General features: G+C 35.1%; 1 protein-coding gene across 1 annotated transcript; it reads left to right on the forward strand.

The window, feature by feature from the left end:
• The first annotated feature begins 25,073 nt into the window (after positions 1-25,073).
• On the forward strand, positions 25,074-120,972 carry Ptx1 (pituitary homeobox homolog Ptx1). The gene is made up of 5 exons (XM_073960070.1): positions 25,074-26,515; positions 45,499-46,265; positions 85,281-85,427; positions 90,685-90,941; positions 118,790-120,972. Exons 2-5 carry the CDS (start codon positions 45,761-45,763, stop codon positions 119,369-119,371), a joined length of 1,491 nt encoding a protein of 496 aa, XP_073816171.1. The 5' UTR covers positions 25,074-26,515; positions 45,499-45,760; the 3' UTR covers positions 119,372-120,972.
• The last annotated feature ends 23,207 nt before the right edge of the window (positions 120,973-144,179 follow it).

Genomic DNA, 144,179 nt, shown 5'->3' on the forward strand with positions numbered 1-144,179 from the left:
GAAATTCTGGTCAGTATCGACTAAACTGTTGGGAGTTGAACCAAGTAACCTTTGGAAAAATCTTCCAAATAATGTTCTCAGCAATTCTTTAGAACATTCTGAAACTCTAAAATGCTTACTTCATGTTGTTTCAGCGGTATTTTGCATCATATCTTTTACAATACGTATTTCAAACACAGTTCACACCAACAGCTTATTCTCGCATTTCGGATTTCACCACATTATTGACATTTTTATTAAATCGTCGTTGAAAAATGCACTGAAAACAACGGCATAGAGGCATTTTACAAAAATGACATGTTCTGAAGAGTTGTGTACTACATTCCAGGGAATATTTTTTCCAGAAGAAAATATTCAGAAAAAATTAACGGTTTTGGAGATACGGTGCGAAATGTATAAAAATTGTGGAATTTTTGCATATATTTTGAAATTTGAGACAATGAATGTAGTTTTTCGAGTTCACTATTTTTCCAAATATTTTATTCTTGTCCTTATCTGCAAATTTGCTTCAGAGGTCAGAGGAAGATACGCATTGGTTTCAGAGATATAGCCCCGAATTTCTTTAAAAACTCAATATTTAGCCATGTTTAGATAGGGCCATAAAATCCGAGCTGGATCTGACACAACAAAACCCAAATAGGGTTTTTTGTCGTTTGAGTCTGTACTTTCAAAAAATCCTCAGTTCGAAGTGTTTGCACAAGATCACCTTAAAAATGTTGCACAGTGTAATCATACGAAATTATTCCAAAATCGTTCAAAAATCTTTACTAAAGTTCGGAAGGTATCTCAGATTTTCATACGACATTATTCCGAAATCGTTCAGAAATCTGTACGAAAATTCGGAGAAAAAAATTCGCATTCCGAATTTCCCGTTCGTTGCGATATCGGTACGATTGGTTTGCTGGGCTATTACACCATACACACAGCTCTTTATTATAAACCGGCATTCCGCAGCCGCGAGAGCTCTGTTGTTACTCTCTTTGACAAACATCCTATCTCCACCACTGAAGAATATGTTCTAACATAAAAAATATGTTGGTACCCAAGCATATAAAATTGAGATATGTTACAAAATGTTGCAAACATATATTTGTTTGGACCCAAACCTATTTCTAACATATATTTTTCTGCGTGTACTAGTTTAGGGCCACAATATTGCTAAAGACATCTTCTGGGATAAAGGCCCGATAAAAAAAATAGTTTAGCCCGGTTTAGATGCGGTCATTAAATCCGACCTGTATCTGAGAGGACAAATCGCAACTAGGGGTTTTGTTGTCTCAATATGTACTTTCATAACATGCATACTAGAAATTTTTAGCATTTTCATTGTTGCATAGTGTAGTTATTACGGTTATGACTTTTTGACCTTTTTTTCTCAAAAACGATTCCCTGTAGCGGGAATGAATGGACTTTTGCCTATAAATCACTAAACTAACGTTTAATCCATTGAAATATAAAAAAGTTCACGCACAAATCGATTTAAAAAAATATTTTTTTGATTTTTTTTTCACAAAAATCATTTCCTGTTGGATAAACTTAAGCCCACTAATAACTAAAATAATGTTTATTCCATTCAAATATTGAAAAAGGTCATGCTCCAACAAATTTGAAAAAAATTCTGAAATTTTTGTTTTTTTTTTTTTTTTTTTGTTAACAAATGGTACGCGATATTTTTTGAACGGAGCAACCGATTTGGTCTTTACTCTGGTTCTCGGTGCTTTTTTAGGTTTTTTCCCTCACAAAAGCTAAAAATTTTTGTTTAAATGCAGTTTAAGGTCTGGTCGAGGATCCTTTGGAAATTTTTACCGAAGGTTCTCCTTGTGGTCCTGCTTACATCGATATTATATTTCTCGTGGACAAGTATTCCTGATATAATGGTACAAAAGCTATAAACTTTACTGTGACGATCTGTAATATCTGGTGAGCGCGATATCTATCGAAAGGAATGTCTCGGTCCATTCTTGCATGTACCTACTCCGCCTAATACTTTTGAGCTATAATCCAAATCCATATTTTTTCTGAAAGCCCCCTAAACACATATTTTGGGGTAAGGATTTTGGTGGTGTAGCCGGTATTCGATGATGAGTATTCCATAGATGAAAGTTGCAATTTACACAGGCTGAGGGTAGGTATTAGGGTTATGACTTTTCGACGTTTTTTCTCAAAATGATTTCCTGTAGCACTGATGAATGAACTTTTGCCTATTAATCACTAAAATAACGTTTATCCTCTTAAAATATAAGAAAAATTCACGCACAAATCGATTTGAAAAAAAGAAAACAAATCTTGATTTTATTTTTTTGTTAAAAAATAATATTTTTGAAAACAACGTTTACGACATTTTTATGATTCTCAGAATTAAAGAAAATTTGTAAGAAACAAATGTTATATCAGTTTAGTTATCTCGTGTGGCCAGGACGTTCTGAAGTTCTGTACTGAATATGTCCTTTCTCAACAAATTGTCTAATAAATATTTAAAATTTTTAAAGAGTATTCTTTTTAAAGAAAGTTCCAGTAAAACTGAATTCCTTCTTTATGCAATGCCAGTATTTTGCAATTCTGTAAAGAATATAAAGGTCTTGAGGCTTTAAATTTATTTTGTATTCAAAACGATTACAACTTTAGTATTGTGCGGATTAGAAGTACATAAAATGAAATGTATATTGGACAATATGTACGACATATCACGGGTTTTCCGTGGAGTATATCTCGAAAAACAGTTAGAAAATTGTTTTACTGCCCTAATCAAAATTTTGTATTCCTATTTTAACTTGTTTGCTTAACAGTGGGATAAAATAATGGAAAAATGAATTGTTGTGCATTATACAGTGATAATATCTACTATAAATAGCATGCCCATCTGAATTTTTTCCTATCAACAACAAATTTGTAGCCGAAAACAACCGTAAACGAAATTAATGCTCAAACTTTGGTTATATGGTATTGTATTAAAATCTGCTGTTATTTGTATTGTAAATCACGGTGATCTTGAACCAACTTTAAATGAAAGAAGCTTAGATGAGAAAGTCAAAAAACAAAAAAATGAATTTTTAGGGTTTTTTAGGTTTTGACGGTTTTGCTGGGAAACCACAAGCCCTATCAAAATGGAACTAAAGAAAATGTTCTCCCTACAATATTGGTTTTATATGATATTTTCGTAGTTTCTACCATTTTTGAGATATGGAAGTTCAAATTGGGACAATTTACTGACGGTACCGTCTGCTTATAAAACAATGTCATGACTACAATTTCCCAACTTAAACTTATATATCTCGAAAATGGTGCAACCGAGTAAAAAATTACAAATCCCAATCTTGTAGAGAATTTTCACAGCTATACGATTTTCTATAGTCCCAATTCGTAAAAAGCTAACAAAAAACCTAAAAATGTGACCTGTAGTGCGATTCTCTAACTCATTTTTTGAGTTACCGACAAATGTCGGTAAAATTAAAATGCTTATAATTTTTGTAATTAACGATATTATTCGGTAAGTTAGCGACCAATAAAAAGTAGTCGTAAACTTCTACCGATAGCAACAGTGTTGTAAACTTTTATTTGAGCTTTTCATTTATAGTTTTGCTTTTTAATGTTCCCGATTTTTGTCGGTAACTCAAAAAATGAGTTAGAGATTCGCACTACAGAACTTCTACATCACAAAAATGGTAAAACCTAGGAACAAATCAAACAAATTTCCAAAGTTACAACATTTTCTTTAGCCCCATTTCGATAGGACTTGCGGTTTCCATGCAAAATCGCGAAAACCTAAAATAATCCTAAAAATGTGAACATAGTTAAAATTCCCTCCATCGTTTTTTTCTTGTTTTTGGATTTTTCTCATCTATGAACATTGCTGTTTCAGAATCCCCAAAAACTTCCCAGTTTTAAGCTCCTTTTATTTAACGTTGGTTCAAGAGCACTGTGATATTGAACCCTCAGCCGTTAAGCTAACGATAAAACTGTGCCTCATCGAAATAATGTTCTTAGACTAATCACATGTTTTGACGAAACCCGCGTCAAACAATTTGGAGTCGATTTATCCCACTTCGTCCGTCTGTCTGGCTCGTGCCCATTATAACTCTCGAACAGATCAACAGATTTGGTCCAAATTTTGGATCTCGCAATATTTTTCCAAACTTCCTTTGTACAACAGACTTCAAAATGTTTCCCTAAAATCTTGAGCAAAGTTCAATGCGATTTTTTCTAGGCCTAGAATAGGTTTGACTGATTTGACCGAAACTATAAACATCCTAAAATTACGTACATATCGATCATTTACTCAAAGAGTGACATAACTCAAATAATGCGTTTCTGAGTTAGCAATTTCTATTTGTTCTACGACTTCTACTTAATCTTGTGTCAAATTTTCATGCTGATATCTCTAAAACTCGACGAGTTACAGCTGATTTACTACGGGCTTGGCATAATTCAACAATAAATTTTTTTGAGTTTATGAAGCACTAAAACACTTCGAATCATGCTTGATCTTGTACATAAATTTACCACTGATTTTTTTTTAGTTCTTGGGTAATAATCTTTTTAAGTTGGGAACTCAAATGTCAATCTCCAACTTAAAACTCGTTTTTCTCGAAACTTGATTTTTTGAAAAGTGTCACTCTTTGAGTAAATGAGCGACATATAAAGTACCAAGAGGGTCGATTTGGGACAAAATCTTCGGATACATCCCTCACAAAAGTTCAACATCAGTGTAGTGTAAGGGCTGTTCGAGGAGTCATTGCACATTTTGAGAAATGGTACTTCTTGCGGTCTTGTTTACTGCGATATTGTATTTTTAGTGGGTAAGTCCATAGTTATGTCAGAATTGTTCCAAAAGCTCTTACGTCGACCAAATAAATTGAATTCCAAAATTAGGTCCACTATGTGTCGTACATTGCATCGCCCGGCTCCTGATATTTTTTTCTTTTTTTAATGTAATTTTCTGAATTTTTAGTTAGGTTTCACCGACTCTATCACTTCTGGTAAAATAGTAAAGTTTTGGTGTTTTTATGCACTTAAAGAATATTATTTCTTAGAGTAATACAAAACTTTTTAATGACACTGAAGTTAGCGTGTTAAAGAAGAAACGGCGTTATTTTTGGATCGAGCTGTTTATATCTTCCAAACACTGTATATATATATTCGACATATTCGCGAATGCAATCCCTGTGTTCGAACGTGGATCTATTTTCACCACTTCTTACATGGAAGTTCTCCCACCAAAAGGATTTCCATATTATTGACGATATTTTTAAAAACTATGCTAATAGCCTCGAACTATAGAAAATCTTTCGAAAAGGTCGGAATTTTGATCGTATACTCATGAAATTTTGGGCGTCGATGGGGGTCTGACAGAGAAAGAAGCCTATTGATGGTTGGCGTACATCCCAGTTTTCCTTTTTTTATTTGAGTTGTACTGACGATGCATTTAAATGCGTTTCAACAAAATTGACCTATATTAATGAAGACATTCAGAGCAAAGGTGCTAAGTTATCCCAATTTTAATATTTTGAATTTTACCAGTCAAATGCTTATGCACAGGGGTAGTGGTATAGGGTATCACATAGTCGGCTCCGACCCGACTATAGCCTTGGCTCACTTGTTTTCTAATGCAAATATCTCCGCTTCTATTAAGAGTATTCCAAAAACATGGCCTGATAATGAAAGTGGAGAATTTTACCTTTACAACAATGTAAGTTGGCATAGGTATGTCGCTAATCCAAGCCAAGTTTTAATTTTTATAACCTCAGCATTTATGCTAACAAAGTTCAGGTTATGATCTGTTTACGAATCGCTTTGATTTTTGTTGTAGCAACTTGTATTCTCGGTCCCCCATACGATGGTACAAGTTTCATAAGGGGCAAGTCCATACTTCCTGAGAAAATAGCCTAAAAGGTGCAAAAGACCCCTATGACACCGTGTGTAGTGGTTGGAGCATAAGATAACTCTCGAACGGTATAAAATGTATTTCGGTATAAAATGTGGCCTTCGTAATATTTTGTGCAAACTTAGTTTTAGTTAAGATAAGCCATATCGGTCCACTCCTTCAGGTACCTCCCTCACAAAAGTTCAAAAATGTTCCGAAAAATTGTGTTAACTCTTGATGGGAGTCGATACTTCATACTTTACACATCCTAATATATCTACGAGATATACACCAGGTTCGAATATGGACTATATTTGTCCACTCCTTCGGGTACCTCCCACACAAAATTTTGGATAAATTCACTTTAAGACATGTACTCGGATCACTTTGATTTTTGTTGAAGCAACTTGCGTTTGCTGCCTCAATTACGACATAAAATTTTTTGTCGAGGGCAAGACCATACTTCTTGAAAAAAAGCCCGAAAGTTGTAAAAACCCCCTATGGCACCATATGTAGTGACTGGAGAGCTCGAACCGAATACTGCCTTCGTGCACACGTTGGATATCGTAATATTTCTTCGAATATTATTAAAAGTTCGAAAATATTCGCTAAAATGGTACTCTAAATATTGTCGATATCCCCGCAAATGTTTGTGCTTTAATCCTATTCATAATGTTTAAAACCCCCCCTAAATTCGTAAGTTTTTTTTTTTTTGGAAAAAAAAAAACAAGTAAAAAAGTATCAGTCGGCTTTGCCGACAGAGATATACCATCAGCCTATGTGAATTGGAACTTTTATCTACGGACAGATCGAATGTATTTAGGGTCTTTTCAGTATTTTGTGGCCTTTTTTGGACATTTGAACTTGCCGATGAAAATGTGGATTAGGATTAAAGTTCAAAAGGTTTGCGGAGGAGCGAATGGACCGACGTAGTTCATTACGGAAGTGGATCTTATTTTGAGAGTCATATCTTTTCGATGGATATCGCGCCCGCTAGTCATTCCAGTGGGTTATCGTACACCTGTTGGACCAGTATGCCAGGAAGCATGGACTTGTCCACGGAAAACATTATATGGCTGTAAACAGGACCACAAAGAAAATCATCGGTATAAATTTCCAAAGGATCTCCGAAAAGACCCTAAACTGCACTTGGACATAAATGTTGAACGTTTGTGGGGGAGGTATCTAGGAGAGGACCGATATGGGCCATTTTAGAAGTTAAACTAAGTTTGGACAAAATATGACGAAGGCCAAATTTTGGACCAAATCGTTTCATCAGTCCGAGAGTTATTGTGCTCTTCAAGTACTACATATGGTGCCGTAGGGGTTTTTACAACTTTCGAGCTGTATTCCCAAGAAGTATGGACTTGCCACTGAAAAAACTTTTACCGTCGTAATTGAGACAGCGATTGCAAGTTGCTTCGACAGAAATCAAAGTTAGTCAACAGCAGGTCTTAATGTGAACTTATCCGAAATTTTGTGTGGAGGTACCCGAAGGAATGGACAAATATAGTCCACATTCAAACCTGATCTATATCTGGTAGACATATTAGGATGCGTAAAGTGTGGACTCGGTCCTTTCCTTGAAGAGTTATCGTGCGCACAATTTTTCCGAACATTTTTGAACTTTTGTGAAAAAGGTACCTGAATGAGAGAAATGATATGGCTTATCTTCGAACTTAAACTAAGTTTGGGTAAAATATTTTGAAGCCCAAATTTTTAATCGAATCGGCAGATCCGTTCGAGAGTTATCTTGCGCTCCAACAACTATATACTGTGTCATAGGGGTTTTTTGAACCATTCAGGCTATTTTCTCAGGAAGTAGGGGTTCGCCCCTGATGAAACTTGTACCGCCGTATGGGGGGTCGTAAATACAAGATTCTACAACAAAAATCAAAACGATTCGAGAGAAGGTCCTAAACTGAAATTTTGTGTGGGAGGTACCCGAAGGCGTGGACCGATTGAGTCCGTTCGAGAGTTATCGTGCACACCAGCCAGACAGACAGACGGACGGACATTGCTAAATCGACTCCAAATTGTCTGAAACACATTTCGTCCAAACATACTTGTTGTCTAAAACCATTATTTCGATGAGGCACATTTTGCCCGTATGAAAGTGTATATACCCTCGTTAGCATAAATGCTGAGGGTATAACAAGTATTTCAATCCACACGGGCTGAGGGTATATTTCTGTCGGCAATGTCGACTGATACACTTTTACTTGTTTTTCTCATCTAGGAATATTGTAGTTAATTTAAAGTTAATTCAGGAGCATCGTGCATAAGTTGTCATTTTTACAATTATTTCTCATTTTGGTTTGCCTAATTCTTGGCTGACATTGTCGATGTGATAATATTCATATTTAGGACACATATTTACGACAAATACTATTATTGTGGGGACAATATTACATATCGAATCTGTCAATAACTTTACAATACCCATTTTGCTCTTTAAATGCTGTTAGATCAAGCGTATGGCTATTTGTACCAACTGTTAGCCATGCCGCTTTCAGCATAATTGTCAATTTCAGTGAAGGTACCCTGAAATCTATCTCTAATAGACTCTGAGCTTCCTCGTCTGTTGATTTTGATTCGTACTGTGGACGATCCCGATATTACTCAGTTACTCTTCCAAGGGAAAAAAAATTTCCCTTCATATATCAAGTTACATACATATGTATGTAAATAAATATGTATGCATGTATATTCACAATTTCATGTTGTAAATAAATTGCATATACATGCCTACATAAATATACATAAATAAATATGTGTGTATCTCTTTTAGCTACATCCTGACACATCTATGACTGACTAAAGCCACTTTCACATAAAACGACAATAAAACTCAAATAAACAGAGGGATGTGACTGAAAATAAAAACGATAACAACAACAACAAAACCAATGAAAAACAGAATCCAAGTGTACGCACGCAAAAAAAAAGAAAAACTAAGAAAATTATGAACTCTGAAGGGTTGATGTGCAGAATTTTAATGTAAATCAGCGATATGAATGTACAGTGTTTCGATTTGGTATACCGATTTTCTTAGATGTGAGTCAATTCTATACGAAATTTAACTTTCAACATCCTATTGGAGTTATTATTTTGATAACATTTTAACACACTGTGTGTCTCATCGCAGCGAGACAAACAACATTTGAGTATTGGGAGTTTGATAGGTGCCTCAACATCGATATATCGTTCTAGGTCGAGAAAAACATATTCTGATTATTCATTGACAAATTCAATGACATTCCAAAAACCAAAAAGTGGTGGGGGCTGGGCAGATCGTTAATATTTCTATGCGAAATGCGAACAATTCTCGATTCGAAAACGCCCCAATGGAAAAGGCCAATACACAATTGTGTCATTTTCAATGAGTTTGAGGTTATTGCGGGCAAACAATGATGCTGATGCTGTTGATGATAAAGCAGCTTCCTTGGCCTTTAGTATATAAAAATACAATATAAGAAAAATACTCACTCATACACGAACTCACACACACGGACTAAACAACAATGGCGGTAGAAACAAAAGAACAAAAAGGCAACAAATAATAATAATGGGATAACAAAACGCCCTTGACACCCAGTTAAACAAACAGTCAAAGAATGCCAACAAGAAAATAAAAAAGTGGAGGATTAAAGTCATTCATACAAAATGAAACTAAAAATAGCAACAATAACAACACAGCAATAAACATGAAAAGCGCTAGTGGAAAAAAGAGCAATACATAACCAACCAAAAAGAACAGTAAGGCGAAAAAAGGAAAATCAACTACAGGACGAGAAAATGCCCGAAGAAAATAATTTAAATAGATTTGAATTTGTAAATTCGTTTTATTTAATTATTTAAAATTAATAATTATTTTTTTTAGAACTTCCATTCATGATCTGAGAAAATTAAAAATAAAATTAAATTTACCACGTAAATAGAGGAAGTAGAAATTCTATTTATGAGTCAATGATATGGAACTCCAAGGTCAGATAGATGTCCTACAGAAGTTCAACATTAATCGATAAAATGGTGCGTACAATAACTCTAAAAGGAAGTAACCGATTGTGTCGTAATATTTTCTCCAGATATACAGTGTCGGCCAAAATTAAAGCACCATTTCAGTACATTTTTTTTAATGATAATGTTAAAAAAAAAAAAACAAAGTAATACATTTATTTTTTATTTTTACTTTTATTTATTTACATCTTCATTATTGGAAAACACAAAAATAAGGAATTCAGAATTAATTAAACAAAATTTTAAAATAAAAAAGACAAGTAAAAAGGTATCAGTCGGCTTTGCTGACAGAGATATACCCTCAGCCCATGTTAATTGAAACTTTCATCTACGGACAGTTTGAACGTATTTAGGGTCTCTTCGGTATTTTGTGGCCCTTTTTACACATTTCAACTTACAGGCAAAAATGTGGATTATGATTAAAGTTCAAAAGTGTGGCGGAGGAGGTACTTGGAGGAATGGACCGACATAGTCCATTATGAAAGTGGATCTTATTTTGGGGGTCATATCTTTTCGATAAATATCGCACCCACTATTCACTTCAGTGGGTCATCCTATAACATTTGGACCAGTATGCCAGGAAGCATGAACTTGTCCACGGAAAACATAAAATCGCTGTATACAGAACCACAACGAATAGCATCGGTATACATTTCCAAAGGATCTTCGAACAGAACCTAAACTGCACTTAATTAAAAAGATGAACTTTTGCAAGGAAGGTACCATATTGGTCCTCTCCCAATATGGGTCATTTTAGAAGTTAAATTTGGACAAAATATTAGGAGATCAAAGTTTGGACCAAATTGGTTACCCCGTTCAAGAAAGTATATCGTGCATACCATTTCAGTGATTTTGTTTTACTTTTGGGGGAAATACTGGAAGTTGTGAACCGGTATTGCCCATCTTCGAACTGAAACTAAGTTTGGACAAAATATGACGAAGGCCAAATTTCGGACCAAATCGGTTGACCAGTTCGAGTGCTATAGTGCGCTCCAGCCACTACACATGGTGCCATAGGGATTTTTACAACTTTCGGGCTATTTTTTCAGGAAGTATTTACTTGCCCCTTGAAAAAACTTGTACCATCGTAAAGGGGGTCAGTGAATAAACGTTTCTTCAACAAAAATCAAAGTGATTCGAGAGCAGGTCCTAATGTGAACTTATCCGAACATTTGTGTAGGAGGTACCCGAAGGAGTGGACAAATATAGTCCATATTCGAAACTGATCTATACCTGGTAGATATATTAGGATGTGTAAAGTATGGACCAAATCGCTCACTCCCTTCAAGAGTTATCGTGCGCACAATTTTTCCGAACATTTTGGAACTTTTGTGGGGGAGGTATCTGAAGTAGTGGACGGATGTGGCTTATCTACGAACTTAAACTAAGTTTGGACAAAATATCACGAAGGCCAAACGTTTAGCGGAATCGGCAGATCCGTTCGAGAGTTATATTGTGCTCTAACAACTACACACGGTGTCATAGGTGTTTTTGCAACTTTCAGGCTATTTTGTCAGGAAGTATTTACTTGCCCCTGATGAAACTTGCACCGTCATATGGGGGGCAGTGAATACAAGATGCTACAACAAAAATCAAAGCGATTCAAGAACTGGTCCTAAACTGAACTTTTCCGAAATTTTTTGTGGGAAGTACCCGAAGGAGTGCACCGATTAAGTCCATATTGGAACCCCATCTAAGCCTGGTAGAAATTTCAGGATGTGAAAAGTATAAACTTAATCGGTTACTCCCTTCAAGATATATCGAGCGCACAAATTTTCCGAATATGTTCGAACTTTTATGGGAGAGGTACCCGAAGGAGTGGACCGATGTGGCCCATCTTCGAACTTAAACGAAGCTTAGGCAAAATATTACGATACCCAAAATTTCGTTAGAATCGGTTAATCCTTTCGAGAGTTATCGTGCGCACCAGCCAGACAGACGGACGGACGGACATTGCTAAATCGACTCCTAATTGTCTGAAACGGATTTCGTCCAAACATACTTGGGGTCTAAAACCATTATTTCGATGAGTCACATTTTGCCCCTATGAAAGTGTATATACGCTCGTTAGCGTAATTGCTGAGGGTATAAACATTTTAGGTCGGAAAATATAATCGGACAAAACTAAAGCACCCCCCAATTTGACCAATTTGAGGTACAACAAAAACTATTGAAATCAATATTTCGTTGCGTATCCTCTATTCTGGATGACACAAGCTCATCTTTTAGGCATAGAGGATATTAAATTATTAATTATTGCAGTCGATATTGCTTCCCAGTCTACTTTTGCAGCTTCAAAGAAATGTTCTTTGGTTTTGCAATTCTTTTCGCTTGATTTTTGAGTTAACGATCTCCCACAAGTCCCAATCAAGAGCTATGATGGGGGGATTGGGCAAGAATGGAGAACTTCTGTTGAATTGTTTTGGAATCACTCCTTAACCACTTTCGATACATGATTTAGCTCGTTATCTTCCTGGAAGGTCCAGCTATGTGTCGTTTAACGCCACCTTATATTTTCATCATGTTTCTTTCAAAACGTGCATAAAATGTCAAAAGTGTAGTTTATGTCTGTTCGAGGATCGTTTGAAAATTTTTAACGAAAGTACTTATTGTTGTTCTATTTACAGCGATATTGTTCTTCGTGAGCATGTTCATGTTCAATCCATTTCGGTGGATTAATGCGGCCACAACCTTCAAAATACCGAAAATCGGGAGATATCGTCCTATATCAAAACATGGACCTATATAAACACTTTACGGTGGAAATGTTTCTTAGCCTCTGGAAACACAAAATACAAAGTAACAACCGATTCTGTTGTCAAATGGGACTAATACATTCAAAATATATTAAAATGACGCGTACTTTATATGGGGCGTTATATGGGGGCTGTACCAAAACGTGGACCTATATAAACCAACTTTGGTAGGAATGTTTTTTGGCCTCTGGAGACACAAAATTCCAATTTACAACCAATTCGGTGGTAATATGGGACAAATATCTTTAAAATTCCTTCATTTTGTATGGGGGCTACACGAAAGCGTGGACCTACATAGCCCGCTTTCAATACCAAAAGTCCTACGTACATATAATAGATTTTCCCAAAATGTCATCCACCTACGTCTATCCATTCGGACGCTAGAGTGATTTCCACAGACGGACGGACATGGGTATATCGATATAGAATTGCATCAGGTTGTAGCCTGCAGTCGATCTAGCCGAAGTTCAGCCCAATACGGAAACTGTGTTTGTAGGGTCAAATTTCAACGAAATGCAATTGTGAATGTTCATTGTCCGACGATTTCTGTACAAAGTAATGAGATTTTAAGGGGAATAATTTCTAAATGTGGCCAGTCCACATTAATGGCTTCTTCTTATTTTTACGTCACAGACGGAGGGTATATCTCTGGGAACAAATTAAACTGATATTGTTTTGCTTATCACAATGGGCGACATGGCTTATTGGGCGGCGCAAAATTCCTTTTGGAAATAAAAGCCCAGGTCAAGTTTCTGAGTTATGGCGTAATGAATTTTTGGATTGTAATGCTTGAGAAAACAGCAACAGGAGAGCGTACACCCCATAATACGCAAATTTGGGGTAAGTACAAAAGGTAAAAATCCTGCAACAGTTAGACATCACCGGTTATAAAAATTAAAGTTACTTAACAATAAGGACAACGCAACATAACATGTATTTGCCAGCAGGTTGTTTATGCAGCTGTAGACTTAAGTTACAAATTAGAGGTTCTGTCAAGTTAATACGTACTCTTACGTACATCTCCCACAAATGCTCGAAAATGTTCGGAATAATTGTGCGAACGATGACTCTTAAAGGTAGTAACCGATTTGGTCCATACTTTACAATCGTGACATTTCTACCATACATAAATGATATTCTAATATGGACTCTATCGGCAAACTCCATCGGGTACCTCCCACACAAAATTTCGGAAAAGTTCAGTTTAGGACCTGCTCTCGAATCGCTTTGATTTTTGTTGAAGTAAATTGTGTTCGTTGCACCCATTACGACGGTACAAGTTTTATGAGGGGCAAGTCCATACTTCCTTATAAAATAGCCCGAAAGGAGTAAAAAACCCCTATGGCACCATATGTAGTGGATGGAGCGCACAATAACTCTCTGGTCCATACTTTTCACATCATAATATCTCTACGGGACATACATAGATCAGGTTCGAATATGGACTCTATCGATCCACTCCTTTGAGTATCACCCACACAAAATTTGGGAATAGTGCAGATTAAGGCTTGTTCTCGAATCGTTTTGCTTCTTTTTGTAACAACTTGTATTCACTGCCCCTATTACGACAGTACACGTTTTTTCAGGGGCAAGTCCATAGTTCCTGAGAAAATTGTCCTAAAGCTGTCAAAAAATCCCTATGGCTGGAGCGCACGGTAACTCTCAAAAGGATCAGCCGACTCGGCCCTCGAATCCCACTTTTGTTGTAACAACCTTTATTTCGAGGCAAGTCCTTACTTCTTGAGATAATGACCCAAAAGCTCCAAAAAAGCCTGCCGGCATCAACTAAATTGGGTAGTACGTAAAATAACACTCGAAGCGGAAAATTGATTTTAATTACCCAATATGAATTTAATAGGTGTCTTTAGCAAGAGCAACAATGGAACTATGGAGTGTTTTTTGTTGTCTTTTTAAGCCGACAGCTTGTTTCTTCAGTTTCGTTTTGGTTTCAATGTGTTTTGGACAAAACCCACCGGTCTTTCCAGGGGTTTGGCTATTATCGACTATTTTTATACCCTACACCACTATGTGGGGAGGGTATTATAAGTTGGTTTTGGCAAAAAAGTTTGTAACGCATCGAAATAATGGTCGTAGACCCATACTTATATATATCAAAATGAATGTCTCGACGAGCTGAGTCGATCTGGCTATGTGTGTCCGTCCGTCAGTCCGTCCGTCCGTCCGTCTGTCCGTCTGTCCGTCTGTCCATCTAAACCTTGTAATCACGCTACAGGTCGCAATTTTGATCGGATGGTCACGAAATTTTGGGTGTTGATGGGGGTCCCGGAGGGGAAGAAGCCTATTGATTTTGGTGATGGTCGGATAATATTTAGGGGTCGGAATGGGCAAAAAACTTATGTGGATAAAAAGAAAACGTTTTTTTCCAAAGCGAATATCTCAGCTTCTATATGGGGTATACCAAAAGCAAAACCTGACAATGAAAGTAGAAAATATTGCCTTTCTAATGATGTAAAGTAGGTTATTGTAGGTGATCAAACAACGAAGATATCACAATAGTCGCAAATAAACCCCAAATTTTCATGTTTGTGATTTTAGTTATAATGACGAATATCACAGCTTTGGCTGGGGACTTTCCAAAAGCAAAGCCTGACTATGAAAGTAGAAGATTCCACCTTTACAATGATTCAACTAGGTCGGCGTAGGTGACCAAATAGCGGAGATATCACAATAGTCGGTAATTCATCCCATTTTTCCATTTTTTGGAAATCACGCTACAGGCCGCAATTTTGATGGGATCGTCACGAAATTTTGAGAGTTAATGGGGATCTCAAAGAGGAAGAAGCCTATTGATTTTGGTGAGGGTCGAAAAATATTTAGGGGTCGGAATGGGCAAAACACTTATTTGGATAAAAAGACAGCGTTTTTTTCCAAAGCTAATATCTCAGCTTCTATAATGGGTATACGATGAAAGCTGAAAATATCACCTTTCTAACGATGTAAAGTAGGTTCTCGTGGGTGATCAAACAACGAAGATATAACAATAGTCGCAAATTAAACCCAAATTATCATTTTTGCGATTTAAGTTATAATGACGAATATCACAGCTTTGGTTGGATACTTTCCAAAAGCAAAGCCATACTATGAAAGTAGAAGATCCCATCTTTACAATGGTGCAAACTAGGTCGGCGGAGGTGACCAAATAACGGAGATATTGCAATATTCGATAATACATCCCATTTTTCCATTTTTTTTGGAAATCACGCTACTGGGCGCAGTTTTGATCGGATCGTCACGAAATTTGGAGAGTTAATGAGGGTCTCACAGGGGAAGAAGCCTATTGATTTTGATGATGGTCGGATAATATTTAGGGGTCGGAATGAGCAAAAACTTTATTTGGAGAAAAAGTCAACATTTTATTCCAAAGCAAATATCTCAGCGTCTATAAGGGGTCTACAGCAAAACCTGGCAATGAAAGTATAAAATATCACCTTTACAACAATGTAACGTAGGTTGTCGTAGGTGGTCTAACAACGAAGATATCGCAATAGTCGCTAATAAAACCCAAATTCTCATTTTTGCGATTTTAATAATAATGACGGATATCACACCTTTGGTTGGGGACCTTCTAAAAGCAAAGCCTGACTAAGAAAGTAGAAAATCCGATCTTTGAAATTATGCAAAGTAGGTTGGCGTAGGTAGTCAAATAATAGAGATATCGCAATAGTCGTTAATGCATCCCTTTTTTCCACTTTTTCTGCAATCACACTACAGGTCGGAATTTTGATCGGATCATCACGATCACAGAGATAGAAGCCTATTGATGTTGGTGATGTCAAATATAAAATTAAATATTAATTATTTTGGTTCATTTCGACTTAAGTCATTTGGTATAAAAGCCAGATAGGTGAAAACTTTCGTATCTCCATAAAAGAAATGTTTTCGAGTGAAAAGATTATTCCCAGAGTTAGTGGTGTAGGGTATCACATAGTCGGCCCCGTACCGACTATAGCCTTTTCTCACTTGTTACCCATGTATTATTTTTTTGGTAACCTAATTTAGGACTTTAACACAAAAGTAATACAGAAACTAAATGTTACCAATTTTTGATTGCAAATAGTAGTTTCGAAATCTAACGCAGTTCACATCTTTCTCGAGAAAAAAAAAACTGATGGTGAAGCACAACATCAAACATAAACTACTATGTACTTATTATTTTGACCATATGTGTATATCACAGATGGAAGATAATTTAAGTACAAAACAAAAAATAATGGACCTACATAAGTGGCTACATTGAGGACTACCAGAGCCTGCAGTAATCTTTCTTGAGATTTTTTTATTGGAGGAGACCTTTTGAGAGTGATCATGCAAATAAATCCAAATCCATTATATTCAAATTGGACTAAGAAGGGTATATCGTCACCATAAATGCCCGAAGTCGTATCTCCAAAAAATTAAAAATTAGTTTTTTGATTGAATCGAATAAATTAGTTTTTTGATACATAAGACTAAAATACATGATCTTGCAAAATGTCAAGCTTCTACGTTAAAAAATAACGATACTATTCAAGAAAAGCCATTTCGGAAAATGGGATAACATTTCAGATTTTGTTGAAATTACGGATTCTAAAACCAAGCGTTTCCGCGGATTTGGTTTCATAACTTACTCCCATTCGTATATAAATGACTAGCAGGTGCCCGCTACTTCGTTAGCGGAAGTGACACAATTATAAATAAAATATCAACATTAAAACTATTGTTTTGAATAGAAATTATTTTTGTTATTTCTGACCGATTTCTGAATTTAATACCCTAATTTTGTCTTCAACAGCATCTCAAATGTTCAATAAACCAAACATTAGTGAAAGAATTTTTGTTTTAATTTGAAATTGAAAATCAAAATTTTTACAAATTCATCGTTTGTTATCATTTCTGTCTAACTGGATTTTAAAGAAAGAAAATCTTTTGTGCGACACCTGTTATGTGAAAACAAAATTATTAAAGAGACGTAAATCATTCGTAAATCAGAATGAAGTTTATGCCATTATCACCAACTGCGACATCTGTTGCAATGGATAATAACAACCTTCATTGTCTTTCCAATATATATTGGTTTACGATAAAATAAATGCGTCTAGAAGTAAACTACAAAATTTGAAATTGTTTGTGATATTTTACGGTATTAAGAAATTATAGCATTTATTTGACAAATGTGTTGCCAACTAAGTACATAAGTAAGTAATAACAGTGAATAATAAGGATTTTTGTTATTTTTATTTTTTGTGGTTCCAGGACGAATTTTGCAAAACCCGGCCTTATCTCGCACATTTGCACCAACAGTGACCTACTGGTAAAATTTCAAGCTCCTAGCTTTAGCCGTTTTAGCTGGGCGTTAATGATGAGTCAGTCAGTCAGTCACTTATCACCAAACCCAAAAATGTAATAGATAATATCCCATATACTCGCCTTCATAAGATTAATATTCCATAAAACAGTTTTCCATTTTATAACGTTTTTATTATACCCTCAGCCTTTAGGCTATGAAGGGTATATGGGCAAAACTGCCAATTATTTCATATTCCATTTCCAAAAAATTGAATTTTTTCTTTTCGCGCTACATTAACGATTTTTGGTACATAGGTTAAGAAAAAATTCCCCAGTACAAATCCGCTCGCGAGCAAATTTTTGGTTGTTGCGGACAAATGTTATCGCGGTTTTACTTCTGCTTTTAAGAAAAAAATATTATAAACACGCTAATTATTTTATTGAGCACAATTGTCACTAAAAAGTTATCACGAAGTGACGTCATTAAGTAGATTGCATAATACTTGTAAAATGTTTCTCAGCATTCGCGGAATTTACAAAAAATTGACAAAATTTTAAATGTAATCCGAATTTTTTGAAAATATAGCTCCATATACCCGTCAAAAATTACAAAAAAGTAACAGTTTTAAATAAAGACTTCACGGGGAATCAAATGAGACCAAACTTATAATCATCGGGATAGTAGTTAGGATATTATAGCCAAAATAAGCACATATTTGTGTTACAAAAACTAATTTTGGTTTGGAATAATAGTTTTCACACGCATTCTAGAGTCGAAAATATTGGAAAAATTCTATAAGAGTACTTCTTTTATTTTTCTTGAAACTCCCAAGAAAATGGGTGGATTTTGCTTTATCTACATTCACATAGAAGGTTTCCCATTGAGGAAAGTTATCGGGTTGTTGAAATAAATCATTAGACTTCTTAAACGGAAACAGAGTTCAAATAAACCGCTTTAACTTATATGCATTATTAAAATATGTGTAAATCGCGTAATTATCAAAATCGTTTTGTCCGCATGTGATTTTCATGTACAGCAAGACCATATCTTTTAATTTGTATATATTTTTCGAAATATAATTTGGGCGCTAAGATGTAGCATCGGCTGCATCTTAGCATTAAAAAACCTATAAAACATCGCTAATTTTCCCAAAGTTCATACAATTTCGTTCCGCATCCGGTTTTAGTGTCACCATGAAAATCTGCATCGATATATACCTATTTCAAGGCAATCAGTCAAGAACCGTGGATGTAGCATCACACACTATTTTTGGGATAAAATGAATGTAGTTCCCTTATCAGTGAAGTTTTTAAATCTTTGTTTCCGCAAAAAGGAAGATCCTGCACTAGTTTTTTCATAGCAGTGCAAGCTGCCGACAGAATACGCGATAAAATGCGCGATATTTTCAAAAACAATATTAGGTGATTTTCCTACCTTGGAATTTCTCGTATCTCGCGTTTTAGTAGATGGAATTTCACGAGTATTGATTTATTATATCCGCAACGTAAAAATCAAAAATTTGCAATCAAGTACGAGTAAATCGAATGCCAATTGTAAAAATTAGGCCCGAAAAATATGATTTTTAGAAATTTGTTCACACAAAATTTTCGTATTTGGATACAGATTTCTCTGAAGCTGTGTAGGCTACATTCACGACACATATATCAAATAAATCAGAATCGTGAGTTCTTCATTCCTATATATGATTTTTTGAAAAACCTGATTGCGGAACGAAATTATAAGAAAATTTCAAAAAACACTTAAAATCTGGCTTCAAAATGTCAGCATCATTTAATGGTAGACGCAGATCAAATTTTGAAAAGTAATACATTAGTGAGATGATCCTTATTTAGTTGCCTTCTACTTTTACTTTAACGGGAAAATCGTAAAAAGTGTGGTTTAATCACAAATCGAGAGAAAACAAAAAAAGACACGTTGGCTTCAACCCATTTTTACCCATTTTTTAACATAAATATAGCCACAGCTTCCACGCAAATCAACTTTGAAACCCAATATTTTTTGCCAAGTCTAAAAACATTTCATTTTATCCAAAAGCATTTAATTTGTACAATATACAACCACTATTCGCGAGTTATAAAGGGGTAAACCTTGGCTTCAACGATGTTAAATTTTCAATAATATTGCCCATATACACTTTCATACGGGCAAAATGTGCCTCATCGAAATAATGGTTTTAGACCCCAAGTATGTTTGGACGAAATGTGTTTCAGACAATTTCGAGTCGATTGAGCAATGCCCGTCCGTCTGTCTGTCTGTCTGGCTGGCTGGAGCGCACAATAACTCTCGAACGGATGAACCGATTCGGTTCAAATTTTGGCTTTCGTAATATTTTGCCCAAACTTAGTTTAAGTTCGAAGATGAGATATATCGGTCCACTCCTTCCGGTACCTCCCCCACAAAAGTTCGAAAATGTTCGGAAAATTTGTGCGCACGATAACTCTTGAAGGGAGTAACCGATATGGTCCATACTTTGCCCATCGTGGAGCGTGTACCAGACTTGGATCAGGTTTTAATATGGACTCAATTGGTCCACTCCGTCGGGTACCTCTCACACAAAAATTTGGAAAAGTTCAGTTTAGGACCATCTCTCGAATCGCTTTGATTTTTGCTTTAGCAACTTGTATTCACTGCCCAGCAACTTGTATTCACGGCAAGTCCATACTTCCTGAGAAAATAGCCTGAAAGTTGCAAAAAACCCCAATGACACCGTGTGAGGAGGTTGGAGGGCAAAATAACTCTCGAACAGGTCTGCCGATTCGGTCCAAAGTTTGGTCTTAGTAATATTTTGTCCAAACATAGTTTAAGTTCGAAGATAAGCCATATCGGTCCACTCCTTCAGGTACCTCCCCCACAAAAGTTCAAAAATGTTCGGTAAAATTGTGTGTACGTTAACTCATGAAGAGAGTGGCCGAATTGGAACATACTTTACACATCTTAATATATCTACCAGATATAGATCAGGTTCAAATATGGACTATATTTGTCCACTCCATCCGGTACATCCCACACAAAATTTCGGATACATGTTCACTTTAAGACCTGCTTTCGAATCACTTTAATTTTTGTTGAAGCAACTTGCATTCGCTGCCTCAATTGCGATGGTAAAAGTTGTTTCAGGGGCAAGTCCATACTTCTTGAGCAAACACCCCGAAGAGTGTAAAAACCTCCTATAGCACCATATGTGGTGGCTGGAGACCCACTTCAATAACTGTCAATGTCGATCCATTCCTTTTAGTATCAACTCCGCTAACCTTTTGATCTTTAATCCTAATCAACATTTTTGTCGGTTCAAACGCCCAAAATTTTTAAAACCCCCTAGATACGTACGTATTTTGGGAAAAATTGTTTCAATATACACAGGCTGAGGGTATATCTCTGTCGGCAAAGCCGACTGATACTTTTTTACTTGTTTCCCCTAAAAATTATTAATTTGTTAGTTATGGTGACGATATACACTTTGATACGACCAAAAGTGTGGCTCATCGAAATAACGGCTTTAGACCCCAAGTATGTTTGGACGAAATTAGTTTCAGACAATTTGGAGTCGATTTAGCCATGTCCGTCCGCCTGTCTGGCTGGTGCGCACGATAACTTTCGAACTGATCAACCGATTCGAACCAAATTTTGGGTATCGTAGTATTGTGACCAAACATAGTCTCGGTCTACTCCTTCGGGTAACTCCTCAACAAAAGTGTTCTGTAAAATGGTGTGAACGATGACTCTCGAAGGGAGCAACGGATTTGGTCCAAACTTTGCACATCGTATTATTTCTTCCAGATATAGAACGGGTTCGAATGTGGGCTATATCGGTCCACGGGGAGGTACTCCCACACAAAATTCGGATACAGTGAAGTTTAAAAGCTCCTCTCGGATCGTTTTGATTTTTTTCAGTAGGTTTTTTCTTGCGCAAGTCCATACTTCCTGAGATATTTGCCTAAAAGCTCCAAGAAACCCTGACGGCACCAACCAAAATGGCAAATCCGCAAGATAATTCTGGCAGGGAGTTTCTGATTGGTGCAGATTTTGAACATTTTATTATTTCATCCAGTCATGTATCTGGTCTGAATATGAACTGTATTGGTCCACTCCTTCGGGTATCTCCCGCACAAAATCCGGAAAGAGTAAAGTTTAAGAGCTCCTCTCGCATCGTTCTGATCCTTTTTCAGTAGGTTGTTCTAGCGGCCTCATTTGCAACCGTACAATTTTTTTCCGGAGTAAGTCAATACATCCTGAGATAATGGCCCAAAAGCTACAAAACCCTGCCGGCACATACTAAAATGGCTATTGTGCAAGATAACTCCAAAACATTTTCAAAAATTTCTTCCAAACTTAGTTCAACGTAATTTAATATTTCGAGTCCTTTATGAAGAAGTTTGGTTACTAAAAATGTTTGGTATATGTCAAGGATTTGGTAGAGCCCCATATACTCGTGATACAAAATCAATATATTCTATACACGGCATAATAATTGTTTGGTTTTATTGTTTTTTGGTCAGTGGCTGTGAGTATATCTCCGTCAGCACAGCTGACTGATACTTTCTTACATGCATAATTTATGTTTTCTCTGAAAGAAAATTACGTTGTATCAATGAAATTTGTCATTGATTTTGAACCAGCGTAAGACTTCATTGTATTAATGAAGAGGTTTCATTGAGTTTCATAAAATAACTTTCATTATTTTTTCATATTAATGTGAAAATTTCATAGAAATAATAGAATTGTAACTTCTAACTACTTTATTGAATTAATAAAGAATTACCATTGCTTAATTGAGGAAATTTCATTGGAATAATGAAGAAACTCAATATTCTTATTTAATGAAACTTTTCATTTATTCAATGAAACTGTACGTTGGTTCAAAATCTATGAAACATTTTTCTTTCAGTGCTTAATATACAGTCAGTCCAAAGGTAAAAATTACATTAAACATTAGAGGGTTACTTAAAAATAATTGCCTTTCGATCTTCAAATTAATTCAAATCAATAAAACTATGCTCAGTAGCAATTCCTCATTCGATTTTCTAATTTGTTACAAATAATCATCAAAAATTAATGCTCAGTTTATCTAAATCATAATCTCGATAATCCGTACACCACACGTTTCGCCGGTGTCCGTATTATCGAATTGTAGTAACAAAAACATATGATATTGTAAGCTTAAATCATTAATAAGCTACGCTTACTAGACCCTAACATGACATCTTTAGTTGTCATTTCCTGAGTATTTTTGTCGTTTAAAACTTCTCTACAATTGGTGCATATACGTATATCCACAGTTTTTTTCAATTATACAAAATGCGTAGCCCATCTAAATAATTTTTATGACTCGTGATAGAATTCCAGAATTCAAATGCACCCATCTCATTATGGTGAACATATTATTTTATCCATCTAAGTCTATTGTTTGCATAATTACGAGAATACCGGTGAATTTGATTTTCAAAGAAAGAAAATAAGAGGAACCACCAAATTGTTAAATAATTTATTGAAATGTCTATACAAGGTTTCTACTCGTTTACTTATTCAGCATTAAATTCCATTAAAAACTTAGCTATTAATCCCTCCGCTTTAAATGTTTTGAACATTTCTAGCTAAATATCCTTAGAACTAGGCTACCCAATACTAGGTTTTAAATACTGCTGCTTTCCATAGTCAGCTACAATGTTCAGATAGTCCCGGTCCACACTAGTGTGATTTCATTGAAAAAATTTCATGAAATTGTGCGTACCTAGATCGATCATGTACATTTTCCAATCCATATGTTCTAGTGTGGACCGGGACATAGTTAATTCCATATTGATTGTATGACTGAGTCAACAGTGCACTGCAGTGGCTACCCAGAATGTCGAAATTTCGACAGATTTTTTGTTATTTATCCACCAATTTCTATTACTAAGAACGAAAACGTCAATGAAATAAATGAGGATATAATGCTCCAAAAGAGGAAAAAATATTGATGTCCGGATTATCGAGGTAAGTTAAGGTAAGGTAAAATATTACAATGTAAAAAATTCTACGGTCCGTATTACCGCATTGTCCGGATTAACGAGTGTCCTGATTATCGAGACTATATTGTATATACTAAAGACCATGACATTGGTAAATACATAGGTAATTTAAAATTTTTCCTAAGACAATCTCCAGAACCTGAATTCACACAGTTGTTTTAAAAACCCAACTTATTCCAAACATAGTTTTCCACAGTAAGAACAGACATGCCGGTAGATTCTTTTGTAAAACTTGATGTGGAGGTTATGAATTTACCGTTTCCGCCGGCTAAAACTGCTTGTAAATCGATTTCATTTTTCGTTAAAAATTTGAATTTTCCTTAAAGAAAATTGAACTAAATTTTCCTTCTATTATTTTAAGTAAGTATGTTTTCCGATTGTATCTTGAAACCAGAATGGCAAGTTTTCTCTTTGCACCGTCAAATTTGGAATACATAATGGGGTTGTATTCAAATGAAACCAATGTCTATCATTTTTGCCTGCGGAGAAAGCGGGACAACAATCGTCAGATATAATATAGCTATCTCATTCCTTCAGCATCGTTCAATATGTCGTTCATTTATGTTGTTTGCTAAGAGGGTAACGTTGTGTGTTCCGTTAGTTCTCAGTAATGGTTGCCGGATATGTTTTGTCTCACTCCCTCTCTCTCTCTCTTTCATTGCTGTTTCATGTCTTTTTCTATAGCAATGCTACTCGTTACTTTGTAACTAGTTGATTTTTTGGTGAGATCTGTGGTTCCTTGTCTGATAAATGGTGAGGCAATTTGTATGTGTGTGTTTTGCTTTTTTTTTTTTGAGTAGAATTTCTTGTAGCGAGTATTCGCCTTACGTTTCTTATCAGATTCTCACAAAGAGACAAACATTTGTATGGATATGGGTGTACGTTTTGCCTTGTGGAACTCTATTATTATGCTTCTTTGTTTCTTATCTCTCGTGAGCGATAAGGCACCACTCGTCGTCGTCGTCATTGTTGTAGCATTTCCTGGGCATTGGTGTTGTTTTTTCCCTTCGCTAGAGTGCTGTATTGTGCGCCGCATTCTTACACTTTGCTCTGATTTCGTTGCCAGTATCTCTTGTTGCCCCGCGCCAAAATACTCGAAACTCACAAACGACCAACCAGTCAGTTGCCGTTGTAGTCTCTGCACAAGCATTGATGTGCCACGGTAAAAATCAAGCGTTTGTATCTCTCTTCGAAATAAAAGTCAAAGCATTTTCCCGCCGTTCTAAAGTTATACGAATCGTACATAGCTGTTTGTTATGTTCGTTGTTTTTTCTACGCCGCCTTCCTTCTCTAAAACTTCACATCAACGAGTGGATTTGTAAGGCTAGCTGGAAAGCTTTACCCTGAACACAAAACACAGAAAGAATAAAAACAAAAACACCAGGAAAAGGGGTGGCAAATACCCATAACCGCCCTCTAAATCTTCTGCTGCTGCCGCCGTCGCTGTAGATAATGGTGGTAGTTGGTACTGGATATTTATGAACATCGTTGTGCCATGTTGAGTGCGTGTGTGTGTGTGTGCGTGCTAAGTGAATATACATTTTTTTCGTATCTCCGGCGGCGCGTTTCCGTTTTCCTAGCCTGACTGCACTGTCATTCGTTTACGGTTACTCGTAAAGCAGACAACAGACAAAACAAATACCGCTCGTTTAACCTCATTACCAATCAATCCCCATCAGAATTGATACAACAATCCGTAGGCCACCACACACATTAGACGACGCTCGGAAACAGAAGTCAGTCACTCAGTTAGTTCAACATCTCCGCATTGTTGTTTAGCTCGATTTATTCATTCATTCTCTGTCTGTCTGTCTGCCCTGCAGTCGTTATTTGCCTCCGTGTAGATCAAATCGAACGAAGCTCATTCATTCTAATTACGCCCCGGCTGGATTAAATTATTAAAACAGTTAAGCCATTGTGGATTTGAACTTCAAAGCTTTTAAGTTAATAATAAAACAAAAAGCAAAACATACAAGAAGAAAAAAAGAAACAAAAAATAATAACAAAAACAAGTTTAAAAAAGAATTATAATACCGATTATGTATGCCGCCGATTAAGTGATTATAAATCACAATTCCCTCAATACAACAACAATAGTGAAAGTGTGGTGAAATAAAATACGAAAACAAAAAATTATGACAAAAAACATGAAAATAAAAAATAAAAATCACAACACAAATCAATAAATCTTTAACAAAATCCTTGTTAATACTGCAAAAAAAGCGAAGAATTTTCAATAATTTTATTTATTGAATAACTTTAAAGGCATTCGTTGGCAAAGGAAAAAATTCATAAAGAAATTTTAACGCCATTAACTTAAAATATCTCAAAGAGATTAACGAAAGCAGCATTGGGCCATAAAAATCAATCATAAAAATTAAACATTAAATATTAAAAAAAAATAGCTAAAAGAAAATCCCTGAAACGCCAAGGAAACTAAAATCGATAAATTCAAAATAACAAATTTGTGAAAAGTTCTAAAAAAGTGGATTAAAAAATAAGCAAATCCCAGAAGCTGCATCAATCAAAATTTGTCTTTGGACAAATATAAAGCAAAAATAAGGTGAGCCATTTTTTTGTAATATTTTATAGTGTTTGTTTTCAACGTGTTTGTGATAAATATCTTTCATTGCCATCAAAAGTTCAAAGTTCAATTTAGGCATTTGCTGGTTGTTGTTTTATTTGTGATTTATGATGAGTCTCCTGTTTGATTTACATTAAGTTATAAGTGAAAAGATTTATTGCGTTCAAAGAGGAGATTTGTTTAGTTAATCTAAAGCACATAACATCCTCTTGATATTTTTATGTGAATGTTCAGGAAAATGGACTTTATTTAAAACAAAATAATAAATAAATTTGTCCGACGGCAATAAATTATTGGATCGACCTTTACCAAAGTAAAAAAAATTCTCACGAACATCCATTCCCGAAGGAACATGTGATGACTTATCTCATATCTTCCGCATCCTGCTTTCATTTTTAGCCTAATAATATGGACAACAATTGCGGCCAAGTCCAAACGCAGTTGTGGCTAACTATGTAGCAAATGTAGCCAACATTACTCTCATGGGGTTAAGCTCCACGGGCTCGATCTGTAACATGCCGTATTATTATTTTGAAATATTTGAATGTCAAGGAATTTCAACATTATTTAATTTTATCAAATAAAAAAAAAATTCTAATTTAATTAATCTAGCTAAATATATGACCTAGGGAGATTACATTGAAAAATTGATATTTAGCGAAGTCGTACACACATACATATCAACCGCTATGCGACGATCGTTTCGTTAACTGGTTAGGTTAATATCCTCAGACATATTAGATGTTGTTGTTGCTAGACAATTTTCGCCATTTGAACCTCCTTTTTATACATTCAAGATTGCAAATTTGCATTTGTGAATTTCAAATTGAAACTTTTTATTTCCAAAGGCAAAACTTAAAAATAAAAAATTATCTCCGGCGGCAATTGAAAAATATGCGAATCTTGATAAATCAGAAACAACAGGTGAAAACTCCGTTGAACTATCCCTGGAGAAAAGTTACATTAAACTCAGAAGCTTTCATGCAATTGAATGTATCCCGGTACCCATGTACCGCCACCATTGAATGTTACGTGATTTATTTGTTCATGACGAATACGAATACCTAGACTTGTGGATGGTTTGAAAAATATTTCTTTCCTATGAAAAATATTTGAGTTTTAAATTTATTTATTTACATTTGCCTATACACAAGAGGAGATATCTAATATTATTATGGTACCACAAATCAACAAATTTGTTACCCATATAACCTGAGTGGAGATGAGAACATATAACATTTCCTCGGGTGGTATCCAGTCTTTAAAAGTTTGAAAACAAAATATTTCCTGAAAAGCAAATTGAATCGTATAGAAATAGTGTCTTAATTAACTGATGGTAAAGATGTTTCCAGGTTTTGTTTATATTTGTTTAAAAGACTGATTAATTTGCAGACAATTCTTAATTAGAGAATAAATTACTAAATAACCCAGACCGGCAGACAGTTTCCATGAACCATGCTGTAGAAATAATGTAGGAAATAGTTTGTAACTGTTGAGAGAAAACCTTTCCTAACGGATCTGGATTAGAAAAGCCGAGGCGTCGGCACAAAAACTATGCGTTTATTTATTCTCATAATAAAAAAATGTTGTAAAGATACGTTAATATCGGTCGATATATTTATTACTTTAATTAGTTGGCTTATATTACAACACTGAAAGTACATATAGAGACTACAAAACCCATAGTAGGGTTTTGTTTTGTTAGATCGAGTTCGGATTTTATAGTCTCAAACCGGGCTAAAACTACAGTTTTTTTGCATTTATCGGGTCTTTATCTCAGAAACGAATAGGAACTTGGCAATATTGTAGTCTTTGGCAATATTGTAGCCCTATTGTAGCCCCTTAACTAAATTTAAATGAAAGGTGCTTACACCTGGGAAGTTTTTGCGGATTCTAAAACTACAATGTTCATAGATAAGAAAAATAAAAAAAAAATCGCCGGAGGGATTTTCAAATACATCGCGGTCAAAGTTTACATTTTTATGACTTTTTTAGATTTTGCCGATTTTGCTTGAAAACTGCAAGACCTATCGAAAAATAGAGAAAATGATGTAACAGTGAAAATGTTCTACAAGATTGACCTTTATGACTTTTCCTAGGTTTTATAATTTTTGAGATATAGAAGTTCAAATTGTTACAATGCACTGACTGTATCGCCTCCTTATAAAACACTGTCATGAAGGGTGCACCTTTACTAACTTTAAATGAAAACCGCTTACACCGGGGAAGTTTTTGCAAATTTCGAATTTGAACTTTTATATTTAAAAAATGGTAAAACCTACATACCATTAGGGTCAACCTTGTAGAGAATTTTCACTGCTATATCATTTTCTCTAATCCCATTTCTATGGACTTGCAAACAAAATCTCAAAAAACCTAAAAAAGTCCTAAAAGTGTGATCATTTGGATTTATTTGAAAATCCCTCCGTCGATTTTTTGTTTGTTTTTCGATTTTTCTCATCAATGAACCTTGTAGTTTAAGAATCCGCAATAACTTCCCAGGTGCAAGCATATTTCATTTAAAGTTAGTTAAGTCGCACCGTGCCTAAACTGGTAGAACGTCTCTAGGGCATCAAAATCGATAAAATATAGAAAATTTTACATAATTGCTGAAATTCTGGTCAGTATCAACTAAAATATTGGCAGTTGAATCAAGTAACTTTTTGCACAAATCTTCCAAATAAAGTTCTCAGCAATTCTTCAGAACATTCTGAAACTCTAAAATACGTACTTCATGTTGTTTCAGCGGTATTTTGCATCATATCTTTTACAACTTGAAATACGTGAAATACACAGTTCACACCAACAGTTTATTCTCGCATTTCGGATTTCACCACATTATTGACATATCGTCGTTGAAATATATACTCAAAACAACGTGATAGAGGCATTTTACAACAATGGCATATTCTGAAGAGTTGTGTATTACATTCCAGTGAATATTTTTCCAAAAGAAAACATTATGGAAAAATTAACGGTTTTGGAGACATGGAAATAGAAATTATGGAATTTTTAGATATATTACAAAATTTGTGGCAATAAATGTAGTTTTTCGAGTTCATTTTTTCTCCAAATATGTTACTTTTGACCTTATCTACAAATTTGCTTCAGAGACCAGAAGACGATTCGCACTGGTTTCAGAGATATTGCCCCGAAATGCTTACTTACTTAGATGGCTTTTATATTAAACAGAACGTCTTGTTCCATAAGCCGAACTAAGAATTGATTTCCAAACGCACCGATCTTTTGCTTTACTTCTCCAATTTTGGATGTCATGTTTTGTGATATCTTCTTCAACTTGGTCTTTCCATCGGTGTTTTGGCCTTCCCTTGGGGCGTATACCGTCGAGTGGCCGTAGAGTACGGGTAGTATCAGTGTCTGGTAGAGTGTAAGTTTTGCTTGACAAACTAGCATCTGGTGGCCAATATTATTCTTCTTTTGATTTCAAAACTGATGTTGTTCGTTTTTTATGGCGGTGCACAGAGGGGAAACATAGGCCTAAAGTTGCTCAAAACTCAAAATATGAAAATCGTTTATTATGAAAAAAATTTTGATAAACGGCAACCAGACTCTTTTCTACATTTGCTATAACCATCCTCGACTTTGTAAGATTAACCAATTCAATGCAGCAGTCGATTGAACTCAGCCATACTGAAAACAAAATGTAAATTTTCGAAAACTAAGAAATTAGGTGAACAATAAAATGACATTATTTTCGCGAAAATTTATATTTTTCAAGTACAGTCTCCGAACAAGATTAGCATTTAAAATTTTCAGATTGATTTTACATCTTTGCTCTTTAATAATGGAGATACATATCTTCTTTTTGAACATTTTTTATGATAATTTTTAAGATTACTACAATTTCAATAGTGAAAAAGTCTATTTCCCCGTCGTTTCCCGACCATAGTTTCTTCTAATGTTTTATGCGCTTGAGTCTCAAATGTCAGATTCAATCATAAAAAATTGCGCATATTTGCGCCATTCCGAAAAAATCGAATTTTTCTCAACTAAAGTATGAAATATTTTTATATGGAATTGCAAGGTTTACTCACACTAAATTTTGTTCCGCCGTATAACCGGGACTCTTATTTATCAGACTAAACCAACACCTATCAAATATGTTTGCATTATTCAGAAACATTCACGGCTTTTCTCATGTGAATTGAGAAAAATTTAATTTAATTAAGTTTCAAAAAATAAAATTTGGAATAAAATATATGCATATGGGACTATATATAAATCTATACCGATTTGTTTGAAAATTGGCACAATGTTTTTTTAGGCTAGTTCAGGTTGCATGTGTCAAGTTTCAGTGATTTTGGTGCATTTTTATCTCACATCAGACGCGAATATATATGGAAGCTGCATCCAAATCTGGACCGATTTTCATTATTTTCTATAGGATTAATCCTTGTACAGAAGATATGCTTTGTGCAAAATTTTATATCAATACGACTATAAATGAGCTTTCTAGGGCTTTTGATCAAATTTTACACAAATTTCCCCTCTGTGCGGTGCCGAGGCAAATGAAGTCATTTACTACCTCAAAATTGTAGTTCTGAACATCAACAGTTGGTCCGAGTCTACCGGACGTCTTGCGTGTTGATACCATAAACTTTGTCTTATCGCCGTTGACTGCCCGAAATGCTTTAAAAAGTCAATATTTAACCATGTATAGATGGGGCCATAAAATCTAAGAAAAAAATCCTAAGTTCGAATTGTTTGCATACGATTACCTTAAAGATTTTACACAGTGTTATCCGTCTAGGAAGATTTGTTCATGGATATTTTTGTTTCATAAAATGTTTATTCTCGAATTGGTCCAAATTTTACCCATCATAATATACCTTTCAAATTAAGATAATGTTCCGCGATGACATCACAAAAGTTCAAATAGTTTGCGCTAACGTGAAGTTGATGCGTTGGGGTCTGATTGTTTTGATTTTTTAGTAGTCTCTATTGATGCGGATTTTCGGCTGTGGTATTTACATATGTATGGCCGACCGTCCTTTCTGGATTTCCTCTTGATTTTGTTCAAACTTCACATATCGTAATATTTCTTACAAACTTAGATAATGTTCGCTTATAACTATAAAACTAATCATTTGTGAATTTTTTTTAGTCATTATGCATTTTTATGACTTTTGCGGCTAATAATGGACTAACAGTATTGAATGTGATAAAGTTCAGTGGTAATAAAAGCCGTCGTGGAGGGTCCTCAGACTGGTAAAAAACGTATGTGACCATATTTACAATAAACAATGACGAATCGGCCCCAGACAAGTATGCAAAGAATGAATATGTATTGTCGGATAATGGACCGATTTTGACTTTGAAATACCGCTGGACAATATAGGGTAAAATAGACACTCAGTGTATTATTTTGAAAGACCTTCTGTTGTAGGTCTTTCCTCTCTCAATATTATTGGAATCACTTCATTTTTACTAAATGGATAGATATTATATTCTGCTATCATAATAAATCCCAAAAAGTGCGCCAAATCTAATAAAACCCATAAAATATGGAAACTATACACTTTCTAGAAAAGCTGGAATACCGAATTTTTGGGTACTAAATTTTTTACCAAGCAAATAAGTATGTAAAATCGGGTTCACAGACATAATAATGATTGGGAAGACATCCCCACTGAGTCCATTAGGAAATATTTAAAAGTCATTATTCCAAAAAGCTCAAACACGTTCAAATACCACCATTCCAAAGGCCAAATCATGACATATTAATCTTATTTGTGTATGTTGCTGATGTAATATAACAAAACTAAACTGAAAATACCTCGGGCCAAACTCCTGATATCAATCCTTATATTTTTTTTGGTCCAGTTTAAGAAAAAAGCTCGAAAAAAGTCCTCCAAATAAAGATCAAGATTTAATAAAAATTGGGGAACCAGTACCCTTAGAGTGTAACATACCGATCCTTAAATTATGGTTTAACTCATTACTGCTCTAATGAATGTTCAAAGTGGATAGACAACTCATTAAGGAACATAACTTTGGTAATTCTCCAAAAAACCGTCGATTTGGTAATTTTTGCAATACATTTATTGTCACCTCCAACTAGTAGTTAATTCTTATTTTTGACCGAATTTTTATAAATCGCAAATAAACTTAGCATATTTTGACGGAATATTGTTTTGGGAACCAATAGCAAGAGATTTTCACAAAAAACCGTATAGTTTTTACATAATTACATACACCACTTGTACAGAAACTTTACATGGCTCAAAAATTCTCAGGAATGTACCCCAATATTACGCTGATGGAGTTTTGCCATAGTTGAAAATTCTGCATATAATCTAGACTGGAATTCAGCATGCAAGGGCATGGTAACCACTCTGAACAATAGTCGATTTTATATAGTTTAAATACATGCTTTGCTCTAAAAAGATATGATTTCCCTAACCACATTTTGTAGAACTGACTACAGCTGTAGTATCCCATTATAGCAAGAGCCAAATGGCCACAGAGCTCTTTATCACTTATTTAAATTTTCATTTCTTCCACATGGCACATCACCTTCTATAATTTAACACTACAAGTCGGCATCTTTGTCCTATTAACATGACAATAATTTGTTTTTAATTTATTACGATTTTGTGTTATTTATTTCTTTTTTTGTTTGGTATTTCATTATTTATTTCTTTTGTGCAAAATTTTCAACATGTCAAATATTTTTCCTAAAGCTATATTGGCTACAATGGCTCTTTTGGTGGCAAAATACATATATAATTTCTGATTTTATTAAGCAAAAATAAATTATAAACAAATTTATTGACTCGTTTTGGGGTTACTGTTGTTATTAGAAGGCATTCATTTATTGACAATTTTTTTCTGTTTATGTTTCTTGTGGTCTCTACAGTTCTGCATGGTTATAATGACCATAACGACAGGATTAAATTAGAAATTTAGAAAAATAAAATCATATTGACTGACTTGCAAAACTTTAGTTGCATTGCAAATGTCTTAAGTATTCTATTTCATAACTCCGCAATACTTAACTATTGCAAGCTATGTATATTTCAAAAAGCAAAAAGCACCGAAAACCTATTTCACAATTATACTGAATCATTGGAATTCAAATTTCATTGTCTGGTTACAACAATTCTAATTAAATTCCTTAAAACCATGTTCCACTGTGATACAATATTTTATTTTGCCCCTCACCATCATTTTGTCTATAAAACAAAACATTTTGTGGTTTGCACCTTATGGTAGCCAAATATCATTAATTATTTTTTTTCTGCTCTTCATAAAAAAATAACGCTAAACAACAGCATTTTGTGCGTTATTGTTTTATTTATTTATTATTTTTTTGTCTTTTTGATATTATTTTATATTGCCATATAATAAACAATTTTCAAAATAGCGGTTTTATTATTAAGTGTTTTTTGTGCTGTTGTTCTTCTTCTATTTGCTTTGACAAAAAATATGCAAATAGTCGAGTGGCCCGGTAATGTTGGATTATTCTCAACGCGTTCGTTTCCTAACAGTATACAAAACACCAACCAGCCCTAGACCAATGAATGAAATGACGTCAATGTTTTTTTTTGCTTTTGTACAACAATCATAAATTGCTATAAATAATTATTTTTTTATTATTTGTAGTAGAGTTGTGTTAGAAGAAGAACACAAAAAAAACACAAACTACTATTGGCCATAAACATATAGCATGGTTATGGCAAGGACCAAATTTGAAATGGATGGCTGGGTGGCTAGCAGACGTCATTTGTCACCTTTTGTGGTTGTTATATTTGAATATCGAGATATGGAAAGAAATAGATATTCATGTGGTGATAAAAGTTCAACAAATGTAATTTATCATTGAAGATGAAGATTTATGAGAGGTGTGTTATTATTAGGGGTAATGTTGGACCCGATCTTTAGTTGTTATATATCCATAAATATTTGTATTGCTATTTTATTGCTTTAATTATTGACTAAGAAGGTAACCGACATTAGACTTGTGTAGTTCCGAACGAACTAGTTCCAAGAAACTATTCCGGAAAATGAACTATTGGAACTATATCCAGGTTTTAGGTCCATGTTGTACCTTTCATTCATTTAGCTCACCTTCTTCCTTTTATTCCACCCCGATCGTTTTCGTTCTGTTCGATCTGCTCATTGAATCCTGCACTCGAAGTTTGCTGATTTAGTTAATTATTGCCTAAGAAGGTAATCGAGATTAGAGCTGTGTAGTTTCGAACGAACTAGTTCCAAGAAACTATTCTGGAAAATGAACTATTGGAACTATATCCAGGTTTTAAGTTCATGTAGTTCCTTTCATTCATATAGCTCACCTTCTTCCTTTAATTCCACCCCGATCTTTTTCATTCAGTTCGTTTTTCAGATGTGCCACATTGCGCAATAAATGTCAAATGAACGTCACATTGCTGCAATTTATTTATTTTTATGTCAATTCATCAACCAAACGATAAAAACAAAAAGAACGATGAAAGAAACAGATTCATTGAACTATTTCCGTCTCGGAACAATGGAACTAGGTATATCAAGGAACTAATTCCTTTTGGGAAAAGGAACTAGTAAGATCGATCAGCTCTGGGAACTAGGTTGCCCTAGGTTGCAAGAGTTATCTTCTACGGACTGGCAGTACAGTAGAGGAATTTTTCACACCTTCCAAGCTATCGCCTCAAAAGTTTGGAAGTATTTAGAGAGAGAGAGAGAGAGATCGAATGTAGTATTTAGAGTGTTAAAAGAACTCATTACCTCGCCCTGGCAACATCATAACAGGCAACATATTTTTTTCAGCGGCGGCAAACAACTCTCAGTTTCATGTAGGAGAACATTTCATGAGTGTTTTAACCATGTAAAATTGTTCTACAAATGGTGCGGTTAGACACTCAATTCAGGCTTGACGATAAAAAAGAGGACTCCAATGGAATCGGGATGCACTCATTGTTATGAGAGAAGACTTCCTAGTCTTCAAGCTATTGAGAGCTTTTGAGCTACAGGTAGTTCTTTAAAATCTTCAGCGCTGAAAAATTGATAACTAACCCAATTATCTGCCTACGTGCAAGAAATGAATGAACAGATTTTAGACAACTTGTTCCGGTTTTTCAGGCATAGGGTGAAGCTGAAATGGCACGAAAGTTCCATCGTGCATACCGGATGATTGGGATCTGCTTAAACTTTAGTGACGGAAGAGAAACTTCATGTAGTCTCTGCATCCACCAGTTTCATTAAAAGTTCAGTTTTATCATGGAAGAAGGCCGATTTTAATTGAGTACTCAAAGTTTCGTGCTTTTGTCGACGACCCATGCAGCACGTCTTCCATGAGAACGTGATTAAGGACATGGTACTGGCAACCGATAATCTTGAGTGTTGGATGACCTTTCTCTTTGAATATTAACTGCAATCGAAATACAACACCTGTATATTTGCCGTTTGTTGTTGTTGTAGCAGCGTAGGTTTGATGCTGAGTTAGCAGACGCTGGCCAAAACGCTTTTTGAAGGTGTGCCTGTTAGGGCGAAGATCACTTAATATTAATTTTTATCAATTTATCGTTGGTGTTGAGCTGAATGATCGAAGATTTTTTGCATATGAAAAAGGAAAGCCACACAACCACCAAATTATGCTTTTGGTTTCGAGTCAACCCGGTACAAAGAACCAGCTGCAGTGTCGGTATTCCCGCTTGTTGTAGAAAGCGTACTTACCAAGTCAGTACTTCGTTACAGGAATAGCTTCCGTGTAGAAATCCTTGTGGATTCCTAACTAACATATGGTTGGAATTTCAATGCCCTCAACGGCAATATTGTGACACACTGTTGCTGCTTCGAGGTACAGCAGATTTGAGCTTATATCAACGTGTCTTGCAAACCTGATGGGTTATGCTTCGTTTTGCTCGTAATGTTGCATTGTCATCCTATTTGTACTGCTGTCGAATGAATCCTTGCTACTCTTGGGAACTATCAGGTATCGCTGTGCTGTTGAGCGTGGACGCAGTCGCTTCCATTGTCGTCTTTCTCTTGAATGGGTGGATGGTTTGGCATCAGAAGGTTTGTCGCTGGAGAAACCAATGCGGGATTTTCTCTCAATATGCAGTTTGTAAAGGTCATTTGTATACCCTCAGACTTTAGGCTAAAGAGGTTTAGAAATAATGGTTAGGATCCCAAGTATGTTTTGACGAAATCCGTTTTAGAAAATTTGGAGTCGATTTGATTCTGTCCGTCCGTCTGGCTGGATGCAGAGCACGATAACTCTTGAACGGATCAACTGATTCGGTCCAAAATTTGGCCTTTATAATATTTTGTCCTAAATTTGATCAAGTTCGAAGATAGGCCATATCGGTCCACTCCTTCGGGTACCACCTCCCACACAAAAGTTTAAATTTTTGGCTAAAATAGTGCGCACGGTAACTATTGAAGGGAGTAATCGATGTGGTCCGGCACATGGTAATATTTTTAACAGACATAATTTAAGTTAGTATAACATATTATGGACTATATCGGTCCAATACTTCGGGTACCTCCCACACAAAATTTTAGAAAAGTTCAGTTTAAGACCTGCTCGTGAACTGCTTTGATTTTTGTTGCAACAATTTTTATTCGCTGCCGCCATTACGACGGTACAAGTTTTTTCATGACTAAGTACATACTTCCTGAGATAATAGTCCGAAAGCTGTAAAAAACTCTATGACACCATGTGAAGTGATTGGAACACATGATAACACTCGAGCGGATCAGGCGATTTGGTACAAAATTCGTAATGTTTTGTCCAAACGTGGTTTAAGTTCCAAGATGGGTCATATTGGTCAACAGTATTTGGGGGGGAAAAGTGCAGTTTAAGACCTACTCTCTAACCGCTTTGATTTTTGTTACCAACAACTTTTATTCCCTGACCCCACTAAGACGGTACAAGTTTTTTCTGGGGTGTGTCCATACTTCCTGAGAAAATGGCCCGAAAGCTGTAAAATGCCCTACGGAACCATGTACAGAGGCTGGGGCGCACGATAACTCTCGAACGGATCAGCCGATTCGGTCCAAAATTCATCTTCGTAATATTTTATCCAAAGTTAGTTCGAAGCTGGGCTATATCGGTCCACTTCTTCCGAATCAGCTGATTCGGTCCAAATGTAGTTCAAAAATGGGCAATACCTGTGCACTCCTTGCCCCAAAGGTTAAAAAATTCACTAAAACGGTCAACTCGATATCACTATAACGGAGAAATCGATTTTTTCCAAACTTTGGATCTCCTAATAGTTTGTCCAACTTTAATTTAACATCGGAAATCCTTTGAAAATGTATACCGATGCTAGTCATTGAGATCCTGTATACAGCGATAAAAGGTGCAAAAGTGCATTTTCACGAAAATCTCTAAAGGCCGCAATTGTTGTTTCTAAAAGACGATTTCTTCAAAAATATGATGCTCAGTTAACGATAAACCATTTTCCTGACCGAACTTTATTTCCATAGTATTTTGTATGGGGCCACTGTTAAATGTTCAGAAAATCGACCTGCAGGCCACAATTATTTTTCAATGACGAGTTCATTGTTGTGGCTAAAAAACGAATTCTACAAAATTTTGTTAAAATCTGGCCAGATTTTGATACTAGGCATATTATGGGGCACAAATTATCTGTAATTAGCCAAATATGCACATCTGGCCCGACATTCATAAATTTATGTAGAATTCGTTTTTAGCCACAACAGAAATATATGAAAGTTTCCATCCACACAGGCTGATGGGTATATCTCTCCGAATGATACATTTTTACTAGTTTTCTTTTATTTTTATATTCTCTTCACTTTTCACCCTAAATCTTTCCTCTGCTCGGAGCATACTAAATTGCCTATATTTGATTTCCGAAGCAAAATAAAAAATGTACTGCCTTTGGAACAATAGCCTACAAACTTTTCATCATAGTCTGCAAACATTATATAATTCTGGTCCCGGAAAAGTATTTTCTCAAGCAAATCGGAACAATAATATTTTGAGGGCTTTTTATGAAGCCATTGCATTACTTTGCAATAATTTCCTTCTCATTTTCCTTTCCTTCCAAAGTGATTTCTTAAAAATGTAACCACCTTCCTAATGGCGCCCAATAGTTGGCAACATTTGCTGTCTACTTGTTGTAGGTGGTTTCTCCATACTCATATTTGTTACAAACCAAATAATTTGTCATCCAAATGTACACATAATAACCCTTGCCCTGCCCCCCTTTTCCATCTTAGAAGTGCAACACTTCATTCACATACAAATATATCACACCTAATACATTTCATTATAATGTCAACTAAAATTTTATCACTGTCACTACTGACAGTGAACTATTATTCTTTCTTTTCGGTTTTTTATTATTTGCTTCTTTACAAAACACTTTACAAACACTTAATATTTCGCATACATTTTGTAATCCCCAAAAAATACAATTTAATCCCATCTGGGATCAAAAAGAGATCAACTTTATTAGATTAAGATTTGTTGATTTTACCAAGTGAGAGAGGAGAGCAAATTATTATTATTAACAGCAACAACAACAACAAAACTAATAATAATAAAAACAACACTTTCTTCCCAAATCAACAACAATAAATGTTTTGTTTACAGAATGGAAACAAAACAACAGCCACAAAGAACTGCCAGAGTTATGGCTTATCAGATAATCACTGAAATTGCCTGACTGTTCGTTCTACTGTTTATTGTCGTAAACGAATGCAAAAATGAAAGCGAAAGCCTGCAATTCTAACTTGACAAAGACATTGTTGTTGTTGGTAGGTTGGATGGTTGGTTGTTTGGTTTCATGATGCAAATGCAATAATTAGATGCTAATGCAAATATTTGAAGGTGTTGCTTGGTGGCAGCCACCGATCAAATGCTTAACTGGCTGTCTGCTTAGTTGGTTGAATGATGATACTATAGCTAAATATTTACACACATTTATGGCTAACATGCAGCTACTGCTGCAACTACTGCTGTGCGTAATGTTGCATTTTTGCGTATCTGAATATTTGAATGAAAGTCCGTGCATGGGACGTTACTGTGTGTGTGTTGTGTTTTTTTTGTGTCCTGATTGCGTTAATGACTATCATAAATAGTTGTTTGTGTTCGTTCCTTTAGTGGAAGTATTTATTTTTTATTGAATTTTTCCATTGTTAGTTCAACCAACCAACCATTTTTATTGCCTATTTATTTAAGATGTTTATCACAACGTACGAACAAACGAAGGAACCAAATAAACTACCATAACCACAACCAACGAACGCAACCACTACCGGCAAATGACACCATTCGCTATTTATGATCAGCTCGGCGGAAAATTGTTTATTCTTGTTGTTGTTATTGTTGTCATTTTGTGCTAATTTTTTTGCGTTCAATTTATGATTGCTGTCAAGGTTTTGCTTTCTTTATTGATTATTGTAAAAAAAAAATGTGTGTGTTATAATTTTTTGTTGTTGTAATATTTATTACGCTAGGGAGATACCAAAAGAAATTAGGTCTGTTCGATAACTCAAAAATGTGTACAAGAAAAATTACAAAATGCTGTTCGAAGGAAACTTAGAAGTACTGGCAAGAACTTGCAAGGACTTTTTACATGCGAAGTTATGGAACAGAACTATTGTTATGCTACTCGGAAAGAATTTTTTTAGGAGCTTTCTGCAACAAAACCGAAAATTACAAGCGAAAGTATATTTTAATAACACCGAGTATCCTTTTTACCGAAGACAATCTATTTTATTCATCTAGTCTACGATGATTGAATCTTCGTGATACATACCTCGCAAGCACCTATAAATTTCCCCTAAAAGCTCCCAAAACATCTGTTGTCAATTACGAAAATTCTATAAAAACCCGTCTAAATCGCAGACTTTTATGGTTCACATAGCCGAACATACACTGTTGTGCGAAATAATAGAGCCACAGTCATCACAATGCATGAAACGTTTCTAAACCCCTTCCGCGCGGTGTGTTATGGCGTATTTTGCATTTTTATAATAAAATAGTATCCCATAAATAAAATTCATTCAACATTTGTCCAATTTGGGGTTGTATTGGGCAGGCCAATGATACGATTGGGCCTTTAAGGAGGTGTGAAAACAATGGAGCCAACCTAAGTTAACAAGAAAATTTCTTAGGAAAATTGCAATTTGACCATTAAAATCTTAGAAGAAAAGTTAGTTATCCTTCCTGGCATTATTTTCCAGGATAAATTCCGCACTGCTTATTACAATGTAGAGCCCGGGAAGGGCTAAAACCCCATGTGCCCTTGAGATGAAGACAATAGTAAGATATGTCCTGGACTTCGCCATATTGCTGTTGATCGGAACCTTTACTAGCTACCTTCCATATCCCACAGAATTTTTCTTCCTGCTACTCCACGAAGTTGAAGTAAAGAACAAAAGAATCGTGCTAGTTGTCCCCTATCTTCCTCTTGATCGATTCTAAAACATCTATAAAAATCGGCCTCATAAGATTCCCGTGATAACTAGGCGATAATCGTTCAAGACCTTTACACCAACATCGTTACAACTCACGGATGATACTCACCTATCATGTATGTACCTATGTTTATGCCATTGTAATTGTCTAATTACTATTAATAGCCCAAGTGTTCTTGAAACAATAATAGTTCTTAAAGCAATAAAAGACCTGAGGAACAAGAAAGTTATTCACATTAATGTAAATATGTATACATGTATGTATGTTTTTTACTTGTTTTTGGTTTTCTTTATGAATGTCCCTACATTCATAAATGTGAACAGCAACAACAACAACTAAGCAAACATACAATTGTATGTTGCATGTTTATTTGTCTTTTATTATTTGTTTGTATGTAACAATATGAAATTAAACATACATTCATAAATACTACGACCGAAGAATACAAAATGCAGAGATAACGCCTGACCATAAAATTATGGCATGCGACCAAGGCTAAGTGAGTTTAACTTACTGTGGAGTAATCATCAGTTGTGAGAAGGGTGTTAATTGTGAAGAATTTTCTATAAACTTCATATCGAAATTATATAAGCCATGGGTCTGCTGGATTGCTTAACCGTCGGCAAAATGTCGCGTCACGGCTTAGCCTGAGGTATCTGAGTCTGACTATATTTTTAAAAGAATTTTAATCACGAAAGAGAAGTTCTTCTGTCTTAAGAATATTTATTGCAGGTCTTCTGTCCTAAAAAGACCTATAAAAGGTATTCTGTTTATAGAAGACAGGCGTATATAAGACCTGTACACGATCTTAAGTTTTTAGAAGGCCAGAAGAAAGTCTTCTGTCTATAGAAGACCTGTGAAGTTTCAGTTTAGAGAAAGTCCGTAAAAAGTTCTCTTTCTAAAAATTACTTTCATAAGGCTTTCAGTCCTCTAAAAGGAATTTATCTACAGGACATCTGTAAGAGGTCTTCTGTCTTCTGAAGGTTTTCTGTCTGTAGAAGAAAGTCCGTACAATGTTCGCTTTCAAAAAGTGACTTTAAGAAGGCTTTTAGTAGAAGCCCATCTTCTACAGGATATCTGTAGGAGGTCTTTTTTCTGTAGAAGAGAGTCCGTACGAAGTTCGCTTTCAAAAAATGATTTTAGAATGCTTTGAGTCCTCTTGAAAGCCTTTTTCTACAGGACACGTGTAGAAGGTCGTTTGTCTATAGATGACCTTCTGAACCTCGTCTGTCTGATATTGGCCTGTAGAAGGTGTTCTATTTATAAAAGATATATAGAAGATCATCCGTCGACACAACAACTGTAGACTACTTGTAGGGTGTCATCCGTCTTTAGAATACCTGTATTAGGTCGTCTATCTATATAAAACCTGTTTATAGAAGACCTGTACAACGTGTTCTGTGTATTGAAGAACCTCCATAGATGTGTTTGTCTATATGGGACCCGTAGAAAGTCTTGGGTCTACATAAGGCCTATAGCAAGTAATCTGTGTATAAAAGACACGTAGAAGGTCTTCCGCCTGTAGAAGAACTGTAGAAGTTCATCAGTCGATGGAAGAAATATAGAATGTCTTTTATCTATAGAAGACCTGTAAAAGGTCTTCTGTGAATAGAGTGTCCGTATGTCTTTTGTCAATTGAAAAAACTCCGTAGAGGTCGTTTGTCTATAGAGGACCAGCAGAAAGTCTTCTCTCTACAGAAGGCCTATTGATAGGTTTTCAACATATGGAAGACCTGTAGATAGTCTTCCGTCTACAGAAGAACTGTGGAAGTTCTTCAGGTGATGGAAGACATGAAGATCTGTCTATAGAAGATATGTAGAATTTATTCTATCTGTGTCTACATAAGACCTGTAAATTTTTTTTTGTCTATAGAACCCCTTTAGAAACTTTTTTGTCTATAGAAGACCTATACCAGGTCTTCTGCCTATATAATACCTGTAGTCTATGAACGACCTGCAGTGGGTTTTCTGTCTATACAAAACTTGTAGAAAGTCTTCTGTCTATAGACAGGGTCTTGGTTCTTTAGAAGACCTGTAGTGGGTCTTTGATCTATAGACGATCTGTAGTTCTTCGGTTTATAGAAGACATGTTGAATGCTTTTTGTCTATAGAAGGGCTAAATAAGGTTTTCAGCATACCGAACATCTGTTGAAGGTCTTTTATCGAAATAAGACTAGTAGGAGATTTTCTATCCTCAGAAGACCTGTTAAAGGTCTTATAACTATAGAAGACCTGTAGTAGGTCTTTTGTCTACAGAAGATCTGTAGAGTTGTGTAGTTCCGGGATGCACTAGTCCAAGAAACTATTCCGGACAAGGAACTATTGGAACTATATCCAGCTCTTGCGTGTATATAGTTCCTTTAGTTCATATAGTTCCTTCAATTTAAAGCCTACGTCTATATTTCGAAAAGAACGATGAAAGAGAAAGATTCGTTGAACTATATCGGTCTCGGAACTATTTTGAACTATGGAACTATATTAAGGAACTAGTTCCTTTTGGAAAAAGGAACTAGAAAGATCGATCCGCTTCGGAAACTAGATTGCCAAACTCTAAAGATCTGTATAAGTTCTTCGGTTTATAGAAGACCTGTAGTAGGTCTTCTGTCTAGAGTAACTGTGGAAGATCTTCGGTCTATAGAAGGCACGTTGAATTTTTTTGTGGAAGTTATTCTATCTGTAGAAGACCTGCAGAAGGTCTTATGTCTATTGAAGACCTGTAGTAGGTCTTCTGATTATAGATGACATGTTGAAGTTCTTCGGCCTATATAAGACCTGTAGAATGTGTTCGGTCTATAGAATACCTGTATTGAGTCTTCAGTCTATATAATTCCTGGAGAAGGTCGTCTGTCCATAGAATACCTTTGGAAAGTCTTCTGCCTATAAAATACCTGTATTGAGTCTTCTGCCTATGGAAGACCTGTAGTAGGCATTTAGTCTACAGAAGACTTGTAGACGGTGTTCGGTCTATAGAAGACATGTAGAATGCTTTTTGTCTATAGAAGACCTATAGACGTTTTTCAGCATACAGAGAACCTGTAGAAGGTCTTTTGTCTAAAGAAGATCAGTGGGAGATTTTTTATTTTCAGAAGACCTGTAGAAGGTCTTTTGTCTAAGGAAGGCAAAAAGGTATTATGTCTTTAGAAGGCCTATAGAAAGTCTACTTTTAATAGAAGACCTGCATTTGTCCTTCTGTCTATAGAAGACATGTATACGGTTTTTAGTCTGTATAAGGTCTTGTATCTATAGATTACCTGTAGAAGGTATTTTGCCTATAGAAGACCATTAATAGATTTTCTATGCTTAGAAGGTCTTAGGGCAATAGTCATTTTGTCTACTGAAAATCTGTAGAAAGCCTTCTGTCTAATGAAGATTTCTTGGGGGTCTTCTGTCTATGGAGGACCTATTAAAGGGCTATTCTCTATTGAAGATTTTATCCTTATATAACACATATAGAAAGTCTTCTGTCTATAGAAGACCTATAGAAGATCTTTTGTTTACCGAAGCCCTGCAGAAGATCTGCTGTCTATAGAAGAACTGAAAGTCTTCTGTCTATTCAAGGCTTATAATAGGGTTTCCGAAGAACTATAGAAGTTGTTCAGGCTTTAAAATACCTGTAGACTGTTATCTGCCTGTCTCCCGTCTATTAAAGACCTGTAAGAGAGTTTCTGTCTATAGAAGACTTGTAATAGATCTGAAGGTCTGAAGAAGGTATACTGTATATAGAAGACCTTCTGTATATAGAACCCCTGTATAAATGATTTTGTCTAAAGATAATCTGTAGAAAGTCTTCTGTCTATAGCAGATCTGTTGGAGGTCTTTGGTCTATAAAAGACCTTCTGAAGGGCTATTCTCTATGAAACCCCTGTTGAAGTTTTGCCGTCTATAGAAGACTCTAAGAAGGTGGTTTTAGACCACGATTCCCGATTCCCAATTCCCAATGAACTTTTTTTTCCAAAGAGTATCTTGATCTCAGCACCACTGTGCCTTTTCCTTAAAATAAAACTTTTATTGCCTCTTCATTAAATTTGTAGCATTGCTAAATATGTTATTAAAAAAACAATGTACAACTGAGAAAACAATTTAGTTATCTTCTTCATTATTTCGAGAAGAACACCAAGAATTACGGCATGAAGCTAAGAAGAGAAGGTCGGTCGGTCGCCTGGCATATGAAAGTAAGGTGAAAATGATTTTCAAGATTATCACTTGCATTGTGGTATCTTCGGGAAGAACTTTAAAGCGAACACACATTCACAGCATCACAAATATTTATTGTTGTGCGAGGCAACAATAAACACAGTAACAGAATAAAAAAATAAAATTTCCATTGTGGTGGCTGCAAACCACGACAAGTGTTAAGTTAGGCTGTCTTCAGAGTGTTGGAGGTTAAGCGGCTAATGTTTGTGAAATCTCACAATCTTCACGTTAAACAAAAACAAACACTTCTTTATCTTTTTCTTCAAAAAATACATGTATGACTTTTAAAAATTAATGCTAATCATTCTTGTTTATCTTTATTTTTTCTCTTCTCTCTTTTTCTTGTTTTTAGCATTTTGAACTTATATTTTGTTGGTGGGTTTTGAAACGGCTTGAAAATTGTAAACTTTACCCCAGTGTACGATACCGGCCTCACCACGACGACTACATTTTTGCAACACTTTAAGGACGTCGTCACGACGAAGTTCTCGGGCAGAGATCATCATCTGCCACCGCTACATCCGCATCACCAACAAAGCACCCTGCACGGCCATCATCAGCCACACCAAGCTGTGGCTCAAGGCTTCTCCACCATTTTTCCCACATATTTAGGTATGGATCGCGCCAGTGGCGGTAATGCCGCTGGCGGCGGTCATGGTGTTTCATCGGCCCAACTAGGAATTGGTGGTGGTGGTGGTGTTGGTATCGGAGGTGGTGCCCTAAATGGCCTCGAAGCAATGTCAGCCGAATCGACTGGGCTATGTCTACAAGATTTGGTTAGTGCTGGCACCGCTGCTGGGGCTGGGTCGGCGGGTTCAGCTGAAAGTGCAACCACAACAAGTACAGCAATGAGCAGTGGCAGTACTACAGGAAGTTCAACTGTAAATAGTAATGCCTCCATTGGTGGGGGCAGTGATCATTTGCATAATCATCATAGTATGCATGATTCCAGTTCATCGGTTAGCATTTCACCTGCCATCTCAAGTCTAATGCCAATTGGCAGTTTGAGTCATTTACATCATGGCGGCCAGGATTTGGTTAGTGGATATACGCAACATCCACATCATAGTGTGGTGCCGCCGCATACACCGAAACATGAACCTTTGGAAAAGCTCCGAAGTAAGTACTAATGATAGAAGCGATGTAATAAGAGTATATAAGTATATTGTATAGTATTTGTATAGCATAGGTAGCGTAAGGTATGACCTTAGATATACAATTTGTGAATGTTTGTGCTTCAAGAAAATTACAAGTCAAAATAATATTTTTATTCTTTTTTTATAATACCAATTGACCAATATCACCTTTTATTGCTGTCTATTTTTTTGTATTATTTCAAATCATTTTTATTGTTCTAGGAAAAAAGTTGTACAATCCAAATTATAACAACTTGTTTGATATTAAATAGTTTGCTTAGAACATTTCGAATTTTTTGTCTGGCAATCGTTTTTGATTTTTCTTCTTTTTTTCTAATTTTGACAAACAATTTCGTTGCTATTTTGTGACATTTAACAAATTAACAGCAAATTAATGAGGTTATAATTCACCACACAATGAACAGAAGAATATGTCAGCCATTTGGGGCAGAATGAACAACCAATTGCCCCCGACAGAAACACGCAAACACACACACACGTAATTATCAGAAACATCAAGTTGTCGATGAGTAGCGTGTATGATGACGATCGTGTAGGTTAATATGGTAGTAAATGTACAACGGCTGGTAGTTAAGGAAGGGAAGGGGATTTAGGTGAATGGTAAAATTTATGGACCCAAATCTGGAGAGAGGGAGTTAGTAGTTTGAAATTTTAAAGAAAGATAATAATTTGTTTGATCTCCATGCCTAATAAGTCTAAAGAGTTGCTTAGCCGTCGGCAAAGCACCGTGTGAATTGTTTTCACTGAATCAAATCATCAAAATAATCATTTAGCTGAACACCAATGAGAAGATATTTTGCGTTAAATGGACCTTTAGAAGGTTTACTGTCTAGAATATCTTCTGCCTATAAAAGACCTGTAGAAGGCGCCTGCAGAGAAGAGCTTTTGTAGGAGCATATTCTAAGAACAAAATAGTGGATTTTAAAAATCTGAAAATATGTATTGTTGTTTCAACCATATATTTTGTGCCAGACACCATAATGACACAAAATATATTGTTGTATCAACAATATATATTTTCCGATTTTTACAATACACTATTTTGTTCTTAGAATATGATTGCTCCTAAAATATCTCACTTTTGCGTGTGTTGATTGTCTCTTGTCTATAGCACACCTGAAGAATGTTTTCTGTCTATAGAAGACCTGTCTATGGTCTTCGGCCTATAAAATACCTGTAGAAGGTCTTCCGTCCATAACAGGCCAGTAGAAGGTCTACAGCAGAACTGTAGAGGCTCATCTCTATGTAGAAGACCTGTAGAAGGTTTTCTATATACAGAAGATTTTCTACAGGTTTTCTGATACAGACCGAATACCCACAGAAGTTATTCTGTCTATAGAAGATCTATTTAAGGTCTTCTGTCTATACAAGACCTGTGGGAGGTATTTTGTTTAGTTGACATATAGAAGAATTTCTGTCTTTAGAAGACCTGTAGAAGATGATGTGTATATAGAAAACCTATAGATGGTCTTCTAACTATATAAGGACTTTAACAGGTCTTTTGTTATAAAGTAGAAGGTCTGCTTTTAGAAGATCTGCTGTCTACAGAAGACCTGTAGAAGGTCAGCTGTCTATGGAGGACATGTACAAGTTCTTCTGACTATAGAAGACTTCTTCTGTATATAGAAGATCTGTACATATTTGGTGTTCGGTCTATAGAAGACCTGACATATTAGGTCTTCGGTCTATAGAAGACCCGTAGAAGGTCTTCTGGCTATAGAAGACCCTTAGAAGAACTTTTTGCTATAAAAGACATTAAGAAGTTCTTCTGTCTATAGAAGACATGTCTTCAGTCTATAGAAGACCCGTAGAAGCTATTCTCTTTATAGAAGACCTTAAGTAAAAGAGCTATGGAAGAAGTTCTGTCTATAGGAGACCTGCGAAAGGTTTTCTGTCAACAGAAGATGTATGAAAGGTCTCTATAAAAGATCTGTAATAAATCGTCAGTCTGTAGAAGATCTGCAGTCTGTGGTAGGTATGCTGTCTATAGAACACCGGTATGGGTTATCTGTCTGTAGAAGACATTATGACTTTAGAAGACTTGTAGAAGGTCTTCTGTCTATAGATAACCTGTGGAAGGTCTTCTGCCTATAGAAAACCAGTAGAGGGTCTTCTTTCTATAGAAGACCTGTAGAGGGTCTTCTATTTTTGGATGACCTGTAGAATGTCTTCTGTCTATAAAAGATCTGTACATATTAGGTATTGGGTCTATAGAAGGCCTGTACATATTAGGTCTTCGATCTATAGAAGACCTTTAGAAGGACTTTTGTCTATAGAAGACCATTAGAAGTTCTTCTGTCTGTAATCAGCCTATCGCAAACCTGTAGAAGGTCTTCTGTCTATAGAAGATCTTTTGCGTATAGATAACCTGTAAAAATTCATCTGTCTATAGAAGACTTGTAGAAGGTCCTGTTATAGAATACCTTTAGTAGGTCTTCTGTCTAAAGAATGCCTGTAAATGTTCTTCAATCCGCAGGTGACCTGTAAGAAGTATTCTTCTTGACTTGTAGAAGAATTGATTTATTTTCAAATTAACTTTAAATGCAAATATGTCAAGGTTGCCAAACTATGGTTACATAATTTAGTTATATTTTCGCATATTAGGTTAATTTCTCTCATGCCTATTTTTCTTCATCCATATTTTTCATATTTACAAAAAAATATTTATTTTCACTTTTGTTTAAACACTTAATCACTGTTTGCCGCAAATGATCTGCTCTCAAAGATTGCTTCTAAGTAGCTGTCAAAATTCACAGTTTGTCGCAAATGATCTGGATTGGATTTACATTCGAAATAAAAGACCTGCTGTTCTTCTTTTGTCTACAGAAGTCCAGTAGAGGGATGTCTCTCTGAAAAGATGGGTATAAGAGCTTCTGTCTTTAGAAGACCAAAAATTCTTCAGTCCTTATACCATTAGAAGGGCTTCTATCTAAAGAATGCCTGTAGAAGTTCTACAGTCCGTAGGAAACTTGTAAGAAGAATTCTGCCTATAGAAGACCTGAGGATTATTTTCTATCTTCTGTCCATGGAGGACCTGTAGAAGGTCTTCTGTCCATAGAAAACTTGTAGCAGGTCCTCTGTCTATTCAGTTAGAACGTCTTTTGTCAGTAGAATGCCACTAGTCTATAGATGACCTGTAGAAAGAAATTTTCCTTTTTACTCCATATGTCTTCTAAAAATCCCATTTTCTTTCTACCCTCGTTATTTGAATGTTTTTGTCACGCGGAAAAAACGAATGTGTTGAAATGACAAGATAGCAGCAGCAAGCAACAGGCTACAAATCGCTGACAAATATGCACACACATCGTAGCAGCGGTATCTCTGTATACAAACTTGTGGGGGCTTTTTGGGGGAGACGCATGCATTCCAAATGGGCGATAATTAGTCAACACCAATAACGGCGTATTAGATGGTCCAGAGAAGTCTTGTATGCATAAATGATGGGGAATTTGCTTGGACAGAATGTGGGTGTTTAGCGTTAAATTTAGTTTCTTTTTTTAATTATTATTATCGAAAACTATTCAAATATATCAAGACAACTGAAGTGACTTGGCACATGCTGCTACATCTAACCAACCAACCATAAGGAAATAATTCCGAAAACCCATCAATGACAATTCATTGCTTCACAAGATTGACAGCCAAGTGATCAAAATCCCATAAAATTGTTAACATAATTATGACAATAATCTTTCAAAATGATTTGAATTGAATTCTCATTCTTATGAAGATAAATGATTAGAATGATTACAAGTGGTTGAGGGAAGAGGACAAGTGAAGGAGTGGCAGGAGTATGTTTGTTGAAGTATTTCCTTCCGTTGCCTGTCAAATCATGGAATTACTATATTTGTTTTGGCTGCGCTCGCGAGAGCACAAGTGCATGAATAAGTAAGTGCTGGCTGGATGGCTGGCTGGCAGGACCCCTTTGTGAGTTGGAAATTACACCCAAAACGTCACTTCAATTCCCAAAACAATTTGTTACAAAAGCAAGAATGCCAAAGGCTTCAGCAACCAAAACACTTTGCTAGGCCAAGTGCCACATGCACTTGACGTTTATTTGGTGGAAATTGTTGCTGTTGTTGTTGTTGTTGAACTCAAGAGCATATCAAATTTCCAAAAAAAAAGAACACGGAACACAAACCAAAAGGGAAAACTTCCTCGTTGCACTTTCACACTCTCATAATTGAAGTGTCAAACAGCGAAATTACAAAAGCCGCTTAGACAGACATAAAGGCATCATCGCCACCACCACCACCATCAGCAGCAACTTCATCATCATCATCATTGCGGCATTGTAGCTGCTGCTGCCCTTGCCACCACGGCCATTTGAGAATCAGCCATACAATATTCCATTGTTGAGTTTCCTGGTGATGATGTTCATCATAATGTTGTTTCAATTTGCTTGCGCTCTCTCATCCATTCATTCATTGTTCATGCGAGAGGGGTGCTCAATTAGCCGTAACATTTTCTTCCACTTCGCACACGAACCCACAGCACAACAAAAATATACCCAATTTTTGTTTTGTTGTATGTATTACAAATGATTACACAATGATTAGCTTGGAATTCCAAGGGAGTTTTTTGTTTGGTTGGATGTTCCTTGTCATTGTTTTTGTTGTTGTGCCTTTGACATTATAGCAATATGATGCGTGAAAATTTATCATAACATCTCAGCAGCTTTATTAGAGAGATAATTTTTTCGGAAATTATGAACACAGTGGAAGGAAATTTGTTTTGAGAGGGGTTTAGAAGAAATTAGGATGTGGGTAAATAATCGGAATCATAGCTCTGCTACTTTTCTAAAGAAATTAATATTTGCTCGATGTCTGCTGCGATATGTAAAAATTTGGACAACTTTCTTCATTTTTCAAACGATTTTTTTACGTCATTTACCAGAAAAGGGATAGTGCTGACACAAAATATATGGTTCGTCCAGCAATATATATTTTGCATATGTACAATACCCTATGTGTATATTCATATCAATTTCATATCAGCTTGTCTGTAGTGCGATTCTCTAACTCATTTTTTGAGTTACCGACAATTGTCGGTAAAATTAAAATGCTTATAATTTCGGTAATTACCGATGTTTTTCGGTAAGTTAGCGACGAATAAAAAGCGGTCTTAAATTTCTACCAATAGCAAGAGTGTTGTCAACTTTCATTTGAAATTTTCATTCATAATTTTGCGTTTTAATTTTACCGATTTTTGTCGGTAACTGCAAAAAAGTGTTAGAGAATCGCACTACTGAAACTTCGTTTGACATTGGAACGCTGGGAGAGGTTATTTTTCATTTTTTATGGGGTTTTATAGTTTATAGCTTTTACTAGGTTTGGAATATCACATCCAGATTTCACATGGAACATATTTAAAAGTCTTCTGGCATTTAAGTCGATAAATAAGCGGTAGGTGTAGATTTGTTTGTCCTGGTTCTTTGGGAGAATTTGGAAGCATTCGAGCGGCTATAGGCCCTTAAGACAGCACGCTCGATAATAATAAAAATAAACTGTTACTCAGCAAAATGTTTGAGCTTCAATCCTGTACATCTCAATTTGAATTGCACTCTTTTTCTATTTCGATCATTTCAGATAAGTCTTTTAATATCTTTGTATGTGTAGCGATGTTGAAAGCAGGTTTGTAGTCTACTAAAACATTTCCAGTCCATTTTTTGAGTCATTCACCCTATATACGGAATACGATTCTATAACCGTCGTATGCTCCCGAAATTAGTACCTTAACATGCTATCTATACTTGTTGAAATATTAGATCTCCCGGTGACCGGTTCAGATCACACCAAATCCACGTGTTCCAGGTTTCTCTTTCTGATAACATTTTCGCACTTCTTTTTGACTTATAACTTCGTTTTTCCAGTGATCTTTTTTACGGAAATCGTTTTTACTTCCTCCTTTCGTCCCGATGCCTTTCGGATTGTAACTTTTGTTGAACATTTTTTGGATGGATGCTTCGGCCTTCGTTCCGCCACTGTCTGCAGTCTGCTGTCTCGCATCAAAGGCACGGCTTTCTGACGCTCACAGAGACATCAGATTCAGATTGATATTTCTTATGTATCAATAATTTCGACCAGAAGATCCTCTGGAACCTTTATCCAACCAACCATTCCTATTTGTATACCCTCATCATCCACATATGTTTGGACGAAATCCGCCTTAGACAGTTTGGAGTCGATTTAGCCCTGTCCGTCTGGCTGGCCGGACGTCGATTTTGTCCATTATTTCGTCGTAATAATATCTCTAAACTTAAATCAAGTTCGAAGTTTCGCAAACATGGTGCGCATGACAATTTTTGGACGAGTCAACCCATTTGGTACAGTATATCGCACCACTCATTCAGCTACCTTTCACACAAAATTCTAACATTATCACAGAAGAAGGACATGCCTCGGATAGTTTTGAAAAATTTTGCAGTCAGGTGGTACCCTCCCTGATGTCATTTGTGGAAGGCTGACCTCCTATTTCACCGACCTTACCACCTTTTTCCACGCGAGAAATATGCAAATATCCACCACTTAATCTACAGCCACTCTGTTCATCACATGGAAACTACCACAAAACTCTAGCGGTCCTCCCATGTCACAGTTATCTGCGACAAGCTTAGATGTAAGAACAAGTTCCTAAAGTCTCTAGCCGGCATTACTTGGAGTGCAGACAAAGAAACCTTATTGACGACATAGAATGCGATAGGTCGGTCTGTGGTAAGCTATGTGGCTCCAGTATAGTCCGCAAATATAAGTGCAACGCGATGGAAAAACATGCAAACCTGCCAGAATGCAGCCCTGAGAACTGCGTAAAGGTGCCTCCTCATGTCTTCAGTGGACCTTCTACATGAGCAGATACATATTCTTCCGGTACAGCAACACAGTTACATGCTTTCGTTGCAGTACTTGCTCGGGTGCCACCGTGAGAGCCATCCCAATCACCATATGGTGGATAGAACCCCCCACCCAAGCATGTCAGGAGGGATCTTCATGATGTAGAAAAAGAAGTCCAACGTTAGAAGAGAGAACCCCTAGATTAACAAGCCTATCAAGCAGGTTTAAATTGCATTCATACAGATGCAGATGCCATAAGCAACTATCGTGTGAATGCGGTCTTCAGAGAACATCCCCATCTATCATAACTGAGGAGCGTTAACTGCCACGAAAAACCAGTTTATTTTTGGCGCCACTAAGCGCGGGATGGTGCGGTCATCGGAATTCCTATAGGGCAAGAATCGATGACACCGTGCACAACATCTTTACAGCCTGCGGTACAGTCCCGCACGACACACTGCTCCTTTTCAATTGTCCTGCCAAATGAGTAGCTAAGTCCAGAAGATCTGTGTTCGAAGATCTTCGATCGAAGCAGCCACATTTCTAGAACTGGAGATAGACCCAGAGCCAGATTAAACAGAAAACGAAAATACAAACACAAAATAAAACACCGCTAGAAAAACAACAATTGATGAGCAACTTGCCCGAAACTCGTTAAATTTCTTCCAACAACAACATATTTGAGTACCTCCCTCTCAAAAGTTAAACATTTTGACCTAAGTGCAGTTTAAAGGTTGTTTGTGGTTCTGTTTTCATGAATGCTGTCCATGGTAATCGAAAGTGACTGACATTGGTCCAACCTTTGTAATAATAGTTTCCACAAACCTCTCAGGATGAACAAGAATGACTTCTCTCATATGAACGAAAGTAGCCTGATTTATATTAGCTCAATGATCTAGGACCTAATGTTTATCGATGAGTCCGAACGGCGTGTCTTAAGAAGCGATTTGTAGAGAAGTTGCACATGGCTGAAATTTTCAGGAAATTTCGCCAACATTACACTGAGGGGTATTTTGGTACCGTTCAACATTTAATGTTGCCTGACTGGGAATCGAACCGAGGATTTAGCTTGCACGGTTTGTTTACATACCATTGCACCACGATGGCATACAAGACTAATGTCGTAAATTCTCAAAAAAAAAAATTATAAATTTTCAAAATATCCCCCACTGTTCCATACCCAACCACTAACTGGAAACAGCATCACTCTTTACTTCTTTCTTCCGATAATTTTGGAGTACCAAAAAATGATATTTATTTATAACAAGTGTGGCACATATAATTGCTGTAAAATATCCCAGGCTGTGTAAAGCAAGTGGAGTGATTCTCGGTAAAAGTGGCTGGCTGGCTGCTTTTGTAACGCATATGTTTTGAATATGAAATTCCGATTTGCCTTTGTCATCCACTTTTGTGTGAGTGTTTGTTTCACATACCATGGCTAATTTTTTGTTAGTTTTGGCAAAAGAAATGATGATGAGATGGAAATCGATGATGCTACCGTAAATGATTTGTTTGTTGTTTCTTTTTTATTTTTTGCTGTTGTGTTGTCATTGCGTGACTGACTCTATTTGGATGTGTGGGCCAGGCCAGTCAGTGTTTTCCTATTCATGGGAAATTGTGACAGCTGTTGATGACATATTTTCCAATTTTATGGTTGACATTTAAATATCACTGTGTCGATGTTGTTGTTCTACTTGTTTTTGTTTGTTTTGTTATTTTTGTAAGGAAGGGTACTTGACTCGCAAAATTATGGTTGTTTTGTCTGTACGATATGTGGACTTTTTGCGGTCTTAAATGTTTATTGTTATTTGTTATGGTGTTTAATGTTTTGTTTTACGGGCCTAAAAGAGGCAATTGAGACTAGACCAATAACACACTTGTTGGCCAACAACTATACATACATATTTAGAAATTTAGAAAATTTTTTCGAAATAGATCATCATGTGACTAATATTTGGTAAAGGCAGACATTATAAAATTTTCCTTTCAATATTTTTTTTTAAATTAAAAACAACCCGTAAATTTAGAAAATTTACCTAGTTTGTCTTTAAACCTTAAAAATGATCTCTTCATAACCTCTAAACTAGAAGTCCCCAAAAAAAACCTCTAACAAATCCTGTCCAAAAAAAGGACAAAGTTTAAAGGTATTTCAATTAGCCAAAACCCCATTCTCCACACATGTATATGAAATTACACAAACATGCAACAGACGACAGACCCGTCTGATACTGAAACCCAGACGAGACAATGCAACAAATTGCATTAATATCAATGGAAACAGCAAACAAACAAACGCAAAACTTCAACAAATAAAATATAAGTAAGCAAATACCCGAAAAACGTTTTGTAAACTGGCTCGCAAAGTACCTGTATATCTGCTGCTAGAGGGGATGCATGAACATCATCGTTCTTGCGGATGATTTGCATGTGTGGCGACTACTAGCAACAAATCCTTTTGCAAAGGACCTGTATTTGTGAATTCATGCAATATTTACATTTGTCGTTGTCGCATTGTAATACGGGAGTGCTGATGCTGGATAAATGTGTTTCGCCAAAGGCTAGATGTGCAGTAGTAGCAAGTTGTAATACACACACAAATTTGGAGGTGACATTTATTAGGGGTAAACATTTTGAACACGGAAGTGTTTTCAGAAAATATTCAAAATATTTACAAATACAAAATGTTTACTCTGAAATTGCTTCAAAAATTATTCTTAAAAATTTTCAGGCGCATTCACCGCTTGTGCTTCGTAACAAGTATTCATCCGCGATTTTTCAATACCCCCAATATTTTGGTTGACTCCACATGATATTATCATCATGAACTCTTTCCCCTTTTCCTCTACTCCAGTTCCATTCTATACAATGCAAGGGAGCTTGTATCCTCCGATGCTTGTTATCCAACAATGTTGGTGATATTTTAATGTCATTGCTTATGTTGTTAGTTTGTTGTTACCGGTAGTGTTTTTTTCGTTTAAACCTGGTATCCATTGCCGCTAGTCCAATACTACTATTGCTCTTTGTTGTTTGTGTATTTGGTGTTGAAATAATGGTTTTGCAACGTGTTCAACATGTGTGCATTTTGGATTTCAATTATTGGTTATTTAAAAATGGTAAATATGTATGTATCTTACCTTGTCGAGAGGATTGCAAATGTTCCACGGAGAGAGAGGTAAAATACAGAATTTATTGGTTAAACTGCAACAAAAAACAACAACAATAATATTTATTATTAAAATTATACATTTATGAATTTTAATAGCTTTGAAACGTGTGTTATTTTAATGTTTTTTTTTGACAAAATAAAACTTTTTCCTCTTATTTTTATAAACCTTAAATTTATTGATTTTTTTCATTTCATTTCCTCTTTTTCAAGTTCATAGTTTTTTTCTCTCCCAACAACACACAAAAAAAATATTTTTAGACTTTTGGAAAAAAATTACTATTTAATCCTTTTTGATGAGTTGCCTTTTGGCTAACATACAGACAAACGAAAGAACGAACACACGCACCTACAACTCATCTCATGTCTGTTGCTGTTTTTTTTATGATTTGTTTTGTCTCATGTTTAAATACGCTTTTAATACCATCAAACGAATATGTCTAGAGCAGAATGAAGGCGCACACACAACAAATTGTCATAAAATAATACCAAAAATACCCTTTAATAATATCTCCATGAAATTGTCTCTTTTCTTTTTTGTGATTTTCTGTGGACATGGAAATGTTGGGCTTTGCGTAAAAAAGTGGGAACGGGGTTTTTTATGTTTTTAGTTTTTTTGGAATGGCAGCAATTTCTTGGTGAATTATGTTGTCAACAGCTGTATCGGTGCGTGTAGTTTTAGTTTAATTTTTGTTGTTTTGGAGTATGGTGGCGGACTCACCGATGCAATATGTGGTCATTAGCCTAACCATTTGTCGGAAGCATAACTCTGGGCATGGATAAGGGGGTTACAGAAAAAATAGTAGTGGTCTACAGAAGACCAATGGAAAACCCTATATTTATAGAGGACCTTCTATCCACATTTGTGGATAATAGTATCAACGTTTGTAAATATTTTTATCAACTAGTATGGATAATTTATTACCTTTTTTGGATAATTTTATCCACACTGGTAGATAATTTTATCCACTTTTATGGATAATTTATCCACTTTTGTTAATAATTTTATCCACATTTGTGAATAACTTTATTTACATTTGTGGATTATTTTATCCATCTTTGAGGATTATTTTATCCACATTGTCTATAATTTTATTTAATTTTTTTGGATAATTTTATCTACCTTTGTGGATATTTTTTTCCGCATTTGTGGATAATTTTATCCATATTTGTGGATAATTTTATCGATATTTGTGGATAATTTTATCCATATTTGTGGATAATTTTATACATATTTGTGGATAATTTTTATTCACTTTGTAGATAGTTTTGTCCATACTGGTGGATAATTTTATCCACTGTTGTGAACAATTTATCAACTTTTGTAAATAATTTTATCCACATTTGTAGTTATTTTTGTCTACTTTTTTGGATTATTTTATCCACACTGGTAGATATTTTTATCCACTATTGTGGATAATTTATCCAGTTTTGTACATAATTTATCCACATTTGTGGATAATTTTATCTACATTTGTGTATTATTTTATCCATATTTGAGCATTATTTTACCCACATTGTCTATAATTTTATCTAAATTTTTTGGATAATTTTATCTAGCTTTGTGGATAATTTTTTTTCGCATTTGTGGATAATGTTGTCCACATTTGTGTATAATTTTATTTGTGGATAATTTTATCCTTATTTGTGGATTATTTATCCACTTTGTAGATAGTTTTGTCCATACTGGTGGATAATTTTATCCACTATTGTGGAAAATTTATAAACTTTTGTAAATAATTTTATACACATTCGTAGATAATTTTATCTACATTTGTGGATTATTTTATCTACATTTGTGGATTATTTTATCTACATTTGTGGATTATTTTATCCATATTTGAGGATTATTTTGTGCCATTGTGGATAATTTTATCTAAATTTTTTGGATAATTTTATATACCTTTGTTTTATCCACTTTGTAGATAGTTTTGTCCATACTGGTGGATAATTTTATCCACTATTGTGCGTAATTTATCAACATTTGTAAATAATTTTATCCACATTTGTAGATAATTTTATCTACATTTGTGGATAATTTTATCCATATTTGTGGAAATTTTTTTACATAGTGGTGGATAATTTTATCTACTATTGTGGATAATTTACGAAATTTTTGTAAATAATTTTATACACATTTGTAGATAATTTTATCTACATTTTTGGATTATTTTATCCATATTTGAGGATTATTTTATCCACATTGTGAATAATTTTATCTAAATTTTTTGGACAATTTTATCCACCGTTGTGAATAATTTTATCCACATTTGTGGATAATTTTATCCACATTTGTGGATAATTTTATCCATAGTGGTGGATAATTTTATCCACCATTGTGCATAATTTTATCTACATTTGTGGATAATGTTATCCACATTTGTGCATAATGTTATCTACATTTGTAGATAATTTTATCCATAGTGGTGAATAAAATTATCCACAATAGTGGTATCCACATGTAAGAATAATTTCTTTTTTCAAATTTTTGCATAGTTTAAATTTTCAAATTATTCTGCTACAATTTATTGAAATGTTTTGCATATGTTGCAGACATTTAGTCTGTATTGCATTCTCATTTTTTGCTTCATAATTCTTCAATGCGAAGATTATCATTTTTATTATGACACACATATTTCTTGTCTGTATTTTGATGTGCAGTTATATTGTTGGAGCATTTTGAATTTTCATTTCATTTGTGGAATCTCCCCTTTTCTATCAGCAGCAGCACATATTTTTTCCCATCTAACAAAAATTATATTTGAAATGTATTATTAAAGGATTAATTTATTGTATATGAAGAATAACAATAAAATAAAAAAAAAAAATAACAGAATGGATTTCAACACAAATCATATTAGGCGTGCTTATGGCATTTCTTTTCAATATTTTAATTTCTTAAATGGCTTAAATCTAATCTCTCAGGGGATTATGAGTAGACTAAGGCAAATGAGTAATGGAATTAAAAGAAAATTCTTTTTTTTTTGCAAATTTGAATTATGATTTGTCAAAATGACCGTGTGGTATTTGTGCAAGTCATGGCTAGTGATGTTTTAGGATGATTTTTTTTTTCAAAAATATTTTTTGTGGAATAAAAAAGTTTTTAAATATTTGTGAAATTTGTAATGAAAGGGAGATGTTAGAAGGTGCTTCAGAATGAAACTTCTTCATTTTTCCTCACAGAAATTCTGAATTTTCTGTTTCCCTCAATCTACAGCGTAAAATTTTTAACAATTCTAAACATATGTTACAATAGATAAACATTTGTCAGCATCTTTAATGTGACAACAAATCACAAGTTCTTTCCCAATACAACAACCAAATTTATCCAATAATTGCCTAATTTCTTTACACTTCAATGAAGCCATAAATTTTCCATTGAGATTTAACCACAAAAATTCATGATAAACAACAGACCATAGAGAAGTCAAGTACACACAAGAGCACAGGACATCCACCCTTAGATCAAAACAGTTAAGGAGTATTCAATGCGAATTAGCCTCTACAGAAACTCAATCTAGAGTTCAGACATTCGTTGCCAATGAAAACTAAGCGTAAACTTGAGGACAAATGAGTTTTTGTTCACAAATGACAGGCAAGCCATATATCAATCTTGACGATTTTCCTTGCTATACCCTTCTGGTGAACTAAGGACTGAGGGACACTAAGGATAAAATAAAAGGACTACCAAATACGGATAAAATAAATTATAATGACATTATGTGGACAACCAAAATGATATGGTTTTGTAAGTAGGAGCAATGTTTCTTTCTCGTTTGGTTGTCTTTTGGTTATTCTCGAACGGTCTCATTAGAAGAGTGCAGAGTTTAGTTGAAAATAATTTTCCAGCAAATGTCGTTTCATGGCAATTGCCAAACAGATAATCTTAACAATATTTTTGCCTGTTTTTCGATTATTGGCAGTTAGTTATCAGAATAGTAGCAGTAAATGTAGTGGAAACATCGGCAAAGCAAATGCTTAAAATGGAGTGGACATGGAATTGATGGAAAATAAGACACTTAGATAAAGCTTCTAAAGAAGAAATTACGACTTTCTTTAATTAGAATATTTAGAAAACCTTCTATAAGTTTTCTACATAAAGAAACCCGTCTTAAAGTCTTCTAGACACTATGATTTCTTTTAGAGGACTTTCATACACCGGATAACTTCTGAAGTTTTCTATACCTCGATGACCTTCTAAAGGTCTTTTATACACAGGAGACTTTCAGTATGTCTACTATACGTTCAACACCTTCTAAAAGCCTCTGAACCCAGAAAGCCTTCTATAAGTCCTCAATACACAGAAGACTTTCTATAGGTCTTTTATGCAAAGAAGAATATTTAAATGTCTTCTATACACAGACGACCTTACAAAGGTCTCACATTAAAGTCTTTTATTCACAAAATACCTTATAGGGTTCTTTTGTACTCAGAATACCTTAAAGGTCTACAATATACAGAAGACAATTTAAATGTCTTCTGTACAAAGAAGACTTTCTAAAGTTCTTCTATACAAAAAAAAAGACTTTCAAACGGTCTTCTACATACAGAAGACCCTCTAAAGAAAACCATCAGAAGATCTTTTAAAGGAGTTCTATACACAAAACAACTTCTTGAGTTATTCTATGCACAGTAGACCTTCTATAGGCCTCCTCTAGGAAGAACACCTTCTGTAAGTCTTTCATACAAAGAAGGCCTTCTATACAAAGATCACCTCCTTTAGGTCTTCTATACAAAGAAGATCTTCCAAAGGTCTTCTATGCACATAAAACCTTCGTAAGATCTTCTATATGAAAAATACCCTCTATAGGTCTTCTATACGCAGAAGACCTTCTAAAGGTCTTCCATACACAGAAGAAAGTCTTCTATACAGGAAGAAGACATTCTATAGGTCTTCCAAGCAACGAAAATCTTGAACATGTCTTCTAGACATAGGTCCACTAGACACAGAACACCTTCCTTATATAGGTCTTCTATACGCAGAAGACCATTTAAAGAACAATTATAAAGTTCTTCTTTGATCCGAAAGCCTTTTATGGGTTCACCAGTTCCTAATGTTTTACGCAAACAGATAAAATGATCTACAAACATGGATAAAATTATCCAAAAACATACATAAAATTATCAACAAATGTGGATAAAATTATCTACCAAAGTGGATTTACTTATCCCCAAAAGTGGATAAAATTATACAAAAAATTTAGAAATTATCCACCATTGTAGATAAAAGTATCCACAAAAGTGGATAAAAATATCCACAAAAGTTGATAAAAAACTTGGATAAAATTATTGAAAAAAGTGGATAAAATTATCCAAAAATGTAGATAAAATCAATCAGAAATGTGGAAAAAATTATCCTAAAATATGGATAAAATTGTCCATAAAATTATCCTCAAATATGAATAAAGTTATCCATAAATGTGGATTAAATTATCTACAAAAATGGATAAAATTATACACCAGTGTTGACAAAACTATCTACAAAGTGAACAAAATTATCCACAAATGTAGATAACATTATCCACAAATGTGGATAAAATTATCCACAATAGCGGATGAAATTATCCAAAAATGTAGATGAAATTATCCACAATTGTGTATGAAATAATCCACAATGTGGATAAAGTTATTCTCAAATATGGATAAAATAATCCAAAAAATTATATAAAATTATCCATAAATGTGGATAAAATATCCAAAAATGTAGATAAAATTATCCAAAAATGTAGATAAAATCATTATACATTTTCTACAAATGTGAATAAAATTATCCAAAAATTTGGATAAAATTATCCGATAAATGTGAATCAAATTAACCACAAATGTGGATCAAATTTTCAAAAAATTGGGTAAAATTATCCGTAAATGTTGACAAATGTATATATAAACATCGTTACAATTATCCACAAATGTGGAGAACATTATCTACAAATTTAGATAAAAATATACACAAATGTGAATAAAATTATGCAAAATTAGGATTTCGGAAACGGATAAATTATTCACAAATGTCAGTAAAATTATCCGTATTTATCCAAAATGTTGGACAAAATTATCCACAAATGCAGATAACATTATCAAACACTTGAATAAAATTATACGCTAATGTAGATAAAATTATTTACAAATCTGGATACTATTATTCACAAAAATGGATAAATTATCCGCACAAATGGATAAATTTATTTACAAAAGTGGAAATAATAATATCCAAAAATCCACATTTTTATATATATATTTTATATATATTATCCACAAATGTGGATAGACTTATTTAAAATTTTGGATAAAGTTATTCACTTCTCCACTTATAAACTTCTCCACAAATTTGGATAAAATTATCCACAAATATGACTAAAATATTCTACAAACGTGGATATAATTATCCACAAAAATGTATAAATTATCCACACAAGTGGATAAAATTATTTACAAAAGTGGATAATATTATTCGAAAATGTTGATATAAATTTCCACAAGTATGGATAAAATTATCCAAAAATTTGCATAAAATTATCCACAAACGTGTATAGATTTAGCTATATATGTGAGAAAAATAATCTAAAAAAGTGGATACAATTATCCACAAAAATGGATAAATGAATCACACAAGTGGATAACATTATTTACAAAAGTGGATAAAATTATCCGCATGGACAAAATATTGTACATTAATTGATAGAATGATCCACAAATGTGGATATAAATTGTCCATAAATGTTGACAAAATTATCTATAAACATGACCAAAATTAACAAAACTTTTGAATAAAATTATACACAAATTTGGATAAAATTATCCGAAAATGTGGATAAAGTTATATGTTGTTAAGAACATTAACATAAATTGTCCACCACAGTGGATACAATTATTCACAAAATTGTATAATATTATCCCCAAATGTGGATATAAATTATCCAAAAATGTGGATAAACTTATCCACGTGTATAAAATTTGGGTGAAACTATCAATCGAAATTATTATCGACAATGTGTATAAAATAATTCAAAAAAATGGATAAAATTATCTAAAAAAGTGGATAAATCATCTGCATAAGTGTATAATATTATCCACAAATGTTGTTATAAATTATAAGCAAATGTGGATAAAATTATACAGAATTTTTGATAAAATTTGCCACAAATCTGTATAAAATAAAATAAAAAAACAAATGTGGATAAAATAATTCACAAATGTGGATAAAATTATCCGCAAACGTGGACATAAATGATCAAAAACGGAGCACATAAATTATCCACAAATCCAAAAATATGGATAAAATTATTTTCAAACTTGGATAAATTTGTTCACAATAGAGGATAAAATTATCCCCTAAATAAATAATATTATCCAGAAATGTGGATAAAATTATCTACAAAGATAACAGAAATGTGTATAAAATTATCCACAAATATGGATAAAATTAGCCACAAATGTGGATAAAATTAACCAAAAATGTGGATAAAATAAACCACAAAATAACGCGAATGTAAATTATTCATAAGTGTGGAGAAAATTATGCACAAATGTTGATAAAATTAAATTACCCACAAATGTTAAGAAAATTATTCAAAATCCTGGATACAAATTATCCACAAATGTGGATAAATGGTTTAGGAACGTAAATAAGTCATTCAAAGTGGATAAACGTTATCGGCCATTGTGTCTTAACATGATTAAAATTATCCTGTAATTTCTCTATTTGTTTTCTTCCTCCCATTCCAATTGATATTTCTTCTAGTTTAAAGATTTCTATTCCCCACTTCCCACCATCTCTGGTGTGTGTGTGTGTAAAACCCCAATCCAACTGTGTATAGCAGGAATCTATCTTATCACAGCAGTATCACACTAAAATTAATGAGTTTTTCTTGGACATTTTCTTTTGAGCTTCATTTCGGTAATACATCCATTCAGTCACTACCTCTTACATACATACATATGTACATTGGTATGTTTTCAAGTTTTTTTTCTAGCTGCTCCCTTTTGACTTTTTGTGATCCTTGTAGTTTTCTGTGTACTTACTATACTATTACTGTTCATTATTGCAGTGATTTTTTCTACAAGTTTATGTGACCATGACCATATCCTCAAATCATTGCAATTGTCTCCATTTTCCCCCCGGCTGGCTCTACTTTTTTGACGACCAAAGCATATGGGGTAAATGTTTGTCTCATTATATTGTCATATCATTTAGTGATATGTTCCTTTTTGTTTGCTCTCCGTGTGTTATTGTGAAAGTGTAAGAGAGAATGATAGAAATGTTATAGAAAATGAGTGGGTGGTTTTTGGGGGAAACCAAAAATCCTTGGTGTGGGGTTAACAAGTGTGGTTGAAGGTTTTTGTTTGTCTACTAACAATTATTAGAGGGGTTGTTTTTTGGTAGCTCCTTCCTCCATTATTGCTTGTGTTGTTGGTGTTTTATTTTGTCATTTCTGTTATCTTTATCTCAATTTCTCTCTCCATGTAATGGCCGTTGTCTTCTTAAGGGCTGTTATTGTTGGCATAAAGGATTAACTTGACCGTCTGCTTATATTTTCTACTTGAGGTTTCTTTACTTTTGGAACGTGTTGGATGGGAATGCTTGCCTATGTTGACTTTGATTGAGAAATGAAATCAATGAAGGGTTACAAAAATAATGGGTAATTTTAATTACAATATTAATCACTTAAATCATATAACCTCTTAATCGCATAGAAGCAGAGCCGAATATATTTATAATGTAACTATTGAGGACCAAGGATTCCCAAATTATAGAGAAAATTCTTTATAAACAGATTATTTTTGGGAATTTATATTTTCGTTATATAAATAGATTCATGGCGAGGGAATTATTTGTTGTAGAGCTGCTTTTTAAATAAATTCATAATTTTAATTCCAATATTTTAAAGGTGAAGAAAATTAAGAGTTGCTATGTTTCTCTTTAAAGTTTATTTTTGTTATAAAATTTTTAGCTTTAAGTCACAAGAACCGGCCATGCCAATTCCCAAAAACCTTATAAAAAATGTTTGTTGTTGTTGTTTCGTTTTTGTGTAACCGAAATCGATATTTTTTGTTACACATTTAGAATTCATAATCACTGCCTAAATGCCTGCCAACATTTCTTCCCATCCCCCTCAATATACCCTTAAAGTTGATACATAGAAAAATTGTATATTTACCTATTTTCTAATACACCCACACTTGTATCTTGTGTATTTTTCTATGCTCCATGTAATATTAAAGTGCCCAGAAAGAAAGCAGCACCAGAAGAAGGAAGAAAAAGATATTTGAACATTGTTGAGACATGGGAGTTTTTCATATTCCCGTGTCGTCTGCCACGCACTGAATGTCGCATAAGATAAATGGGAAAAAGAAGACATCATTTGTTGTTGTTTTTCCTTGCTCCTCTTTGTTGCTGTCTTTTCAGTTAAATAAATGAAATCGCTTGTCGCTTTGCAAGAGAAGTGGGGCGGGGGGACATATTTAAGACAACATTTATCCTCATTTTCCGCTTGCTTTACTTTGCCGGAACTCTGAACGGTGGTAAAGGAAAAAAAAACACTTGTTTTGTGTGTGTGTGTGTTTTTTTAAAGTTGTTATGGGAAAATTTGGAAACAAAACGAAAAATTTGACGATATTGTATAAATATTAAAGATTTCCTGAACAAATTATTATAGTTATGTTAAGGATATTTCCCAGAAGGTTTTCAAGCGGTTGCTGAACTCTAAAAACAATTTCGTCCTATATCAAATATAAAACAAATTTATGGTCCACTCGTTCGTTTAAATGCAGAGTTAAACCTGTTCGAGGATCGTTTTGAAACTGTTACAGAAATCCAATTTTCTATAGGTTTGATGACCCTGCTTACAACGATAGAATTATACAAGTTTATACTTCCTGTCAAGAGCTCTAAAAATCCTACGGTGGCCATCTGAAATGGACGGTGGACATCAAACCTATCGAAATTTGTTCTTGCCTTTTTTCATCGTAATACTTTTCTCAAAGATAAATCAAGTTCGAAGATGGAATATATGGGACAATTCCTTAGAATATTTCCACCTCAAAAGTTAAAAATATTCAGTAAATTGCAGTTTAAAAGCTGTTCAAATATCGCTGTGAAACTTTTTTCCGAAGGTCGTCGTTGTGGTTCTGTGTAAAATGGTATAATGTTTTGTTGGACGCAAGTACATATTTTCTGAGTGTTTGAGCGGCTGCATCGTCCACATCATATTTGGGCTACTTGGTCTCTGAATACGGCGACTTGAGGACCTGTGTGTGGAGGTTCATTGAACACAAATAGGGAATATTTTTACAGCTAACATATTCTGAGAGCAAAACATATTCTAAGAGAGAACTTTTGTGGGGGAGGTACCGGAAGGAGTGGACCTATAAGCACCACCTTCGATTTTCATCTAATATTCGAAGAAATATTACAATGTTCAAAGTGTGGACGAACGCAGTACTCGGTTCGAGCTCTCCAGCCGCTGCCATAGGGGTTTTTACAACTTACGGGCTGTTTTCTCAAGAAGTATGGACTTACATCTGAAAAAACGTTTACTGTCCAAATTGAGGCAGTGAATCCAAATTGCTTCAACAAAAATCAAAGTGATTCGAGAGCAGGTCTTAAAGTGAATTTATTCAAAATTTTGTGTGGGACTTACCCGAAGGAATGGATAAATATAGTCCATATTCGGCTGTTCCATTCAAGAGTTATCTTGAGCTCCAACCACTACACACGGGGCCATAGGCATTTTTTCAACTTTCAGGCTATTTTCTCAAGAAGTATGGACTTGCCCCTGATGAAACTTGTACCGTCGTATGGGGGGCAGTGAATACAAGTTGGCACAACAAAAATCAAAGCGATTCGAGAGCAGTCCCTAAACTGAACTTTTCCGAAATTTTGTGTGGGAGGTACCCGAAGGAGTGGACCGATTGAGTCCCTACTGGAACCTCATCTAAGTCTGGTGAGCTGAACTTTTCCGAAATTTTGTGTGGGAGGTACCCGAAGGAGTGGACAGATTGAGTCCCTATTGGAACCTCATCTAAGTCTGGTAGGAATTCCACGATGTGCAAAGCATGGGCTAAATCCGTTACTCCCTTTAAGAGTTATCGTGCGCACAAATTTTCCGAAATTTTATGGGGGATGTATCGAAAGGAGTGGACCGATATAACCCATCTTTCGAACTTGAACTAAGTTTGGAAAAAATATTACGAAAGCCAAATTTTGGACCGAATCGGTTGATCCGTTCGAGAGTTATGGTGCGCTCCAGCCAGCCAGACAGACAGACGGACGGACATTGCTAAACCAACTCCAAATTGTCTGAAACACATTTAGTCCAAACATACTTGGGGTCTAAAACCATTATTTCGATGAGGCACATTTTGCCCGTATGAAAGGGAAATCGGCTGTTTGATTCGGGTATCATTGCATGGCTTGACTTCAGTAGCTGGACCACCCTGTCAACTTTACAGACTTCTGGGTGGACAACGAAAAATTGAGGGCACTTGTCAAACACTTAACTCTGTGCTCATGAAGTTGCTTAAGCATTAACACTGAGATTCCCTGTTGATCCAAAGCTTTGGATGATTTTGCATCATTGCTTATAGTAAACTGTGCTTCTACCTCCTCGACTGAGAGGCCTGTTATGCGGCGTAGGACATTCCTCGCCATATCACTCTCGGGGTGCGCTATAAATAACAAGCTTGCCTCTTCGGATCTGTCACAGTGCAGAAATTGGAAGTAAAAGCCTCGGATGAGAGGGCACTGATATGGTGTACCAAACTCCTCTTCGCCCTATTACTCTCGAGGTGCCCGCTCTACTTTTCAGATCTAACACCCTAAACCGTCCTATCGTCCTTCTTTCCCGGATTCGAGAGTAATTTACCACTTTTTTAACTCGAGCTTCATTTTCCGCTTATGCTCGTCTACTAGTTTGTTGATTTAGAGTTAATTCCCTAACTCTTGGATCTTCAGGGTTCATACGACGAAGCCCATCACGCTCAATTGTTAGGCGCCCGTCGCCTCTGCTAGAAATTTTTGTCTAATTTCGACCAGTTGGTATGTAGCGAGCGGCTAAATACAGCTTTAATGATGTCTCGGAAATTTCTCTCAGCTACTCGAGGACTTGAAGAAATAGGTAGCTATCTGAAGAGGGGAAGTACGAAGGTGAGAGGTAATTAAGTCGGGTGGTCGGTCTGTTAACAGTGACGATGATAGGAAGGTGGTCTGAGCCAAGGGAAATTACGGAATTCAAGGACACGTCACTTTTGAGACCATACGCCACAATGGTGATGTCTGGCGAGCTGTGACAACTTAACGAAATCGGAACAAAATTCGTACCATACCACAGTGGAACCACTTGTATGGAGAATGTGGCCAAAAATATTTAGAGAGTAAAAATCAAGCCAATACGCCGGTTACAGCTTTGTGCTGCTACGAAGAGTGTTTTAAGGAACCACGAGCGTAACATTCTCCCCGCTTTCCCCTCTGGAGGGGGTATAAGGTAAGAATTGTTTAATGATGCTTATACAAAATTACATGTACAAAGGTCCCGATTATCTTATGATGCAAAAATAGGCTTGGGGAAACAAAACAATCTCCAAAACAACATAAAATCCAACCAATTTAGCGGATTAAAAAAATAAAAATTTTTGTCTGAAAATTGGTAAAATTTTTAATATAGATCTTATAGCGCTCTCCCTGGAAGGCACGTACCGCCAACGAAGACAAATTTGGAAGAAGATTTCTTCATCTAGCCACTGATGACAATTATGTTAATGTACGTGGTCAGATAACAGAGTTATACGCTAATATATCCATAGAAACCCTCTTCTAGGGCAGCTTTAGTCAGCGACCCACCATTTATAGTCTGGCACTAGATGGCAGCTGATTTTAATACTGAATAATCTTAAACCCATGACCTACTTTGGAAAATTATTCCCAAGGTGGGCACTGGTGGGCATCATGACTAAAACCTTAGGTCAAATTTAAGTATATGATCGAATTAGCATTACAAAATATACTAAGAAAAGATGCAGCTAACTAGAATTCCACAACACGCTAAAGCACTATTTTTTAATGAAAAGTAAGCTATTACCTCCTCCTTCAAAATCCACTATAATATTTGTCTATACGTATTAGTTTCGCGGTATTTTGAATATATTTACTTGCACTTAAAATATAGGTTGTACTCACAACAAAAAATATTAGTCAAATGATCCGACTTTTGAAGCTATTCTTAAGAAGATCGCGTTCGAATGAAACAAAAACTAATATATTTTTAAAAAGGTCAATGTCATAGCTATTAGAGTTGCCAGATGTTGTACCAAAATTTTGACATTCATTTTTTTTATTTTTGGCCAATGGGTGGATCCACTGTGCATACGTGCGATGTCTGATCCGAAATCGTAATGATATCTTAACGAAAGTTGTATGAAGTGCTTGACATAATTTCGGAACGAAATGTCGGAGTGACATCGTATCGATTTCGATCCGATTTCGTAACGAAATCTAAAGAAAATCCTTGGGAAATTCGGAAAGGAAATTTTTTTCCGACATTCGTTCCGAAATCGGTATAAAATCTGAACTATTTCCGCTCCGAAAAATCGTTTAGAAATCGGAACGAAATCTGAACGACGTTGCTTCCGAAATTGTTCAGACGTGTCGGACATCCGACGTTTGGTTTGCTGGGAATTTCTTCTTATCTTTGTGGTAGCGTCTTCGTTCACCGTACAAAATGTAGAGCTACCAATTTCCTCAACCAGCGCTGTATCCCTCTGAGTATTGACTTCCGAAAGCGAACTAATATCAGGTATATAAGGCAGAGAACAACTATTCTTCGGCGGAATATACACGTCAACTAGACAGACTGGTTTATAAGGAGGACTGGCCTCCTCCTCCTCCGCTTCTTGCTCGATCACCGTAAAACGTTTTAAACATCACTGGAGTTGAAGGTGACCATGATGTCTTTCCGGCTCATAAATTCTACAATTTCGCTGATTTTATTGCGGAGACCCGTTGCAATTGAGTTTCAGGATCCGGGAGCCCTGGCCCTTTTTATAGATTTTTGCTTTCCTGTTTTTACTTATAAATAATTATATAATTCCAAAAGTACCACACAATTGTTTCAGTAGCGAAACGAATTTCATTATACTCCAAGGTATGGCCAAAATTACTGGAAATTTAAAATATCTTTAAAATATCTGTTGTACATTGAGGCCCAGCCAAAAAAACTCATTAAAAATCTCCTTTCCAACCCATTATTTTTGGTTACTAAAAGCTGAAAATCTGTGACTACTAAAGGTTGTAACTACTTATTCAACTATTTATTCGTCAAGTTTTAGTTACTGCATATTTCTGGTGACAGACGTCCCTTGTTAAAAGAAAACTGTACAACAAAATTGAACTTTTTTTAAAATTACAAGAAACACCGCACAGATTATGAAAGTGGACCGAAAAAAAGAAGACAGGTGTATCGGCGTTTTGAAAGTTTACGTCGGGAAGTAACCTAAATAGGCGTGGCAAATAACGCCCATTTCTACAGGTTTTGAAATAGTCGAATCAGATTCCTTGGAATCCTTGCATTTTAGGTATAAAGTGTATTTGGCAATATTACTGACAACAATGCGGGGCATCTCTTCATGGAAACAATTAACCCTCATGCGAGTAACTAGAGGGGTCTTTTTGGTCCCTTTTTTCAAAAAAGTTTAAAAACTACTTTAAAATGAGATCGTATCAAATCAAAATATTCCACAAATTTATTTGTCATAAAATTTTACTATAGGTCCCCGAATACACCAAAACTCTAAATCGTACCTAAACGCCAGGAATCTGCCAAAAGTAAAATCACGTTTTAGGGTTAATGTTGTACTTTATCTGAGTTTATTAAGTTTTGTCCCACAAAACTTCATTCTAGATAGAAGACGTCAAAGACAAGAATATTCTCCATCATATTTCAGTATAAGTCGCCGAATAAATGAAATATATATTTGCAATATATACCAAAAAAATATATACATCAAGTTTGCCAACAAAACACCCAAATATTTTTTTAATAAATTTGTTTTGTTCTTTTTTCGAGTTGATGCATGAAAGTAACATGAAATTTAGTTTTAGACGAAAGATGTTAAAGGAAGAAATATTCTACACAAATTTCCACTGTAAGTCCAAGAACAAACTAGATATCTAAGTAAAACACTTTGTTAAGAAAATGACGTTACAAAATTAGATATTATAGGTAGATGTTACTTGTTAAAATTTTAGACTCTTAATTACAGTTTATTCCATACTGAGTCAAAATCTCCTAAAATACTTCACTTTTTGGGGATTGTGTCAAAAGAAGAAATGTTCCAAATCAAATTTCATTATGAGTCTCTGAACAAAAGAAATTTGTAGTTATAATATTTAACATCTCCAGAAGCTATCGCTTTTTATATATAATTTAGGACCATATTCTACCGTTTTTACTCACATTTTCGTTATCTGCGGTCACAAAATATATTTTATTGATGTTTTTTTCATAATAAATTCTTTCAGAAGATTATGCGTGCTCGGTCCTAACCGTTTTTGGAATATCTATAGTTAATATATATATGGAAAATATTGATAACCCAGATCGGACTTTGTAAAATTACGTATTTTAGTAATATAAACTAAAATAACGTCATCAGGATAAGTCATAGGTTCCTGATGTTGTATGTGGAAATGCGGGAATAGTCTACGGTTATCCATGATTTTGGCATGGTCCAAAATACTATAATAATGACAGCTACTCCTGCTCTGATAAACTTGTCGGAATTAACCCGAATAGTAAAGAGATTTGTAATGAGTTTTTCTGCTGGGGGTGATTTGTAACTATCGAAATAAAAATTTTAATTTGTCTCTGTTCTCCTTTCATGCCTCCTCCTCTTGGTGTATATTCTATTGCCAGAGATGCTTTTATTTCGCTTTAAATTAATAATTTTTTCCACATTAAAACGAAGATACAAAAAAAAACACATTTTTAATGTACATATTTACAAACACTTGTCTACATTGTATATATAAATTACCATTTGTAGTATTTACACTTCTAAGTGAAAGGTTCAGAGAAAAAAGAACAACAACAACAACAACACAGACAATTTGTTGTTTTTCTCATTCATAGATAACAAATTGCTTTTATCTTTCGGTGAATTTTGTTTATCTTGAGTTGAGAGTAAACGAATTTAGAGTGTAGATATGTATGTAAATACAAATGTATGCAGATAGGTATGTTAGAAATTTATTCATAAAATGTGTTAAAGGTACATGACCTGCCAGAGTGATATTACGAGAAAATCGGAGCTAGAAAAAACAAGTAAAACAGTATCACTCGGCTTTGCCGGCAGAGATATACCCTCAGCCTGTGTGAGGGTACTCTAAAGAGGAGATCGATATGGACCATTTTGGAAGTTAAACTACATTTCTATAAAATATTAGGAGATCTTTGAATCCCCTTGGACCAAATCGGCATGCCCGTTTTAGAGATATATTGCGTACCATTTTAGTGACATTTTTTAAACTTTTGTGGGGAGGTACCCGAAAGAGTGGGCCGATATGGCTCACCTTCGAACTTAAACCAAGTTTGGACAAAATATTACGAAGGCCAAACTTTGGACCCAATCGGCTGATTCGTTCGAAACTTACCGTCCGCTCCAGCTACTGATGTCGTAGGGGTTTTACAGCTTTCGGGTCATTTTCTCAGGAACTATAGACTTGCCCCTGAAAAAACTTGTTACGTCGTAGTGGGAACAACGAATACAACATGCTACAATAGAAATCAAAGGGATTCGAGAGCAGTTCTTAAACTGCACTTTCCGGAAATTTTGTGTGGGAGGTACCCGAAGGAGTTGACATACATATATAGTCCATATTCGAAACTAATCTATGTCTCGTAAAAATATTACGATGTGCACAGTATGGACTAACTCGGTTACTACCTTCGAGAGTTACCGTGCACACAATTTTAACGAAATTTTGTGAGCGAGGTACCAGAAGGAGTGGACCGATTTTCTCAGGAAGTATGGACTTGCCCCTTATGAAATACGTACCGTCGTATAGGGGACAGTGAATACAAGTTTTTAAAACTAAAATCAAAGCGATTAGAGAGTAGGCCCTAAACTGAACTTTTCCGAAATTTTGTGTGGGAGGTTCCTGAAGGAGTGGACCGATTGAGTCCATATTGGAACCTCATTTAAGTCTGGTAGAAGTTTCACGATGTGCAAAGTATATACCAAATCGGTTACTTCCTTCAAGAGTTATCGTGCGCACAAATTTTCCGAACAATTTCGAGCTTTTGTGGGGGAAGTACCGGAAGGAGTGGACTGATATGACCAAGTTTGGACAAAATATTACGAAAACCAAATTGTGGACCGAATCGGTTGATCCGTTCGAGAGTTATCTTGCGCTCCAGCGGACATGGCTAAATCAACTCCAAATTGTCTGAAACACATGTCGTCCAAACATACTTGGGGTCTAAAACCATTATTTCCATGAGGCACATTTTGCCCGTGTGAAAGTGTATATACCCTCGTTAGCATAAATGCTGAGGGAATAAAAAAAGCTGAAGTATCTAAATCGAATGGGGTCATTATATTTTTAGGATCTTTAAAATTTGTCAAAACGATTGGTACACTTTTTGCTATAATTCTCTGAGGTTGGTACACTTTCACCTATAATTCCGTGAACATAGATTTTTGCTGAAAAGTTGCAGTAATGGGGATTAAATTACACTAATGTGTATTTTTTGGTATTTACGAAAACCACTTTTTATATCTTGGCCCACGTTCACCCATGGGGACCATCCGTTTCTCATCGAAAAAAAAAACATTTTATTCCCTTTCTGTTAAGATTTTCATTTAAGTTACTCTTGTTATGAGTTAATCTAAACCTCCATCCTTCCTTCAAGAGCCAGGAGAGATACCAATCATATTTTGTCTTCTCGTTAACTCAACACCTGTTAAAATCCAATTTTTTGCACATCATTTATTTTATGAAAACAAATGGTGTGTGAAATTAAAACTCATTGACTCAAAAGAATAAAAGGAACAAAAAGGATGAACCCTTTTAGCAAACAAAAGAAACAAACAACAACAAAGAACTGACAATCCTTTGGCAAAAATTGGTTTGCCATTTGCCAAAGCGAGAGCAAATCGCAAAACAAATCATTTGTTATCGAAATGAAAATGACAGTTTATTTCTCGATATGTCAAAATAGTTATTGATATGGTGGTAAAAATAGATATGGCAGGATAACAGCAGAATGCATGGTTTTAGGGATTGTACAGGAGGGGGAAAGGCACAAATGGCAGAAATAAAAATAAATTAGAAAATATAGAGACAGAGATTTTTGTTGGCAGTGTTTGCCAAGTCATCATTAGTTGGTTACTTTTTTGTTTCATGTTGCCTTTTGGTCTTACAAATGTCCTTTAGCCATGAATAGTAGCAGATCCTATGAAATCATATAATTTTCTGTTATTAAACTCCAGGAAAAAAGGTGAATGCTTACATTTTTTGAGCGTCAAGGTCTGATGATTCAGTAGCAGCCACCATCAGTGCTGAGTGCATTGCGGTGGGTCCGGTCCTTCTTATTATTTATTTAGTAACCATGTTTGTTGTGGCTGTGGTTTGCATCGTCGTTCAAATGTCGTGTGTCATTTTATTTGTTTTTCCTCATAAAAATCTAAACAACTGCTGGTCACAACAATTCCAAACCATTGTAGATTCATTCATTCATTAATTTATTGTCTACCAGGCTGGACAATTGTACAGCAGCATTCAAACCTTAATGCGAATAAGTGGCATTGTGGTTTTTCCAGGCCAATAACTATCCACATCCTATTTAAGGATTATTTGTAGGCACACAAACACACTGCGCATTATTTGTTTTGGGCATTACAAACAAACAACAATGCATTTGAAATTTATATTGTATTTAATTTTTCAGGAAATTTCATTCATTTCATTTTCGGAATTAAGGATCTCCCCCAATTCTTTGCTTCTTTTTTTTGTTCATTTAAGTTTTTATTGCCAAGTTATAAAGTCAATTGTGGCAAGTTAAGGCAATATGTAGTGTTGGGCTAGTGAACTACTACCCTTAGCTGGAAGCAGAGAAAAAATGATTAATAGTGTTGTGGCCACATTTACCTTTCATCCCCTAAATGAAACTGTTCCCTCTGCTCCGCAAGCAAACGTTTAGAATTCATTTATTGCCTTAAATGTTGACAGCAACAGTATGAATGATTTTGTTACTTCTTTCTCGTATTTTTTTGGGAAATGTTTAATTTTCTGAGATTTACCAAACCATGCACACGCTCACGCTCACAATGGGAGGTTTGATTCCGAATACTACCAAAAAAAGGGAATCGACGTGAATTTCAATTCTATTGTGTTTATGAATGAAAGTAAGTGAGGTGGTCCTTTTTTTCTGCCTAAAAGGAGGCGTTATGTGCTACTGTCAATTTTGAATGTTGGTAAAAGCAGGCAGGCAGTCTGTAGGTCTGCGTTCTAACTGACAGTTGCCTGACAGCTATTAGCTAATGCCTTTTAATGCTTTTGTAATCCGCTACTTTGACAATTATAATTATAATTTTTGACAGTAGGCGGTAACGTTCGTCAGATAAAAAAATTGAAAAAGATTTATGAAACTCAAAATTAAAAAAATGCAAATTAAAAAATAAGTTAACACAAAAGTTAAAAAAAATAGATTTTGAAAACCTAAAAATTTAACTGGGAGGAAATTGAATTGGAAATTTAGTAACTCTTGTGCCACACATTGAAAATATAACATGCACATTTTTTAACTTTTAATAGAGAGAGGACGTGAAGGAGCTCCCTTTCTCCCTTCTTACCCATAAACTCAAAACATTTTCATGAAAATTCTCATAGTCTGGCACAAGACATACTTTGGAAATAGGTAGCTAGCTCTCTTCCCTAAAAGTAGGAGGGATTATGCCAGTGTAATAAAAAAGAGATGACAAATCCTTTAATGATACAATAGTATATCCACAATACTTTGAAGTATTTTTCAATCGAAATCTAATATAATAAAATACCTATAAATATTTACCCAGCGTTTCAAACATCGTTACGGAATCAGTAAAAATTTCGGATGATACTTGCGATTTCAAATTGAAAAAAGAACGAAAGTTGTATGGTGTGGTTGACATGATTACGGAACGGATTTCCGGAGAGAAATCGTACCAATTTCGTTCTGAATTAGTTTCGATATCAGAAGAAAAACATAGGGATAATCGAAGGTACATTTATTTCCGATATTTCGCTGCGAATTCGTATCGAAATGGCAAAAAAAAAATTCTAACGAAAATCGAATAGAAATCGGCCCGAAAAATTGTTTCTAAAAATTAACGCAATTGGCTTTGAATGCCTCTTGAAAAATATTTTTAAAAATTCACGAATTTGGCTTTCAATGCCACTTGAAAAATATTTTTAAAAATCCACGAATTTGGCTTTGAATGCTTCTCGAAAAATATTTTTAAAAATTCACGAATTTGGCTTTGATAGTCACTGAAAAATTGTTTCTAAAAATCGAAGCCTTTCGCTTTGATCGCCCCTCCAAAAATTGTTTCTAAAAATCGAAGCCTTTCGCTTTGATCGCCCCTCCAAAAATTGTTTCTAAAAATCCACGCCTGTGGCTTTGATAGCCCCTCAAAAAATTGTTTCTAACAATCTACGCCTTGGGCTTTCAATGTCTCTCAAAAATATATTTCTAAAAATCCATGCCTTTGGCTTTGAATGTCTCTCAAAAATCTAATAGAAATCGGACCAAAGAATTGTTTCTAAAAATCCACGTCTGTGGCTTTGATAGCCCCTCAAAAAATATTTCTAAAAATCCACGACTTTGTCTTTAATATCCCCTTAAAAAAATTGTTTCTAAAAATCCACGAAAGCTTTGATAGCCACTTAAAAAATTCTTTCAAAAAATCCAAGCCTTTGGCATTGATAGCCCCTCAACAATTTGTTTTTAAAAATCCACGCCAGCTTTGATAGCCCCTCAAAAAATTGTTTCTAAAAATCCAAGCCTTTGGCATTGGTAGCCCCTCAAAAAATTGTTTCTAAAAATCCAAGCCTTTGGCATTGGTAGCCCCTCAAAAAATTGTTTTTAGAAATCCACGCCTTTGGCTTTGAAAGTCCCTCAAAAATGGTTTCTAAAAATCCACGCCTGTGGCTTTGAATGTCTCTCGAAAAATATTTCTAAAAATCCACGCCTTTGGCTTTGAATGTCTCTAAAAAAATGTTTAAAAATATCCACGTCTTGTATTTAAATGTCTATCGAAAATCAGTTCTAAAAATCCACGCCTTTGGCGAAATCGAATAGAAATCGGACCGAAAAATTGTTTCTAAAAATCCACGCCTGTGGCTTTGATAGCCCCTCAAAAAATATTTCTAAAAATCCACGGTTTTGGCTTTGATAGACCCTCAAAAATTGTTTCTAAAAATCCAAGCTCGTGGCTTTCATAGCACCTCAAAAAATTGTTTCTAAAAACCCACGCCTGTGGCTTTGAATGTCTATCAAAACATATTTATAAATATCCACGCCTTTGGCTTTGATATCCTCTCAAAAAATTGTTTCTTAAAATCCACGCCTTTGGCTTTGATAGCACCTCCAAAAATTGTTTCTAAAAACCCACGCCTGTGGCTTTAAATGTCTATCAAAACATATTTCTTAATATCCACGCCTTTGGCTTTGAATGTCTATCAAAACATATTTATAAATATCCACGCCTTTGGCTTTGATAGCCCCTCAAAAAATTGTTTCTACAAATCCAAACCTTTGGCTTTGTTAGCCCCTCAAAAAATTGTTTCTAAAAATCCACGCCTTTGGCTTTGTTAGCCCCTCAAAAAATTGTATCTAGAAATCCACGCCTTTGGCTTTGTTAGCCCCTCAAAAAATTGTTTCTAAAAATCCACGCCTTTGACTTTGTTAGCCCCTCAAAAAATTGTTTCTAAAAATCCACGCCTTTGGCTTTGTTAGCCCCTCAAAAAATTGTATCTAGAAATCCACGCCTTTGGCTTTGTTAGTCCCTCAAAAAATTGTTTCTAAAAATCCACGCCTTTGGCTTTGTTAGCCCCTCAAAAAATTGTTTCTAAAAATCCACGCCTTTGGCTTTGATAGCCTCTCAAACAATTGTTTCTAAAAGCCCCTCAAAAAATATTTCTAAAAATCAACGCTTTTGGCTTTGAATATCTCTTGAAAATCGAATAGAAATCGGACCGAAAAATTGTTTTTAAAAATCCACGCCTTTGGGTTTGAATGCCTCTTGAAAATCGAATAGAAATCGGACCGAAAAATTGTTTTTAAAAATCCACGCCTTTGGGTTTGAATGTCTCTTGAAAATCGAATAGAAATCGGACCGAAAAATTGTTTTTAAAAATCCAAGCCTTTGGGTTTGAATGTCTCTTGAAAATCGAATAGAAATCGGACCGAAAAATTGTTTTTAAAAATCCACGCCTTTGGGTTTGAATGTCTCTTGAAAATCGAATAGAAATCGGACCGAACAATTGTTTTTAAAAATCCACGCCTTTGGCTTTGAAAGCCCCTCAAAAAATATTTCTAAAAATCCACGCCTTTGGCTTTGAAAGCCCCTCAAAAAATATTTCTAAAAATCCACGCCTTTGGCATTGAATGTCTCTCGAAAATCGAATTGAAATCGGACCGAAAAATTGTTTCTAAAAATCCACGCTTTTGGCTATGATAGCCCCTCAAAAAATTGTTTCTAAAAATTTACGCCTTTGGCTTTAATAGCCACTCCAAAAATATTTCTAAAAATCCACGCCTTTGGCTTTGATAGCCCCTCAAAAAATATTTCTAAAAATCCACGCCTTTGGCTTTGATAGCCCCTCAAAAAATATTTCTAAATATCCACGCCTTTGGCTTTGATAGCCCCTCAAAAAATATTTCTAAAAATCCACGCCTTTGGCTTTGATAGCCCCTCAAAAAATATTTCTAAAAATCCACGCCTTTGGCTTTGATAGCCCCTCAAAAAATATTTCTAAAAATCCACGCTTTTGGCTTTAATAGCCCCTCGAAATTTTTTTTCAAAAATTCACACCGTTACCTTCGAATGTCCATAAAAACATTCATAAAGGTTTCTCTTACATAGAAGACCTTTAAATGTTTTCTATCAGTAGAAGACCCTCAAAATAAGAAGATCGCAAAAAAAGGGTCCCCATATGTGGAATAATAAAAAATATGTGGAATAATAAATCTTTAGGAGACAACTTACAAATTTACTGTCTATAGAAGATCCTATTGCATATATCTTTACTTAAAAATATAGTATGATTTATATGAGAAACACAACCTGGAAGACTTCTCAATAAAGTCATTTTGTTATAACTTTTCCTCCAGTTTGTAGAATATTTGCTGCAGGTTGTTCTAACAAAACAACAAAAAAATAGTTTCCCTCACAAAAAAACAACACACTAATCTTTTCCCAAAGAACATGTTTTTGTACGTGACTTTTTTAACATTTTCCAAACAAGCTGTTGTTGTTGTCTTCTTTAAAAAAATATTTCACGTGGCTCTTAAAATAAATATTTTTATAGTTAACAGATGCTGTATTCAATAAAAAAATTGTAATCGACCATGAAATGCAACAATTCAAAAAATCGTAGGGCGGCTAAAAATTGTTGACAACTATTCATAAAAAAAATCTATTTCGTTTCGCATCATTTTATGTCACATACAATGATTGCAAAATTTGTTTAAATATTTAATGGTGAAATTTCGAAATTTTATGTTGTTTAAAAACATGCAAACAACAGTTTCATGTCAAAATAAGAAAGGAGAAATCTAAAATTTTATGATTATAGGCGATAATAGTTTAGATAATAAAAAACATTGAGGAAATAGCCTTCCTCTAAATATTCAATTCTTTATTAGATTTTAAACTGATAAGAGTTCATAACTTACCTAAAGATAAATCTTACTTGGTGGTAACAGATTCCTCTGACACTTTCAATTGCAGTATTGCGAAATAAATAAAAGTGAAATAAATCAAATTTTCTCTCAAAAACCAATTCATAACATAATTATAATGGCACTAAGTACCATTCTTAACAACAATGTTATAAATCAAAATAACTCAGTGGTCTTTTTGGCCATAAAATGAGGCTCTTAATTAAATATTAATGAAGGCCAGTGGTTAAAGAGAGATAGGACATTTATCTTGTAATTTTATTTTATAATTTTTCTGGAAAAAATATTGTAAATTAAAACCAGCTCTTAAAAATTGCCCGGTCAACAAATGTAAACATTTGCCATGGCAAGAGCAAATGACTTCTAAAGTGGCTCTCATTTACATTTTCTTCTTTGGAGAGAGCTAATAATTCATTTGACACTGACATTTTTATGTGACATTATTCCCTGAAGAATTGTTCGTTCATTGAATTTTTATTGATTTCCAATAGCGACCAACGAGGGGAATATTTTAAACATTTGGCTTCCCCCGAAATTTTAGTTTGAAGTAATTTGTGGTGACATGTCACACTATGTACGAAGAACTTGCATACTTGACACTCCACAGGTTGTTTATGTCATAATTAATGTCATCACCACCATCACCTCCACAACTCGAACAACAGCAACTGTGGCATGTGTTGCGGCCACCAAGAAAACAAAATTAATTGTTAAATTTTCAAGTGTTTCTGAGGGGAAAAAGATACTGGAAATGTATTTGGGTGGCTTGTTGAAAGTAGAATTGGTGGCATGTAGGTTCCTTGAGGGCCAATCCAGTTTAAGAATGAAAAGAAAAGTGGTGTAGTAGTCTATTGGACTTATAATTTTGTAGAAAGAAATTCTTCGCAAATTAAAAAAAAAAGATTTTTAGAAATAATTTTTAAGGGACATTCAAGAAAGCCAAAGTCGTGGATTTTTAGAAATAATTTTTTGAGTGGCATTCAAAGCCATGAAAGTGGATTTTTAGAAATAAGTTTTTCAAAGCCAAAGGCGCGTATGTTTAGTAATATTTGTTGGGGCCAACCAAAGCCGGCGTGGATTTTAAGAAATAATTTTTTGGGGGCCAATTAAAGCCAAAGGCGTGAATTTTTAGAGATAATTTTTGGGGGCAAATCAAAACCAAAAGCGATGATTTTTAGAAACATTTTTTTGGGGGACATTCAAAGCCAAAGACAGGGATTTTTCGAAATAATATTTGAGGGGCATTCATTGACAGAGTTATTGATTTTTAAAAATAATTTTTTAAGGGACGTTCAAAGCCGAATGCGTGGATTTTTAGAAATATTTTGTTGAGTGGCATTCAAGGCCAAGGGAGTGGATTTTTAGAAATAATTGTTTGAGGGAAATAATAATTGGAAATAATTTTTTGAGGGACATTCAAAGCCAAAGGCGTGTATTTTTAGAAATATATATTTTTTAAAGCCAGTCAGAACCAATGGCGCGAATTTTTAGAAATATTTTTGTTTTAAGCCAATCAAAGCCAAAGGCTTATATTTTTAGAAATAATTTTTGGGGGCCAATCAAAGCCCAAGGCGTGAAATTTTAGAAATAATTTTTGGGGGCCAATCAAAGCCCAAGGCGTGAAATTTTAGAAATAATTTTTTGAATGGCTATCAAAGCAAAGGGCGTAGATTTTTAGAAACAATTTTTTAAGGGAATATCAAAGCCAAAGGCGTGGATTTTTAGAAACAATTTTTTGAGGGGCTATCAAAGCCAAAACCGTGGATTTTTAGAAACAATTTTTTGAGGGGTATCAAAGCCAAAACCGTGGATTTTTAGAAACATTTTTTTGGGGGCCAATCAAAGCCCAAGGTGTGAATTTTTAGAAATAATTTTTTGAGGGATTATCAAAGCCAAAGGCGTGGATTTTTAAAAACAATTTTTTGAGGGGCTATCAAAGCCAAAGGCGTGGATTTTTAGAAACAATTTTTGAGGGGCTATCAAAGCCATAGGTGTGGATTTTTAGAAATATTTTTTGAGGGCCAAAGGCGTGGATTTTTAGAAACAATTTTTGAGGGGCTATCAAAGCCATAGGTGTGGATTTTTAGAAATATTTTTTGAGGGCCTAAGGCGTGGATTTTTAGAAACAATTTTTGAGGGGCTATCAAAGCCATAGGTGTGGATTTTTAGAAATATTTTTTGAGGGCCTAAGGCGTGGATTTTTAGAAATATTTTTGTGAGGGCCAAAGGCGTGGTCTTTAGAAATACTTTTTGAGGGCCAAAGGCGTGGTTTATGGAAATATTTTTTTTGAGGGCCAAAGGCGTGGTTTATGGAAATATTTTTTGAGGGCCAAAGGCGTGGTTTATAGAAATACTTTTTGAGGGCCAAAGACGTGGTTTATGGAAATATTTTTTTGAGGGCCAAAGGCGTGGTTTATGGAAATATATTTTTTTGAGGGCCAAAGGCGTGGTTTATGGAAATATTTTTTGAGGGCCAAAGGCGTGGTTTATAGAAATACTTTTTGAGGGCCAAAGACGTGGTTTATGGAAATATTTTTTTGAGGGCCAAAGACGTGGTTTATGGAAATATTTTTTTGAGGGCCAAAGGCGTGGTTTATGGAAATATTTTTTGAGGGCCAAAGGCGAGGTTTATGGAAATATTTTTTGAGGGCCAAATGCGTGGTTTATGGAAATAATTTTTTGAAGGCCAAAGACGTGATTTTTTTTGAAACATTTTTTTGAGGGCCAAAGGCATGGGTTTATGGAAATAATGTTTTGAGGGCAAAAGGCGTGGGGTTTTGAAATAATTTTTTTAAGGGTCAAAGACGAAAGCCGTAGATTTTTAGATACTATTTTTGGTAACCATCGAAATCAAAATTATTTCTAAACACCCAAGGTATCAAAATATTTCTAAAAATCTACGCCAAAGAGAAATATATTTCTAAAAATCTACTACAAAGAAATTTTTTTAAAAATCCACTGCAAAAAATTAATTCTAAAAATCGACGCCAGAATTTTTATTTCTGAAAATGCCCAACAAAAGTAATTTTAAAATTCCACACAAAAAGTTTGTTTTTCTAAAAATTTACAACAAAAACAGTTTTTGAAATCCACGGCAAAAATTTTTTTTTCTAGAAATGTACGCCAATTTTTTCCACGACTTGTAGCTGTCTGTAGTGCTTAAAAATATTTTTAAATAATATATTAAATAATTTCTGAAAATGCCCAACAAAAGTAATTTTAAAATTCCACACAAAAAGTTTGTTTTTCTAAAAATTTACAACAAAAACAGTTTTTGAAATCCACGGCAAAAATTTTTTTTTCTAGAAATGTACGCCAATTTTTTCCACGACTTGTAGCTGTCTGTAGTGCTTAAAAATATTTTTAAATAATCTAACCTAGGGAGCTAGGTTTATAAAATATGTTCAAAAAATTTACATTTTATAGTCCTCCGGGTCAAAAATATTCTATAAACCATTTACGATTCATATCTTAGGATTGAAGAAAAGAAAATTGAAAAATATTTTTAAAAATCCACGGCAAAAATCAATTCTAAAAATCGACGCCAAAAATTTTTTTCTAAAAATTCACAACAAAAATAGTTTTAAAAATCAACGAAATAAATTTTTCTAGAAGTGCTCGCCAATTTTTCCAAAAATCCACGCCTTGTAACTCCCTGGCGTGCTTAAAAATATTTTTAAATAATCTACGCTTGTAGCGCCTAAGATTTCTAAAAAAATATGTTCAAAAAAATCTACATTTTATAGTCCGCCGTGTTGGCCAAAAATATTCTTTAAAGCAGTTACGATTCATATCTTAGGATTTTAGAAAAAAAAATATTTTTTTTAAATTTTTACACTTTTGTAGACCTCAGGATTACTGAAAAAATTATAGAAATCCAGGTTTTATAGACCTCAATATTACTGAAAAAAAATATAAAATCCACGTTTTATAGACCTCAATATTGCTGAAAAAATATAAAAATCCACGTTTTGTAGACCTCAGGATTACTGAAAAAATTATAGAAATACAGGTTTTATAGACTTTAATATTACTGAAAAAAATTATAAAATCCACGTTTATAGACCTCAGGATTAGTTCAAAAAAATTTAAAAATCCACGTTAATAGACCTGAGGATTACTAAAAAATCTACGTTTATAGACCCCAGGATTGCAGAAAAAAATTATAAAAATCCACGTTTATAGTCCTCAGGATTACAGAAAAAATTAAAAAAAATCTACGTTTATAGACCTCAGGATTGCTGAAAAGTATTTTTAAAAAATCAACGTTTTATAGACCTCAGGATTGCTCAAAAATATTCTTAAAAAATCCAATTTTATAGATCTCGGGATTGCTAAAAAATTATTTTCTGTGCCAACCCTTACGTCCTAAGAGGTGCTTCTTTCCTACAGTTTTTTTCAGACTATTTTTAGATATTCTTTGTAAAACAACTTCTCCTATAGATAAATGCATTGCTACCACGTTCTCAATCCTAATTTCGTTATTTTTTCTTGTTTTTTTTTTTTTTTTTGCACTACAACCACCACTACAAAAAGAAAAACGGCCGCAGACAAGTAAAGTATCTTAAATGTCCATTATTGAAATTGCATCCAGACAAGAGGCAACAACTTGTGGCCTTATCCTTTTTGCTTTAAGAAACAAAATCGAAAAAAACAACAACGACAAGAATAACAATACACCATCTTAGGCTCCAATGGGCCCATTAGATTGCAAAAAAAAAAACGAATGCCAGACCAACTCGCCGCATAAATGGCCATAAATCCTTTTATGAGCCATTTAATAGCATTTTAAGTAGCTGCTGCTTATTTTCTTTTAAAGATGAGCCTCATCTACTTGAACAGTTTGTTCTTCATACAAAGATTTATGGGGGAAAGAATTTCTAGTAGGGGGTTTCTCCTTTTTTAAGTTTTTTCTTTGGTAAAGTTAGAAGATTTTAAGATATCAGATAATCTATATTTAATATATTAAATTCTATATATATTTGTTGTTGTTTTATATATAATTTTTTCTTTGTCCTTTGTCTATTCTGGTTTATTCTTTTCAGTTTGGGCTGAGACTGGTGATTTTCGTGATAGTCATAGTTCTATGGCCGCTGTAGCAAATGGTTTAGAACCCTCACATTTAAATAATTTCCAAAATTCATCGTCCACATCATCGACGTTGGGCAATCGGAGTAGAGATCGCAAGGATGGTAAGTAAAGAATAAAATTTAAAAAAAAAATGAAAAATAAAAGTTTAAAAGGCTTTAATTTTTTTGGAGGATACTAAATGTTTGCAACAACAAATAGTAATAAGCTATCTCTTCCTGTGATTTTTGACGCAAAACATAAAGTTCTATAAAATTCGGTTATCGACCACCGAAAAAAAACTACTAACATTCAGATAATATCGATAATTTATGATCACCAAAAATACACAAAGCAATGCGTAAGCACAGTAGCAGTCACAATTGCTGGTCAACTCACACCTTTGATATGAACGTGTGGTTTCCCCTTGATAAATCCAGTCGGGGTATTCTCATGACCGTGATTGTTTGTCGTCCCCGCTGAGGGGGAGGAAGTTGGTTGTAAAATATAGAGAGGTATGGGGGAAAAATTAACTTGAGCTTTCTATCGATAAAGCAATTTCCTTTGTCGGCAAATTTTCTAACCAACATTTGATTATGATTATGGCGATTGTGGTGATTTCATGTACCCAAGTACTTAAGAATGTACTGCTGCTGGCTGATATACATGTGTGTTTGGTGGCCAGGCTATGCTGAATTCCATGGCAAATGATTGATCGATATTTTTGTTGAAAGTTATTGTCGCGATAGTTGTTATTTTTTTTTTCGTTTATTCTTTTTGAAGCTCTATAAATCTGTTTATATAGAAATATAAATTTAGGCTAACTAATCAAATGATAGACTACCATGGGGGCGGCATAGCAAAAATATTTTCTTTGATCTGAAGTTTTATTATAAATTTCAATTGAGTAATAGGTTAGTATAGTATTGTATTGAAGAAGAGGAACATAGTACAATTTTGTAATATATGTTGTGGTGGAAGGTTGAAGAGTAGAGGTGTAGAGAGAGAGCTATATGAACATGGTGCTGTGTTATTAATAAATGAGTTTTCGGTAATTAATTTGTCAACATAAGTGCCCAGGTTTTCTTCGCTGTTGTTGGGTATATGTTTTCCCTTAGCGTTAGCCTGTTAGGGAGCCCTTTTGGTTTAGTCGTTGCCCTCCTGATAAGTGTAATAAAACTTTTGTCAACATGTTAATATGCCAACAATAAATGTCGTCGCCTGATGAATGGTAGCTTATCTTTTGCTTACTACACCGGTGTATTATATTCTTCTAATCAAAATGATCGGCTCATGTTGTGTTAATTTGTTGCTTATACGTTTTTAATGGTTATTGATAAACACTATAAATTTAAAAGAGTAATGCTGGCGCCTCAGAAATTGCTTCCAAAAGTCCACGCCTTCGACATTAATTGGCCCTCAAAAAATAGTTTATAAAAATCCACGCCAATGGCTTTAATAGGAACTCAAAAAATTATTCAAAAAAACTCCACGCTATTGACTTTGGTTGACACTCAAAAAATTATTTGTAAAAATCCTCGTTTTTAACTTTGGTTGGCCCTCAAAAAAACTTTTCTAAAAATCCACGTCTTTGGCTCTTGTTGCCGCCCAAAATTTTTTTCTAAAAATATATGCCTTTTGCTTTGATTGGCCCTCAAAAGATTGCTTCTAAAAATACAGGACCTTGGCTTTGGACCACTCAAAAATTTTATTCTAAAAGTTCACGTCTTTGATTTTAAAACCCACCAAAAAAAAAAAAAAAAATAAAAAAATCACGCATAAAACTCTCCGTGCTCCTTGAAAATAGTTGTAAAAAACCACTCCTAAAGTTTGAACTATTGTTCTAAACTCACGCTTAAAGACCGGCAGGCGTGAGTTTAATGCTCTACGTAAAAATCTACTCTCAAAGCTTTCCAGGCTTTTCAAACAAATTTTAAAATCACGCATAAGGCTCTACAGGTTTCTCAAAAAAAAAAAAAAATTGAAAATCCCGCTTAGAGCTTTCTAGGCTTCTCGGAAGTGGTTTAAAAAATCCAATTAAAAAAATAGTAAAAATACAAACTTAAAATGTTTTTAAAAATTCAAGTTTTTTGCCCAATGTTTTTAAAAATAGAGAGTAATGATCGAGTTTAGCGTGATTTTTTTAATATTTTTAAAAACGATTGCATAAGTCGGGATTATTCCCCCATTTGAAAACTCCCGATTTAAGCAATCGTTTTTGGAAACATTTTAAAAAATCTACGCTTTGTGAAAATGTTTTAAGCATTTTTTTAAAAAATAATGTTTTTAATTATTTTTAAAAAATCCACCATTTTCGAAAATTCTTTAAAACAACATTAAAAAAAATTAAGTTTTTCGAAAATATATATATAAAAATATATATATATATATATAAAAAATAAAAAATTTACGCTTCTTTAAGAAATCCATTTTTTTTATATTTAAAAAAATTATTTTTTTATATTTAAAAAAATCCACGGCCTCAAAAATATTTTTGTTTTATATTTTTAAAAAAATACAAGGTTTTCGAAAATATTTTTTTTAGTATTTAAAAAAGGCTCTGTTCTCAAAAATATTTTTTTAAACATTAAGACAAAATCAAAGGTATTTTTTAATTTTAAAAAAAAAAATTAACGCTTCTCAGAAATATTTTTGAAAAATATTTAACAAAATTCACGTTTCTCGAAAATGTCTTTAAAAGATATTTTAAAAAAAATATACGCTTCTCGAAAATATTTCTTACAAATATTTAAAAATACAAGCTTCTCAAAAAATTTTTTTTTTTAAATTTTTTAAAAAAAATCCAAGCTTCTTAAAAATTATTTTAAAAAATATGTTAACAAAATCCTGGCTTCTCAAAAATGTTTTTTAAAAAATCCACTCTTCTCTAAAATATTTTTTACAAAATCCACGCTTCTCTAAAATATTTTTTTTTAAATCCACACTTCTCTAAAAATGTTTTAAAAAGATATTTTAAAAAATCGACGCTTCTCGAAAATGTTTTTAAAATATATTAAAAAAATATACGCTTCTCGAAAATATTTTTTTAAAAATATTTAAAAACACACGCTTCTAAATTTTTTTTTTTAAATGTTTAAAAAAATCCAAGCTTCTCAAAAATTATTTTAAAAATATTTAAAAAAATTCCAAGCTTCTCAAAATTTTTTTTAAAAAATATTCTAAAAAATCCAAGCTTCTCAAAAATTATTTTAAAAAATATTTTAACAAATCCAGGCTTGTCAAAAATGTCTTTTAAAAATATTTAAAAAAAATCCACGCTTCTCTAAATTATTTTTCTTAAAAATCCACGCTTCTCTAAAATATTTTTTCTTAAAAATCCACGCTTCTCTAAAATATTTTTCTTAAAAATCCACGCTTCTCTAAACTATTTTTCTTAAAAATCCACTCTTCTCTAAAATATTTTTCTTAGAAATCCACGCTTCTCTAAAATATTTTTCTTAAAAATCCACGCTTCTCTAAAATATTTTTCCTAAAAATCCACGCTTCTCTAAAAAATTTTTCTTAAAAATCCACGCTTCTCTAAAATATTTTTCTTAAAAATCCAAGCTTCTCTAAAATATTTTTCATAAAAATCCACGCTTCTCTAAATTATTTTTCATAAAAATCCACGCTTCTCTAAATTATTTTTCATAAAAATCCACGATTCTCTTAATAATTTTTTTTTTAAATCCACGCTTCTCTAAAATTTTTTTTAAAAAATCCACGCTTCTCTAATATATTTTTCTTAATAATCCACGCTTTCCTAAAATATTTTTCTTAAAAATCCAAGCTTCTCTAAAATATTTTTCTTAAAAATCCACGCTTCTCTAAATTATTTTTCTCAAAAATCCACGCTTCTCTAAAATATTTTTCCTAAAAATCCACGCTTCTCTAAAATATTTTTCTTAAAAATCCAAGCTTCTTTAAAATATTTTTCTTAAAAATCCACGCTTCTCTAAATTATTTTTCTTAAAAATCCACGCTTCTCTAAATTATTTTTCATAAAAATCCACGATTCTCTTAATAATTTTTTTTTTAAAAATCCACACTTCTCTAAAATATTTTTTTAAAAAATCCACGCTTCTCTAATATATTTTTTAAAAATCCACGCTTCTCCAAAATATTTTTTAAAAATCCACGCTTCTCAAAAATATTTTTTTTTTAAAAATCCACGCTTCTCCAAAAAAAAAAATTTAAAAACTCCACGCTTCTCAAAAATATTTTTTTAAAAAATCCACGATTCTCGAAAATATTTTTTTTTTTAAAAATCCACGCTTCTCCAAAAAAAAAAATTTAAAAACTCCACGATTTTCAAAAATATTTTTTTAAAAAATCTACACTGCTCTAAAATATTTTTTAAAAAATTATCGCTTCTCTAAAATATTTTCTAAAAAATCCACGCTTTTCTAAAATATTTTTTTTAAAATCCACGCTTTTATAATATTTTTTTTTTAAAAAATCCACGCTTTTATAATTTTTTTTTTTAAATCCACGCTTTTCTAAAATATTTTTTTTTTTCAATAATTTTTCTAAAATATTTTTTTAAAAAATCCACGCTTTTCTAAAATATTTTTTAAAAAACTCACGCTTTTCTAAAATATCTTTTCAAAAATCCACGCTTCTCAAAAAAAATGTTTTTTTTTGTTGAAAAAAATCAGCACTTCTCAAATATATTTTTTGAAAAATCCACGATTTTCGAAAATATTTTTTTAAAAAATGCCAGGCTCCTCTAAAATATTTTATGTACAAATCCACGGAAATATTTTTTTTAAAATAAATTCACGCTTATCAAAAACAATTTTGCTGGATAGCAAAAAAATCTTTAAAAAATTCACGCTCTCTGAACATCAAAAAAATCTTATAAAATACCCACTCTCTGAATAGGTAAAAAAACTAACGCACACGGTATAGCTCAAAAAATTCTTGAAAAGTAATCAAAGCTCTCGAGATAGCTTAAAAAGAATAAAAAGAAATCCACGTTCTCGGGATAGCTCAACAATTCTTAAAAATGAATCTACGCTCTCGGGATAGCTCAAAAAATCCTTAAAAAAAATCCACGCTCTCGGGATAGCTCAAAAATCCTTAAAAAGAAATCCACGTTCTAGGGATAGCTCAAAAAAATCTTTAAAAAGTCCACGCTCTCGGGATAGATAAAAAACTAAAAAAATCCACGCTCTTGGGATAGCTCAAAAAATATTTTAAAAAAATCCACGCTCTTGGGATAGCTCAAAAAATATTTTAAAAATCCACGCTCTCTGTATAGCTCAAAATAAATCTTTAAAAAAAATCACATTCTAGGGATAGCTCAAAAAACCTTTATAAAAATCCACGCTTAAAAACTTCGTTTATATTTAATTTAAATTATTTGTCTTTTCTTTCCAGGCAATAATCGTTCCCTCAATGAGACAACAATTAAAACGGAAAACATATCAAATTCCGGCCATGATGAGCCAATGACAACGACCACCGATGAACCCAAAAACGATAAGAAAAACAAACGTCAACGACGTCAGCGAACCCATTTTACATCACAACAATTACAGGAGCTGGAGCATACCTTTAGTCGTAATCGTTATCCGGATATGTCGACACGTGAAGAAATTGCCATGTGGACAAATTTAACTGAGGCCCGTGTTAGGGTAAGTGTTGTTGTTTTTTACTTTTTAGATAAAATTATTATTTAACTAAACAAAAAACAAGACAAGACAAGAAATTTGTTTTAGACAAGAAGTGAGACACTTTTATGGTGATTGATTAATCAATGCCAGGGAGAAATTAGTTTCAACGAAAAAATATCATATTGGAACAAAACTGGGTTGGGAGGCCAACATTTTTGCCAACATAACCTCAAACTGTTGTGTTTTTGTCTAAAGTAAAATTTATGGCTTTCAAAAACAAAATGTTTCCATACAATTTTGTTGAATCGTAAATTTCATTGAGGTTATGTTGTTTCGTTTGTTTTGCGCCATTGCTGCAAAAAAAAAACACACACGCTCAGCCTCAATACATTAAATGCTTTAAAACACAGATTAAGTTTCGTTCTCCATGGGAGGATGATGATGGTCAGTGAGGTGGGGCTGCATGGTAAAACTGCCGCAATGGAGCCATTGTAATTTCGGTTGTTGTTCTTGTTTATTTGTGGTTGCTGTGAAACATTTTTGCATCAAAACAAACAAAAAAACGAATCTGTGGAAAATAAAAACAATATTTACACCACATTGGAGCGTTACCATTGTTGTTGTTCAGCTGTTATTTGACTGCCTGGTTGTGTGTTGCAATGTAAATATTATCATTCCCTGGTGAACTGCAATGTGAATACCGTGTTGTTGTGCGGTATGGTGTTAAACCTCCTACCAAAAACGATAGCACGTACAAAATCCCGCCGCAAACACAGAGTATGTGAACACAAAGCTGTATATTTTCGCGCAATGCAGTTCAAAAAAAAAACATAGCAACAAAAACAACAGCAAAATTTCCACAACAACCAAGGCACCACTCACTACTGTTGCACCATTTTGTAAAGTTGCCATAAATTTCAACACCATGTTTGCAGTGGTTTTACTAACAGTGGCATCAGCGGTTTTTACCATCATCATCAGCAGCAGTAACCATGGTAAGAGAAGTCGTCGCCATGGCCATTCCTTTGTGCCTTAAACCTGCCTGCCATCAGCAATATCACACCGTGCTTGGCTTATTTCCCTGGTAGGTGTGAATGGAGGAGGGGGGTTTGGTCAGAACAATTGGATAGGTTTTTTTTTTTAAATGCCCACCATGGAGTTTAGGGCCATTCATATTTTAACTTAACTTTATGTCTACAAGCTAAAGTTGCCATTTTTATGAGTCTATGGATGATGGCGTTTTATTGCAAATTTAAACAAAATAAAACTTAATTGAGAGGGGAATATGAAGTGGCATAGATAAATAAGATATAGGTTTAAGACCAGCTGATCATGAGGGATAAAAGGAACTAAAGAGAAACAAGACTTATTTCGAAAAATTTTTTTCCAGATTTCTTCAAAACAAAAGATCGCAAAGAAAATGTTCCTAGTTTCGGTCATGGATATCTTTGTAGTTGACTTTGGGTTGGAGGAATAAATTTAAAAAGAATTTTTAATTGATTTATTACAAAATAAAGATCATCAAATCGGTATTTAAAAAATAATGTTACGACGCCCCACATTGGGCGCCATCTGTAACAAATCCCGCCACCGCTAGCAGTTGGAAGTTCTCCTCTAGCGCCGTCTAACAGAAAGTCGTAATGGATGTGGGTTTTTAAATAAAATTTACAAATATTGTGGACATGGTTTCCAAGGTTCGGAAGGCTGAATGAAGGAGTAAGACATCATTGCTTTCTTATCAGGGCAGATTGTTTGTGTTTTGTGAAGAGTTAGAGTTCAATTTCATGTTCACCGAATGGGCTAGATATGTGGACTTTTAAAGAGATCATGATGTGTCTTCCAGACGACTTTGAGCTGGGGAAATCGAAAATCTATTTTTTCGGATTTCTTTAAAAGTAAAGATCACAAAGAAACTGTTCCTAATTACAAATCCCATTTTCGTTGACTTTGTGTTGCAAACATAAATTCAAAAGCGATTTAAATTGATTTATTAAAAAATATCGCAACATTTATTTTTGAATAAAATAATGTTACGATGCCCCACGTTGGGCGCCAACTGTTACGAATCCCACCACCGCTCTAGACACGCCTAACAGGGAGTCGTAACAGTAAATAAAATTTACATATTATGGCCATATGTCCATAAGCCATGGTTCAGAATACAGAATGAGAGAGTAAAACGTCCTTGCTTCCCTATCAGGACAGATTGTTTAATGTTTTGTGAAGAGTTAGGGTTCAATTTCGTGTTCACCGAATGGGCTAGATATGTGGACTAGTTGAAAACTATAGTTCCGGGCCACAAGCAGCCGGAAAATCAACGCCTACAGTTGTTTTTTCTTTATATATTCCTCTTGGGAACATTGGGTATCTACAAGTTCATTCCATTTTATTTTGTCATGACAAATAGTTTTAAATTCATTAAATGACACGTTTATTTTTGCTATGTCTGTTGTCGGTGTTCTTCGCCATGTGTTCTTCGTACGTCCACGTCTTCTTTTGCTTTCCATGCTTTCCATTCCAAAGCATACCTTGCAATGCTCTCGGGGGTTTTCCGAAGAGTGTGGCCCACCCAACTCCACGTTCTTTTCATAAGTTGTTTGTCAATGGGTTGTTCGTTTGACTTCCTCCAGAGTTCGATATTTGATATTGTGTTAGGCCAGAAGATCCGCCAAATTATTCGTAGGAATTTATTTAGCTGTTTTTGCAGTTTCCGAATTATTGGGTTTGGCGTCATCCATGTTTCGCTGCCGTACAATGATGTTTTTTTGATGCAGGCATTGAATATACGTAGCTTGGTTTGGATGGATATTTTTGGGGATCTCCATATTTTAGTCCATCGTCCAAAGGTCGTTCTTCGGCCAGTTTAAAATTCACATCGTCCTCAACTCCTCCCCGGGCTGACATAATACATCCTAGATAACAAAATTGTTCCACGAACTCAATCTCTACATTGAATTTTCGGGTGATGTTGATGTTTATTTGCATGGCTTCATTATTTTTGCATGGGGATGTTGACTTCACGGCCGATGCGTTTGCAGTGGGCTGTTAAGTCATTGATTTTGCTTTGCATGTCACTATGTTTGTGGGATATTAGTCATTTATCGTCTGCAAAGTCCAAGTCTTCAAGATGACGCTGAAATCCCCATGCAAATCTTCTATTTCTCTTGAAGACTTCGACCATAGTGGGATAGAGGGCAACCTGTGATGTGTCGAACTCGGAGTGATACATTCTCATACATTGCTTTTATTATGTGAATTATTTTTTGTTGAACTCCATTATTTCGCAAAGCGTTCCATATTGCGCTACGCTTTACCGAATTCGTCAAGCCAGCTGACTCTCTGCAAACATAAAATGTCTAGGTAAATGTTGTGCTATATTCCCACACCTATGCAAATCTTGTGATCTCTTAGCAAATCCCTCTAAATCCCCAAGTAAATTGAAAATCAACTGACTACTACTTCTAAAAACGAAACTTAAAACATCTGTGAAGGTGTTACAAGGTCTGTAAACAAATAAAAAAATTCTATGTCAATAACACCATCAACTCCTCTTTCTTTTCCCCCAAAAAGACGGAAAATAGTTATGAAAAACAACACGCACAAATGTCAATAAACCCCCCTTTATAAGTATGAAATCAATGATGAGACGACACTTATAATTATGATTTGTAAATATACCGAAGAATAGATGGCGCCTAGCGGCAAACATTAAAAAGAGCATAGACAATGAATAAACCCACTTCAGGACAAGCAGCAACAAATAATGTAATTTTTCTTTCCTTTACCACCAATATGATTGCTGTGTGACGAACAAATGTCAATAGAATATGTACCCACTTTCGAAGAACAAGAAAATACGTATTTGGTAATGATCGATTGACAGTAATCAGACAGATAGAATGGACAAATAGATCGACCAAACAAATTCGGGAGTGTGTCGTTTGTTCGTCTCGGTCGGTCTGTTTGTCTGTCTGTCTGCTTGTTAGACAAGACATATTTTCGAACAATTGTAATTAAGGTGATATTATTTGATAATGTTATCTAAAAACAAAAAACGCAGTGTTAAAGGGTGTTTGTTTTTGGTTGCAATCAAGATTTGTTGTGGCTACTTTCTTTGGTTGTTGTACGATGTGGGATTATAAAGGTATTTTCCGGATTATGGCACATTAATACAAGTGGCGCCCGCAGAGATTAGTTGGTCTTTTCGTCATGTGGGAAAGTGTTTTTCCTTTGCCTTTAAAATCAATCACGGTGGAATATGTGAATTGAGATTAGTACAAACTAGTTCAAAGAAACGATTCAGTGAAATAAACGAACGGAACCATATCCGGCTCATTCGTTCATTTAGTTCCTCTTTTTCCCTTTCGCATTTTCATAAGACAAGAATCAATCGATCAGCTTAATGAACGAGGTTGTTCACAACATTATTTGAGATCTTTGAGAATCCCTTGTCCAAAGTGTTTGCAACGTGAAACCTTTGACAACTAGGCTATCACCCTTGTAACACTGACCGAAAATGAGCCAACGAACGAAATGAACTACCTGCTTCATATCGGTGAACGAAATGAAGAAGATCAATCGGCTTCACTAACAAGATTGCCCAACACTATTTGAGATTGTTGAGAAACTCTTGTCCAATTTGATTACAACGTGGAAACTTAGACAACTAGGCTATATTGAACGAAAATGAGCCAATGAACGAAATGAACGACCTGGTGTCTATTGGTGAACGAAATGAAAAGTATCAATTCACTCCATAAACGCGATTGCCCAACACTTTTTAAGATTTTTAAGAAATTTTTGTCCAATTTGAACGCAAAGTGAGCCAACGAACGAAACGAACAACCTGGTTCCTATTGGTGAACGAAATGAAGAAGATCAATCGGCTTCATTAACAAGATTGCCCAACACTATTTGAGATTGCTGAGAAACTCTTGTCCAATTTGATTGCAACGTGGAAACTTAGAATATATTGAACGAAAATGAGTCAACAAACGAAATGAACGACCTGGTTTCTATTGGTGAACGAAATAAAAAGGATATATTCACTCCATGAAAGAGATTGCCCAAAACTATTTAAGAAGTTTTTGTCCAATTTGATTGCAACTTGAAAATGAGCCAACGAACGAAATGAAAGACCTGGTTCCTTTTGGTGAACGGAATGAAAAATATCGCTCAGCTCAATGAACGATATTGTCCAACACTATTTGAAATTTTTGAGAAACTCCTGTTCGACTTGACGACAACTAGGATGTACCGCTTGTAATATTGAAAGAAAATGAACCAATGAACGACTTGGCTCCAATTAGCGAAACGTAATGAAGAAGATCGACCAATGCTCATTGAGAGAGATAGTCCAACACAATTTGAGATTGTTGGAAAACTATTTTCCAATTTTCTTTTAGCTTATCTTAACTAGGCTATCACTCTTATCAGGCCATATATGACTTATTTGTTTCTGCTAATTAGGGCAAAGGAAGAAATTCTGAGGCACCTATTTATTTACAGATTAAGCTATTTATTTATTTACAGCTTAAGCTTACAGCTTAAGCAACTCGCCTAGCTAACACACTTTTCGTTCCGTGTTAAGGTCTTCATTAGACAAGAAAACCTCCTGAGGTCTTCAGTAGGCAACAATAGACCTCTTGAGGTCCTCAGTAGGCAACAGAAAACCTCTTGAGGTGTTCAGTAGACAACAGAAGGCCGATTGCGGTCTTCTATATACAACAGAAGACCTACTGAGGTCCTTTATAGAGAATAGAAGACCTGTTGAAATATCCTATTGACAACAGAAGACACCGGAAGGGCTTCTATACACAACAAAGGACTTCTGTAGACATCAGAAGACCTATTGAGATCTTCTATAGACAACAAAAGACTTCTTGAGGCCTTCAATAGATAACGGAAGATCCCTTGAGACGACAAAGGTCTGCAATAAACAAAGACGACCTTTTGAGGTCTGCCACAGGCAACAGAAGCTCTGTTGAAATATCCCTTTGACAAGAGAAGACACTGGGAGAGCTTCTGTAGACAATAATAACTTCTCGAATTCTTCTGTAGACATCAGAAGACCTATTGAGGTCTTCAGTAGACAACAGAAGACCTCCTGAGGTCTTCAACAAGCAACAGGAGATATATTGAGGTGTTCAATAGACGGCAGAGGACTCCTTGAGGTCTTCAATAAACAAAGCAGACCTTTTGAGGTCTTCCATAGCCAACATAAGACCTCTTTAGGTCTTCCACAGACAACAGAAGACCGGGAAAGCTTCTATAGACAACAAATGACTTCTGTAGACATCAGAAGACCTCTTGAGGTCTTCTATAGGCAACAAAAGACTTCTTGAGGCCTTCAGTAGATAACGGAAGATATCTTGAGGTGTTCAATCGACTACTAAGGGTATCAATATTTTATTTTAGGATCTTCAATAGACATAAGAAGGCCTGTTGAAATATCATAATGACAACGGATCACTTACGACCAGTTGACAAAGTATCTATGGAAGGACAACGGGTAAATTACATCCAAAATGAGTTATCATTTTCCGACAATGACCAATAGGCTAACGAGAGTAAAGTTCAAAATTATTCGCTTAAATGTTGCACACGAAAATTTTCGAAGAGAGTGACAAATTTGGTCCAAACATTGCACATATTTGCATTAATTCCAGACGTAGATCAGTTTCAAAGACTTTTATATAAGTCCACGCGTTCGGGAATATTCGGTACAAAATTTCAAAATTTTTGCGCAGAAGTGCAGTTAAAGGACATGCATCAGCTACTTCGTTTAGATAAACTTTTGTTGGTACGCGTTACACTTAAGTCTGATACTTCTGAAATGGTATTTGAAATTTGCCAAACAGCTGTTTTCATTTCACACTTTTGATTAGCCTAAAAGTATGCAGGAGATTTTAGTCGCTGATCTTATAACTGACGCGTTAACTCCAATTGGTACTCTATCCAATTGGTACTCACTCTATCAGTCCGAATTTTTTCAAGAGGGAGAGAGAACGAGTGTTTTTAATACTAAGGATATTGTGTTAGTCTGAAGTCTACTTGTGAACGGAAATTTAGGATTGAAAGGGGAATTGTGTATTTTCAATGCTAAGTTCTGATCAAGGCTTACACAAGGCCGGTCAGTTAGACTACTTTTGACAATAATACTGTCAATTCCATTGCTTAAACGTCAAATGAAATGCAATGGATTTCAGATGAGTTTTCATTTGACGTATACGCAAAGAAATGGACAGTTGAAATCGAGTGGATTTCGTAAATGTAAACTACGTATAAGTATAATAGATTTCACATTATTGTGATTTGAGTTTTTTTTTTGTATTTCAACAACAAACTAAATAGTCAGCTGGGCTTACTATCAGACCTTGGTTCTGACCATAAATAGACTTCAGACACCCACAATGTCCACACTCTGTATTGGCGCTTGAAAAGCATGTGAATTGATCATAAAATACCAATTAGGGTTAAAGCGACCAAAAATTAACACCAGCAACTAAAACCTGCTGCATACTATTAGGCAAAGAACGAAATGAAAACAGCTGTTTGCCAAATAACAATTACCATACTCACTCACACCACTCACAATAATAATGCAATAGAAATGGCAATAAAAGAAAACTTTTACCACAACTACAAAACGAAACTGAAATTTCTATGTTGACACTGATGATGATGACAAATTTGTTTTGTTTGTTTCCTTCTCTCATTGTAATGGCAATTTCATGGATTTTTAATGCAAATTTCCCAGCAATTTGTATCATTTGAACATGTGTTCACATTTTCTTCTTCTATACGATTCTTCGTATTCTATCGCAGTATCATGAAAATGCAAAACTTTGAACATAAACATGCAGAAATGGTTTATACAAAGTTTTCTCATCCGCTCAAGAGTTGTCTGTGATAAGGGATGACTTAAACCAGGGCGAAATAAAACACCGGGAAACCACCAGAGTTTATGTAATTCTAATAATCATTGGCATAATTGCCATTATAATGATCCTTTGGTCACCAACACCACCGCCGCCATCACCTTACCTCTGACTCTTGTCATAAAACAAGTGTCTATGTCCTTTGTTTGGGTTTTGACTGTTGCACCACTCAGTTTCACTATGGAATTTTTATGATGCGAAATTATGTCAATTTTAACATGTGTTGCGAGCGATGTTGAAACCCCACCGCCATGGCCCGGCAAGATGATTTCCAAACAAATGCAAAACCAACAAAAGCATATTTTACACCTAATGATACCCATATTGTTGTAATTTATATACAACGCTTCAGTTAGCTTCTCTCCCCTTTTTCACTTCACTAGCTGGCTGGCTGAATGCCTTTTTCCTGCCATCCACAATGTAATACTTTATATGAGGCATTTTATTGCCCTTCTCCGGGTGACAGTGCTTGATTCGACAGCAAGCAGCAGCTTCATAAAATTGATGGGTTTTTGCCAAAAGTAATAGAATCAAATCTAAATGTTAAACAATGCTTTTATAATTTGTCATCAACATTGAATTTGCGTTTAGCACCACATCAGAGAAGGGGGGACATTTAAGAAATGGGTTAAAGGGTATATCAATGTTATTATTGTTGTTGCTGTTGGTGGTGGTGGTTGTGGAAATTATTCCCTTTAGAGTTGCTTAGATTTTGAAATGAATGCCAAAACCACATGGAAATTAATGATGTTAGAGCGAGCATGCAACCCTCCTGCAAAGTCATAATATACTGCTGTTCCGTTTTCTTTCTTTATACCATTTCCCTTGTTGCAACAAACGCTCACAAAAAAAGGTAATAAAATTTAACACAATTTATAAAAAAGGGATTATCCTGTGCAAACACAAGTTTTTTTTCGTACTCTTTTGTTATACTCTTTTGTATTCCATTTAAAGAATGACAATATTAGTTTTTGTTTGTTGTTGTTTGCCATTTCACAGAAGAAGGATGAAATACTGGAAAGAGAACAATAGTTTTTGTTTGACTTTAAGTTAATCGCATAATAAAGGGACAATGGTAATAAAGTGTTTAAAAATAGAACAATTTCAGTATAGATTTTGAATTTTATAGCAAAATGCCACAGACAGATTTTTATATAGAAAATATGGTTTTCAGGATATTTGTTATTGACATTCAATTACTGACTGTCAACTACCAATTTAAGGAGGTATTAATTTTGAGGGGCTAATGAAGAGAATGCCTTCTTTTGGAAGCAGAATCTGCGAAAATGTGTGACAATTTTTAATTTTGGGGCGATGGTGCAATTTCGGGTCTGGGGATTCACCGCTAACCACTTCAGTACAATGGCACCCGGAATATAAATACAAATATTTCCACATTCTAACTAGAGTAAGTTCACAGTTTTGAAGCACCGATGACCAGAATTTGTCTTCAAATACCTATCACAATAATTTTCTTCTTCTGATCACATTCCATTTCCATAGCATTTTTATACCCTACACCACCTTGTGGTAAGGGGTCTTTGTGCATTAGTTTGTAACATGCAAAAGGAAACGAGATATGCTCATAGTTCCTTTTAGGGATATACATAGAATAACTTTCTGAGTCGATTTACGCATGTCAGTCTGTCTCTCCGTCTGTCCATGTATTTTTGTAAACAAAGTACAGGTCGCATTTATTGTCCGATTCGCATGAAAACTGGGGAAGATAGTTTTTTTTTGCCAAAGGACGAACGCTATTTATTTTCCTAAAAATCGGTTCAGATTTGGATATATCCCACATATATATCTTCGCCCGATTTAAGGCATTTGGTGCACGAAACACGCTATATATATCCGATTTACATGAAATTTGGAATGTGCGACGGAATTAAGCCTAGAAATAAGTGTGCCAAATTACATAGAAATCGGTTCAAATTTGGATATGGCTCCCATATAGATTCTCGGCCGCTTTTAGGTATTTGATGCACGAAAAGTGCTATAAAAGTGCGATTTCAATAAAATTGGGATGTGTGCCGGGATTCTGTCTAGAAATAAGTGTGCCAAATTATATAGAAATCGGTTTAGATTTGGATATAGCTCCCATATATATTTTCGCCCGATGTAAGGCATTTGGCGCACGAAACACGCTATATATGACCGATTTCAATGAAATTTAAGCCTAGAAATGAGTGTGTCAAACGAATTAACCGGTCAGCATATATTATTGTGGGATCATTAAGAACCTAATAATCTTGTCCTTAAGCGAAACGCAATTAAAAAATATTCCTTAAAAAATGTTAACTGTCTAAATTAAAATTTCGATTTTAAAGACAATGTGGGTAATTTTTCACCATAAATCCGTCAAAAATTTGTTAAAAAGCGGGGATATTCTGAGACACAATTGACCTCTCACTTCACGCCTCATGCATTTTGGTCACCCCATTTACGCTCATTTTTCGAGTATTTTATGGACGGACAAGGGTATACTCTTAATTTAAAATACCCTTATGAATCTTAGTGCCATGGAATTCGCAAAAAATAGGAGTAAATAAGGTGAAAACATGTTTGAGACGTGAAGTGAGAGGTCAATTGTGTCTCGCTTAAAGAAAATGTTCTGATCGGGTGATGGTCGGATCATCCGTTTTCGAGCAACAGTGGGCATTAGACCGGGGCGATTTGAAAACCTTAATGAGCCCTTCGCGTTTCTGATTCCTGGGATTGAACTGAGCAAAAAAGTCCACTAGACCATAGGTCTACCGCGAATATCCAGCCTCCCGATTTTGAGTTTAAGTTTTTTATCCACGTTTTTGAACATTTTAGCATATAACGGCCATACCATTGAGATTTTCGATCCAATACAAATACAAAAATTGTAGCCAAGGCAGTGATTAAGAACTCTCTTCAGGCAGTTTTGGCCTTGAGAAAGTGCAATCTTTTCGAAAAATGTCGATAAATGGCACTGTGCTACAAAAGTTGACCAGAAAAGTATTCAAGCGTTTATTATATCGTGTTGGGATCCATGGACAACGACAATGCCTTTAGTTCGATTGGGTCACTTCGTTTTATTTTTTTATAACTGTAAAAGTAGTGAAAATCTGGGTTTCTTACATTTTCAAATTTAAACGGGCATATCTTCTTTTTTTAAAAACGGATTTCTATTGATCCTTCTTCCTTTTAAAGGGATGAATAGTATCTTTCGAACAAGTTATTATTTTTTTAAATCGGTTAATAAATGGCTAAGTTATAGTGGTTTAAGTCTGAAACCCCCCACAAAAAACTATAACTGAATTTCTCATAATTTTCAAAAATATAACGTTTTTTTGTTTTGTTCAATATTTATTTTAAAAATTGTGAGAAATTCAGTTATAGTTTTTTGTGGGGTTTTCAGACATAAACCACTATAACTTAGCCATTTGTGAACCGATTAAAAAATAATAACTTGTTCGGTATATTATATACTTCACCCCTATAAAAGGAAGAAGGATCAATAGAAATCCTTTGTGAAAATAAGAAGATATGCCCGTTTAAATTTGAAAATGTAAGAATCCCAGATTTTCACTACTTTTGCCGTTATAAAAAAAATAAAACGAAGTGACCCAAACGAACTAAAGGCATTTTCGGTGTCCATGGATCCCAACACGATAGAATTTTGCATCAGAACGCTTGAATATTTTTCTGATTAAATTTTGTAGCACAGTGCCATATCGACATTTTTTGAAAAGTTGCACTTTCTCAAGGCCAAAACTGCCTGAAGGAGTGTTCCAATGCTTTTGCGATGTATTAGAGAGTTCTTAATCACTGCCTTGGCTACAATTCTTGTCTTCGTATTGGATCGAAAATCTCAATGGTTTGGCCGTTATATGCTAAAATGCCCACAAAACGTGGATAAAAAACTTAAAGTCAAAATCGGGAGGAATCAGAAACGCGAAGGCCCATTAAGGTTTTTTCCTTCCATACAAATCGCCCCGCCCTAGTGGGCATACCTACAAAACACAATGAATTTTTTTCCTTCCAACGCTCATATTTCAGTTAATTTTGTTCCGATCGACTTGAACCACATACTCGATGCTAGTGTTACTTCGAAAAAAGTTAATAAAAAATTTAGATTTTTTTAAGTGCAGTTTAGGGCTGTTCATGGTTCCTTTGGATATTTTTAGCGAAGCTACTCCTTGTAGTCTTGTTTACAGCTGTATTATGTTTTCGTGGGCAAGTCCATGATAATGGTCCAAAAGTCCTATATTATACGGTGTCCACCTGAAATGACTGGTGGGCGTGATAAATGTCGAAAGTAATAACCTCCAAACAAGATCAACTTCCAAAATGTCCCATGTCGGTCCATCCATGGGGAAAAGTATTTTGGCTGTGTAGCCGGTATTTGATCTTTCCATAGATGAAAGTTTCAATTCACTTAGGCAGCGTTCTTCATTGAATTTTTTTGAATTTTTTCTAACAATTAATATTTATAAAAATCCTTCATTTAAGCACAAACGTATACTCTTATTTAAAGGAATCTGTTAGGGTTATGACTTGTAACCTTTTTTTTCTCGAAAATGAATACTTGTAGGGGGAATAAATGAGCATTTGTTTATTAATGACTAAAATAGGTAACACTTTAAAATTAGGTAACACTTTAAAATTTATTTTGAAAAAATTCTATGAAATTAAATTTTTTATTTTGGAAAAATATTTCCTGTTGCTCTTATGAATGGATCTTTTTCTTATTATTGACTATAATAACTTTTATTCCATTTAAATTTTGAAAAAGGTCCCGCACAAACAACTTTTAATTGATATGATATATGAAATAAAATCATATATGATATAAAATGATATTTATGTATGTAATGATACGATAATAAATTTAGTGAGAAACAAAAGTTTATGTCATTTTGGTTATATCGTATGGCTCCAAAGCTTATTTTCAGTAATATATAAAAGTTTAATAAAAAAGTTCATATAGAAAATTTTTCAAATGACTTTGTGCGTCTGCTTTTTTAACGAATCATTTTATATTCAAAATTTTATCTGATCTTAAGTAAAAAATCATCACAATTTGATACAGGCATAAGAGGTTGTAAAAGGTCATAACCTTAGTATCTATACTTCATAGGAGTTTACATTAACATAAGAGTTACATTCGCAATCATGCGGCCAGTAGCTTCTATTGAAAATAACTCCGATTCCACACGCAAGTATTGTCATAATCTTAACATATTGGCTTCTTGTTGATATGGCGAAATTTACTAAGCCTATCCCCATCTTCATTTGTTAAACTTGTTATATGTTCCCCTCTAATACTTTTCACACAAAATGTTTGCTAAAATTTTCAATACGACACTAAATCAATTTCCACAACATAAAATTTCAAAACAAAAAAAAAACACCTATAAAAACAAAATATTCAAACATTTGTTTGTGTGGATTTCAATGGTATTTTTATGGACCACAAATATCTAACCACCTTTAATCTCATCACAGTTTTTTTAACATTTATATTCTAGACTAGGCAGGATGGCTGGCTGGGTGACTGGCTTACCTTTGATGGAAACAAAGGAGACAAACAAAAAATTGGTACTAATGGTGGATAGGGTGGTGTTTTGGTCTAGATGGCATATGGCGACAGGTGTTGCCAATTGTCTGTAAAGAACATTCATATTTATCGCTTTTGATGAACAAAAAAAAATCAAAATGGGAACAGAAGAAAAAAATACCTATAACCATTAAATGCTCGTTTGGTGTATTTTTACAAAGCCAAAAGTTCAAAGTTAGAGAAAATATGTATGTACATATGTACAAATACAGATGAAAGTGTCACACATATGCTCAGCGAGTCATACATGGAGAATGCAATGGTTCGTTCGATCTCTGCCTAAGTCGTTTATTTCTATACCTTTGATGCTCTCATCTAGCGGGTGGGTTTTTTTAAAAATCCATAAAGTCAGCCATTAATGGTTGTCGCGAAAGCATAAATACCCCACACAATTGGCTTTGAAGTTACCTTTTGGCCAGATTGTGATGATTTTTTTTTTTTTTTTGTATTGAATTTCTGCCTTTTCTAACATTTTGTCCGAGTTTCTCGGCAAATGTTTTGGAACACATATTCCGTTGTGGGATTAATAAGAATTAGGTTTTAATGGAATTGAAAAGACTTTTACTGACTTTATAGTCGAATTCTGGCCAACTTTGTTTTTTATTATTGAAATTGGTTTCCAATTCGCTTACTTTACAACTATTAAAATGAAGCCGTATAGAGAGAGAAGGTGAAGGGAAACTTTACAATTTAAATCAATTACTTTGGAATTTCATGGGAATACTTGGTGTATTGGTTTAATTAACTACAATGCCTCGGCGACTGGGGATGTTGCAAAAGCAACAAAAACAAAAAAGAGAATTACATTACTGGTTGGTTGGTTGGCTCGTGTCATTGTTCTTTGGGTCATTAAAGAAAAGCAATACTAAAATTACCGAAAAATTGACAATTTCACACTACTAAATATGGAAGAGAATTCTCAGGACCTTGTAGCATAATGAGGGGTTGTTAACTAGCAACTACTTTACTAGTTTTTTGCTTGTTTATGGCATTCTCTAAAGTCAATTAAATTACAAACATGTTAGGGGCGAAATCGGGGTTGGTTGTGCTGCATGCCAGAGAATATTTGCCATAACTAAATTGTAACACGCGTCCCGGTAATGCTTAATTAAAATCTCATATAAGTTAACTGGTTGCTTTGTGATTTGATATCGCAGAGAAGTGAAAAACAAATATTAGTCTTTTGCCTGGGAAAGTTAATAAAGACATCTTCCGAAAGTTTTTTTTTTGTTCCACGGGTTGACAAGTGTAACGAAAAGCGTAAATGGGAATTGCATTGTTAGCATAACGAGCATCAAATTCAGCGCGGTATCTTGTAGGTTATGGGAAAGTCAGGTGATATTATCATCGTAAAATTATGGGTATGTGAGAAAAAAGTAGTAAAAAAGGCTTTGCCGACAGGGATATACCCTCAGCCCGTGAGAAATTAAACTTCCATATACGAATAGATCGAACACCGACTACACAACCAAAATCCATTTCCCCAAAAATTATGTATATTTGAGGTTTCGGAATTATTTGGGACATTTAGGTTAGGATTAAAGCTAAAAAGTGTTACGGATCAGTTACTTGAAGGAATGCATTAGCATATTTTGGAAGTGGTTCCAGGTTTGGCTTGGATTTTGGGTTTACTTTTTGTTGGGGGTAAAAAATATCTACGAGGTCCTATTATTGCCTTTGTAATTTTGTAATAAATTCCATTCAATTTTGTTACTCTTTTGTATTTTTTTTACCACCTCAAGAAGGAAACCTAAAAACTTGACCAACTGCCAAAATAATTTCCATGACTCATACATCACAAAACCTTGCAGCTTAGCACAACACAATTTGTTGAACACATCACATGACTGAGGACGAAAGAAACGCTGAATTTATGCCAACGTCATCGATCTTTCGTCAATTGTCACTTTTCACGTATCATTTGCAAACACGATGGTCTTCTCTGCTAACCATACCACCAAACTATTGAACTGCAACCATGTGCAGGATAAACTAGCTAAGCATTCAAGCATAAAGCAAATTCATCTAAACATTTGCCAATAAAGCAGAAAGATGGGAAAAAATAGCAAAACTCAAATCCACTAACCAAGCATCGTTAACTTCCACTTAAGGGCTGGGCAAAGCAAAAAAAAAAAAAACAAAAAAAAAAACTGATGCTGGTTTTTTGCAAATCTTAATTGGTTTTGGTGATGAAAGTAAACGATGATGATAGTAGTAGACAAGTAGGAGTTTCATACCAGCAAAAAAACAGACAAACATGTCCTTTGGTGTTAGGGTGCTCCAGGTAAAAAAAGAAAACCCCAAAAAATGTTTCTATTTTTATGCTACGTTAACTTTCGATTGGAAAATGGCTAAACTTCCTGCTTGGAAGAGAATTTTTTTGATTGATGATGATGACGATGATAGTGCCAAGTTAAGGGAGGTCTTTATGACTCGATTTTTTTGTTGATTCTAGCAAAGAAACAAATGTCAACAAATATTGACTAATTGCCAAATAAAGACTTTGGGTTGAAAAAAAGTTGCATCCTTCTACGGGAGGTGTGAGTGTTGTGATTTTTTAGGAAGGAATTCTTTGCAAATGTTTTTTGTTTATGTTGTAGAGGGGCAAACAAATCTGAAGAATAGTCGTTAAGGTTGCAATGTATGATTAATTGTCAAATCTGACAAAAAGCATAATCGTCGTATTCATTTTCACCATTCCATTTCAATTTGAATTCAATTGATTTGTTTCCCATTTTTTTGCTTTGTTTTGATTTGCTAAGGAAGTGAGGACCAAAAGGCAGTTATTGTCTTTTTTAATCCTGTTGTAAAGGAGGTGAACTTTTTTGTAGATATGTATGAAACTTGACAATAAAAGGAGTATAAATTGCAATTATTCCCAGGACGATGAATATGGCGAAATATAGGGGAAATATATGCGACAAGAAGATGGCGATGCAAATATTAGCATACCAGGCAGTAAAACACGACCTTTTACCCTCAGCCTGTGTGAATTGTAACTTTCATCTATGGACAGAACGAATACCGGCTGCACAACTAAAATTTTTTCCGCAAAAATTACGGTGCTTTCAAAATTTTGTGACCCTTGGTCTATTTTAGATGTGGATCATCTTTTGGGAGCCGTTCCTTTCGATTGATATCGCGAATACAAGTCACAGCAGTTGGTCTCCCTAAAATTTAGAGCTTTAAGAACATTATATCAGGAAGCATGGACTTGCCCCCGAAAACCATAATATCGCTGTTAACGAAACCACAGGGAGTACATTTGGGATAGACAATTTAAAAGAAATCTCGAACATAACTTAAGCTGTTCTTAAATAAAAATGTTGAAATTTTGTGAGGAAGGGAGGTAACCTGAGGAGGAGGATCGATATTAGCCATTTTCAAATATAATTTGGATAATATATTATGAAATTGAATGTTGGAGTACCTTTTTAAAAATTTGCAAAGTAACCACCAATAGCTCTTAAACTGCACTTAAATTAACAGTTTTGATATTTTGGGAAGAGGGAGGTACCGCAAGGAATGGACCGATATGCCCAATTTACAAACATAGATAGACTAAGTTTGGACAAAATATTACGAAATTCAGATTTCGAATCGAATCAGTTGCTGCGTTCAAGATACAAGAGACAACGACAACTTTCGAACTTTATTGGAGGAGGTACCGCCAAGACTGGACCCATAATTACCATCTTCGAACTTCATCTAAGATTCGCCGAAACATTACGATATGCAGTGTTTGGACAAACGCAGTATCCGGTTCGAAAGTTGTCGTGCGCACAGGCCGCTACACATGGTGGCCGTTGGTGGTTTGTTATAGCTTTCAGGTAATTTTCTCAGGAAGTATGGACTTGCTCCGGAAAAAAATTAGTACCGGTAAATGGGCCACGACATCAGCCAGTTGGAAAAAATTGAGATCAGGTATTAAACTGTACTTTTTCGTAATTTTGTGTGGGAGGTACCCGAAGGAATGGACCGATGTAGTTCATATTCGAACCTGATCTATGTTTGGAAATATATTACCATGTTCAATTATATGGGTAAAAACGGTTACACCCTTCCAGAGTTGTCGTGCGCACCATTTTTACGAACAATTTTGAACTGTTGTGGTAGAGGCAGCCGAGGGAGTGGATTGATATGGCCCATTTTCGAACTTGATCTAAATTTGGACAAAATATTACGAGGGCTAAAATTACCGTGCGCTCCAGTCAGCCAAACGGACGGGCGGATACGATTAAATCAACTCCAAATTCTCTGAAACGGATTTCGTCCAAATATACTTGGGATCTACAGAAGACCCCTTTCTGAGGTCTTCTAACTATAGAAGACCCTTTTCATAGGCCACCTAACCGTAGAAAACCTCTTTCGGAGGTCATCTAGCTATAGAAGACCCCTTTCGAAGATCATCTAACTATAGAAGACACCTTTCAGAGATATTCTAACTATAGAAGGCCCCATTTAGGAGGTCTAGTAACTATGGAAGACCCCTTTGGGATGTCTTCTAACTATGTAAGACTTCTAACAAAAGAAGACCCCTTTCGGAGGTCGTCTAACTATAGAAGAAATCTTTCGTAAACATTCTAACTATAGAAGACCTCTTTCGGAGGTCACCTAACCGTAGAAGACCCCTTTCGGAGATCTTCTAACTATAGAAGACCCCTTTAGGAGGTCTTCTAACTATAAGGGATGTTCCAATAGGAGGACTCCAAAGTATAGAAGATCCTATAAGAAGGTCTCCAAAGTAAAAAACACAAATTCAGGAGATCTAAAAAATACAGAAGGTCTCCAAAGTATAAAAGATCTCATTAGGAAGTCTTCTAACTATAGAAGGGAGGTCTCCAAAGTATAGGAGACACCTTTCGGAGGTCTTCTACATATAGAAAATTCCTTTCGGAGGTTTTCTACATATAGAAGCCTTTTTTGGGAGGTCTTCTAAATATAGAAGACCGCTGTAGGAGGTCTTCTAAGTACAGAAGACTCCTTTAAGAGGTCTTCTAACTACAGAAGACGCCTTCAGCAGGTATCATAAGAATATAGAAAATCCCTTTAGGCAGTGTTCTAACAATAGAGGACGCCTTTAGGAGTTCATCTTACTATGGAGGAGGTCTTCTTACTATAGAAGACCGCTTTAGCAGATCTTATAACTATATAAAACCACATTAGGAGGTCTTTGAACTATAGAAGACTCATTTGGGCTGTGTTCTAACTACAGAGGACCCCTTGATGAGGTTTTTAACTATAGAACACCCCTGTAGGAGGTCTTCTAAGAACAGAACACTCATTTAGGAGGCCATCTAACTATAGAAGACCCCTTTAGCAGGTCTTATAACTACAAAAGATCCCTTTAGGAGGTCTTTGAACTATAGAAGACCCATTTCGGCTGTGTTCTAACTATAGAAGACTCCTTTTTGAAGTCTCCAAAGTAACGAAAACAAATTCAGGACGTCTCCAAAATATAGACGATCCCTTTAGGAGGCATCCAAAGTATAGAAGATCTCTTTAGAAAGTCTTCTATCTATAAAAGACCCCTTTAGCAGATCTTATAACTATATAAGACCACTTTAGGAGGTCTTTGAACTATAGAAGACCCATTTGGGCTGTATTCTAACTAAAGAGGTTTTCTAACTATAGAACACCCCTTTAGGAGGTCTTCTAAGAACAGAACACTCCTTTAGGAGGTCTTTGAACTATAGAAGACCCATTTGGGCTGTGTTCTAACTATAGAGGACTCCTTTGTGAGGTCTTCAAAGTAACGAACACAAATTCAGGACCTCTCCAAAATATAGAAGATCCCTTTAGGGGGTATCCAAAGTATAGAAGATCTCTGTAGGAAGTCTTCTAACTATAGAAGACCCTTTTAGCAGGTCTTATAACTATAAAAGAACCCTTTAGGAGGTCTTCGAACTATAGAAGACCTATTTAGGCGGTGTTCTAACTATAGTGGACTCCTTTAGGAGGTCTCCAAAGTAAAGAAAACAAATTCTGGTCGTCTCCAAAATATAGAAGATCTCTTTCCAAAGTATAGAAGACGCCTTTCGGAGGTCTTCTACATATAGAAAATCCCTTTTCGGAGGTCTTCTACATATAGAAGACCTCTTTAGGTGGTCTTCTAAATATCGAAGACCACTTTAGGAGGTTTTCTAAGTCCAGAAGAACACATAAGAAGGTTTTATAAATATGACATGTTCTTTAATGAGACTTTTAAGGCATCTTATATGTATGAAAGACCCATTTGAAAGGTCTCTTAAATATTTAAGAACATTTTAGAAGGTCCTATAACTATAGAACCTTGTTTTAGCAGGTGTTTTAGCTATATGAAGCTCCTTCAGGTCTTTCATCTATGTTAGAATTCATACGAGGTTGAGGCCGTTAAGATGCATTTAGATGGTCCCCCATGTAAAAAAACTGTTTCAGGAGATATTCTCTCTATAGTAACCTAAAGGTAAGGTCAGATTAGGCAAATATTTGCTCCAGCTACAGGCAGTGTGCACTGAGAGCAAGTGAGCGTAAATAATGCATTGAAATCATCACTTGCTATCAGTAAGCGCACACTGACTGTCGCTGGAGCAAATATTTGCCTAATGTGACCTTACCTTAAGGTTTGTTACCTTTACAAAAAGTTGGACTCTATGTAAGAACGCTTTCGAGGGACTTTTATCTGAAAAATACGTTATGGGAAAACTTATAATGCCTTCTGTCCATCGAAGGTTTTCTTATTCTTCTTTTAATGGTAACTGATTTAGGAGGACTTAAAGCAAAAGAAGATCCCTTTAGGAGGTCTTCTAACTACAGAAAAACTCTTTAGGTTATAGAAAACCTCTTTAGGAGGACTTCTACCTAAAACAAGGCCCTTTTAGGAGGACTTCTAATAATGGAAGAGGCTCTTAGAAGGACTATTTACTACAGAAGAGCCCTTTAAGAGATCTTCTGAGGCTAGAAGACTCACTTATAAGGCCTATTAAATATAGAAGAATCCTTTTGAAGGACCTTTAACTGTGGAAAAACGTATTAATAACCTTCTAATAAGTTTTTCCACAGTTAAAGGTCCTTTAAAAGGATGCTTCTATATTTAATAGGCCTTATAGGTGGGTCTTTTAGGCTCAGTAACTGTAGAAACTCATTTCATAACTACTCCTAACGATAAAAAATCACTTAGAAGGTCTTCAAAGTAACTCTCTTGTTTCTAAATTTGTTTTATTCAAATTATTTTATACAAAAATTTCTCATACCATTCCCGTTCAGAACGAATTGTCTATGGACTTCATAATGCACAAAAACCGATTTGGGTGACATATAGCTAAAGGATATCCTAAAGAATTTTCTTAATTTAGAAGAAATCGCTAAGAGTTCTTCTGAGTAAAAACAAAACATTTATTACGCCTTTTAAAATTTAGAAGATCTCTTTAGGGGATCTTTTCAATACATTGGCCTTTTTGGAGGTCTTACAGATATAGAAAACTGGGGGAATTCTAACATTCCTTTATGAGATCTTCTAACTACAGAAAAACACTTAATGAGATCTTCTGAGCCCAGATGACCCACGTCTAAGGTTTGCTAAATACAGAAGAATTCACTTCAAACACACCCATATTTTCTACATTTATTTTATTCAAATAATTTTATAAAAAAACAAGTAAGAAAAGCGTTAAGTTCGGTCGGGCCGAACTTTTTATACCCTCCACCTCAAATTTCAGCCATTTCGGTGGATTAATGTGACCACAACCTTCAAAATACCGAAATTCGGAAGGTACCGTTCTATGGGGGCTATATGATGGCGTGGACCTATACCTACAAATTTCTGGGGGAAAGTTTTATACGCCTAAAGAAGACTAAATACCAAATTTCAGCCATCTCGGTGTGATAATGAGGCTAAAACGTTCAAAATATCGAAAATCGGGAGATATTGTATTATGGGGGCTATGTCAACACGTGGACCTATATAAACATTTTATGGTAGAAATGTTTCTTAGCCTCTGGAAACACAAAATGCAAAGTTACAACCAATTCTTTGGTCAAATGGGTCTAATACATTCAAAATATATTAAAATGACGCGTACTTTATAAGGGGCCTTATGTGGGGGCTATACCAAAACGTGGACCTATATAACCCAACTTTGGTAGAAATGTTTTCTGGTCTATGAAGACACAAAATACCAAATTACAACCAATTCTATGGTCAAATGGGTCTAATACATTCAAAATATATTAAAATGACGCGTACTTTATATGGGGCCTTATATGGGGGCTATACCAAAACGTGGACCTATATAGCCCAACTTTGGTAGGAATATTTTTTGGCCTCTGGAGACACAAAGTATCAAATTACAACCAATTCGGTGGTAAAATGGACCAAATATCTTAAAAATTCCTTAAAACGACGACGCGTTACGCGTCATTTTGTATGGGGGCTATACGAAAGCGTGGACCTATATAGCCCGCTTTCAATACCAAAAGTCCTACGTAAATATAACATATTTTCCCAAAATTTCATCAACCTACGTCAATCCGTTCGGACGCTAGAGTGATTTCCACAGACGGACAGACGGACAGACGGACGGACATGGCTATATCGATGTAGAATTGCACGCTGATCAAGAATATATATACTTTGTGGGGTCTACAATGATTATTTCGAGTAGTTACAAACGTAGTGACAAATTTAATATACCCCCATCCTATGGTGGAGGGTATAAAAATATCTCCTCAACTTCCCAACGAATTGTCACTGTACTTCATTATCTACAGACTCAATATTTTTGTTTATTATAATTTTTAAAAAGTTAATGTTTTCTGTTTTATTTCGTAAAAATGCAAAAATCCCTCCCAAGTAAATCAACAACAACAAACAGAAACTGAAACTTTTCACATAAATTAATATTTGCCCATATTTCTTCTTGTTGTTGTTTTGTAACAGTTGTTCAATTCTCGTATTCCATTTTTTGGGTAAATAAAAATTTTGATTTATTTTCTTGCCATTTTTATATATACAGCCCCACGAACAAAAAGAAATATACATACCTACATTCATTATGTCTACTATATATACAACAATATGATGTATGTATGTGTATAAAGAAATATATTTTATTTGTATTAAAAATATACGTTTGTGTGTTGTATTTGCAGCAGCATAGAAGCATTCTCGCTCTCGTTTATACCCCCAACAACAACAGCAACAACAACAACATTTCTACAAACGTGATGTTATAATTCTTCCATTATTATTTTTATTGTGGGGGTGGCTTAACATTCATTTAGGGTTGCCATTGCCAGAGTACACAGAACATCGCAAGTCTATATTTATGTAATATCAGAGTACTGAGATATTCAAACATACAGACATACAAACAAACGTACATACGCATCATTCATACACACAAAAGTACTTACTTACTGCCATATAGAAATTTCAATACGAAAATGTTATTTTGGAATCAAGTTGGGGAAGCTAAAGCATGGGGAGGGGGAGAACAAACAAAAACATAAACGCAAGAATAAAATTTTCAAGTATTTTGTACGAGAGTGTATTTATACTTTGGGGGGTATTTATGTATTTTATAATTACTGCACATGCGTATTTTTATACTTAAATCTCCCGTCACCACTCAGCCCTCTTCGGTAGCAGCAAAACTTTAGTTAAAAGTTTTGTATTTCCAGCACAAAAGCAGAAAAAGGAAAAAAATATGGATACCACGACCAGAGTGAGAGGTGGGGAGCTTCTTATTTTATTTCAACGAGGGTAACAATTTTTCACAAAAAGCAACAACAGCAAACAAAACTTACAAAAGGAATAAAAGCAAGGCAAAATAAAGATGGCGCACCACCAAAAACAAAAAAAAGTAAATAAATAAATACATAAATATGTTGTTTTATAAAATTCAATGCACACAACAGCCAGCCACTGAAGTGCTGGGGTAATTTGTTGGAATCCCCTCTCCTCATCAGTCAGCCACTTTGCCTGGCAGGCAGTCAGGGGAGTTGAACGCCAAAGTACATTTATTTTCATTTAAAATGGAATGTATGGAGAAAAAGCGAAAAAGGGAACTCAGAATTTTGATTGAAACAGCTTAAAATTTAATATTAAAGTTTTCTTTTCTTTTTCGCTTCGAAAGTTCTCTGTTTTGTATTAGGGGCCAGTGTTTGGGAGCATCTGTTGCCCATTCGCTAAAAGTATATAGGGGAAATGTAAGAGATTTTAAACTCTGTATCCTGGAGATTGACATTTTTGTCATATTTTTAATAATACAAACTTTGAAACGTTTAATTGGTGGAACTATTCTGCGCGAGGCCTCCTAATAGAGGCCAGACAAATGTAAAGTAAATTCATCAGCATATAACATTGTCCAACCGCACAGTTTCTGTTAAAGATAAAGAATCCATACTAGCCGCAAGACAAGACAACAACTCTCTTCAATCGCAATACTTGTCAAATTGTGGTCTTATAGACATAGAAGACCTCCTTAGGAGGTTAGCTTTATATAGAAGACCCCTTTAATAAAGTATGGACCTCTACCTATTAAGAAGTCTTCTAAGTATAGATAACCCCTTTAGCGCGTTCTCTAAGTATATAAGGCTCTTCTAAGTGTACAAGATGCCTTTAGGAGGTTTTCTTACTATAGTAGACTCTTTAGGAGATTTTCTAAATATAAGCTGTGTTCCTTTACATAACCGAGGTTACCATTTTTACCATTTTTAACCTGCAAAGCGTTCCTTAACCCCAAAAAGTGGTAAAACTGGCAGCAATTTTTAAGAGAGTGAGAGAAGAGAGAGGGCACAAATGCCTTTCCCTTCTACCACAGGCTACCAGACAAATTTCTGCACATAAAAAATGGTAGAACTGATTTTTTGACATTTATTTGATGATCATTTCACAATGAATAAAAAAATGAACGAAAAGCAGAAGAAAAAGGCTAACGCTGACAAAACAAAATTAAAAACACTGAAATAAAAAAATTGAATTTATATGTTTATTTCTACCATTCTACCATTTTTTCTTTCTTTTACTTTTCTGGTAAAGTTGAGAGAGCAATTTTGAGCAATTTTGACAGTTTTCTCTTTTACCACTTTTAGCATTAAAAAAAGTAAAGGAACAAAGCTATAGAAGGCCTCCTTAGGAGGCGTTCTAACTGTAGAACGTTTTTCTAAGAGGTCTTCTAACAAATTAATAACCCTTTAGAAGGTTTGATAACAAGTGAAAACCCCTTCAGGAGGTCTTCCAACTATAGAAGATCCCCGTAGGAGATCATTTAACTATAGGAGACTCCATTAAGAGGTCGTTTAACTATTAAGGACCCCCTTTGGAGGTATTTTAACAAAAGAGGACTCCTTCAGGAAATCTTCTAAAAAAAGAAGGTCTTCTAACTGTAGAATGCACCTTTTCTTATAAAAGACACTTTCAGGGGGCCTTCTAACTATTAAAGACCCCTTTAGGAGGACTTTTAGAAGACCTTCTAACTAAAAAGGGCCCTTCAGGAGGTCTTCTTACTATAGAATACCCTTTTATTATGTCTCCTCATTAGGGGTCTTCTAACTATTAAGGACTCCCTTAGGAGGTGTTCTAACAGTAGAACACTCTTTTAGGAGCCCTTTCTTCTAAAGAATACCCTTGAGAAGCCTTCTAACTAAAGAAGATCCCTTCAAGAGGTCTTCTAACCATAAAAGTCCCCTTTAGGAGGTCTTCGTACTATAGAAGACCCATATAGGAAGTCTCCTAACTAAAGAAGAACCCCTCGGGAGGTCTTCTTACTATTAAAGACCTCTTTAGGAGGTATTCCAACTGTAGAACATCCGCTCAGGAGGTCTTCTAACTACAGAAGACCCCAACAGGAGGTCTTCTAACTATTAAAGGTTCCCTTAGGAGGAGTTCTAACAGTAGAACATCCATTTAGGAGCCCTTCCATCTAAGGAATACCCCTTGAGAAGCCTTCTAACTAAAGTAGATCCCTCCAGGAGGTCTTCTAACCATAAAAGTCCCTTTTAGGAGGTCTTCTAATCATAGAAGACCCCTTCAGGAGGTCTTCTAATCATAGAAGACCCCTTCAGGAGCTCTTCTAACCATAGTAGACCCCTTCAGGAGGCCTTTTAACCATAGCAGATCCCTTCAGGAGGTCTTCTTACTATAGAAGACCGAAATAGGAAGTATTCTTACTATAAAAGACCCCCTCAGGAGGTCTTCTTACTATTAAAGACCTCCTTAGGGGCTATTCGAACTGTAGAACATCCGCTTAGGAGGTCTTCTAACTATTAACGGCTCCCTTAGGAGGAGTTCTAACAGTAGAAAGTCCTTTTAGGAGGCCATCCAACTAAAGAATACCACCCCTTAGGAGGTCTTGTTAACATTGAAAGCCCCTCAAAAACTCTTTTTACTGTAGAATACCCATTCAGAAGGTACTCTAGCTTTATAACACCCCATCAGGAGGTCTTCTAACTAACCTAACCTTTAGGAGGTGATCTAACTATAGAAGATCAATTTAGGAGGTTTTCTGACTATAGCAGACCCTTTTAGGAGTTCTTTTAACTATTAGGAGATATTCTAACATAAGAAGACACCTTCAGGAGAGCTTCTAAAAAAAGAATACCTCTTCAGGAGGTCTTCTAACAGAAGAACAGCCCTTTTTCTTATAGAAGACACCTTCAGAAGGCCTCTTATTATTAAAGACCCCCTTAGAAGGACTTTTAACTGCAGAACACCCTTTTAACATAACTTCTAACTTAAGAAGACCCTTTAGGAGGTCTTCTTGCTATAGAAGACCCATTTAGGAAGTTCCCTAACTATAGACGACTGCCTTGGAAGATGTTCTAATTATTAAAGACCTGCTTAGGAGGTCTTCGAACCTTAGAACATCCGCTTAGGAGGTCTTCTAACTATAGAAGACCCCATCCGGAGGTCTTTTAACTATTAAAGGCTCCCTTAGGAGGTGTTCTAACAGTAGAACACCCTTTTAGAAGGACTTCCATCTATAGAACAACCCTTCAGGAAGCCTTCTAACTAAAAAAGATCCCTTCAGGAGGCCTTCTAACCATAGAAGACCCCTTCAAAAGGTCTTTTAACTATTAAAGACCCCTTAGATGGTTTTCCAACTAAAGAATACACTTTAGGAGGTCTTCTTACTATACAAAGCCGCTTAAAAGGTCTTCTTACAGTAGAAGACCCACTGTAGAAGGTCTTTCTACTATTAAAACCTCCCATAGGAGGTGTTCTAACGGCAGAACACCCTTTTAGGAGGCCATCCATCTATAGAATGCCCATCTAACTTTAGAAGACCCCTTTTGGAGGTATTCTAATTATTTGAGATATCTTCTAACTATAGAAGACCCCTCTTTAAGGTCGTCTACCTTTAGAAGACCCTTCAGGAGGTTTTCAAAGATAAAAGTCTCATTTATAAAGCTTCCTAACTTGGTTCTTCTAAGTACTGAAGACATATCTATGAGGTTGTCTAAGTATAGAAGAACTTTTGGTAGGTCAAATGGCCAATTCAGGAGGTTGTCCAACAGTAGAAGACCCTTTTTGAAGGGTTTTCAACAAAGAAAACCCCTTTTGAATGTCGTTTAACCATGGAATCTGCTATAAAATGAAGGTCCATTTAAGAGATTACTTTAGTAGGCCTTATGAATGCAGTATACCTTTTTAGTTGCTCTTCCAATTACAGAATTACGTCTAAGACCTTCCACGATAGAAAGCCCCTTCAGAGGTATTTCATCAATGTTTTTTTTAATAGAATACCCCTATTTTTAAAAAGTCCTCCTTCCTAGCACCCGCATACCATTGTGTATATAGCACCCGCATACCATTCTATATATTATTATGGTCTTCTACCCACTTTAAATCCCTTTACTAGTGCTTCCACTTATAAAAGACCCTTTCAGAACTGGTTTAGGTTGTCTAATGTCCACTATTTCCTTAGAAGGAAGCTTTAGAAGAGTTCGTCTATATGCAGAAGAACTATTTTGCAGGTTAGCTATCTACAGAATACCATTATATGTGCGTAAAAGTCTTTTGCGAAGTCTCTCTTTCTCTCTAAACTTCTCTTTACGAGGTCTTCTATCTATAACAGGGAAGCGCTTCAGTATAGTGAGGGCGCCCACTGAGTTGTTTTTGCATTTGCTTCTCTCTCTCACGTACAGTGTGCGTGTACATAAACAAAGGATGAACATCATGTGGTTGTTGTTTTTTCCACCCATGCATACACACATGCTTTAGTATTGACGGAAATATTATCGGCGACGCTGATCTATAGACAGCTTTAAATGAAAGCCCTTTCCGACTATCTTGTATTTTTATTTTTTTTTACTTCCAGATACTAATTGCTCTCTTTTTGCTTTGTTTTTCTTTTTAGGTGTGGTTCAAGAACCGTCGTGCCAAGTGGCGTAAACGTGAACGCAATGCCATGAATGCTGCCGTTGCTGCTGCCGACTTCAAATCCGGCTTTGGTACACAATTTATGCAACCATTTGCCGATGATTCTCTCTATTCGTCATACACATACAACAATTGGACCAAAGTACCCTCACCGTTGGGTGCCAAACCCTTTCCATGGCCTGTTAACCACCTCGGAAGCATGGTTACAACAAATCATCACCAGAATTCGGTGAATTGTTTCAATACGGGAGCAAGTGGTGTGGCGGTTAGTATGAATAACACCATGTTGCCGGGTAGCATGGGTACAACATTGACCAACAGTAATGTTGGTGCTGCTCCCTGTCCATATAGTACACCTGCCAATCCATATATGTATCGTGCAGCTGCCGAACCCTGTATGACATCGAGTATGTCATCGAGTATTGCCACGTTGCGTTTAAAGGCGAAACAACATACAACCGGTTTTAGTAGTCCCTATTCGGCCCCGTCACCTGTATCACGCTCCAATTCGGCTGGTTTGTCGGCATGCCAGTATAGCGGAGTGGCTGATGTTGTCTGAGAAAACGCCCTTGGGGCTTTGCTGAATCAACACCAACACCATTTGCATAATTTTTCTTCGGGTAATCATAGTGGTTCCAGCGGCGGCGGCGGCGGCGGTGGCGGAGGAGGAATTGGGGGTAACAATGGCAACCACTGTGTTAATCTCAATACAAATTTACAGCATCATTTAAATCATCACAGCAACAACAACTCCTTGCTGCACAATAATAACTTGTTGATGGATCATCATCATGGTGATGGTGGCGACACCAAATCTCCTAATGATCATCAACATTCCGATATTGGTGGCAATGGGGGTGGCGGTGGTGGTGGAAATGGTGGCAATGGTGGAGGCAATTCTAATGGTCTCATGGGCTCCAATGGCAACACTGATGGCGGTGAAGATGATGAAGATGTTATCGATTGAAGTAAATCCCTTAAAATAAAACTAAAAAGGCCGCCAAATCTCCAATTGGGAAATATCAAAATCTTAGCTCTAAGTTCTATGGAAATATAGTTGAAGAAACAAACCAAAAACCAATCAGCGTGTTTTTTAGCAAAAAATAATTGTTATTTGTAAAGAAAAAAACAAATTCGACCTAAACTTAAATCACAAAAACCCAATCATGATTAGTTTTTAAGGCGAGATAATAAAACTGTAATTTATAAAATATAAGGAAATCACATAATTATTATCAGTTGTCCAGGAAACAGAAAAAAACAATGTTGTAACACAGCTGATTTCTCGCTCAAAGAAAACAGCTGATAGTGTTGCCATGAGTTTTTTTGATAATCAGTTTCCAAATGGTAACAGAAACACAAAACTTAAAAATGTATTTTTTAAAATACTTAAAAAAAGAACAATAACTACTTTAGATTATATTTTTTCATTATAACAAAAAATTATAAAAAACTAATTATTTAAAATATTGTAACTTTTAATTTTTCTGGTCATTAATTTCTTTTTGTTCAATATTTTGTTAGCCTCAAAACAACCTTTGTAAATATTAAATAAATCTTCTAGGCTTTCATATCAACCACGAACTCCCCAAAGAAAAAACAAAAACCAAACCAAAAACTTAATTTAATTTATACCAAAAACATTATTTAAATTAATTTCTTTAGCATTATTTTTTCTCACAAATTTCTTATAACATTTTAGCTGATCTTTTTTTGCATCAATCTTTTGTCAACGTTTAGATATTTTTATAAAAATAATGTTTGCATTTTCTTTTAAATCGTTTTTTATCATTTAAGTAATTATTTTATTATTCGTATTAAAAAAACATTATAAATAGACTTCTTATCATCTCTATACATATTATAATTATTATTGTAAAACAAATATTAATAATGGAAGACAAAACAAAAACATATTAAAATATCTCTAAACATATAAATTCACACACACACAACAACAACAATAAAAACCCCACAACCGTTTTTATGAAGTTGTCTAGTCGTATATAAATTCAAGTAAAATAAATAATTCAAATATGTAATACAAAACAAACAAACCAAAAAGAAAACCCAACAATGTATAGTTTTTAAGGACTTTAATCAAAACAACAACCACAAAAAAAATGGAAGAACAATAAAAATTTAATAAAACCCAAAAAATCAAGTTTTTTGTATCCTTAACTCTATATATGTACATATATGATGTAATAGACTTATTTATACGTCGAAACGTTGTTAAGTAAGTCAAACTCATAACAGATTTCCAATTGAATGTCATGCAAAGTTTGACAGTTTTTCGATCGGAGTCTAGACTTTCTCTACGACATGAGCCGTCATAAAGTTCGTGTTCAGAGGTACATCTAGCGGGAGCATAATCACTAAATCGTATAACATTACTTAGCGATTGTAGCCGGATCGACCTTCCTAGTTCCTTTTGCCAAAAATTGGCATAAAAATAAATAAATTACAGCAATGTAACGAGGATGTGATTTACGTTTATTTAACAATGTGGGCGCATCTGAATGATGAAGGTACCGAATGTGAAAGATCGAAGAAAGAAAATGAATTCTATAAATGAAAGAAATTATATGCACGGCTGGAACTATATTAACTATATAAATGAAAGAGCCGGATATAGTTCCAATAGTTTCTTGTCCGGAATAGTTCCTGGGAACTAGTGCGTTCCGGAACTACACAACTCTACCACCATAACATTGCTATTGAAAACAATATCGTTTTCAAATGTCGATAGTGTTGGTGGTATTTTGTTCGAGAACGACGCATAAGACACAGAAGAATTAAAAACGATTCATTTGTCGCTCAGTTTGTGGCACGAAATCGTTAATAATATTATTATCGAATGAATTGACGATAGTTTTACGATATTGTGGTGAAAAAACGTTTTTGGTTGAGTCTCGTTTTAATGACAAATTTACATTATCTGACGTTTCATGATGTTTCTGTTATGTACCTTTTTATACCCTCCACCATAGGATGAGGGTATATTAAGTTTGTCACTACGTTTGTAACTACTCGAAATAATAATTGTAGACCCCACAAACTATATATATTCTTGATGTGCAATTCTACATCGATATAGCCATGTCCGTCCGTCTGTCTGTCTGTCTGTCCGTCTGTGGAAATCACTCTAGCGTCCGAACGGATCGACCTAGGTGAATGAAATTTTGTGAAAATCTATTATTTGTACGTAGGACTTTTGGTATTGAAAGTGGGCTATGTAGGTCCACGCTTTCGTATAGCCCCCATACAAAACGACGCGTGACGCGTCGTCGTTTTAAGGAATTTTTAAGATATTTGTCCCATTTTACCACCGAATTGTCAGTAATTTGGTATTTTGTGTCTCCTGAGGCCAAAAAACATTCCTACCATAGTTGGTTTATATAGGTCCGCGTTTTGGTTTAGCCCCCATATAACGCCCCATATAAAGTACGCGTCATTTTAATATATTTTGAATGTATTAGTCCCATTTGCCAACAGAATCGGTTGTAACTTTGTATTTTTTGTTTCCAGAGTCTAAGAAACATTTCGACCATAAAATGTTTATATAGGTCCACGTTTTGATATAGCCCCCATAGGACGATATCTCCCGATTTTCGGTATTTTGAAGGTTTTGGCCTCATTATTACACCGAGATGGCTGAAATTTGGTATTTAGTCTTCGTTGGGGATATAAAATTTGTAGGTATAGGTCCGCGCCATCATATAACCCCATAGAACGGTAACTTCCGATTTTCGGTAGTTTGAAATTTGTGGTGGAGGGTATAAAAAGTTCGGCCCGACCGAACTTAACGCTTTTCCCACTTGTTCATTTTTATTTATTTATGTTTGCACAAAGTTTATTTAACTGTTGATAGATTTGTTTAAGACTTCTTGTTTATATTATAAGTTGCATTTACATCGAAATTATTTGATAAAAATAATTTTTTAGAACAAAAAATTTTCAATGTAAAAAAATGTTTCTCGAAACAAATTTTTTTTGTGAAGAAAAAACATTTGCAAAATGTTAAGAAATGATTTCGTTTTTGCACCTTTGGCAAACAAAAGAAAAACACAAGAAATACATTTGCCAAACCTTTGGCAACGATGGTCGTTTTCGAAATGTGTGTCCCACATTCGAAAAATATCAGCAACTGGTTGGGTAGACAATGAAGCTCTGTTTCAGTATATAGCTGGTATAATTATTTGCCGCAGAGTGATTCACAATTAAATTTTCCTGAACATAACCCCAATTTGTTGTCATCACCAATTTTAATTTATATATGATCAAAATGTTTGAAGGTGAAAGCGTGGCGCAAGGTGTGAAAAAATAAAATAAATGGTCTTGAATGAAACTATGAAAGATTAGTACAGTATTAAACTATAGTGTTGACTTTACTTAAAGGCATATATAATAAATTTAATTAATTAATCAAAACGGAATAACGGTACATTTAAAATATATATGTTTTACAATTTGTACCATTTTATTTGTTTTGTTGTATTGAAAAAATGTATGTACAATGCTGCTCAAAACATTTGCAACATAGATGCCTATTTCACATTTAATCTATTTTTAGGGACTTTTTGAGTTTTGAAATATACATACATATGTATTTTTGTAATTTGGTTCTTTATTAGCCTGCCCAAAACATATGCAACTCCGTAGTACGAATATCTATTAGTTCATTTTCTACGAGCTTTTTTATACCCTCCACCATATGGAGGGTATAATTAAATTTGTCATTCCGTTTGTAACACATCGAAATATTCGTCGGAGACCCTATAAAGTATATATATTATTGATCAGCATAAAATTCTATGTCGATTTGACCATGTCCGTCTGTCTGTCTGTTGAAATCAAGATACAGCTCGCAATTTTAAAGATAGACAGTCAAAGATAGACAGGATGCAGGATGGTTGGTATTGAAAATGGGATATATCTAGAGTTGTGCCAAAGGAACTATATGGAACTATCTAGTTCACTTCGCAGTTCCAATGGCCCACATTTTTTCTTTGAACACACTGCGTATACTTACTATCACACGTTATATTTCATGATGTTACTCATACGTTTTGGAACTAGTACAAGGAACTAGGAACTAGATTACCCAACTCTAGATATATCGGTCCACGTTTTGACATAGCCCCCATAGAACGGTACCTCCCGATTTTCGGTATTTTTAAGGTTTCAGCTTCATTATCCTACCAAAATGGCTGACATTTGGTACGTAGTCTTCTTTAGGATTATAAAACTTTCCCCCAGAATTTTGTCGGTATCGGTCCATGCCTTCATATAGCCCCCATAGAACGGTACCTCCCGATTTTCGGTCTTTTGAAGATTGTGGCCTCAATATTCCACCGAAATGGCTAAAATTTGGTATTTAGACTTCGTGGGTGTACTCAAACTTCCCCTTTAAATTTGTCGGTATAGGTCCACGCCTTCATATAGCCCCATGGAGAGGTACCTTCCGATTTTTCTATTTTGAAGGTTGTGTCTTCAATATTCCACCAAAAAGGCTGAAATTTGGTATTTAGTCTTCAATGTCATATAAAACTGTTCGCCAGAAATATGTCTGTACAGGTCCACGCTTTCATATTGCACCATTTCTGACTAAAATTCGTTGGTATAGGTCCACGTTTCGATATAGCCCCCATAGAACGGTACCTCTCGATTTTCGTAATACTTTAGATTGTGACGTCAATATCCAACCGAAATGGCTGAAATTCGTTATTTCGTCTTCCAAGAGTTATAAAATATTCCAGAAGAGTATTATCAGTATAGGTCCACGTCTTCCTATATCCCCATAGAAGCGTACTTTTTGATTTTCGGTATTTTTTAAGTTTTTGCCACATTCTCTTACCGAAATATAGGAAATTTGGTATTTAGTCTTCTTTGAGCCTAAAAACTTTCCCTCAGAAATTTGTCGGTATAGATCGACGTTTTGAAATAGCCCCAATAGAATGGTGCCTCACATTGTTTTACCGAAATTGCTGAAATTTAGTATTAAGTCTTCTTCATACACGAACGGAAACTAATTATTCCATTTTACTTCAATACAACTTGTGGTGGAGGGTATAACAAGTTCGGCCCGGCCGAACTTAACACCGTTCTTACTTGTTATTGATAGGCATAAGAGTTTTTTTAAATCAGAAGAAGGGGACAAAAAGTTTTCATGAGGTGTACACTTTATCTCAACTATGTTTACTTTTGATAGACAAATATGACGAAAACAAGGCATGTTTATTTTTTTAAATAAAACTTAATTATGACCCGAAATGCATATCAAAGCTTTGCAAAAAAATTTATTTTTGAAAATTGTGGATCCAATGAAGTCCAAAATAAACATAGGGACAGTACAATATCTAAAATTTTGCTGGATACCGCGTAAAACCTACCAAAAACCGCTATAAGATGAAAGGAGGTGTATGGACAACTACATCTCCTGCAGAGGATAATCAAATAATTATACGAGTTATTAAACAGATCTCTCAGAGGTCATCAACAGATGTTAAAAGAAGTCTTAATACCGATAAATCTATACAAACCCCTCCGATACATACCATGGATACCGGGATACCAATATATGCAAATTTTAGGAAAATAGTAATTTCCAAAATTTTTCATAGAAATTTTGCAAAAAGTAATTGTTTTTCACGATTTAAATCAATACTCAAGTTGTAAGACTTGAAAAAATGTACTTTATCACCATACGCAGAAAAATATATGTTAGAAATATGTTTGGATCCAACGATTTCGTTCGAATCTCTTCATGCCGCATTTTTATCGTGTCGAAATCTTTTTCATGACCAAATACTCAATCGATTCACGTAATTAGGCCCAAGGTTCGTTTTAGATTACAATTTCACAATGTTTATTGACTTCACTTCAGTTATTCACACAAGACTTCAGTTCACTTAGTTTACACCTTGTTTAATTCAAGATTTACTTCTTGGGCCTAATTATGAGATTCGATATCGAGTTGTTTCGAACCGAGTACTCGAATTTGGTATATCGAATGCTAGATATCGATCACTCAGTTTACACCTTGTTTAATTCAAGATTTACTTCTTGGGCATAACTATGAGATTCGATATCGAGTTGTTTCGAACCGAGTACTCGAATTTGGTATGATAGCATTCGATATCGAGCAAAATTATCGATTTATCTGTAAAATATTTGCGAGACTTTACTCGTAGCTAAATTATCTACGAGACAAACAAAAGGAACAAGAAGAAAGAAGTAAAATGTACAAATTGGTAGTTGCTTTCGTTTTATAGAACAAAAGATAAATTGGCAAATATGTAAATGTGAAAGAGAAAAAATTAAATGAAATGAATTAAAATAAAATAATAAAACTTGAACAAAAATCATGTGTTTCTTTATACAAAGCAAAACGTGAAAATTTTGTAAACAAAATTACAACCAAAGGAAAAAAGCTGTTTGCATAAATCTTAAAAAATAATGGACTAAACCAGTAATAATTATAGTTTTTATTCAATATAATATTTTTTATTTAACTAACAAATTTCGTTTTATTTGTTCCCTTATTTTTTTCTCCTACGTTATTGGTTTCTGTGCTGGACTAACTTCTATTATAGGAGTTTCTTCATTAAAGTTGATGTCGGCATATCCTTAAATAACACTGTGTAACATTTTTAAGGTGATCTTGTGCAAACAATTCGAACCCTAGTTGGGTTTTGTTGTGTCAGATCCAGCTTGGATATTATGGCCCCATCTATACATGGTTAAATATTGAATTTTTTAAAGAAATTCGGGGCTATATCTCTGAAACCAATGCGAATCTTCTTCTGACCTCTGAAGAAAATTTGTAGATAAGGACAAGAAAAACTACATTTATTGCCTCAAATTTCAAAATATATGCAAAAATTCAGCAATTTATATACATTTCGCACCGAATCTCCAAAACCGTTAATTTTTTCTGAATATTTTCATTTGGAAAAATATTCCCTGGAAAGTAATACATAACTCTTTAGAACATGTCATTGTTGTAAAATGCCTCTATGCGTTGTTTTCAGTACATTTTTATACCCTCAGCCTTTAGGCTAAAGAGGGTATATACACTTTGATACGATGAAAATGTGCCTCATCGAAATAATGGTTTTAGACCCCAAGTATGTTTGGACGAAATGTGTTTCAGACAATTTGGAGTCGATCTAGCCATGTCCGTCCGTCTGTCTGTCTGTCCTGCTGGCTGGAGCGCACGATAACTCTCGACCGGATGATCCGATTCGGTTCAAATTTTGACTTTCGTAATATTCAGCCCAAACTTAGTTTAAGTTCGAAGATTGGCTATATCGGTCCACTCCTTCCGGTACCTTCCCCACAAAAGTTCGAAAATGTTCGGAAAATTTGTGCGCACGATAACTCTTGAAGGGGGTAACCGATTTGGTTCATACTTTGCCCATTGTGAAATATGTACCAGACTTAGATGAGGTTCCAACATGGACTCAATAGGTCTACTTCTTCGGGTACCTCCCACACAAAATTTCGGATAAGTTAAGTTTAGGACCCGCTCTCGAATCGCTTTGATGTTTGTTTTAGCAACTTGTATTCACTGCCCTCCATACGACGGTACAAGCTTCATCAGGGGCAAGTCCAAACTTCCTGAGAAAATAGCCTGAAAGTTTCACAAAACCCCTATGACACCGTGTGAAGTGGTTGGAACGCAAGATAACTCTCGAACGGATCTGCTGATTGGGTCCAAAATTTGGCCTTAGTAATATTTTGTCCAAACATAGTTTAAGTTCGAAGATAAGCCATATCGGTCCACTCCTTCAGGTACCTCCCCCACAAAATTTCAAAAATGTACGGAAAAATTGTTCGTACGGTAACTTTTGAAGGGAGTGGCCGAATTGATCCATACTTTACACATCCTAATATATCTACCAGATATAGATCACGATCAAATATGGACTATATTTGTACACTCCATCCAGTACCTCCCAAACCAAATTTCGGATAAGTTCACTTTGAGACCTGCTATCGAATCACTTTTATTTTTGTTGAAGCAACTTGCATTCGCTGCCTCAATTATGATGGTAAAAGTTTTTTCAGGGGCAAATCCACACTTCTTAAGCAAACAGCCCGAAGGAAGTATAACGCCCCTATGGCACCATATGTAGTGGCTGGAGATCGACTTCCATAATTGTCAATGTCGATCCATTCCTTTAAGTACTTCTTCCGCAAAACTTCTGCTCTTTAATCTAATCAACATTTTTGTCGGTTCGTCCATACGTACGTTTCTTGGGAAAAAATTGTTTCAATATACACAGGCTGAGGGTATATCTCTGTCGGCCAAGCCCACTAATACTTTTTTTACTTGTTCAACGATGATTTAATAAAAATGTCAATAATGTAGTGACATTCGAAATGCGAGAATAAACTGTTGATGTGAACTACGTTTGAAATACGTGTTGTAAAAGATATGATGCAAAATACCGCTGAAACAACATGAAGTAAGCATTTTAGAGTTTCAGAATGTTCTAAAGAATTGTTGAGAACTTTATTTGGAAGATTTTTGCAAAAGGTTACTTGGTTCAACTCCAAGTAGTTTAGCCGATACTGGCCAGAATTTCAGCAATTATGTAAAATTTTCTATATGTTATAGATTTTGATGCCATAGATGAAGTTTTTCTAATGTGGTTTTTTTCAAAAGATAAGTTCTACTAGTTTAGGGCTACAATATTGCTAAAGACAGCAAGGCCAAATTCCTATTCGTTTCTGAGATAAAGGCCTGATAAATGCAAAAAAAGTATAGATTTAGCCCGGTTTAGATGAGACCATAAAACCCGAACTGGATCTGACAGGACAAAACCCTATTCGGGGTTTTGTAGTCTAAATATGTACTTTCAAAAAATGCATACTAGAAGTTGTTTGCATTTTCAGTGTTTGTTTCATCTTCTTCATCAGAAGATGATAATAAAAAAACACAGAGGGTTCCATTTTATTTATTTTTTTTTTCTTAAAATATCGCGCCAACCAGCAATTATTTTTTAATGTTTCTATTTGACACAAACCACCGTACATTTATTAAGGTAGATGCATCAGCAATCAGTTATAACAATGTCAAAAAGATTTTGAAATAATAAATAATTTCGTACATTTTCGTAGCACGACTTCATTCCGAAATTATTGTTCAATGTATTATTCGAACAATTTAACAGATATTCAATACTTTTCATTCATAATTTTGTTTTTTTTTTTTTTAATTTTCGTGTTAAGTTAAATATTTATTTTTGGGGTCTACCTTTATGAATGTTAATGATATCATATAGTCGATTAGCGGTTATTTTTCGAATTTATCGATAAGAACGATTTTTCCTTCTCAACCGAGTCCCATCATACCAATACTTTTCCGTGTCGACATTTTATTCACGAGTAAATTCTCGATCAAATCGAATCTCATAATTAGGCCCCTTTACTTACACTGACGATTTTAGTTCGCGGAACAATTTACAACTCAAGTCGCCCAATAGCTGTCGCCCGCGTAGCTAGCCCAATAGCTAGTCGTCCGCGTAGATTACAACAAGAACAATAGCAGAACAAACAGGGAAAAGTAGTGATTGGAATTCTATAGAGTAATTGTTGTTGTAAATTTGATTTAAATAAACTATATGTTTAATGAAAAATTACGTTACAATTCAAATTCTCCAGTTACTTTCATAACTTATATTCAATAAAAGAGGAAAATTGATGGTAGGAATGTTATTGCAAATAAACTATTTTGTTAAAATCCCATCTAAAAATCTGCTAAAACGTCATCAAGAAATATGGTTTACCATCAATTCAGAGAACTATTGAAATTACAATCATTCAAAAAATATGAAAATCAACAAGTAAAGAAGTATCAGTCGGCTTTGCCGACAGAGATATACCCTCAGCCTATGTGAATTGGAACTTTCATCTACGGACAGATAGAATGTATTTAGGGTCTTTTCTGAATTTTGTGGCACTTTTTGGACATTTGAACTTGCCGACAAAAATGTATATTAGGATTAAAGTTCAAAAATTTTGCGGAGGATGGAATGGACCGACATATCTTTTCGATAGATATCGCGCCCACTAGTCATTTCAGTGGGTTATCGTACACCTGGTCCAAAACCAGTATGCCAGGAAGCATCGACTTGTCCACGGAAAATATAATTTGGCTATAAACAGACCACGAAGAACATAATCGGTATAAATTTCCAAAGGATCTCCGAACAGACCCTAAAATGCACTTGGACTCAAATGTTGAACTTTTGTGGGGGAGGTATCTTAAGGAGAGGACCGATATGGGCCATTTTTGAAGTTAAACTAAGTTTGGACAAAATATGACGAAGGCCAAATTTTGGACCAAATCGTTTTATCAGTTCGAGGGTTGTTGGTGCCATAGAGGTTTTTTACAACTTTCGGGCTGTTTCCCAAGAAGTATGGACTTGACACTGAAAAAACTTTTACCGTCCTAATTGAGACAGCGCACAGTGGTCGAAACCACTGATCTAGCGGCGCGAAATTAATAACTTGGAAACGAATGAAGATATCTTTCTGAAATTTTGCACAAGCTCAACCTGTGTCTGTTGGTAATTATGGACTAAATATGAACAACATAGGCAAATATTTTGGTATAGCCCCCATATAACGGTACCTCCTGATAATTGATATTTTGAGGATTTAAGCCACCTTTTCCTTCCAAATTAGTTGTAATTTGGTACTTAGGGTTCCTAGTGATCAGTAAACCTTTCCACCAAAAATTGTGGACATAGGTCCACGTTTGGGTATAGGCTTCTTTTAAGGTACCTCCCGACTTTCAGTATTTTGGGGATTTAAAGCTACATTTTCCGACCAAATAAGGTGTAATTTGGTATTTGGGGTTCCCAGTGGACACAAAAATTCTCCACCGAAAATTGCGAATATAGGTCTACATTTTGATATAGCCCCCATATAACCGTACCGACAGATTTTGGGTATTTTTAGGATTTAAGCTATTTTTCAAGACCATTTATCAGCAAGATTTGCAGCTATTTGCAGGTACCTGAAGGAGTGAACCGATCTGGCTTATCTTCGAACTTAAATTAAGTTGGGACAAAATATTATGAAGGCCAAATTTTGGATCGAATCCGCAGATCCGTCCGAGAGTTATCTTGCGCTCCAACCATTACACACGGTGTCATAGGGGTTTTTTGCACCTTTCAGGCTATTTTCTCAGGAAGTGTGGACTTGTCCCAGATGAAACTTGTACGATCGAATGGGGACCAGTGAATACAAGTTGCTACAACAACTGAACTTTTCCGAAATTTTGTGTGGGAGGTACCCGAAGAAGTGGACCGATTGAGTCCATATTGGAACTTCATCTAAGTCTGGAAGAAATTTCACGATTTGCAAAGTATGGACCAAATCGGTTACTCCCCTCAAGAGTTATCGTGCGCACACAATTTCCGAACATTTTCGAACTTTTGTGGGGGAGGTACCGGAAGGAGTGGACCGATATAACCCATCTTCGAACTTAAACTAAGCTTGGACAAAATATTACGAAAGCCAAATTTTTGATCGAATCGGTTGACCCGTTCGAGAGTTATCGTGCGTTCCAGCCAGAAAGATAGACAGACAGACAGACGGACATTGCTAAATCGACTTAAAATTGTCTGAAACGGATTTCGTCCAAACATACATGGGGTCTAAAACCATTATTTCGATGAGGAACATTTTGTCCGTATAAAAAGGTATCAGGGCAATCATGAATAAAAATTACGTGCGGAATTTGTTCCCTTTCCCCAATATAATTTTTTTTATTTCCATATTTATGTAAAAGGGAATATTTTTGTCGATTCGGCGGAAATATTTCATAATTAAGAATTATATTAATTTTAAAGGAATTTCACTTTTTAAAATCATTTTCCGTGCGGAAAGTTCCGAAGGAAATATTTATGATTGCCCTGAATATGTCTTTTTTAGCATAAATGCTGAGGATATAAAAGGAAACAATTAACAATTTTTTATACCCTCAGCCTTTAGGCTAAAGAGGGTATTTACACTTTGATACGACCAAAAATGTGCCTCATCGAAATAATGGTTTTAGACCCCAAGTATGTTTGTACGATATCCGTTTCAGACAATTTTGAGTAGATCTAGCAATGTCCGTCCGTCTGTCTGTCTGTCTGTCCGTCTGTCTGTCTGTCTGGCTGGCTGGTGCGCACGATAACTCTCGAACGGATTAATCGATTCGGTTCAGATTTTGGGTATCGAAATATTTTGTCCAGATTCGATTTAAGTTCGAAGATGGGCCATATAGGTCCACTCCTTCAGGTACCTCCCCCACAAATGTTCAAAAATTGTCGCAAAACTTGTGCGCACGATAACTCCTGTAAGGAATAACCGATTTGGTCCATACTTTGCACATCGTGTAATTTCTACCAAACTTAGATGAGGTTCCAATATGCACTCAATCGGTCCACTCCTTCGGGTACCTCCCACACAAAATTTCGGAAAAGTTCAGTTTAGGACCTGGTCTCGAATCGCTTTGATTTTTGTTTACGCAAGTTGTATTCGCTGTCCTCTATACGACGCTGTAAGTTTCATTAGGGGCAAGTCCATACTTCCTGAGAAAATAGCCTGAAAGTTACAAAAAAACCCTATGACACCGTGTGTAGTGGTTGGAGCGCAAGATAACTTTCGAACGGATCTGCCGATTCAGTCCAAAATTTGGCTTTCGTAATATTTTGTCCAAACTTAGATCAAGTTCAAAGATGGATTATATCGGTCCACTCCTTCCGGTACCTCCCCCACAAAAGTTCGAAAATGTTCGGAAAATTTATGCGTACGATAACTCTTGAAGGGAGTAACCGATTTGGTCCATCCTTTGCACATTATGAAATTTCTACCAGACTTAGATGAGGTTCCAATATGGACTCAATCGGTAAACTCCTTCGAGTACCTTCCACACAAAATTTCGGAAAAGTTCAGTTTAGGACCTGCTCTCGAATCGACTTGGTTTTTATTGTTTTTGGTTTTTATTGTACAGTTCCCTATACGAAGGTACAAGTTTCATCAGGGGCAAGTTCATACTTCCCGAGAAAATGGCCGGAAAGTTGCAAAAAGCCCCTATGACACCGTGGTAGGAGCGCAAGATAACTCTCGAACGGATCTGTCGATTCGGTCCAAAATTTGGCCTTCGTAATATTTTACCAAAACATCGTTTAAATTCGAAGATGGGCTATATCGGCCCACTCCTTCAGGTACCTCCCCCACAGAACTTCAGAAATGTTCGGAAAAATTTTGCGCACGATAACTCTTGAAGGGAGTGACCGATGTAATCCATACTTTGCACATCCTAATATATCTACCAGATATAGATCAGGTTCGAATATGGACTGAATTTGTCTACTCCTTCTGGTACCTCTCACACAAAATTTCGGATAAGTTCACTTTAAGTCCTGCTATCGAATCACTTGGATTTTTGTTGAAGCTATTTGCATACGCTACCACCATTACGACGGTAAAAGTTTTTTCTAAGTCCATATTTCTTGCGAAAACAGCCCGAAAGGTGTAAAAAACCCCTATGTCACCATATGTGGCGGTCGAAAAACACGATAACTCTCGAACTGTTCAACCGATTTGGTCCAACATTTGGTCTTCGTCATATTATATCCAAACTTAGTCACATGGGCAATGCCGGTCCACAACTTTCGGTACTTCTCCCCAATATTTAAAATATATCACTTTGAATCTCCTAATATTTTATCAAAATTTAGTTAAACTTATAAAATGGCCAATATAGGTCCTCCCTAAGAGTACATGCCCTACAAAAGTTCAACATTTGTGTCTTAGCGCAGTTAATTCCTATTCCACATTATAGTCGGCAAGTTCAAATGTCCAAAAAGGGCCAAATTCTGAAGAGACCTGAAATACATTCGATCTCTCCGGAGGTAAAAGTTTCGCTTCACTTTGGCTGAGGGTATATATCTGTCGGCAAAGCCGACTGACACTTTTTTACTTGTTTTAATTAAGTTTAATTTTCCTTTCCTTGAGTATGAGTATGCCTATAATATTTTGTAAAAGAGTATTTTGCATAAATTTGTGCACAGTGTTCCGTATACCTTTTGTAGTTTTTTTTTTCACTGGCACATTTATGATATGAAGTATTTCAAGCAAGAATCTTCGTTTATAGTTTCTTTCTTTGTCCAAGATTTCAACGTCTTTAAAGTTCCGTGTGTGTCCTGTGATTGCACAGTGACGCAAGAGAAGTTTTTCTTGAATTTGTTACAAAAGAATAAAAGCAAACCGCTTGAACTAAATTTTATTCTTTTACAACAAATTCATGAAAAATTTCATTTTTTGATTTTGCACGACTGGCGGTAATCCTTCATTGAAAGCTGCGATATGCTACATTAGAATTGAACTAATCCATTGTTTGACCACCGACGAAATCTACTTTACATCGATTTAAATGTGAGATGTTCTACTTTTAGCAGCTGGCTTTTGTTTTGGAACATCCCTAATAGAAGCGGAGATATTTGCATAAATATAAACATTTGCATCCTTACAACCCACATGTTTTTTGTCGATTCCGAAATCGTAAAACGAGACGATCTGATCAAAATATCTACCTGTAGATTTAGATAGATAGACGTACAGACAACTCAGCTCCTCGAGAATTTAATTTTAGTATGTATAAAAAATAAAATTGTGTGCCAAAGTGGTACTACTCGATCGGACAATAGATCGTAATACCGTTGACGTGATTGAGCATAGTATCGACCATCTCAATCAACACGACTGCTCCAATTATGTAAGGACTTACCCCCTGTTTTTGTAAAATTTTTTATTCTTCTCACACGAATTGTCAAATTTTGTAGATCGATTTACTCGCTTTAGCGCAAATGTAGCGCGCTGATTTTTAAATGAGAAATTCTTAACTATATATGGAACGGGTATACGAAAAATTAGGTATGTATGTCCTCTGGGTGCTGAGCTATGGATGCCCAAATTATTACGCATATAGACGAACGAACAAAAATAAGTTACAAAAACAGGGGGCATGTCCATTGAGAATCCTCCAAGCAGCAAATCGTGAACCACTTCCTTAGGTACTACAATTAGCCCCTGTTATTACACTGTGAACCGAAAATTTGGGGCAGAGATTATGTCTTTTGGGGATGAAAGCCCTTGGTGAGTATATTAAAAATCCCGAAGGACAAATCCGCCATGAGTCGAACTTCCGAGTTATGGCGTGATTAAGTTTTTGGTGAAGACCCTGTAAGGCATCTGAAATTAGCGTTATATCTTTGTTAACTGCTGTTTTGGCTCATTTATGAGATGACTTGTCTTCAGCCAAATCGAATGAAGATTATTTTTGTAGAGCATTTCGACTTTCTAACTCGCTTCCTTCAATGTCCTTTTCGTCCCTTATTTTAAGAACCGCTATAAAACTACCACAAGATGACGTTTTTCAGCTTCAGAATGCTCTGTCACTAAGAAAATTTTAGGTACGGCTCTCCTTGACAACTAATCGATTTTGTCTCGTTTTCATGGTCCTTTTGTACATTTACCCGATTTTGTTCAGAAAAAAACTATATTTTGTTGTTTTGTATATTCGTTGTTTATTGGTTGTTCGAATATACAGAATATGGAAAACAAAAAACATAGTTGATTCTGAGCCAAAACAGGTTAAATGTAAAAAATGACCATGAAAACGCGACAAAATCGATTAGTTGTCAATGACGGTCGTACCCTAAAATTTTCTGAGCGACATTTTTGAAAACATTTCGAAGCTGAAAAACGTCATCATCTGGTACTTTTACAGCGCTTCTTAAAATAAGGGACGAAAAGGACATTGAAGGAATGGAGTTAGAAGGCCGAAATGCCCTACGAAAATAATCCTCATTCGATTTGAGTGAAGACAAGTCATCTCATAAATAAGCTTAAACAACTGTTAACAAAGATATAACGTTAATTTCAGATGCCTTACATGGTCTTCAGCAGAAACTTAATCAGGCCACAACTCGGAAGTTCGACTCACGGCTGATCTGTCCCTCGGGATTCTTAATAAACTCACCAAGGGCATTCATTCCCAAAAGGAATTATCTCTGCCCCAGATTTTCACCTCCATTTTGTGTCACAGTGTTATTAGGAATTTTGTAAACCTTAATTCCCTCTTTAGGATTATTTCGCTATAACCTTAATTGATGCCAAAAAATTATGAATTGTTCAAGTTCAAGGAAGCAAAACATGCAGGGTGGTACACTTTTATATCATTACTTAAGATTAGAATTTAAGTAAAAAATCGTTGAAAACCCCTATAATTTTTTATTTCTTTCTCTTTTCAAAATATTCTGGCTTTTTTTCTTTTAATAAAAATAAAGGTTTCATTCAATTTGGAAAAGGTTTCATTTGATTTGGAAAAGGTTTCATTTGATTTGGAAAAGGTTTCAATTGATTTGGAAAAGGTTTCATTTAATTTGGAAAAGGTTTCATTCAATTTGGAAAAGGTTTCATTTAATTTGGAAAGGCTATACGTTGGTAATATACTCCGTTTCATTTCAATATTTAGTTCTTCTCTTCCCAGAGATGCAAGAAGTAATAGGTTTTTGGCCAAAAACAAGACCGTTATCATGCCTCAATTACCGTATTCACCAGACTTGGCCTCCGCTGACTTTTTTCTCTTCCCAAAACTGAAGACACCGATGAAAGAAAAGCAATTTGATACGATTGAGAAGATAAAAGAAAAATCGAAACAGGAAGTGTTGGCTATATCAAATAGTGCGTTTCAGAAGTGTTTCGAGGATTGGAAAAACGCTGGCATAAGTGTATTATGTCCTATGCGTGGGGGATTACTTTAAAGGGGACAAAATAGTTCTCGATGAATAAATAAATACACATCAGGTTATAATGCTTAATAAATGATTGGATTATTGGATGTGAAGCGTTTTACAGACATAAACAATCCATAAATAATCCGTAAATAATCCTTTCTTTTTAACGATTGTTAAAAGTTGTTCGATATGTGACAAAATGGACACTAGTGGACTTCTCCAAGTTAAATCCGAATAGATAGTAAGTATTTTTTTTAAATTTAGTGGTTTCAATTAAAAGTACATACCATCTTCCAAATTTGGTCTTAAACAAACCATTTGTAGTGTACTTTAAAAACCAAAGGATGATGACATATTAATTATTCCTGCTTTTTGTACGAACAACTGCTGATTCTTAAGTACATCATTATATTATCATTTTGAAGCAGGACATTTATTATATAACCTTCTTCCTCATCCCTTTTTTGCAAAATACATATGTATGTATACTAACCCATTAATATATTTTTACGAAAAGATGTATGTGTGTGTAAAGATAGGTCGTTTATATTTGTTTTCTTTAAGTAATGTTTATAATTAACTTTTTGGCGTAATTAATGCCAACTCTAATTATTGTTAATCATGCTGAGAATCTAACAGCGCCCACAATGTAACGTCGTTTCTGTGACAGTGTTCCATCAGTGGCGGGCGGTAGTAGAAGCTTCAGAAAGCAGGGCAACCCCACACAAAAAATATATGAGATACAATTAAAATCCATCCAACCATCCCAAGTTTCTAGCAGGGACGAGCCCATTCTTCATTCTAAGTGAATTTTTGCATCTTGTTGTTGTTGTTTTTGTTTGTTATATTTCTTGTAAAAAATGTTTGGTCTTTAATAAAATATCTTTTTGACTTTGTATTCATTTGTGTTTGTTCATTCATTCATTCTTCGTTCGCCACATCATCCTGGGAACTAAGACAGGCATCATACGCAACATAACAACAACAACTGGAAAACCATTTGTGTATTCCTTTGCCATGAAGAAACACCAGCTATTGGAGAATATAAAAAGCGCCATGTTGTATTTCCATCAACTTGCCTTGTTGGTGGGAGCTAATATGGCAGCAGAAGAAAGTCTCAACAACCCCAAAGGGGGCAATACATCATGGCTCCGTATTGAAGTTTGGGTATTTGTTTCGTTGGGCAGCATTAACCCCCTCGCAAAAGATACAATATGCAGTTGTTATTTTTTTTTTTTTTTTTTTTTTTTTTTTTGTTGGAGGGATAGTTGACAGTCTATTATTATTTAAAGAAACTCCTTTGAAGATTTACTAAAGGGCAGAATGTTATTTTTTGTCATTTTTGGCTATGTTTTGCTCTATGAAGTGTACCGGTCTTTGTTGTTAACTGTTTATTTCATTTACCCTTCTTTGATTATTGCATTCGTTATAATTGTCATGATGATAACGGTAATCACATATATAACCATTGTAGACATAATTATCATTATTTTTGGGATTATGATTCGATTGTTGGTGTAGAGTTTTTATTGAATACCACATTTTCTAACCGATTCACAGTCTCAAGCATGCAGTAGAAATTAACAGTAGGTTGTATACTCTCAATTTATACCTTGGTTTAGACCCCAAGTATCTTTGAACGAAATCCGTTTCAGACAACTTGGAGATGATTTAGCTAGTCAGTTCTTTTGTCAGTCTGATCCAGGCATAGATCAGGTTTGAATATGGAATAAATCGGTAAACTCGTTCGTGTGCCTCCCACACAAAATATGGAAAAAACTGCAGTTGAACAGCTCGATTCGGATTGTTTTGAATTTTTTTCAATAAGTTCTTCTTGCGGACCCTGTTACGAAGGCGCATTTTTTCGGGGGCAATGACCCAAAAGCTCCGAAAAGCCTACCGGTACCAACTAGTATTTCGACACCTCCTAATAATAGTATGCTAAGTCTAAAAAGTGAGTTTTGCAGGAGAAGCTCTCAAAGTGTGGAAATTTTTTTGAACTTCAGTACTATGCTAAGTCAATATTTGTTTATAACTTCTGTTCGGATTGACCGATCATTACCAAAATTAGACAGAATTTAAGTTAAAGGACGTTCGACACCAAATATTAGTTTGCTAATTCTGAACAGTGAGTTTTGCAGGACAAGCTCTAAAACTTTGGAAATTTCTTTGACCTTCAGTACTATGCTAAGTAAATATTGGTTTATAACTTCTGTTCGGATTGTCCGATTATTACCAAAATTTGACAGAATTTAAGTTAAAGGACGTTAAATATAAAAATGTAAAGAACTTGAAACCATGCTAAGTCGACATAGCATACTATTGTTTGGAGGCGTCGATTTGTACGTAAGATAACGCTCGAAGGGAGAAGCACATCGTATTATTTCCTACAGTCTGGGATTACACAAAGTTTGAAAAGAGTGGAGTGTAAGGGTTCGTCTGGGATCGTTTTTAAATTTTTGGCAACATGTTGGGTATGTAGTTACGACGGTACAATTTTTTTCGGGGGATATCAAATTCGGACAAGGCTTGGAATACCTCCGAACGTTATGGGCTATCAATGAATGCTTTATAATCTACAAAAAAAAGTTAGTGTCGATCTGCATTATTTGGGTCTTTTCCTGGATTTGCCGCTGGGTAAATATCTGGTCAGGTCTTAAGTCACATTGTATGACCCAATTATTTCGTTTCGCGACACAGGATGCTCAGGTTCCAATCGTCGGGTAGGCGTTCCTCTTTTTCCTGGGGAAAGGGCGCTCCTCCGTGGCTAAAAATGGTAAAAACTAAATACTTCGTTGAACAAATTTATTGATGGGGAGTGATAGAAAACATATTAATTAAGAAGAATCTGAAGTTTGGTACTGATACGTGAAGTAGTTTTTGCTATATGAGGATTTAAATCCGACAATTTTAGTTAATACGTATTTTTGTGTTTTTTTTTTCTAAAATTAATCAATTATATTATGCGTTAATATTTAAAATTTAAAAGTAACGGTTGCTGAAAAAATTATTCCTAAGTTCTCTTGGGATGTAATAAACTTGGCTACACTTTTGTTTGTATGTAAATATTAATCATATGGTGTTTACATTTACCCAAACATGTATTACTAAGTTTATTAATTTTCTGAAGCAAATTTTAAATTGAGTGGAGTGGAAAAAAATGGTATAAAAGTGTATATCGATATTTTTTGCTGTATGAGTAGTAAAAAGTGAGTACTTCAAATATATAAAGGTCCCAGCTGCAGAGGTTTGCAGACGAATATGTCATTTCTCTTTTTCAGCGACCACCTAACTGAGAAGATACCCCCTTTTTTAACAAATCGTTTTGCGGTGTTGGCTATAGCGCGAAAACGAATGAACCGATCATCATATATTTTTGTGGGCTTGTTAAGTACCTAATAATCATGCTTTAAAACGAGAGAATTTTAAAATATCAATTTTTCAAACAAATTGTGAACAGCGAAAATCAAAATTCGATTTTTTACAAAAAATTGACCGTTTTTTGGCCACTAATCGGTCAAAAAATTTTTTTAAATTAAATTTCTCATATATAAAGACAAGCGATTGATATATTCAATATGCTCACAAACAATATGAAGACTAAACACAAAATTTCAGTCATATCGGGTGGATATTGAGGCCACAACACTCAAAATACCGAAAATGAGGAGGCTCGGTTCTATGGGGGCTATAGGAAGATGAGCACATATACCAACATATTTCTGGTGGAAGGTTATAAGTCTCCCAACGGAGACTTAATACCAATTTTCAACCATTTCGGTGTGATAGTCAGGCTAAAACCTCCAAAATTCCGACAATCGGGAGGTACCGTTGTATGGGGGCTATATCAAAACGTGGACTTAAGCCCACAATTCTCTGTTGGAATATTTGATACCTCTGCCGAAGACTAACCGCAAAATTTGAATACTTTCGGTTGGTCATTGTGTCTAAAACATTCAAAATACCGAAAATCGGGAGGTACGGTTCTATGGGGGCTATATCAAAACATGGACCGACAAACCCAATTTTTTGTCCTGAAGATTGTAAGTCAATAATAGGTACGTGTACCAAAATTGATGCACCTACGACAACTCCTTCTATTTTTGGCCACAGTTAATATGAGCTCTCGATATTGTGCGATACCGCTCTCGTGCGCTGCTCGTTGCTACTGAATGTAGAGTAACCCATATAGGGCTACTGGTCATACCATGGGTTGCTTTGTGGAAGTCTCTATTATCCAACTATGGATTTTGCGGAACAGCCGCATGCATCCGTATCCAGATTAAAAAATGCTACCTACTGGAATCACTGCGTCCATAAAGAATCAGGACACAGGTGAGTTAGTTGGACAGCTAAACAAATGCAGCGTGTCTTGTAGTCCCAATCCGCATTCAGGGAATATGTTGGTTCTCGAGCCATCAATTCGGGGCTGATATGAACTGAGGCGGCAGCATCGTCCGGATCATAACTGGGCTAAAACCACTCGTGTTCGCCTTGGCAGCTCTTCTGCTGCGATGTACTGCCTACGCAACTGCATCTGTGCGAATGTCTAAAAAGCACGTTGATCTAGAGGTTCGCGTTTGTGCCTTTAGACCTCTCACTCCAGATCATGAAGATCTCTCCTGACGTGCCTGGGAGGGGGAAACCTACTCAATCAGGTACTGCATCGACAACATCGTGTTGTCTTGATGAACCAGTAAAACCTATGTCTCCTCACGAAGATGGTCCACTAATGCCATGAGAAGGCATCTTGTTGCAGTTCTCTGGTCGGCAATCTTGCATGTTTGAATATTCTTCAACATAATGGAGCTAACATTTGCATTCCACACTACCGCCGCATATTTAAACATGGTTGATAGGCTTGTTGATCTAGGGGTTTTCTCTTGCAACGTTGGACTTTTCTTTCTAGATCATGAAGATCCCTCCTGACTGAAAGACATGAGGAGGCACCATGTTGCAGTTCTTAGAGCGGCATTCTGACAGCTTTGCACTTGTATTCGCGGACCACATAGCTTAACCCCCCACACGGACCTATCGTGTTATATGTGGTCAAGAAGGTTTCTTTGTCTGCAAGGGACTTGAGGACCTCGTTCTTACATCGGTCTTACAGATAGGTGTGGCATGTGCGGACAACGTGGACCTGCTGTTGAATGTGACTTCTAGAATTTTGGGGTAGTTTGTGGTCGGAATTTTGCTATCATCGACCATGACATTCAACTCTGTTCTCACCTCTGCCGTCCATGTGGCGAACATAGTGGCCGTAGATTTAGTGGCGGATATTTGCATGGCTTGCTTGCTTGGAGTGCTTGACAATAGCAAAGGCTTTTGACAAGACAAGCGCCACCATCACTGTTCTATTGCACGGCTTGCTCTGGTTGAATTCTAGACTGATATGTGTGAAGATGGCGTGCAGGACTGTTGGCGTGCTGTGCTGCTTGCGGAAACCATGGTGATCATCGAAACCTGGATAGCTACATATTTCTGTTGCTGGGAAAAAGTAAACCTACAAGAGTCTTTGCTACGGGCGACAAAAACGAAATCGGTCTGTATGATTCACCTTTGCTGGCATCTTTGTCTGGCTTCAGTAGCGGGACTAACGTCCCCATTTCACAGATTTAGGGCACGATGTAGATGGCTCATCCAGTTATGTCAGCATTACCATCGAGCTTTCATCAGAGCTTAATGCTTTGGATGGTGCTCGAAAAATTGTCGATTGAAATATTTTTCGACTCCGATTTTACAACTCTTTATATGATTCAGTCACTTGTTCCGCTTATGCTCACCGACCAATATATCTGAAGCGGTGATTGGCGAACTCTCTGAAACTAGACCAATTAGCTTTCGCATGATTTTTGAAAATGCAGGGGTGTTGAATCAGTCGGTCTGCGTACGAGTATGGAGACAATTACGGCAAGATGGTCTGACCCAAGAGAAACGATGAGTTGCCACATCATTTGTCGGAGCAAGTGATACGATTGTTATATCTGGCGAACTGTGATGTTCTTCTATAATTCTGGTAGAGGCGTCCTCATTGACCGTGCAAAACGTAGAGCTCTCAATCTACTCAGTTAGAACTATACCCCTCTGGTGAGGAGCTTTAAGGTCCCCCTTCGCAAAATAATCCCGCAATTTTGGGCCTATAACCTGGAGTACATCTATTTATCGACGGGATGTATACGTTAAGCAATCAGTAATTATATTAGACCATGTTAATTATCCAAAATGCTGAAAACCATTGATATAGGCGTAAAAAGATTTACATGCAAAGGAAAAGTAAGCCCAGATCATTGTCAACGAATATGTTAGTATAGTATGTCAACGCAAAAAATAGTATATCCCCAAAAATACTAATCAAACAGCATCACTCCACGGATAATATAATAGCATAAACATTTACTTAATAGCATTTTACCACTTTAATTGTTCCATAAAACAGAAGAGTTTAACAGAACACAAAAAAAAACGTAAAACCTTACACCCCAATCACACCGTACCAAATCGAAATGAACACTTAACGATGGGTGACGGGCGGCAGCAGAACTGTTAAAGTAACATTTATTTGAAAATTTGGTTAGAATGAAATCAAGTTTTTGTTGTTGCCGTTGTTGTGTTTGCTCGCGACACAGTTGGAAAGACATAAATAACTTGGCTAAAACGCAAAGATGTACGCAGCAAGTGTCGGAAAAGAACAATGGAGCGATGAACATGAAATGTTTACTAATGAAGTTCTAAAACAGCAGGACAACAACTTATTAACCCTTTGACACTTTTGGCAAATAACAATAACAACTGTAAAGAATCTGCAACATTACCCACCGCATAATAAAAGGCACATTATGCGCCCATAGTGGCGAATGGAGAGACGCACCCCCACAAACAAAAGGCAATAGTAAAATACATTGCATGGAAAAAGTTTGCACATATCATAAAGTGTTTTAGATTTAGCTTAAGTCAACCTAAAGCTTGAAAACAAATAAACGAACTTCTATAGGAAGAAGACATGATGGTTTTCTATAGGAAGAAGACCTAATGGTCTTCTATAGAAAGAATACATGATCTTTTATAGGAAGAAAACCGAATGGTCTTCTATAGGAAGGAGACATGATGGTCTTCCATGCGGAGAAGACATGGTTGTCTTCTACAGGAAGAAGAACTAATAGTATTTTATAAGAAAAAGACCGAAAAATCTTCTATAGGAAAAAGACATGATGGTCTTTTGTAGGAAGAAGACATAATGCTCTTCTGTAAGTAGAAGGCATGATGGTCTTCTGTAGGAAGAAGAGCCAATGATCTTCCACAGGAAGAAGACCTAATGATCTTCTTTAGGAAAAAAGACTTAATGGTCTTCTATAAGGAAATATACCTAATGGTCTTCAGTAGGAATAAGACCTAATGGTCTTCTATAGAAAGAATACATGATCTCCTATAGGAAGAAAACCTAATGGTCTTCTATAAGAGGTAGACATGATGGTCTTCCATGAGGAGAATACATGGTTGTCTTCTACAGGAAGAAGAACTAATAGTATTTTATAAGAAGGCCGAATAATCTTCTATAGG

The sequence above is a fragment of the Musca autumnalis genome, unplaced genomic scaffold (assembly GCF_047663935.1).
Source record: "Musca autumnalis isolate F117 unplaced genomic scaffold, ASM4766393v1 scaffold_1, whole genome shotgun sequence".
NCBI lineage: Eukaryota > Metazoa > Arthropoda > Insecta > Diptera > Muscidae > Musca > Musca autumnalis.

Coding starts and splice junctions, on each gene's coding strand:
- Ptx1 (XM_073960070.1), top strand. CDS start 45,761: ATGGATCGCGCCAGTGGCGGTAATGCCGCTGGCGGCGGTCATGGTGTT. Junction 46,266..85,280: donor ACCTTTGGAAAAGCTCCGAA/GTAAGTACTAAT, acceptor TATTCTTTTCAG/TTTGGGCTGAGACTGGTGAT. Junction 90,942..118,789: donor TAACTGAGGCCCGTGTTAGG/GTAAGTGTTGTT, acceptor TTTTCTTTTTAG/GTGTGGTTCAAGAACCGTCG.